At 44.1% G+C, this 124,353-nt stretch overlaps 1 protein-coding gene and 2 pseudogenes across 1 annotated transcript; 1 reads left to right on the forward strand and 2 right to left on the reverse strand.

The window, feature by feature from the left end:
- Positions 1–4,217: 4,217 nt before the first annotated feature.
- Positions 4,218–104,090, reverse strand: SLC16A2 (solute carrier family 16 member 2). Its single transcript, XM_033201440.1, has 6 exons — positions 103,467–104,090; positions 17,264–17,408; positions 13,598–14,048; positions 12,209–12,352; positions 8,665–8,893; positions 4,218–6,783 (listed from the first exon to the last, which is right to left on the reverse strand). The coding sequence occupies exons 1-6, from the start codon at positions 103,888–103,890 to the stop codon at positions 6,563–6,565; spliced, it is 1,614 nt and encodes a 537-aa protein (XP_033057331.1). The 5' UTR covers positions 103,891–104,090; the 3' UTR covers positions 4,218–6,562.
- LOC117077872 lies at positions 52,370–53,207 on the forward strand (annotated as a pseudogene).
- A 16,728-nt stretch (positions 104,091–120,818) lies between the features above and the next one.
- Positions 120,819–121,725, reverse strand: LOC117077536 (annotated as a pseudogene).
- Positions 121,726–124,353: the final 2,628 nt, after the last annotated feature.

Consider the following 124,353-nt stretch of genomic DNA (forward strand, 5'->3'; position numbering starts at 1 on the left):
CCACATTCAGTTCCTCCCAGGGCCTCAATCCCCCAACTATAACTCAGCATAAGAGCAGTTGCTTCCCATGGTTGCGGGGAGGGTCAATTGTGATGAGGGATATAGGGATGGGGGATATATAACTGTGAACTATAATTTGTCCACACACAGGTGTTTGGAGGAGATTTCTCAATTTTTTTGTTTGTTTGTTTTTTTGCGGGGTCGAGGGGTGGTCTGTGTCCAGATATGCTGTGGGGAAGGATGAAAGGAGTGTGGGAGGAGGTGGCAAATGTGACAGGGAGCTGGAAGATCCCAGACTGAGGGGAGAAAACTCTGCCTTTGCAAGGCCTTAAGGCAGAAGGATCTGGGAGGCTGCCCGCCTCCCAGGAGACTCCACCTTAGGGGACACAGGGTGTATGTAAAAGTTGGGGGGAGGAGTGAAGGTGGTTGTCCATCCTCTCCTTCACCCCACACTAAGCAAGCGCAGAAGGAAGCAGGTCGGTGGAGACTAGGGTAGAGGAGTGTAGGAGAGGAGCAAACTGAGGAGGGCGGCTTTTCGAGTCAGTCTGGTCCTTCTCACCACTCTTGAGGCTCCGTCAGGATTGGAGGACGGTTCTGAAGCCTAGGAAATCCCGCTTACTCCCCTGTGTGATCAGGAACTGTGAGACTGGGGAGTAGGCTGAGCTGGGAGCTCCCACCAGCATGGTTGATTCCCCGGAGTTCTGAAAGAGTTTTTATGGAGACGGGGGTAAGGGGCGCTTGAAGGGTGGGCCAAGTCTTTGGCAGAAAGCAGACCCACTGGGCTGACCCACTGTGTGGAGCAGGAGGCCCCGCAGTGCCTTCCCGGGTTGGAGGTTGCAGAGGAGGGCGGAGGAGGATGGCTGCCCCGGGCGGGTGCGCTTCCTGGAGGCCGAACCCGCCCTCAGTCTCTGCATCCTGATGGGCCTCGAGTCTGGGCTCCTGTAGGTCTTTCGCTAGCAGCGGCCTGATCCCGCCCTTGGGACGCTAGGGACGAGACTGGTCGGGAGAGAATAGGGGGCCGCCGCTTGTAAGGGATCCTCGACAGGCCCAGCCTGGATCACCTCGAGGGCTCCGGACCGAGCGCTGGGGGTGGGGCGCCGTCGCCGCTACGGCCCCTGGTGTCGGTGGCGCGAGCAGGGAGGTAGAGGGCGGGGGAACGAGGAGGAGCTGAGTTCGGACACGCGGCAGCTGCTGTCTGTCCGTCTGACTTGCTGGCAGTTGGCAGGGCCCGAAGCTAGGTCTTCCCGCCCCCTTCCCCTAGGCGGGAAGGGCGGTTGTCCTGGGCGGGCGGATTCCCGTCTGAGTAGCAGGGGCAGATGTATTTCCGTGGAGCGGCTCCCGCGTTTTTACCCCTCCCAAATGGGGAAATGGTTGGAGACCCGCAGAGGAGGAGCCAACCCCACTCTCCGCGTCCCCGCCCAAGGTGGCCGGAGGCCAACGGCAGGACCAGGAGCGACCGCCAGGGCCATCTCCATCCCCAGGCATTCCCAGAGTGTGGAGTGGGCATGGGTACCTGGCGGGAAATAGTGTCGATTAGCACCCCCAGGCCCTGATGCCTGAGCGCAGTAGTGGCGAGGTCAGTGGAGGGTGGGTGTGTGGTGGGAAAGGAGAGTAGAAGTGCAACCTTCTTTTCCCCTCCCCTGGCATTCCAGTGTATTCATATTTAGCATGTGGGCTCGGCGCGGCCTCTGCGGGGACGAGAGTTGGGGAAAGATGCTCCCAAGTGTAGTCCCGCCGGTCTGTAGTCCCCGGCCTCTGCGGCGGGGCCACAGGCTCTGGCAGGAGTGAGGGAACGAGGAGGCCTACGAGAGGTGCTGTCTGTCCGCTGGTCTGACAGGCCCGGGCGGGAGTGCGGCCCAGTGCTGCTCTCCCCTCCCCTTCAGCTGGACGCGAACTCTGACACTTGTTAGTGTGAGCAATCGACTAATTTTATCCGGCTGGGGCTCAGCAGGAAACCAACGCCGAGGCGCGGGTAGTTCTTCCGGGCGACTCTCGCCCCCGGGAGGACAGTCGTGGGGAGAGGAAGGGGGGTTGGGGATGGGATTCCTGCCGCCTCCATTTCACTGGGGGCGTGGTGGCTCCTGCTCTGCCTCAGAGAGGACCGAATTTTGGCGCTAAGGTCGGTACTCTCTGGGCACTGGCGCCCAGAGAAGAAAAGCGTATCTTGGAAGTTAGGTAGTACAAACTCTTTGTGTTCTTCTGTTTTTCCTACTTATGTTCCTTTCATTCCTGAAGTTCCCGGATTCTAGCAGAGTGTCAGACACCCAGCAGGTCTCTAGAAAAGACTGCTTAAATGGCTTGAAAACCAGGCATGGAACTTTGCGCTTGGTGACCGCTAGAGAGAGCTGAAAGGCAGGAATCAAAGGGACTTTGAAGCACAGCCTCCTGAACCCCTGCAGGAGTTGGCATCTAATCCCTTTCCTTGTGCCTCTGCAGTCTCTGCTGCATTTCGGCTTATTAGAATTTCTGAATTTGCTTCAAGGGCTCTTATTCTACCTGTCGCCCACCCTATCTAGGCGCTAGCTATGAGACACTAGGGATTTGTAATCCTTGTCAGCTGGCCTGCACTGCTACTGTGGAGAAGTAGCAGGGAGCTGTTGGCCGCCTTTTCAGACATGAAAAGGCCCTGGAGGAGAGCGTATGCTCATAAAAATTATGGGATTCCACAGCTTTGAAATCTAATAATCCTGAGTGATCAAACACAGACTGGGCCCTTGGGGTTGCTGGGGAAGGGGCTGGGGGTAGGCGGGGCAGACCTTAGGTGGGAGAGCCTGGGGCCCTGCAATGGGACAGAGTAATTAGCCTCAGTGGGAGGAGATGAGGAAACCAGCCTGAGGGTGTCTACACTGAGTCCAAGGAGAAACAATAGCCAAGAGCTGGGTGGTAAACCACCTTCTTCCAACAGGAAACCAGTCACTTCTCTTTGCCCCTGCCCTGCCCAGTGTGTGGCCATTTTGAGATGGACTTTTTTGTACCTCTTGTGTTGCTGGAGGTGGAGGGACAGTAGGTGAAACCAGGTCTCCAAGCCAAGATTGCATGAAGGTCTGGAGTGACTGGGAGACAGAATACAAAAGTATGTGTCAGTTGTGGGTGAGAGTAATCATGAAGACATGGGGTATGCTAAAGTTAAACTTTGCTAAACTTTCATTTTTGCTCAGAGCTGGTCCTGCTGACACACTTACGGAAATGGGTTTGGTACACAGTTGTTGAATGAAGTGGGCAAGTCATTTATCCCTCCTAGGGCCAGTTTCTTCATCTGTAAAACCAGGGGTGTAAACTGTACTGGAAGAGTCAATGACATGAGTTCAAGTCTCATCTTGTTGTGTCACTGATGAACTGTGTGAACCTACTGCAGTCTCTTCCTACCTCTAGGCCTCAGTCTCTCCACTTAAATTCAAAGCAGAGTATGGACAAGGGAGACTTTAAGGTTACTCTCAGCTTTGTCATTCTTATAGGCCTGTCTCCTGCATCATCCTTAATTCCAGGCTCTGTCACTGCCAGGCTGTGTCAGCCAGCCTGTAAGTCCCTTTAGGTTCCCCATAAATAACATAAGGGAGAGGGAAGGAGAACCAAATTGGATTATTGTTAATGCCAGTTTTCTTTTTCTTTTTTTTTTTTGAGACGGAGTCTCGCTCTGTCACCCAGGCTGGAGTGCAGTGGCCGGATCTCAGCTCACTGCAAGCTCCGCCTCCGAGGTTTACGCCATTCTCCTGCCTCAGCCTCCAAGTAGCTGGGACTACAGGTGCCCGCCACCTCGCCTGGCTAGTTTTTTGTATTTTTTAGTAGAGACGGGGTTTCACCGTGTTAGCCAGGATGGTCTCGATCTCCTGACCTTGTGATCCGCCCGTCTCGGCCTCCCAAAGTGCTGGGATTACAGGCTTGAGCCACCGCGCCCGGCCTAATGCCAGTTTTCAATATGGCACATTTGTAGCAAGGCTGTGGCCTTGGTGGGGCCTCCAGTCCATCTCAGCAAGTAAGCACATTTTCATTTTGTGAAGTAACCGCCTTTCCACTTCAGAGCTTAAAAATCCAATCTCAAATAGTCGACCAACTCCAAACCCCTATATAGCTCTTTTTCTAATTTCTGCTCTCACAGAGAGCATAGAACCTGGCAGAAATTTGATTTGAAATGAGACTTCAACTCTGAAGTCAAACTTCCTGCTATTAATCAGGTTAAGACTATTTCTCCCTTGTAGGCAACATACATACCCAAACCGAATTTTTAGATCTGTTTATTTTGTTCCAAACTCCTTGAGAATTTAAATGTCCCATGTCTTGAGCTCTGAAATTTTATTCGTTCTAGATTTAACTGTGGTGCATAAGAGGCTGCATCCTGCTCTAAATATTAATACTGTGCTGCTTTTGCCAATCAACATTCTCTCCAAAAGCACACAAGCTCACATGTGCACATCCACATGTGTGGAAGAAGTAAATTGATACCCCACCATGTTATGTGACATCTGAATGGGCAAATTTGGGACCTATGAATGTCTTTCCTTCATCTGGAGAGAAGAGGACGACTGCCTGATTCTTAAGAGCTATCTGCACCTTGAGCAACAAAAGAGGTCCTGCAGAATCACCCTCTGGTGACTCAGTGAGAGTGAGGCGGGCAGGAATGGAAGCAGGGGCATTGTTGCTCCAGAATTTTCAGTGGTCTCTCCTGGGAGTTACAGGGCTCCTAGGGCCCAGATTATCCTGTTCCACTACTGTTAGAACTGACAGGATAGGAACTAGGCCCTTTCTAGGGCCCCTTCCTACCCACAGAGCTAAGAACCAGTGGGTTTTCCTTTGGGGAGTTGATAAGAGCTGGACTGGGACCAGCGGAGGGGGCTCAGGACTTTGGCCTTGAATGAAATCATCGGAGGCCAACCATGCCCCAGCTGCCTGTTTGTAACGGAAAATCATGAGTGGGAACTATTGTCTTCTTTGGAGCCCCTCAGGGCAACCTCATCCTCCTGGCCCTGGGATGACCCTGGCTTAGGGTGGCAAGTTACTGTTGGCTCCAAGTGACAGCCAGGAATGCTTGGCAAAAATGATGACAGGGTGGGTGACGGGAACACAATAGACAAAGGCTCAGAGAGGGGAAAAAGAGACACAGAGGCAGAGTGAGGAGAGGCTGAGCTCCTAATGAGGTGAGCTGTGCTAACTGAACACAGCCTGGCAGTGCCCTCTGCCCCTAGCCAGGGGCACTGGGAATGTTCTTCAGTAAGATTGTTGCCAGAGCCTGGGCATAAGGAAGCATCAGTCACCTACTTCAGAGGGATCAAAGTGGTTCAGAGTCTACCTTTCATGGCACCTTTAATGCCCTCTAAGCAAAGTGGCATAGGATGCCCAGCATGGGAGACACATTGAGTGGTAAAGGCTAGGATGGCTTCCCCTTCCCAAAAGAAATTGTCCAACCCTATGTGCAACTGCTGCCTGTACCTTTTTGGGATCCAGGCTGGGAATTGGGTTTTTTTCTTAAATAGTCCCTTTTCTGGCCTGGCCCAGGTGGAAATATAGACCTGTCATGAAAACTGAGAGATGGGGCTGGTCCACTGCCCCTCCTCCCACCATGGCAGCTCGTGTCATCAGTCCTCCTCCGCCTGCTGAGATGAAAGGAGTTTCTTCACATTTTGCCATGTGTATACAAGAATGGGGAGCTGGGAGGGCATCGAGATTAATGCCTTGGTCTATAAAATTTGTAAAAATCAGTGACTGGAACATGGAACACTGTGGTGTTTAAGGTTTCTTCCCTATATGTCATTCTACTCTTCCAGTGTAGGATTATATAGCTTGAGCCAAAAAGTGAGATGTGGCTCAGCCTGAGATGAGTGGGACTGATGCTAGTGTTAGGAGTGGACTGGGCCAAGGTAAGGTTGATTGGCCCAAGTTCCGGGTCTCTCCTTTCTCCAAGCACCCATGTGTCTATGACAGTCATACAAAGAAATAGAGGGGAAAGAGTATGGAGAGAAGTCAGTAGAGGAAAAAAAAGAAGGAAGGGAAGAGGGGAGCAGACTGTTAACCAACCAAACGATAAGGGCACTGCCTGTACCCAGTTCTTGGGAAGCCACAGCCATCAGCAACTCTAAGGCTAACCAAGGCTACTTGTCTCATTTTTACCTCCCTGCCCCTCCACCCAGTGGCTCCCAAATATGGATGGCAATGACCTCCTCAGCAAACAGAGACTTGGGCCTACCCTATTAAGCTCCTGGGGACATGGTAGCGCCTTTGGCAGTTGATTATAGTGGGTGACTAACAAGCTGGGGCCAGGAGGTCCCATCCTCCTCCTCCCCCAGGGCTGAGAAAGTATATGGAGAGATTCCAAAGGCCAGGGGGTGATCCTAAGCTTTCCCAGATCCTGGGAAGAGAAAAGACCTGGCAAATTTAAAGGTATTCTGGGGAGAATTTAGTTAATGAGTTTGGAACACCTGGAGCTTTGGCTCCAAGGAGATTGTCAGGTGGCTGAAATGCTGTGTGCGCAGGTCTGGGAACAAGTGTGCTGGTGGCAAAAATGTAAATGCTGAGCAGGGTGGGATGAAGGGGAAGAGCTGGGAAAGGGCACACAATGGCAAGAAAGGCATTAGATTGGTTCCTCAGGATTGGGGGAGCCTGGCAGTAGCTCCCCATTGGGGTCTGGATCAGGGGCCAACATCTTATCCTTGCTGGAATCTCTCTGCTCTTTCTTGAACATCCTTTGATGCATCAGAGGGACGAAGAAGAGGATTACAGCCCCGATGATGGGGGGCACACCGGCAAAGTAGAAGGCCACATGGTAGTCCCCAAAACAGTTTCGGAGCAGGCCTGAAACAAGAGAGACAAGTCAAGCTCAGCTTTGCCCTACTGTCCAAAGGTGCTCTCAGCCCCTTCTAAGGGCCATCACAGTGCCTATCCAGAAAATCTTGGCCTGTATTGCCTTGACTCAGGAGCTCCCTCAACTTCAAGGGCAGGTGACTCCTCCCAAAGGCACTGGGGCTGCAGGCCCTTGAGTGAATGCTCATTATGAAAGAAGCTAATGAAGCTTCTCTTAAAGTTTCTCTATTTATGACTTTCATCAATCTAAGTTCTAGTCACACCTAGTTACAGAGTTAGGAGGAAACCTAGTTTAAAAGAACTCCACAGAAGATGGCCAAGTATTATCTTGGTCCAGAGTGATATTTCCCCTCCCCGTACCCCCGCCCCCCCAACAAATGGTTCCTGTGGTACATTTCAGATGAGTTCTTATTTTCCTTTTCTCTGAAGTGACCCTTCTCTGAAGTTCCATTTGTCCTAGCAAGAGGCTATACGTGTTCCTTTCAGTTACATATATGGTTGTCCCCTCTGGTTTTCTCCAAGCTACCAAACCAAGGATATGTTTGACATGAGATGCAAGACCTTCCCGACTCACTTCCAGAAGCTAATGTGTGGTACCTCATAGTACCTCAGAGCCCAGAAACAGCATTCAGGAAAGGCAAAAAGGCCCTTGGCCTTTTGCTTACTCAGGAGTTAAGCAAATTGGAAAGAAATGTGGATTCTGGGGCACTGTTTGGATCCGGGGATGAGTAGAGGCCCCCTTCCCCCAACGGGTAGTGTGGCTGTTGCCCGGGAGCCTGAGTGAAAGCTTTTGCCACTGTCACACAGTGCCCTCATATCACCTTGCACATAATTTGTGTTCGAAGAGTATTTGTTGAATTAACCCACTTCGCTAGCCTAGGAGAAGCTAATGCATGAATCAATGTTTGCAATAAATCCTATAGAAAAGAAATAGAGTTGCCAGGCACAGTGGCTCACACCTGTAATCCCAGCACTTTGGGAGGCCAAGGCGGGTGGATCACGAGGTCAGGAGATCGAGACCATCCTGGCTAACACAGTGAAACCCCGTCTCTACTAAAAATACAAAAAATTAGCTGGGCGTGGTGGCACGCACCTGTACTTCCAGCTACTCGGGAGACTGAGGCAGGAGAATCGCTTGAACCTGGGAGGCGGAAGTTGCAATGAGCCGAGATAGCTGAGATCGCACCACTGCACTCCAGCCTGGTGACAAAGCAAGACTCTGTCTCAAAAAACAAAAAAAAAAAAAAGAAAAGAAATGGAGTTCTCTTGTCATTGGTTTTCTGTTCCCTGTTCCCTGGGATACCAACAGTGCCCTTCTGGGAAAATGAAGGGAGAAACCAGGAGTGCTGAAAGATGGCAACTCAATACTTCCTGCTGAAGGTGAGCCTCACTGGCTTAATTCTGGTGTGTTACTTTAATCAAATATCTTCTATAGGCTCAGTTCAGAAGCCGGCAGAGGAGGAGGAGGATGTCCCTAGGTTTTGATAAAACCAGAGATTGCTTTCTCTTCTCTTCCTACCCAACCTTGCAAATAATCACATGCCTGTGGAGAGAGTGAGAGGATACTAGATCAGTGGAATCGTCAGAAGGCCAAACTCATTTTTCTCTCCAGCCCCCTGGAAGGATCCATGCTGTCTGAAATAAAACCCTATTGAAACAGATATACCACCATGGAAAATCCATCCCTCAGAATGGATCCGTGCATGTGTTTAATTTCTTCCACCAGTAGTGATAAGGGGTTTCATGCACTCTCACAAAGCTGTTTAAATAGAGGATAGGAGGAAAAGGGGCCTGAAGAGGTGCTCAGGAGAGCCAGTATCCAGGGAAAACAGGACTCCCTAATTCATACCCTCCCTGGAATATCAGTCTCACCTGCAATGGGGGGCCCAGCAATCATTGGCAGGGCCATCATGCCCAGGAGGTAGCCAATGGCCTGTGAGGCCTGCATTGGGCCCACCAGCTCAAATGCAATGGGGGCCATTATGGTGATGAAGAAGCCATCGCAAAGGCCCAGGAAAAGACAGACGACGATAAGGCCCCCGAAGTCCCGGCACAGGGGAATCATCATGGACATCAGGCCCAGGAGCAGGAAGGAAAGGACCTGGAGAAACAAGGGCCTGAGGTCACATGCTGGCCAGCCAAGAACACATAGCATCACATCTCCTTTCTCAAGTCTTCATTTCTTCCATCTATACAATGGGGTGATGGGAGGGGGAGGGTGTCAACAGAGAGAGCAGTTGGACTGAATAGTTAGGCCCTTTCTAAGTCTTGCACTGAGGGATTCAAAGTCCAAGAAAGGCCCTGCTTAACTGTGATTCTGTCGGGATTAAAAAAAAAAAAAGTTGGGGGATACTTGGCCCCTGGCCTCAAGAAGTTTGTCTTTGCACTAGACCCTAAGATAAAAGGAATTGTTGTTTCTGCTTTCTGAGCCTGTATTTGGCTTACCCAGGGATCAGGGTCTGGGATCAGGCCATACTAGTGTTCTCAGATCCAAGTAAAGTATGGAAAGAGGGAAGGGAGGGCATGATGGCTTGCATGATGATCAGATGGGGTTGTAAGTGGAAGGCACAGCTTCTTGAAATGGGGAAGGAGCCAGTGCCCATTTTTGTGGGGGCTGATTTTATAAAATAGCTTGGCATAAAGGAAACCATTGGGACATTCACCCAGGTTCCTATGCTTTAGGACATAGACTGCACTGCCTATCTCAGACATCTCAGACACATGGCTCTGGGGCCCTCTGAGAAGGACACCCTGAGAAGGCAAAAAAAGGAACCTTTTAGGGGAACCAAGCCACTGGGAAGGTGTGTGTCTAGGGAGAATGAAGCCAGCCCAGGAACACTGACTAACCACTGGGCTTTCTTTGGGCTAAGCAAAATGACTCCAAAATGAAAAAACTGCCTTTCCAGAGGTGTTTTTTTTTTTTCCTTCTCCACAGAGAAAAGGGCCACTGCAAACATAGCTGGTCTTCATTTGCAACCTGTGTTGGCCAGCTAGACTGAAGACCTGGGCTGCAGGCAGAGAAAAGAACCCTGCCCCCATTCTGCTGCTGCCAACCCCCTGCAGCCAGTAGAGCCAGGTCAGAGCCAGGTCATCCCAGGGTCAGGGCTAAGATCTGATCTCTTTATCAAGGCCTTAATAGGCCAAGGATTTTCTAATAGTTCACACCAGCAAGCCAACTTAGCCAAGAACACACTGAAGGAGTGGGGGACATGGTTATTTGGTGCCCTAAAGATTTTCTATGTTGTTGCTGGCAGTGGGTTTGTTAGGTTGATCAGCTGGTTTTTGGAGAGGATAATGCCATCTGAGGACATCTTTTTGTTGGGAGACTTTGAACTTTGATCAGGCAGTTTTGAGGTAGCTAGGCAGAAGCTAGGAATAAGAACCCCAGTACCTGAGCTTATCCTTTAAGAGATTCACACACAACTATAAGATAAAACCAGACACACCTATTAATAAAGCCCATTATGGAAATTGAAAGTTAATACCATTATATAACACAAAGAACCCTATTAACTGATTTTAATCAGGTCTAAGTATTACCTATTGTATCTAGCTGTCTGTTAAACATCCTCCATGAGGCTTTGCCAAGGTTCAGAAATTTGAAATCCCTCTTGGACGTAAGAAACAGGCCTCAAGATTCAGAAATTTAAAATCCCTCTTGGACGTCAGAAACAGGCCTCAAGAATTGGCACAAAGTGAGGCTGTCTTGCAGCCTGTCACTATTTCCTTTCCAGCAGACTGTCCAGGGGCTTGATGCCAGAGACATGTGCCTGTCTTTACCAACAGTAGGAGCCACAGAATCTACTAGATAGCTCTTCAGAACCTGAAGGTGTGTATACTCCTTTCCTCCCCGAGGCCTGTACTCCTGCATTACATGCAGGGAGAGAGGCAGGCAAATTCCTGTGATGGAGTATCTTAACAAACTCAAGAGAAAGAAGTTCATCCATTGTCTTGTGCTCTTGGCCCAAGACACTGAATTTGTAAAATGAGGAAGTTGAACTACTAGTTGATGAAGATACGTTTCAGCTATAATGTTCTAAGATTATTTTATATTATTGTAAGTGGTAAAACTCAGTGAAGTAAGAGCAAGGAAAAGGGGCAGGAGCAGTGGGTGGGTGGTCAGCAGAGGCACTGGGTCCTAAGCCTATCTTGGCCTCTAACTGGCTAATGCCTCCCTGTCCCTTGGAACTCCAACTGTGTAACAGAAAGCAAAAGCTGCTGAGGCTCTACTTCTCTCCTAGGGACTGTGATAAGAATCACATGAGTTATATGACTAGGCAGGGGCTGCTGTCCCTTCTCAAGATAAAGCCCTGGCCCAATGCCAGATTACCCTGATTTTCAGAACTCTTTGGCATCTTGGAGCTGCTAATACTGGCAGGGAAGACTCACAGGGGTGTCATGTGGGTGAGGCTGGGAAAGCCACACATACTACTATGCAAATAGCTACCCAGATAAAGCACTTGCTGAAATTTGCACAGGAATTCAAAATTTCAATTGGTTTATCTCAAACACAAGATTATCTCTTGGTTTGACTTAGTCAAGTCACTTATCATCTCTGAGACTTGGCTCTGCCATCACTTAGGGCAAGGTAGAATATGAGAAGTGTGTTGCATAGGAGTTCAGCTCTGCTACTACTGTCTGTGTGAGCCTTTCCCTCTATTTCTCCACCACTGTAATGAGGTTGGATTGGATGGACCTTAAAAGCAACCCTGCTTCTAACAAAGCAGATGCACCAACTCTTGCAATCTAACAGCAAAAAAGTTAAGGAAAAGTTAATCATATTTTCATCCAAGATATTTGAGGGTACTTAGGAGAGCACTTGGGGCTATCAGAGACAGAGAAATCACCACTGTGAGTGTAGCCAAGACCCCTTGCAAGTGCTTTTAGGGCTTTCCCAGGAGATAAATGAGTCAGAACTCAATCACCTTCCTGATAGATTATTTGTGACTACTTGATTTTGGAGGCTATCTTTGCCCCTTCACAGGGTTCTGCACTTGGGTACGTCTTCATAAACCCACCTGCAGGATCATAAGTCAGGTAAGAAAGGCAATACTGCTGCCAGGTAGACAAAGACTGACAGCCTGAACAGTGGCCTGTATTCAGACCAGACCAGAGCCTAGTTCACACAGAAAATAGCCTTGGAGCATGGAGAGCCATTATTAATAAAATCTTCCTTTACATGTGTTCTAATAGGTTCCATATACACTGCTCTCACAGAATCCTCACTCAATCTTGGTAAAAGAGGCAGAACGAGGATGATTTTCTTTGTTTAAAAGCAGGTGAAATGGAGGCTCAGAGAATTTGATTGACTTTCCCATGCTACACAACAAGCTACTATTCTATACCAAAGGCTGTGGATAACCTTGCATTTGTGGCAGGCTGTTTCTCCCCACAGTGGACAGGTGGTCACACTCACCTGCAAGTAGATCTTCTTAAGTCCAGGGATGGAGTCACTGATGTGGCCTGACACAAGACGCCCAAGGCCTGAGGTAGCCCCAATACACACCAAGAGCACCCAGGTCTCCTTGATTTCTGAGAACTCCTCTTCCACATACTTCATCTGAAAAGCATAGCACAAGGACCCCCAGAAACAGGAGGAGAAAGAGGAGCTGACTGGTAACTGTAGGCATATCCAGAATCCTCTACTGGTTACTTTCCTGGAGCAGGACAGAAACCCCCTCTCCTGTAGCCCTACCTCCATGACAAGCTCTCTAGCTGCTTATCCCTTGGTTCTCTGGATTCTGGACTTCTGAGCAACAGCTGAGGAGGGTGGGTACCTCCACGCCCCTTCTAAGCCCCAGCAGGACAGAAAATAGCCTAAATGATTGAGAAAATCCAAAGGTTTCTCTACTATCTCCCCATTCCCTTACCCCAAACTGACAGCCTAAGGCAACATCAAATCACCAGGGGAGAAGAATCCACCAACTTCCAGGCAACTCTTCCAAAGTGTGTTTTAGGAAACATGAAGCCTGTGGAGGATAATAGCTGGACTACAACCAACAGTTCTGTAGCTGCATAAGTTTGGTGGATGGTTAGTTAAACAAAGCTGAATGGGTTTCTTTCCTACAATTTTTTTTTTTTTTTTTTTGAGACGGAGTCTCGCTCTGTCGCCCAGGCTGGAGTGCAGTGGCCGGATCTCAGCTCACTGCAAGCTCCGCCTCCCGGGTTTACGCCATTCTCCTGCCTCAGCCTCCCGAGTAGCTGGGACCATAGGCGCCCGCCACCTCGCCCGGCTAGTTTTTTGTATTTTTTAGTAGAGACGGGGTTTCACCGTGTTAGCCAGGATGGTCTCGATCTCCTGACCTCGTAATCCGCCCGTCTCGGCCTCCCAAAGTGCTGGGATTACAGGCTTGAGCCACCGCGCCCGGCCTCCTACAATTTTTTTTTTAGTCCCTTTAAGGGATTACTACACATGATGAAGTTAGAGAGATCCAGTATATGTTACTTCCTAAACAGAATCATTTGACCACAAAGACCAGCATTCCACAGAATCCTGTCTTGGATCACCCAGGTCGGTCTCCTGCATCCTGGCAATGCATATCTCCTCAAAATCTATCTAAATTTTTACTGTGGGGGAAGCCATGGTCCATGGGCTTCCCCCTGTGGAATTGCCCCCATTTTCCACTAAGGTCTTCCCTCAACCTCTCTCTTTTTCCCTCTCTGGATCTCTCAAATATTTTTTTCTTTTCCCAAAGGTCCCAGCTCTGCCCTTTCAATGTCTCCCACCCCCACCCTCTGGAATCTAGGCAGGTTGAGGGTAGCTTCTTGGGGCCAGGTGGGGTGGGCCCACCCTGGTATTCCTCACCAGGTGTACGTAGGGAACAAAGTAGCCAAGGGCAGCAGCAGCAATCCCGAAGGCCCAGATGCGGTAAGTGCGTTGGCGGAACACTCGCATGTTGAAGTACTTCCTGAGCTGAGCCAGAAAGCGCTGGTGCAGGGTGCGGACACCTCTCTTGCTTGGGGTGTCCTGGGAGCTGGGCAGGAGGGGCCGGTAGGTGAGTGAAAGCAGCATAAGAACAAACATGAAGGTACTCAGCACCTGGAAGGTTTGGGCCAGCTTGATCTTATCCCCCAGCATTCTGATGAGGAAGGGGAAGGACATGGAGAAAATGCTACTCCCAGCAGACACCACACCATTGGCCAGACCCAGGCGGCGTTGAAAGTAGTGGCCCAGGATGACGAGGGATGGCTGAAAGGCGAAGGAACAGCCACAACCAAAGAGAATCCCGTAGGTGAAGTAGCGTAGGCTTAGGGAGCTGTGGGAGAAACACCAAGAGCTGTCCTCAGCAGCCTGACCAGCAATCTATCTGCCCTCCCCGTCAGCTTCCTGAGTCTTCCAATCCTCCACCCTTAACCCACAGCCCCACTTGCCACTGACCCTCAGAGCTAACAAAGAAGAGGGCCTTCTGATCCCTCTGTTGCAGATGGGGAAGCAGAGGCTCAGAGAGGTAAAATAATTGGCCCAAGGTAACATAACTGGGAATCAGCAAAACTTCGACTTGAATCCAGGTCTGTGTGACTCTAGCATGACTCACAGCACCCCATCAAAGAGGACTGTTCAAAGGAAAGCCAGAACTAGCCCATGTAAAAGCTGGATGAGGGGCTACAAGGAGTCATTGTCTTAGAGAGAATAGTTTCACTTTACTATTGGTGGTGGCCAAAGCTTTATCCCAGGTAGCAACAAAGGTCTGCAAGAAGTCAAAATCCCGGAAGATTGAAACCTTCCATGGGACTCTTCAGTGTCTTTCTCCATGCTAAGGCCATTAATATTTCAGAGAATGGCTGATGATCTTCTGAGACATACGCTCTCCTCAACCCTGCCGAAGGTCCGCATATCCCAAGACCCTTTACACTAGGCCCTGGATGATCTCCGTGGGGATCATTAGGTAGGAGTCTCTTTAACTTTTAGAGTCCTGCCTTTGTTTCTGGATATGGTATAGATTTGTTCCCTAGAGTAGCCTGGCTCCTTGACAGCAAGTGGAGCCTCAAAGAATTTGTGGGCCTGGCCAAGTAAGACAGGTCCTGGCTTAAAATTCATAGGCCCTGCTGTGGCCATAAGCCTCTGAAACATAAAGTAAAGGGTCAGAAAGGGAAAGGCAATAGGAAGGTCAGCTTGGCCAGCCATATGCCCCCAGATAATATTGGCACAACTTAGTAAAGAATTTTGTTTTCTTTTTGATGCCTCAATATATTTTGCAATAGTTCTTATCTGGCCACTAAATTACCTAATACTCTTCTTGGTCAGGCAGTTCTTCTCTGGAGATAGACCCAGTCCTCATACTAAAGGACTGGGCCTAAGCTACAGAGAAGATGTGGTGCTAGCACTCATGATTCTAAGATAGCTATCATTATTGCTTTCCATCTGCTGGTATTCACTGGACATGAGCAAGGATTTGGTTTTGAAAGGGTTGTCTTTGCTTGGAACACATAGCTAAGCCAAATGCTCCTCTTCTGTCAGGTTCCTTTGGGCCTGTGCCCATTAGATTGTAAGTACCCTATGGGATTGGCCTGGCTTGGGGGCCTTATCCAAGGGGCCTTGTGTTAGACCTTCAGGGAAGGGGCCAGTGGGGGCAAAACATAGGATTTAGTTTAGGGTGCTGTGTGGTGGATCTACTTCTAGCTGGGCCCCAGGACTGGAGACCCATTGTTTGGGTTTTCCAAAGCCCCACCAGCCCTGTCTGCATCCTGCCCCATTCCATGTCATTCAGAGGAACTCAGGGCCCTGAGTGAGACAACAGGAAGGATGATTTGGAGCTCTAACCATGAGCAGAACCATTTTTCCACTGGATATGAAGCCATCCAGAAAGTTTCTTGGCTCTGAAGATCCTCTTACAGAAAGAACAAAGCGGGTAGAGAAGAAGGTTAGGGGCTGGAGAACAGAACGCCTACTCCAATGTGCCTACAGAAGCGTGCCAGAAGAAAACACCACATCTGAGCTCCTTCCCCTCCTGTAATTGAGCCCATGTGGATTGGAAGGGAAATGGGATCCATACGTTGCTAATTCGTTTACACTCTGCTCTGCTTGGTCTTAAAAAACAGACCTTTGCTGTGTAGTGCTGAGACTAGAGCTGCTTCTGAAGCCTAGTTCCTCCCCACAGCTTGCTGGGGGTGAATGAGGCTGACCACCAGAGGGGTTCTGAAAAGGTCTGGAGCTGCTGCCCTGGGAGTGCTGAGTAGTTTCCAGGCAGGACATGGATTTTCCCTTTTCTGTCCCAGTTGGGTGGGACGAAGCCAAGAAATGACTGCAGACCAAATCCAAACTCTGCTGGAGGGTAGGCTGGGCAGCTGGAAATGCTCAAGTCATAAAGAAAGTTGGCTTACCTCACAGGGCCCAGTTAAGGCAAAACACAATTATCATTCTCTACTGTGAGTGGAACCTTAGGCCTAGAGAGCCATGGTGCTTTTCTGGGTAACTCAGCTCAGAAAGCAAGTCTCTGACAAGTTAGCTCTGACCTCATCCTAGACATGTCACCATGGCCATTTCTCATTTCCATGTTTCCAGGCTGGCATTCCCCTACGTTGGCCCAAGCAGATTGGAAGCAGGAGGTGCCATAACTTCCAGAGTATCTTTGGCAGAAAGTCAACAGAGTTCTTTAGGAATTCCATATTCCTCAGGCTGTGGTATAGGGTATTTATTTTCCCTTACCCTACACACATTCTTCTTCAGGCTGGCAGAAAAGAAAGCAGAAAATGAACCTAGAGCCTGCTTCTTGCCTGACACTGCCAAGTTCTGCCAGTGGAACCAGTGGGACTAGGGTTTCCGTTTAGCCCAGGCCTAGCTGGGTAGCTGGGTTCTGGGTTTGTATCTCAGTGAGGGATATTGCTAATCATCCTTCTGATGCCCATGATGTGAATCATTTTCTGTCCCAAATCATCCATATGTCAGCAGCCTGAGCTATCTGGAAAAGAGTCAGAAATGCTAAACATCCTTGGGCTCAGTTGAACTCTTTTTCAGAATAAGATTCCTTTGGGAATCCTGTGCTAGGTGTTCACATGGGTTCACTTGAGAAGCTCAGTCTTGGGATGGAAAGTGAGGTCGTGAGATGTGTGGCACACTGAAGGGGAATCGAATAGCAGAGTTGAAAGAGACGTAAAAAGACCATATGGTCAAATCCCCTCATGTTACAGATGTAGAAATTGAGGCACAGAGAGAGCAATGGTACTCATCAATTGTCCTATTGCCATTCAGTGGCCAAAACTGGACTTGGGCCCAGCTCTATGAACTATCAGGCTTAGAGTACTCCTACCACTTTGGAACTCTTGGGTCCTCTCTGGGGATACTTCCTACCAATGTGTCCTGGGGAACCTACCTAAATGAGTTCACTAGATTCTGAATCCAGGGTGCAGGATCTTTCAGGGCCCTACATGGCCATGGCCATGGGATTCTGCAGTGAGAAAAGTAACCCTAGCTAAAGCCCAGAAAAAACCAACCCTCAGCCTTGGGGAAATAACCACCAACTCCTAGCCTTACCTGGTGAAGGAGCTGGTATGGAGGCCAATGAAAGCAACGGCAGCTCCCGCGGTTGCTGTGATTCGGCAGCCCAAACGGTCAGTGAATATACTCACAATGGGAGAACAGAAGAAGATCATACCCATCGCGAGGGCTCCTACCCATGCTGCAGAGAAAACAAGCACAAAGACACTTTAGCTTAGTGTAGTGCCTAGTGGTACTGCTGGTATCTCAGCTCTTCTCTGGCCTTTCACGGGGGCATTGCATTGGTCTGCATTGCCAGCTTGCTAGTCCCCAGTGATCAGAGAGTTTTGCAAGAAGAGACTAGATACGAAACAGGGGATTCTATCACTGGGGTAAGATTTGGACTAGTCGATATTTCAGGCCTTTCTGGGGATGCTAAGCCAGATCTATAGCCTTAGGTTCTAAGCCACTTGGCTTCAGGGGCAAAAAACACTGGGGTTAAGCTTTCAGGAGCTAAGGTCAGGCTTGTGTCCCACATTAGAACAACCCTGTGAAGATGATAAGACTAAGGAGTAGAGAAGGCCACAGACAAAAGCTTCCTAGAATTGTACTAGGATACACGGCAGGTTCATGGGCCACCTAAAGATTTCTAAGGCCACTGTGCAAGAGAGTCATGTAACCCTCATGCTGAAATCCGTCATCAGAGCCCATATTTGGCAAATTCCTGACTTCAAACTCAAGAAGATGTTATCCTGTTTCTAAAGGCTCTTAAGTGTCTATAACAATCCTCACTAAGGAGAAAGGAACTTGCCCTTTTACTTAGATTCTTCCAGTCCATTTCCCTTTGCTCAGCCCTCAGAAGGAAAGTTCAAGCTTTTTTTTTTTTTTTTTTTTTTGTCTGAAGGCTGTTATCAAGTGTCATCTTGAGCCTCTCTTTTCTCCACCAAATAATCTTAGTTCCGTTAACTTTTCCTCTTAGCTTTAATTTCTAACTCTGAAATTAATTTCAGAACTCTCCTTTGAACACTTCCAACTCTTCATCATCATCCTCAAAGAGCATTCATTGAGTGACACATGAGCTAGGCACTGGGCCAACTTCTGGCTGTCTCCAATTGTGGAGCCCCAGTGGGCCAAAGGAAGTCAGTCTGGGGCTAGTCAACTGGCTGTGTCTCTTACCTCAGTGCCAAATAGGTTTCTCAGCTTCCCATTGGGAATCTTTACTTTGTTGGAGCCCTACCCTGAGCCCTCTCTGCCTGGCTTCAAAAGTACTAGCCTGCGACAGCAGGAGATCTTAACTTTTTATCACAGGTTCACCTCTTACCTTGCCATTTCATCTCCTATCAGCTGTGAGATCTTGAGAAGTCACACAGCATTTCTCTAATCCTCAGTTTTCTCATCTGAAATGGAGATTAAAATTTCTGCTTGCACCTGCCTCAAACATTTCTTTTTCTTTTTTTCTTTTTTTGAGACGTTGTCTCGCTTTGTTGCCCAGGCTGGAGTGCAGTGGCCCAATCTCTGCTCACTGCAAGCTCCGCCTCCCGGGTTCATGCCGTTCTCCTGCCTCAGCTTCTTGAGTAGCTGGGGCTACAGGTGCCCGCCACCACGCCTGGCTAATTTTTTTTTTGTATTTTTAGTAGAGACGGGGTTTCACCGTGTTGACCAGGATGGTCTCAATATTCTGACCTTGTGATCTGCTGAAGATCAGGGCCGGGTGCGGTGGCTCACGTCTGTAATCCCAGCACTTTGGGAGGCCAGGGTGGGCGGATCATGAGGTCAGGAGATCAAGACCATCCTGGCTAACACAGTGAAACCCCATCTCTACTCAAAATACGAAAAATTAGCTGGGTGTGGTGGCGGGTGCCTGTAGTTCCAGCTACTCAGGAGGCTGAGGCAGGAGAATTGCCTGAACCCAGGAAGCGGAGCTTGCAGTGAGCTGAGATCGTGCCACTGCGCTCCAGCCTGGGTGACAGAGTGAGGCTCTGTCTCAAGAAAAAAAAAAATCAAATATAATTATAAGAGAACTTTGTAAATATCAATAATCACATTAAGTTTAAAAATCAATGCAAAATGGATCGTAGACTTAATGTAAAACTTAAAACTATAAAACTTCTAGAAGAACATATAGGAGAAAAATCTTCCTGGCCTTTGGTTAGGCAAAGATTTTGCAGATATTCACAAAAAGTATGATCAATAAAAGAAAATATTTGATATATTAGACTTGATCAAAATTGAAAACTTCTGCTTTTCAAAAATAGTTATGAAAATGAAAAGGCAAGCCACAGATGGAAAAATTTTGCAGCACACAGAATCTGACAATAGGCTGGTATTCACCATACAAGAGTGAGTTGAGTCTCACAACTCAATAATAAAGCAAACAATCTAACTTAAAATATGGGCAAAAGAACAGAGATTATACAATTACACATTTGCACATACATTTATGATGTGAATAGTAATTAAGCATATAAAAAGATGCTCAACATCACTAATCAGTTGAGAAACACATATTAAAACCACAATGAGACAGCCCTTACCAAGAAAGGGTTTTTTCTTTTCTTTTCTTTTTTTTTTTTTTTGAGACAGAGTAAAACTCTGTCTCCCAGGCTGAAGTGCAGAGGCGCAATCTTGGTTCACTGCCACCTCTGCCTCCCAGGTTCAAGCAATTCTCGTGCCTCAGCCTCCCGGGTAGCTGGAATTACAGGCTCATGCCACCATGCCTAACTAATTTTTTGTATTTTTAGTAGAGACGGGGTTTCACCATGATGGCCAGGCTGGTCTCAAACTCCTGGCCTCAAGTGATCCACCTGCCTCAGTCTCAAAAAGTGCTGGGATTATAGGCGTAAGCCATGGTACCCAGCAAAGAAAGGCTTTTAAAAAATGATAATACCTAATACTGGGGAGGATATGGAGGAACTGGAAATGTAATACACTGCTGGTGGCAATGCAAAACAGTACTCACTTTGGAAAACAGTTTGGCAGCTTCCTGTGAAGTTAGGCATACATTTACCATGATCCTGAAAACCCACTGCCAGATATTAGCTCAAGATGAATGAAAACTTACGTTCACACAAAAACCTGTACCTAGATGGTTACACTAGCTTGTTTTCATAATTGCCCAAATCTGGAAACAACCCAAATGTACTTCAACTGGTGAATGGATAAACAAATGAATACACATTAATACAATGGAATACAACACAGCAATAGACAGGAATGAACTACTAAAACTTGAACAATCTCAAAGGCGTTATGCTAAGTAAACAAAGCTAGACTCAAATTATTCCTTCCACTTACAGGAAATTCTGGAAAAGACAAAACTATGGGGACAGAAAAACAAATCAGTAGGTGCCAGGAGGAGGGATGAGGGAGACAATTAACTACAGAGGGGCATGAAGAAACTTTTTGGGGGTAATGAAAATGTTATCAAGTTTCATCTTGAGTCTCTCTTTTCTAAGCTTTATATGTTATATATCTTGATTATGGTGATGGTATTCTTTTGTCAAAATTCACAGAACTGAGCATGTACAAAGGGTGAATATTACCATATGTAATTATAGCTCAATAAATCTGATGTTATTTTTAAAGGCAGGGAGAAGGTAGGAAAGCAGAAAGTGCCAGTGCAAGATCTCATTTATGATATATGTATCTTTATTCTGGCCAGAGTAAAAAAGTAGCTCAGTTGTATTGTCAGAGAGAAAAAAATAATTAAATTAGCAAATCATTTTACTGACATTTTATAACTAGAACTCACCATTACTTGGCCCTTCTGAATGTCTATGATATAATGAAAACTGATGATTATTCTTATAAGGAATTTTTTGTACAAAGAAAGTTTAAATTATGTTTGATATAGCTTTTAAAAATTAATCTATTTGGTTTAAAAAAACATTTTAAGTTGTGAAATAATTATAGATTCACAGGAAATAGCCAAGATAGTCCAGAGAGGTGCCTTGAACTCTTCACCGAGTTTCCCCTTATTGTAACTATAGTATGATATCAAAACCAGAAAATTGGGAGTGGCACAATATGTGCATATAGTTCTGTATCATTTAATCATGGGTAGATTCCTGAAACCACCATTGTAATCAAGATACAGAACTATTCCATCACCACAAAGATCTCCTTTGTGTTACAGTCACACTCAGCCCACTTCCCCACCACCCATAACTCCTAGCAATCATGAATTTGAAGAAAGTTATATAAATGGAATCATACAATGTGTAGCCTTTTGAAATTGACTTTCTTTTTTTTACCCAGCATAATTCCCTGGAAATACATATTTGAAGTGAGTTTCTTATAGACAACATATAGCTGGGTCATGATTTTTTTTTCTATCCACTCTGCCAATCTCTGTCTTTGAACTGATACATATAGATCATTTACATTTGATGTACTCATTGATACATTAGGGCAATTTTATTTTTGTTTCCTGTTTGTTTTCTGTTTTTACTTTCTCTGTTTTCTTTTATCCTGCCTGCCTGTGGGTTACTTTAAAAGTTTTTAGAATTCCACTTTCTTTATTGTGCTTTTAAGTGTATACCTTTTTTAGTGGCCACTGAAAAATGTACTCAAATAAATCACATTATATGTATATAATGATATCACATCATATGTATACAACGTTATTGGTGTCGACATTTTACTACTTTGAGAGGAGTGTAGAAACCTAACCTCCCTTATGTCTCCTCACCCTCCCCCATTTATAATAAAATTGTCTTAAATATTTCCTCTACATCTATTAATAACCACATTAGGCATTATTATAATTTTTCTTCAACTGTTAAACCTAATTTAGAAAACACAAAAGGGGCCAGGCACAATGGCTCATGCCTGTAATCTCAGCACTTTGGGAGGCCAAGGTGGGCAGATCACTTGAGTCTAGGAGTTTGAGACCAGTGTGGGTAACATGGCAAAACTCCATCTCTACAAAAAATTAGCTGGGCATGTGGTGCACACCTGTAGTCCCAGCTACTCAGGAGGCTGAGGTGGGAGGATCACCTGAGCCCAGGAAGTTGAGGCTGCTGCAGTGGGCCATGATTGTGCCACTGCACTCCAGCCTGGGTGACAGAAAGAAAAAGAAAACAATGCAAAAGGAGAAGAAATCTATTTTATTATAATAAATCAATTATAATATCTGTTATATTTACCTATAATTTTACTTTTTCCACTGTTCTTTCTTTCTGATGTTCCAAGATTCCTTCTTCTATTGTTTCTTTTCTGGTTAAATAATTTCCTTTACTATTCTTTTAGGGTAGGTCTGTTGTGACAAATTCTCTTAGTTTTCCTTCATTTGAGAATGTATTGATTTCCTCATTCATTCCTGAAGGACATTTTCACTGCATATACAATTCTGAGCTAAGAGAGTTTTTATTTCAGCACTTTGCCTTCCATGGTTTCTGATGAGAAATCTTCTATCATTTTAATTGTTTCTCCCCTAGAGTTAAGGTGTCATTTCTCTTACTGTTTTCAAGATGTGTGTGTGTGTGTGCATGCACGTGCATGTGTGTGTGTTTAGTTTTTGAAAGTTTGACTATGATGTGTCATAGGGTTCTTTGAGTTTATTCTCTTTGGGATTTGCTCAGTTTCTTAAATCTACAGTCTTATGTTTTTACCAGATTTGGGGAGTTTTCAGCAATTATTTCTTCAAGTACCTTTTCAGTCCTGCCTTCTTCCTCTTCTGGGACTCCTCTGACGACAGAAATGCTAAATATTTTGTTATAACCTCACAGACATCTGAGGCTCTTTCCATTTGTTTCAATCTATTTTCTCTCTGTGGTTCAGATTGGATAATTATTTATTGTTCTGCCTTCAAGTTCACTGATTCCTCCTTCTGTCTTCTCTCGTCTGCTGTGGGGCCCATCCAGTGGGCTTATTTTATTTTTGGTTTTATATTTTTCAGCTCCAAAATTTTCCATTTATTTCGTCTTTATAACTTCTATTTATCTGCTGAGACTTAATATTTTTTTCATTTGTTCCAAGTATGCTTGTAATGATTTGTTAAAAACATTTTTTGATGGCTGCTTTAAAATCCTTGCCAAATAATTCAATTTCTGTGCCATCTTCATGTTAGTGTCAGTTGATAGTCTTTTCTTGTTGAAGTCAAGATTTCCCTGGTCCTTGGTGTGATTCGTGATTTTCTATTGTATTCTGGGAATTTTAGATATGAGACTCTGGATCTTATTTAAATCTTGTGTTTTAGCAGGCCTCTTCTGATACTGTGCCATTGAGGGACCACTTCATTACTACCAGATGGGTTGGAAGTCCAGGTTCCATGCTTAGCTTCTATTGACACTCTGAGAAGGAAGGGTACCTTGTTATTGCTGAGCAGGGGTGGGTATTCAAGATCCCTACTAGGCTTCTTTTGATATCTTCTTGGTTGGGAGGAGTAGGGGTTCCTTGTTACTGTTTCCCATGTGGTCTTACCTCAGTGAGTGATGGTGAAAGTCCCAGTTTCCTACTTGGCTTTCACTGACACCACCTTGGCACCTTGCCAGGAGTGGGAGAGGTGGTTGGAGGTTATACTCTGCAAGGGTGAAAGTCCAGGCTCCCTATGTGGTCTCTACTGACACCATGGGGGGAGGGGTAGGCCTTGTTACTGCTGAGAGGGGAAGAAATTCCTGGCTCCCTACTAAGTTTTCTCTGACACCACCTCAGCATGGGAGGGGGGAAGGTTGGAGCACCTTGTTACAGCTGGGTGAGCATAGAAGTCTTGGCTCCCCAGTAGGCCTTTGTTGGCAAAGGTCAAGTGGGGTGCATTTTTTCCCATGGTGTTTGGCTGAGTAGAGGGGTTATTGTTTAAAGGTTTTTTGTTTTGCTAGGCTGCCCCTTTTCCTGTCTTTTGGCTAGACAAATCAAACTTTTTTTTTTTTTTTTTTTTGTCTGTTTCCATTGGCATTTCTTGGTTGCTGGCTTCTTTAGCTCCAGGTCTAAGATATGTGAAGTAAAAAGAAAACTCAGGTTTTCTGTTACGTTTTTTTCTTAGATCCCAAGTTTCCTAGCCCATCTGCCTTCTTCTCTCCACTTTTCAATCTTGTTACATTTGTTTTAGATATAAAGTCCAGCATTTTTAGCTGTACTTCATTGGAATTATAGAGAAAAGTGCCTTAATATAGTTTTTAATACTAAATGTATATATTTAAAAATGAAGTAATTCATACGTTATATTAATTTATTCAACAGTTATTTAACATTCTCTCTGGCCCAGATACATGTCTATCTCATAGGCATTCAAGATGTTAAATGAGTGACATATGGTATTTGACTTCAAGGATCTCACAGTAGAGTAGGGAACACATTATTTTTTAAAGTAGGGTAATAAAATTTATGAACCTCATAGTTCAAGGCCAGAATGAAATTTTCTGTTTAAAGATTTTCAGAGAAGTCAGAAACTCCAAGTGAGAGAAAATTTTCTATAAAGGGAGAGAAAGGTAATCTAATAACTAGATTGTGACTGAAGAAGAATAGCATTATATAAGAGAAGTGACTTAAGGGACTGTTAGTGGGATAGGTTATCAAAAAATTTTAGTAAGAGAAAAATAATCAAGCAATGACCATATTAAAAAAGAATAACTAATAGTCATGATAACAATTATGATGACAATTATAACCATATTGATAATAGATGGGTGTTATTGGGTGTTATTGGTTATCCTTTGCCTTTCTTATACTCAGTTCCCATTTTGGAAAATGCAAGGAGTAAGTAGAGGTTTTCTAGAATTCTAACAATTCTTGGACTCAAAGCTAGGAGTTTCTTTTGTTCCCCATAATTACCCCTGCTCTTATATGGGGAAGACAAAGAGATTTCAGTGAAGCAGCTAGATATGTGGGAGAATTGGGTGGATTTCAACAGGCAATGTACAGACTTATCTTTCTAAACAGACTTGGAAAAATCAGAGGTGGAACCCTATAACATTCCATCAGGCAGAAAGCATTATTTTTAACCCATAGTGCATAAGTGCTGAACAAGTATCTGATTCCTGACTAATAAATTTTGTGTTCAACAGATCCTTGGATTTTGAGGATGAACTATTATAATTCATATAATTCAATGGTATAATTATTATACCATTCACACTTTTCCTCAGTGGTTCCCAGAGTTATTTTCAACCGTAACCTTCCCCTCTCAGCGGTAACAAGGCTTACCCCTCTCCGATGGTATCATGGAGTGAGACTTGGCCCCAAAAGGCCTGTATCTAAGTGAACATATGTCTGTATTCAGCAGGCACCCCTACTTTCCTCCTCAAAGCACCCATATCTAACTAGATTTCTGTTGGACCTGGGCAGCACAAGGCCAGAACTCTGCTTTTCCAGCACTATCCTGGATCTGTTGGCCCTCGAACTTCCTCATCCTCAAAGTCTTTTTACTCAAATACTCAATTAGTGCCTTGGCTCCTTACCCAGACACTCAGGCTAATGTCTTTGTAGTACAGGAGACTGCTCACAAAATAATTCAGGTGTGAGACCAGATTCCTCACTCCTTGGCTGCTGAAAGCCAAGCTCTCTGAGCTATCCTCCTCTTAGTTGAAAGAGAGAGATGGGGTACTCCAAGAGCCAAACTCTCCAAATACATTACAAGCTTTCATACATTCCTGTTATTGTGGGGAACTAACAAAAGCTCAAATGAGGGAATGATGGTGCAAAGTCAAATAAGGGTCAAAGCTAGGTCAAGGGTAGATAGGAAGAGAGATATGGTGAGTGACACAGGGGCAGAGATGGCTCTATTCAAGAGCCTCTACTTCCTGACAAGGTGCACAGTACAGTGGAAGAATAGCAAATAGGATTAAGAGGCCAGATTCTAAGGCTAAGCTATCCAACTGCTATACCCAGTGCTGAGTGGAGAGAATGGCACCATGAATTGGATTCTGTGTTGCCAGAAATATTCATCTGCTTCTGCCCCATCATCATACCTCTTCAGAGTTCCCAGAACATGGTGATGTGTCTACATCTAGTTTGGAGAAATGGGATAGTTGGAATGGTGTTGGTATGGCATGGGGACAGTGTGCAGTAGGTAGCAGGCAGCTCAGGACTGTGATGACTTATGCTGCCACATCCAGCCAGGTGGTGAGCACACATTAGTCTGATGATTGAAAGAATTGGTGAAACATATTTAAAAGGAGGATGTAGGTGAAGGCACTTCAGGGATCAGCTGGGGAGCTCTAGAGGGAAGAAATGCAACACTCTGTTCTTCTTTGGGGACTGAGATAACAGGAGCCCTTATCTCTGTGGCTCACCAGAAGAGTGACCTCCAGCTGAGCTTCATTTATTAATTATTTCCCTGGCCTTGGGTAGGGCCCAGAGTTAAGTGCTACATAACTGTCTGTCCAGTGAATAGATGAAACACTCTTGCTCAGGGAAGCTTCTTCCAAACCTTTTTCCATTTTCTGACAAACACTGTGTTGAAAAGCTCTTTCTTCCAGCACTCAGACACTCTAAGCCCATTTACTTTGGTAACTACATGGCTCTAAAAAGGGTGAGGAGAGATTAGGAGTACAGGAAGGTTGCAAACACATTTCCACCCAGGTCCTCAGCTCTGAAATCAACACTAAGAACCTGCCAGGATTTGGGGCTAGTGCCAGGGGTTGTAGTGACTACAGAGTAATGTAATCCAAAGATCTGGCCAGTCCAAGCAGAAGGCTAACACACATGTAAAGGAAGCCTGTTTGGTGATCCCAAATGCCAGCCCGTGGACCATGCTTGACTAGCTGCATCTGCACCATGTGGGTAATATGAGGGCACTGCCAAGTTTCAGAGGCAATGGATTGGATCAATTATTATTGTCAATTGTCAGGGTCCATTGTGGAGAACGAGAAGAGCAGTAGAAGGAGGTTAGAGGGACCATCTGGCTGGAGTTCTCATTCACAAAAGATCTCTAGTATAGACTTATTCTGTAATTATCTTGTGAATGCCATCTATTGCATTGTATTTGCATGATATGTGTTACAATGTTTGGTTGTTAAAAGTAAGTATTTCAAAAGTACCACAATTTTTGAGACTGTATTTTGGCATTTCTTCATTTACAAATATCCAGAGAACCTCACAAAATAAACGTGTTGTGAGCCTTCCACCAACTCCTGAGTGTAGAGATCTTTGAATGACAAGGTCAAGAAATGCACTTGGACCTTTAGGTACTGGAGAACCCACGCAAGTCCTAGTGGAATGTTAAAAACTATGACTGTGGTTATTATATCCACAAGGGTATGGAGGCAGGACTGGAAGCTGCCACTGACGAGGCTGGTGTCTGAATTTTTTAGGGAGGGTAGGAAGGAGCCTGGGTCTGGGGACCTACTGAATGGTAGCAGAGGTAAGACTGAATCACATATGCAAGAGTTTGCAATAACAACACAGTGCATGTCTAGACTAACCTCCTCATTTTACATGTGGAGAAACTGAGGCCCAGGAAGATTAAATGATATCACCCAAAGTCACAAATCTGTTAGTACCAGAACCTAAAGTAACACACTGTATTTTTCTACTACACAAAGATTTAAGATATCAAAAGAGACAAGAGTCTGTCTGCAGAGGGGAGAGGTGATATCTGAGAAGGACTACAAGGTTTTTTTTTATGCTCAGGTTAATATATTCTTTATTATTATTACTATACTTTAAGTTCCAGGGTACATGTGCACAATGTGCAGGTTTGTTAATATGTACACATGTGCCATGTTGGTGTGCTGCACCCATTAATTCGTCATTTACATTAGGTATATCTCCTAATGCTTAAGCCTACACCTACATCCCAGATAGTGCTTGAACACAGGACCTCAAAAATGTTTTCTGTACCCTCCCGTCCCTGTGGAGGGTAGACAGGATTTGGGGGAACACTTTGAAGAGAGTCGCTGAGGCCGTACCCTTAGGCCTGAGGCATGGAATACCCCAGAAGCACTTTCCATGCAGTGGGCCAGGGGTTGGTCTGGGCTCTGACTAATGGTGTCCACGTGGTAACTTTTGCTGGAGCAGAGGTGGGGCCCATCAGAAACAGCAGTGGCAGCACTGGGTTCTTGTTTCATGCCCTACCTGCTCCAGGGTTATAGTTACACCTTCTACAACCTCCCCATGAAACTGGCTAGTGCTTTTGTCATCAGTTGCCTCTGAAAAGTCTTTTCATCACCAGCCCTGGGGATTGTAAGCCTTCTGCCCTCCTCCCACCTTAGGGTCTTCGTTCTCTGTACTGTCTGCCAATCCCAGGTAAATATCATGTCCACTGGGGTACAAGTAGAGGCCAAACTGTTCTGGGCATACTACAGGTCTCTCTAGGGAGAGTTTGGTGGACACTAAAGAATAATATGGCAACTGAGTGCCCAGTTCTAGAACCACAAAACCTGAATCAGAAGCCTGGCTCACCATTTGCCATTTATATTACCATTTATATTTCTTCAGGCAGGTAACTAAAATGTTTCAAATGTAATTTCCTACTCTGTAAAATGGGAGAAATTGGGCCAGGCGCGGTGGCTCATGCCTGTAATCCCAGCACTTTGGGAGGCCGAGGTGGGTGGATCACGAGGCCAGGAGATTGAGACCACCCTGGCTAACACGGTGAAACTCCGTCTCTACTAAAAATACAAAAACATTGCCGGGCGCGGTGGCTCACGCCTGTAATCCCAGCACTTTGGGAGGCCGAGGCGGGCGGATCACGAGGTCAGGAGATCGAGACCATCCTGGTTAACACGGTGAAACCCCGTCTCTACTAAAAATACAAAAAATCAGCCAGGCGTGGTGGTGCGCGCCTGTAGTCCCAGCTACTCGGAGGCGGAGGCAGGAGAATTGTGTGAACCCGGGAGGCGGAGCTTGCAGTGAGCCGAGATCGCGCCACTGCACTCCAGCCTGGGCGACAGAGCGAGACTCCATCTCAAAAAAAAAAAAAGCAAAAAAATTAGCCGAGCGTGGTGGTGGGTGCCTGTAGCCCAGCTACTCGGGAGGCTGAGGCAGGAGAATGGCCTGAACCCGGGAGGCAGAGCTTGCAGTGAGCCGAGATTGCATCACTGCACTCCCACCTGGGCGACAGAGCAAGACTCCATCTCAAAAAAAAAAAAAGAGAGAGAAATTGTCACATTGTAGGGTTATCATAAAGACTATATGAAACAATATAGGTTGGTGCAAAAGTAATTGCAGTTTTGCCATTACTCACAATGGCGAAACTGCAATTACTTTTGCACCAACCTAATATATGAAGAAAAATTAATGGCATAAAATAGGGGGGAAACATATTTTATTATATGTACCATGCTAATTTTGAGAAGGACTTTTAATTTTAATAATTAGAATGGGACAATATTTATAAACTGGAACATCCAGTCATTCTATTTATAAAGGAAACCTATGATTAAGAGAACCTTACTTTGAGTTCTGCAATTGATTCTGTAGAACTTTGTGCAAATGACCTTTGTTCTCTAGAACTCATTTTGTCCAATTGTGAAACAAAGTAAACAGGGTGCAAGGGGGAAGCTCAGAATTACATTGAGGTTGATAATTGCCTCTGAGAGATTCATAAAAACTTGTACCTTCTGGAAAACTAAACATCGTATGTTCTCACTGATATGTGCGAGCTAAGCGATAAGGATACAAAGGCATAAGAATGACACAATGGACTTTGGGGACTTCGGGGGAAGGGGGGAGTGAGGAATAAAAGACTATATATATGGTGCAGTGTATACTGCTTGGGTGATGGGTGGACCAAAATCTCACAAATCACCACTAAAGAAATTACTCAGGTAACCAAATACCACCTGTACCCCAATAACTTATGGAACAATTTTTAAAAATGTGCATTCTATTCCAGATAATAGCCCTGCAATAAGCACTGTTTTAAATTACTAGCAACTGAGTAATACAGGAGTTTTCAGCTTTCTGGTTCCTGGAAGAGGGTCAAGTGCCCTGTGTTCCCTGGACCTCAATTATCAGCTCTGAGAAATAAGGGACAGGATGTCACCATACCCGTGTTTCCTCCCTCATCCAATGTCTGATGGGGGTGGGGCAGACCTTACGCCAGTTTTAGCCAGTTTATAGAGAATGTGCACAAACTGTCTTGTGTCCCATAATTTAAATTTTGACATAAAAAGCCAAATTCTACCTCATTTTAATGCCAAAACCTCACCCCACATTGAACATGGGATGTATGTTACATACATGTTTAGCCAATGTGCATGCGCTTGGCTCCCCTCATAAATATGTATAGCTTTCCCTCAAACCTACTGAATATGTAAAATACCAGTCCTGTGAGGCATAAGACCCAATCTGTCCTTCCCTTCTTTGAAGAGAGAGTGCCTTTGAGCTCTCTCTTTGCTGGAGACTTTCTCTTCCCAGCTTGCAGACCAATATTGCTAATAAAGTTCTCCTTTCCACTATTTAGCCATCCTGGTGGTTTTTTGGATAATACCAGCAAAAAATATTTTATTCAAAAACTATTACAAGAGATGATGGGGCGTGGCAGCTCACACCTGTAATCCCAGCACTTTGGGAGGCCAAGGTGGGCAGATCACTTGAGGCCCAGAGGTTGAGACTAGCCCGGCCAACATGGCAAAACCCCATCTCTACTAAAAGTACAAAACTTAGCCAGATGTGGTGGCGCATGCTTGCAATCCCAGCTACTTGGATGGCTGAGGCACAATCATTGCTTTAACCTGGGAAGTGGAGGTTGCAGTGAGCTGAGATTGGGCCAGTGAACTCCAGCCTGAGTGACAGAGTGAAACTCTATCTGGAAAAAAAAAAAAAAAGGAAAGAAAGAAAGAAAGAGAGAGAGAGAAAGAAAGAAGAAAGAAAGAAAGAAAGAAAGAAGAAAGAAAGAAAGAAAGAAAGAAAGAAAGAAAGAAGGAAAAGTAAAAAGAAACTATTACAAGAGAGGAAAACCTCAGTATGGAACTGGGCCCAATTCTGAATATTGAGGAAGAGCTGAATACTGAATTCTGTGGGGCTGGGAATGCTTGGTCAAGGAGAAGCGTAGTGGCGGGTGCAGCCAGTGGGTGCAATTGATAAGAGACATCAAGGATAGGGAGGATTCTTGTTAGATTGACCAAACAGGACTCTTTCTGAGAGCAGACTAGAGTAATCAGATATTAAGAATGAGGGGATTCTGTCTAAACTGACTTTGCCGGATTACTGCAAACTGGGGCTATGCAGGTGTGGCAAGGATGAGGGCAAGGTCCAGATACAGTCAAGAAGAGGACTTAGAAGAGCCTGACTAAAATTTGATTCCAAAGAGATTTGTTGCCAATGCCACCATGCTTGTGCCTTCTCCCTCATCTAAAGTCTGACTGAGGTGGAGTCTGGCCTAGGAGAGAGAAGGGAGGTGGAACCCTGAGCCCCAAAGGACTGGAGACCCACTGTTTTCCATGGGCACAGGCCCCTTACCTGACCCAGTAGCCAAGAGCAAAAACCCCCAGGTGGATGAAGAGTCAGTGAAGGAGGGGGTCATGCCGGGGACCAGAGGGCCCATCTGCTCTTTTGAGAAAACATACAGCCCCTCAATAGCTCAGGATTTACAAACCAGCCTTGAAAAGAGGAAGACCCAGAAACCCAAATAATGGGACTCACCAGGCAGCTAAAATAAGGCATTTCCTTAGTATTTCCTTGAAAGTATACTCAACCAGTGGGTTCTTCCTGCCCAGTGCACAGACAAAACCAATTCACTGAGACCATGCTATTGCAGTAGAGAAATAAGCTTTATTAACACAAGGTCAGCCATGCAGAAGACAGAGTTATTACTCAAATCAGTCTCCTCAAAGGCTCAGAGGTTAGAGTTTTTCCAAGGATAGTTTGGTGGACAGGGGACTAGAGAATGCATGCTGCTGACTGATTTGGGATCCAATCATAGAGGTGTGGAAAACTATGGTCATGTGCTGAGACTGCCTCTGGTTGAGGGGGTTGCACAGGATCAGTTAGGTCATGAGTCTCGAGTCCATTTCTGGTGGAGTCAGTTGGTTGTCAGAATGTAAAAGTCTGAAAAATATCTCAGAAGACCAATCTTAGGTTCTGCAATAGTGATGTTATCCACAGGAATAACTGGAGAAGTTACAAATCTTGTGACCTCCAGAACAATGGCTGGTTATTGTCTAACTATACCCTACATCTTAGCAGAATTCAGGCTCCTCATAATCCTAACCTTGTGGCCTTTCATTAGTTTTACAAAGGCTGCTTAGTTTTGGGAAAGGCTATTATCATCCTTGCTTTAAGGTTAAACCATAAACTAAATTCCTCCCAAAGTTAGCTTGGCCTATACCCAGGAGTGACCAAGGACTGCTTGGAGGGTAGAAGCAAGATGGACTCAACTATGTCAGATTTCTCTTACTGTCATCATTTTGCAAAGGTGGTTACAAAAATCCCACTTAAACGTCTCTGCATGTCACTGAACACATTAAATATAGAATCCACAGGACATTTTCTCATTCATTCCCCCTTCCTTCCAGTGTCTTCCCCCCCCAACTCCCATACATAGGAGAAGAGCAGCAAGGATGTACAAAAGGGGCAGCCTTGCTCAGGGACCTTTATGTTCATTATCAATGTCAATGAAAGCTAAATCACAGACACTGGTTTGAAGAAGGTAACATTTTGGCCCTCTGCATCAGCAGGGAGGAGAAGAAAAGATTTTACATAACAATTGATAGAAATTGTGCCATTATCTGAGGCCCTACAGCCCATACTTTACATCCCCACAGCCAGCAAGAGAAAGGGCACCCAGTTTCAATATGCAATTTCTGCTTGGAAAAACTACTGAAACCTTAACCATGAGCTTTGGGGTACCAACCCCAAAACGTTGAGAACCAAAACCAAAAACCTTTGAGAACCCCTAGTCTAAAGAAGGGTAGCCTCAGCTCTACTCCAAGCCCCAGAAACTGCCCAATTCTCACTGAGATGACAAAAAGTGCTTGAAGGTCATCCACATCCTCAACCTTCTTTATCTGTCCTGAAGAGGGGAGACCAATTGCTCCCTAAGGCTACCATCTCTAAGCAACCAGAACTGACTCCCCCAGAAATAAGCATAGCCAGTGATATGGAAGTGCTGAGAAGGAAAGAGTGTGGACCTTTTAAATGATACAAGGGGTTAAGGGCCTTGTCCCTGGCTAAGGCTCCACCCTAGACCTGTGCCTATGGACCTAAGAGAGGACAGGCATTTTTGTTTACCTGCCCAAATGTTGCATTTCCCAAGACCTCCCCTGGCCTGCCATGCCCCCATCCTGTGCCTATAAGAATCCTGAGACCCTAGCAGGCACAAGCTGCGGGACTTCAGAGGAGCAGATCAGCAGAAAAAGACACAGGCAGCTAAACACAGAGAGGAGCACATCAGCAGAGGAACACATGGGTAGCTGGACGTCCAGAGGAATGCACTGACAGGCAGTGGCATACCGGCAGGCCCCGACCAGCCCTGACCAGCAGAACAACATGGAGTTTGGCTGGGACACTCAGAGGAGAGCCCAGGCCACTGAGCGGCCCAACTCCAGGGGAAAACCCTCCCACTCTAGCTCCTTCTGGCTTCCCCCATCTGCTGAGAGCCACCTCCGCTCACTAAAACCTTGCACTTATTCTCCAAGCCCAGGGTGATCCGATTCTTCTGGTATACCAAGGCAAGAACCCAGGACACAGATAGTTCTCTGTCCTTGTGACAAGGCAGAGGGTCTAACTAAGCTTCACCAGGACACAGCCTGCAGCACAGGATGGTTCTTGAGCACCTGAGATGGGCTGTTCTGGGTTCCCACAGTGCCCTGGCTTACTTCAGCCTGGGGTAGCTCCCTGGGTCAGAATCCTCTCTTGAGCAACTACTCCCTGCCAAGCTAGGCTGCAAGTTCCTGAGAGAGAGGGCTGAGACCATATCCCTCTTGTTTACTGTTTGATATCCAGTAATTCAGTCACCATTTGTTGAATACATGAAGCTGCTGGGAGACTCATGGCCCCTGGGTGGGATGGTCAAGTTAGAGTCCCATCTCAGGTACCTGGTAGTCAGATAGGCTTGTAATTTCTTCTCCTGTGGGTTGTGTGTGTGTGTGTTTTCTGTTTTCCCTGAGGAGGACCCAGGAGCTCCCTGAGGATGTGTTTGATAAACTGGTTTTAGTTAATGCCCCAACTCTGCTCCTTAGGTGACTGGCTCTCCTCTTCACCATCTCCACCCCTGCCCAGGAAAGATCTCTCCTGAGGGGTTCCCAGCTATTCCCTTCTCCGGCTCTGTGTTTCCTGGGGAAAGTTCCTGCTTCCTTATCTGGAAGATCAGGGAGTTGGGCTCCTTGAAGAGCAAGGAGCCAGTCGGTTCTATGATCTCTCATCTACCTGTGGCCTGAACACTGCCCTCTCCTGAACACCTTGGGGATCGGGCGCAGGGACTTGACGGGGTCTAGACCCCACTCTCCCTCCATGATGACTTGAGTTGTGGAGATGAAAATGCCTGTTGCCCACCCAGGCACTTCTGGGACAATAAACATACTTATCTAGACAAGGGCCTTGGCCAGAGGAAAGAAGGCTCAGAGACAGAAGGAAACAGGCAGGAAGACCTTCCTGACAGTAAATGAAATTAAGCCCAGAAACCATTTACCAAGGAATGTATGGGTCCCCTTTTCCTGGAGATTATAGAAACCTGGAAGCTAGTGGGCCCCCAGAGAGCAGCTGGTCCAGCCCCTTCATTGTATAGATAAGAAAACTGAGACCCACAAAGGAAGGTCTCTGCCCAGGGTCACGGAGCTGCATAATGTAAGAGCAGAGACCAAGACCTGATGCTAGGACTCTCTGGCCAGATCAGTTTCCATTACTCCAAGCTGAGAGGCTTCCTTCAACCACAGGACAGCCCGGCTGATTTTCTCAAGTGTCTTTGCTGTACAGATGAGAACTTCTTGTGGCCTCCAGAGGGTAAAAGGCCTATGGGAGGGAGAGGTGAGGTCAAAGACCCTATCCTCAGGATGCTCAGGCCCAGGATGTTGCCTGGACACTCCCTTGCCCCTGCTGAGGACAAGAAGGACACAGTCACTCTGGGGTGTCTGATGGCTGGCTCCCTGACTGGGGTCTGGGATCTCTCCCCAAAGACTTTCCTGTACTTGCAGTGCACACTCCCCTGCCACACACACACACACACACACACATATACACACAGAAGGCCCCTCATTTGTGCAGTCAGCACCCCTTTGAGGAGCTGCTTCCAAAGGGCTCACCTGGGGTGTGGGGCACAGATATTTAGGAATCAAGGCTTCTTCTGGGTGAGGGGGAGACTGAGGTACACACACGCAAGGGCAGTCACCTGGGAGGAGAGAAATGGGCCAGGGAGATCACAGAAGGTGGGATTGCACTGGTCTTGACAGATCCTGGGTAGGACCTGGACTAGTATGAGGGTGGGGGCAGGAGTGGTGGAGGCCTTTACTGCCCCCTTCCTAAAGGCTTCCCTCACCTTTCTGGAGGTAGGGCAGGTAGGGGTGTCAGAGTGTGGTCATCACGGCACACATAGGAGTTTGGACTCCTGATATGAGTTAACAACCTGACCCAGTCCCTCAGTAGCTGGGTGACACTGAGCTCCTCGTTTCACTGTCTTGAATCTCAGTCTCATCTCAAAATTTGGGAACTAACAATACCTTCTGTAACTCAAAGTGGAGCTCACAGGGGTCTCAGGAAGAGCCTGCAGGTCAATGGTTTCCAGGACAATCCTAGTTCCTTGTAATTTCAGGATATTCCTGAGGAGGAACTCATAGATTAATGTGTGGACTTTATTTACATCCTGACTACAATAAAGTGGAAAAAACACAATAACATAAACCCTCCATAACATTGATGAGACATGACACATTTAAAGTTTGGACATTCCCTGGGTATTTGATGATATTATGAAATGATTACTAATTACTTTAGGTGTTGTAGCGACACTGTAGTTATGCTGAAAGGGATCCTTATCTTTTAGAGCTCCATACTGAAATACTTATGGATCCAATGATGTGTGACTGGCCAGGCGCTGATAATCGCTGAAGCTGGATGCTGTGTATAGAAGGGCTCACTATGCCCTTCCACTTGTGTATAGGCTTGAAATTTTCCATAACGACATGTTTTAAATATGAAATAGCAAATGGTGGAGCAGTTTACCCAACTGTGGCATGACTGTCCTTTGGAAGACTTTTCAAATACACATAACACTGGCAAATATAAGAAAAGCCTTGTATCCAATTTGTGAGCACCAGCGCCATTGCCAATGGGTGCTTGTGACTGGAGACAGCAACTGTGCCCCCTCATTTCAGCCCCTCATTGAGCAGCATCTGTGCTGCTCGTCTCAGCCTGTGGCAGCTGGTTTGGTTGCCAGGCAATGGAAGGCAGAGACCAGAAGCCCTTTTCTTGGGAGGAAGAAAGGGGAGAGGGAGGGGAGAAGCAAGAAAGAAGCTCACAGTCGGAAGGCTTGTTCCCGCCTGAGAGTCTGGCCCAGGGGTGGGGGGAAGGGAATGGGGGTAAGGTCCTCACAACCCCCACTTTCCATGGTTTACTCCTAGGGAACAGCCCCACTTTCAGAGCTTGAAGCCCCAGAGAGACGGAGAGGGAATGCACGCACCTGCACCTCCTGTGAAGGTCAGGGAGATCTGTGACTAAGGAAGATGCCAATTAGCACCAGTCCACAGAGTTAGAGCTCTGGACAGACTTCTCCTGGGTACTTCTAAACTCTTATTATTTCAACAATTCTAGGAAATCAGCTCGTCAAATGGAAAAATCTGCATTGGTGATCACCCTGAACTGGGGCCATCCCAGAAGGCAAGAGGGCAGGGGTCTTCTTAGGCAGTGGAGAAACGTGTTCTTGCTGTCCTTTGGGGACGGGAAGTAGAAGCCTCTGGCACTGCACAGCAGGCTGGCAGTCTCATGGGTGCTGACTATGTTGGGGAGCCCCACGTTTTGGCATTGCTTCAGACCCGGCTGTCACCGAAGGGCTGTGTGGGCCCGAGCCTGTCCCGACTCTCAGTTTCCTGATCTCTAGGAGGGAATTATCTTATATGGCCTCTTGCCTCTCTTCACGCTCAAATGGACTGGATTACAACATGCTTCCCAACCTCCACCCTGGGCAGGAACTGCTCTCACCCAGGGTTATAGGAGCCTGTGTGGCACACCCTACTCTTACCCACCAGGTCAGAGTTAAGAAACCAAAACAGTTGGTTACCTCTGTCCCTCTTCAGTGAGGGCACTTCCCAGAGCCACCCTGTTGTGATCATGAGCTGCCTCCTGGTGGCCTGGGAGGTGGGATTCAGAGGGACTCCAGGCAGTCTGGTTGTGGGGTGAGGTCAGCAGCTGCCCCAGAGATCAGCTTTTCAAGAACAGGCATCTGAGACAGAGTGTCTGTGCTGAATGAGGAAAACATTGGGGAGGCCAGCTGTCTATAGCTGAGCAAGAGCAGGGCCCAGACAGCCCCCTCTTTCTGCAGCATCTTTGAGGCTCCTGGTTGCTAGGAGCAGGCGCTTCTGTTACTAAGCAACGGGAGCCTGTTGGATTAAAACCAATTTCCTGAGCTCTCTAAAAGCAGGAGGGAGAGAAGGTGGAATGCAGATGGTCTAGGGAATCTCATGTTTGCCCCCAAGCTTAGCTGAATGTTGTGGGTGGGGAGTGAATATGCACCAGGTACTCAGTATAAAGACTGAGAGTAAGATTGGCAATTAAGATGCTGATTATAGCAGTAATGAATGAGTAATGAATGCTAATTCTGCTCTTTTGCAAAACCCCAGGAAAGGCCTGTAGTCCCTGGGGTGTTTCTGAACTCTTATTATGTCAAAAATCCTGGGAATCACCTGACCTGGCTAGACAAAACTGGACAGAGTTCCTTCTCCAAACACAGGATCAACGCATTTTAGGGTCAATGGTCTCCCAAGGATCCTCGGATTCTAACTCTAGATGAATGATAGAGGGTCCTGGACATGTGGCCCTCTACCTTTTACTTAGATAACCTCAGTGATGACAGGGAGCTCACTTCTTCCTGAGGCAGCCCTTTATGTACTTTACCCTTAGAATGCACTTTTGATTGTGAAACCCAAGTCAGCCTCCCTGAGGCTCCTTGCCTAGGGAACAAATGGAGCTACTCCAGTCTGCTTTGCTATAGAGAGCTGTAGCCTCTCTCTTCTATGAGTCCCCCTCCCACCACCTCTATTCATCTCTTAGGGGAGAGACTCAGGTTAGGGAGTACGGGGTGGGGGGGTGGCTCACTTGCTCCCTTCTGATCCCCTATGTCCCACCTTGTGTTTAGCCTTTTTAAATGGCAAGTCACTAGGATAGATACATTGCCAAGAATGTGTAGACCCAATTTGGGCCTTAAATATTCCAGGCTTCTCCCACTGTCCTGTTTATGTAGGGACATCCTGTCCCAGGGCAGTGTTTTTGGGTTAGACAGATTGAAGAAATCTGTGTTGGGGGGGGAGGAAGTGTTTACAAACTTAACAGAGAGGCTTCCAGTTCCAGAATAGGAGTATGAGGAGCCCTATGGACCCAAAAGGAAAAACTGCAACTGGCGAAATTCATTTAAATATCAACTACTCAAACTCTCTGGAAATTGTCCTAATTGTCTACAGCAAATGAAGGAACATTTATTCAAGAAACTCTAATACGTCTCAGTAAGAATAGCAAGAGTCTCTGGTATTTGAGCCATAACCTGCTCCCATCTGTAAAACAAAAATAAAATTCTAAGGCTCCCCAACCATCTGAATGGACTTCCTCCTCAGTCAGGGCTCTTTTAGAATTTAATCTGAGAGACTGTTTCAGGTCATGATGGGAAGTGGGAGTCGAACATGCCTCATTATACCTCTCTGGTATTAACATCAACACAGACTTTAAGTCTGATAAGAAACATTTACAATGTATTCTCTCTGAAGCCTGCTAGCTAAAAGCTTCCTCTGCACAATTAAACTTTGGTCTCCACAATCCTTTATCTTAGCCCAAACATTTCCTTTCTATTGATCACAAGTCCTTAAGCACAATTGCCAACCAGGAAATTTAAAAATTTACCTATAGCCTGAAAGCCCCAGCTTCAAGTTGTTTCACCTTTCTGAACCAAACCAATGTATATCTTAAATGTATTTGATTGATGTTTCATGCCCCTCTAAAATGTACAAAACCAAACTGCACCCAGACCATCTTGGACAAATGTTCTCAAGACCTTCTGAGGGCTGTGTCACGGGCCCTGGTCACTTATATTTGGCTCAGAATCAGTCTCTTCAAATATTTTACAGTTTGACTCTTTTCATTGACAATAATTTGGCACCCAACGTGGGACCTCAGAGAAGACTCAGGACCATGAAGGAAGTTGCCCAAACCCAGAGCTAAGTTACCAGCAGAGGCCCATTTAAGCCTCCCTGACTTCGATCTTCTCCTCTGGTGGAACTGGTAAGTCCTCCTGAGCCTTGACCCTCCCTTTGGTTAATGGTCCTTGATTTACTCAGAGCTTTTTTATTTTTCTCCTAGGAAGTTGTTTAAAGATCCTACTTCTAGTTCAGAGGTGCATTCTAAATAATCTTCTCCATTGCATTTTCTCCCAAAATTAATCTTAATTTGGCTTGTCTGTGTGCATTTGCATGATAAATTATACTGTTGTTTTTATAGGTAAATGAGAAACTGTTGAAGAGAAAATACTTTTGCTTCTCCCAGGTAAAAGGTGCCCCTGGGTGACCTGAGGCCTCGTGGGAGTGTCTGGTGGGGGTTAACCCCCATGATGTGCAGTGGTCCTACAGGGAACCCCCAACAAAATTAGTTTTAAAAAAGGCTTATTCAGGAAACACCCATAGGAGCTGGTCACTCCACGATTTGAGCCCTCATGAAGGGGCTTAGACCTCCAGAGAGGAAAACTGAGATAAGTAAGAGGGCACAATGACTCAGTGGTGACACACTGTGAAGTCCTGCCTGCAAGCAGCCCACTTCAACCCACTCCACACAAGCCCCAGGCCACAGCTCAGTTCCTCCTTTTTTTTAAGAAAAAAGAAAAAGTGTGGGAAACAAATAATCTAAGAATGAGGAGAAAACAAGAATTACCCCCTTTGGGGCACTCCATTGGTTTTATGGCACCTCCACCTGCTAAAGTTTATGTAAAATGAAAATAGTATGGTTGTTGTGCACATTTACGTTAAGGAAAAAGAATCCTAAGGTCAACCTGCAAACTGTAAAGTTCCTAAGTTCTCTTTTCCTCTATTTTCTTTTCTGCCTGCTTTAAATCTGCTGTTACCTTTCTACTGAGATAACAACCACTACTTGGATCTAACTATTTTTTTTTTTTTTTTTGCAAGCCAGAGAATTTGTATTTATCTCATGGCTAAAGTTCTGAAGTAAAAGCCATAGGATCTTTGTGTGTGTGTGTGTGTGTGTGTGTTTGTGTGTGTATGTGTGTGAATATATATTTTAAAAGACCTTTATAATAGACTTCTATAATTTTATGTTTAATTGGCAAATTAAATCTGTTTTAATTTTCCTCTAGCACGCCAGGCTTTCTCTCTCGGTACCTTGAGATGTAAATTTCGCTATTTGATTTTTCACCTAAGAGTTGTTTCCTTTAATAGGAAAATGTAGGGCTATTTAGCTGACAACTGTCTAGGTTGATGAAACAGGTTATCAAGAATTTAAAAGTCTAAGTTAGGAAACAGTGAGGTCTTATGAATCTATAAGATGTACTTCTATTGGCATGCCTAATACATCTATGTATTTATATGTTGTGTACACAATGTTCCACTACCAAAAATATATAAAAGTGCTCTAATTAATTGGCTTAAAGAAAAACAAATGCTTAAATAAAATATTTTATCAAAAAAGACTAGTCAAATGCTTTTGAAGTTCATATCACTTGAGTAAAATCTTTAATAAATAAGCTGGCTTTAAAATTATTGGTAAAATAATATTAGAAATGTTTTAAGAATTGTTAGCAATTTTGTTTGTGTTTATTGATCAGGTGCTTTCATGCTTATTCCTCCAGAATACACGATTAGTTATAAGCGTTATAAAACTATAAAACCCAGTCAAAGACAGAATGATCTTTGCTTGTATAATTTTTGATAAGTAAGATGGAATATTGCTGGTTTAATGAAAACAGCTAAATCCTGAGTTATTGGTAAAAATACCCTTATATTTAATCCTAAGGTTATTACTTAAGGAAACACCTGAAATTCACAGCTATCAAAAAGGTTAACCGGGAAGTAACTTAAGGAATGACTGTCACAGTTTTTGTAAATAATCTACGTAAACTATTAAATCAATCAATCAATCAGGTAAATATAATGAAAGAAATGCTTGTAAACAAACGTCATATAATTTAGGATCTAAGGTTATTAATAAATATTAAGTATCTGGGTCATTTCCAATTTAAAAACTATAGTAAAACATTTTTTAAAGTGTTCTTATATAAAGGTAAATATCTTCATCTAATTCTAAGTTTATTTAAGGGTTATGTATAAAACAAGGTAAAAGGAACCAGAAAATAACAGATGGAAAGAAAGTTAAAGATATAAAGAGGTATTTTTCAGTAAAGAAGGTAAATATGAAAGTAATTTTACATAAGAATCTTGTGTGGTGAGGCCGGGTGTGGTGGCTCACGCCTGTAAACCCAGCACTTTGGGAGGCCGAGATGGGTGGATCACAAGGTCAGGAGATCGAGACCATCCTGGCTAACATGGTGAAACGCCATCTCTACTAAAAATACAAAAACTAGCCGGGCATGGTGGCAGGCACCTGTAGTCCCAGCTACTTGGGAGGCTGAGGCAGGAGAATGGCATGAACCCGGCAGGCGGAATTTGCAGTGAGCCAAGATCGTGCCACTGCACTCCTGCCTGGGGGACAGAGAGAGACTCCGTCTCAAAAAAAAAAAAAAAAGGAAGCTTGTGTGGTGAATTTTTATCCTAAAATAAAATTACTGGGTTGTTCAAGAAAGAGAGATATTTAGGACAAAACAGAAAATCCAAACATGTTGTGAATAGTCTATACAAGTCGTAATAATGTTAGTAAAAAGGAATTTTGTTTAAAAAAGGGTTGTATAATTAGTTGACTACGATTAAGAAGAAATTATAATAGTCTTTCTAGAGATGAGTCTTTGGTATTAAAAATATATACACTAATGCAAAACTAAATAATTGGTTAAAACAAGATTTTATTTAAAATATTGACTTATTCTTAACGCAAGAAGTTTTTAGTTTTTAAGTTCTATAATCTGTCTGTTTAAAAGTCTTCAGAAAACATCTCAAAGGTTCAACTCTTTCTCTTTTAAAAAGGCCTTGGATAATAGCTCTCTCCTTCACCTTTGGTTGGCTCCTGTAACTTTTATTAATTACCTAAAGTAAGGGAGATAACTTTTTTAAAAACAGGCAAATAAAATATATTTTGGACCTGCCTTTTTATTCTGCATGCCTGTTATATCTCTATCTTTATATGTGTCATACAGAAGTAACATTTCACTACCAAACTACATAGAAGAGCTCTAATCAAGTAATTTTTTTTTAAGTAAGTGCTTATTAGACTGGTAGAGGCTAGCTCAGACGCCTTTTAATTCACATGACTTTGGTAATCTTGGTAAAATTAATTTGGTAAATTTAATCTCAACTCTCTCCAGTAATTTAAAATCTGAAAGTCATGTTATGTTAAAACGTAACTGAGAATTTTCACTGGGAATTTGGTTACTACAAGTTAAAATAGTAAATGCTTAAAATATGTTTTTGGTGAAGTTTATAAAACACAAGGATGTTGATTTTTCTTTAAAAAATGTGTTTGTTTCTAAACTATTTAAGAGTTGCTTTAAAATGAAGGAAAAATTATACACATAAAACTAAATGGAAAAAGACTCCCAACAATTATGCCAGGGCAACAAAAGTTAACTCTGAGACCTGTGGCTACCAAAAAGTCGATGTGGAGGAAGGGCAAAACCAAGTAACTTTTAAAACCAGAGAGTATAATGTAAAGGGACTGTTCCATTTTGTAAATTGGTATCATCCACTTCTTAAAAAAAATCTTTACTATAGTGGATTGTAAAAATAACCACTTTAAGGACAAAATCCTTAATTTTAAATGCTGCAGAAACTAAGAGCTTGTTTGGGTTAATGCAGGACCCACAACTCACTATTAAACAATCGCTGATAAGTATATGTGATCCGAATGCACAGGGGGTTATTTCTGAGAGAATGATCAGCGTAGTGGGCCAGATAAATGCCACTGTAAGGTCTGTTTGCCCTGTAAAGGGGATTACCCAGCTCTCCCTATAAAACACCAAGTAGAGCACCCCAGATGAAGCAGTTAATATGTTTCATATGGTAGTCATGTGGAACTAGCTTTATAATGACTGGGATATCCTCCCACCGAATAGGCCTGTTACCCAGGTCATGGTAAATTTGGGGGTTAAGGGACCCCTTTTTACATGGGTGCCCCTCCCACAGAATCATAGAACTGTTTGAGAAGCCTTATAGAATTTGTTGTCCCTCAATGGTCTTACAAATGCAACTCTCTGCTGGGAACAATGATCTCAGGGTAAAAAAAATAAAATAAAATAAAATAAAGTTCCTGGGACCAGAACATAAAAACTTACAGGTTAATAGAATTACAAAATTTAAGATGTTTAAACAAGCTTTATGTAACGTAGTTGCAACCCCTTTACCTAAATGGGTACTGCATCTGACTGGGGGATGTTTCCTGTTTTCTGCTATAAACTGAAGGCATGTAAATCTCCTCTTTTGAGAAATGGTAATTGGACACACTAAATGGGAACTAGTAAAATTGCCTAAGCCCACAAAGTATAGGATAGAAGTTGGAGTGCTAGTCCAGACAAATCCTCCACTTTAAAGCCCTTCGTGGAGCATTTACTGGGGGTAATGGCAAAAGACTGTGAGTACTTCCCAATGACAACGACTAAACTAGAGAATTTCCATTTGAGGGGCATTTACTGTCTGAATCTGGAATGTTAACTGAAGCTATCCCTATTTTAATGGAGATAATGTTGCCCAAAAGAGTTCCATAATAAAATAAAAATGGTTTACATAGAATCTTGCTACCTGGGAATATAAGGAGGTGCTACTGATAAGAAGGGAGCCTCTTTCCTAGGACTACTAATTCTAACTCTGTGAGGAGTTGCTAGATTTTACAGTTCCTGATAGACAGCTCTCATGAATTATTTGGCTTCTGAATGGCATTTCCAAGATATACAAACATCTTGTTTGAAAACTGCTGCTCTGATTAAAGAAGAGTCGAAAATTTTTTTTCTTTTGAGTTATCTGGGTGAAGTATGTTTTTGTAACCAGATGTACCTTTCTAAGTTCCCCAAAATTCAGATTGTGATTTTACAACAATATACTTATTTGCATACATTCAATAAAAGCCCTTTAAAACAGAACAATTGGAGACACCTGTTATTTTACCAAAACTTTAACTAAAATAGTATATTTTTAGGTAAAGTTCCAGCAAAGCCAACCTAAAACCTATATGGCCAATCAATTCTTGCTGTATTTTATGTAAATAATCAGGCCAAGTATAATAAGCCTAAAACTTACTTTGCACACAAATTGGTCTTACTATAATTTATCTTTAATAGACAAAAAAGAGTAGGGGGGCTAGGAAAATTGTTTCAAAGGAAAGTGTAAAACTTTCAACCCTAACTTTTTTTAAAGTGCAGATTGAATCATGGATTATTTCTTGGCTACAATAATCCTAGAGAGTACCAGATTATAATTTTTCTTCATATTTTTAGTTGGTACCCTGATATAATAGGTTCCTTTTTCTGTTCTGACACACAAATACTCTTTTAATTGTCAAACTATAAATGTTACTTATCTCTCCTTGTTTTATTTCCAAGGAAACCAAAATCATTGTATTCTAAAGACCAGAGATGCTTCTCCCTCATTTGGTATTCCACTGGGCAAGGATCTGTTATTCACTGCAAACGTCCAGCTGCTAACACTATACAAGCACCCTCTCTCTAGGCCCAGGAACTGTCATGGAAGAGGTGGGCACATGAAATTTTTTTTTAGTGTAATTTATTATTATTATTATTATTGTACTTTAAGTTCTAGGGTACTTGTGCACAATGTACAGTTTGTTACATATGTATACATGTGCCATGTTGGTGTGCTGCACCCATTAACTCGTCATTTACATTAGGTATATCTCCGAATACTATCCCTCTCTCTCCCCCTCACCCCACAACAGGCCCCAGTGTGTGGTGTTCCCCACCCTGTGTCCAAGTGTTCTCATTGTTCAATGCCCACCTATGAGTGAGAACATGCGGTGTTTGGTTTTCTGTCCTTGTGATAGTTTGGTCAGAATGATGGCTTCCAGCTTCATCCATGTCCCTACAAAGGATATGAACTCATCCTTTTTTATGGCTGCATAGTATTTCATGGTGTATATGTGCCATATTTTCTTAATCCAGTCTGTCATTGATGGACATTTGGGTTGTTTCCAAGTCTTTGCTATTGTGAATAGTGCAGCAATAAACATACGTGTGCATGTGTCTTTACAGCAGCATGATTTACAATCCTTTGGGTGTATCCCCAGTAATGGGATAACTGGGTCAAATGGTATTTCTAGTTCTAGATCCTTGAGGAATCGCCACACTGTCTTCCACAATGGTTGAACTAGTTTACAGTCCCACCAACAGTGTAAAAGTGTTCCTATTTCTCCACATCCTCTCCAGCACTGTGGTTTCCTGACTTTTTAATGATTGCCATTCTGACTGGTGTGAGATGGTATCTCATTGTGGTTTTGATTTGCATTTCTCTGATGGCCAGTGATGATGAGCACATGGAATTTTAAGGGCCAGTTTTGAGGGATAAAATTAGGTCAAGGTCACACCCTCCAAATCAAAGAGGATACAAGAATGCCTAAACAGCAGATAAAACAAGCCTTCTAAACTATTGCATGTCACATTTCCATCCACCCCAACCATAAATAATTTTCTGCTTCCTACAGAATTAAAGAAAAATATTTACTGACAGTGAGAGACAGAACTAGCTGGATTTCCTAGGCTGACTAAGAATTCCTAAGCCTAGCTGGGGAAGGTGACTGCACCCACTTTTAAACAAGGGGCTTGTAACTCAGCTCACACTTGACCAATCAGGTAGTAAAGAGGGCTCACTAAAATACCAATTAGGCCAAAAGCAGGAGGTAAAGCAATAGTCAAATCATCTATCATCTGAGAGCACAGGGGGAGGGACAATGATTGGGATATAAACCCCAGACATTCGAGCTGGGAGTGGGCAACCCCTTTTGGGTCCCCACCCATTGTATGGGAGCTCTGTTTTCACTCTATTAAATCTTGCAACTGCACACTCTTCTGGTCCGTGTTTGTTACGGCTCAAGCTGAGCTTTTGCTCGTCGTCCACCAATGCTGTTTGCCACCGTTGCAGACCCACCACTGACTTCCACCCCTCCAGATCCGGCAGGGTGTCTGCTGTGCTTCTGATCCAACCAGGCGCCCATTGCTGCTCCCGATCGGGCTAGAGGCTCGCCATTGTTCCTGCATGGCTAAGTGCCTGGGTTCGTCCTAATCGAGGTGAACACTACTCGCTGGGTTCCACAGTTCTTTTCCATGACCCACGGCTTCTAATAGAGCTATAACACTCACCGCATGGCCCCAGGTTCCATTCTTTGGAATCCATGAGGCCAAGAACCCCAAGTCATAGAACAAAAGGCTTGCTGCCATCTTGGGAGCGGCCGCCCCATCTTGGGAGCAGCCCGCCACCATCTTGGGAGCTCTAAGAACAACGATCCCCTGGTAACATTAGGATAAAGATACCTTGTGACAAGGCCTCCTGGGTATAATACTCCCAGTTATAAGTTGCAAAGATAGATATAGATGCAGATATAGATATAGATATAGATATCCATATATGTTTTTCTAGAACAATGCTTATGTTTTCTTTAGCGAATTACTAAAAGTCTGTAACTAAAACTAAGCTTACTGTAGCTCAACACATAGAAGTTAAAAATAAGTCAATTTTGTAACTTTGCCTTTTTTTGTTTGTTGGCTTTTTCCTAAAAAAAAAAAAAATATATATATATACACATATATATATATTTGAGATGGTGTTTCACTCTCGTTGCTCAGGCTGGAGTGCAATGGCCCGATCTCGACTCACTGCAACCTCCGCCTTCCAGGTTCAAGCAATTCTCCTGCCTAAGTCCCCTGAGTAGCTGGGATTACAGGCATGCGCCACTGCACCCGGATAATTTTGTAGTTTTAGTAGAGACGAGGTTTCTCCATGTTGGTCAGGCTGGACTCAAACTCCCGACCTCAGGTGATCTGCCCGCCTCAGCCTCCCAGATTGCTGGGATTATAGGCGTGAGCCACTGCACCCGGCCAAAATAAGAATTTTAAGAGGTAATAAATGCCTGTCCACATCCATTCCTATCTGGCCTAGAACAATTAATCGGCTATAAGTCTTTTGACTCTTAAGGCCCTGGGACATAAGGAGCCCCACAAAGGGACAGGATGGACCTGGTGCAGGCAGCCATGCCACTCTGACAATGCTATGGGATAAAATAAAGATTTGCTGGCCTTTAATGTTTCCTCTGCCAAATCTTGACCAAAAAGGGGAAAATGTAAACCAAAAATAAAATTCTAAGCTCCCCAACCATCTGAACGGACTTCTTCCTCAGCCAGGACTCTTTTAAAATTTAACCTGAGAGACTGTTTCAGGCCATGATGGGAAATGGGAGTCGAACATGCCTCATTGTACCTCTCTGGTATTAATATCAACACAGACTTTAAGTCCGATAAGAAACATTTTACAACTATTCTCTCTGAAGCCTGCTAGCTAAAAGCTTCCTCTGCACAATAAAACTTTGGTCTCCACAATCCTTTATCTTAACCCAAACATTTCCTTTCTATTGATCCCAGGTTCTTAAACAAACTCAACCAATTGTCAACTAGGAAATTTAAAAATTTGCCTATAGCCTGGAAGCCCCAATTTCAAGTTGTTTCGCCTTTCTGAACCAAACCAATGTATATCCTAAATGTATTTGATTGATGTTTTATGCCCCTCCAAAATGAATAAAACTAAACAGCACTTTCACCATCTTGGGTACATGTTCTCAAGACCTTCTGAGGGCTGTGTCACAGGTCGTGGTCACTCATAGTTGGCTCAGAATAAATATCTTCAAATATTTTACAGAGTTTGACTCTTTTCATCAACACACCCCTACCCCCAGTTTAGCATGATGGAAATTCTATTCTAGTTGGGTGTAGTCAGTAACATGGAGCTCTCTCTTCCTCCAGCTCCTAGTACAGGGCAACAGTTTGACTCTAGGAGGGTAGTCTGCTGGAATCTCTCATCGTCTAATACCAAGCTCCAGGTTGCAGAAGTTTTATTCCACTTAGGTGAGGCCAAGAGGAGTGGGAAGCCCTTCCCCTAGTCAGCTCCCATTGGAAAAATGGAATCTCTACCTCAAGCATGGTGGGCCAATAATATTGTGTCTCTGATCACTCTGCCCCAGCTCACTCATAGGGCGCACGTTCAATGCTAGAAAAAACAAGTTGAGAAAAGCCATAGCTACCATTCCTGCCCAGCACCCTGCTCATAGAGCAGGGGTGTCATTCTGGAAGAAAGAAGTGCTCTCCCTACATCTAATGTCTAGTGTAGTACAGCAGAGATTCTGTCCATGAGGTGAGATGAGTTTTAGAATGGAGAGCTCCTTAGCTCTCCCCAAGGAGTCTATCTTTATTTGGAAAAGAGAGTGAAGAAGTTTTTGTCTATGATATTGTCAGGAACAACGACAATCTTGGTGGTGAGCAATCAAGAGGGCACCAGAAGTTCTATGATTCTAGTAGCAGCTGCAGAATGGTTCACCAGCTAGAAGTTTAACAGAGAGAACCAGAGAAAAAACTAAGAAGAACCCTTTTAGGGTCTGGGCAAGCCTTGAAGACTTGAAAAGACCCAATTTTAATGTGGAAAAATTTGTATCCCAGGGCATTGTTTAAAAACACTAATGGAATTAAGAAGTGGAGGCTAATAGGCTGGTTGTGATATTATTAGAGATAGATCATCCAGAAACTCAAAGAGGATCTTAGGTAAGGAGACAGAGAGCCCAGTTAAAATCACAGTATCACTGGTGGTAGATACTGTGTACATGCCCAAGACTGTGACCTCTGAGGAGTGACACAGAGGCTGTATGCTGCAGGGAAATAGACTTCATTGAACTACGCCAGATGTTGAACTTAGAGGACAAAGCAGCTACTATAAATATGTTCAAAGACCTAAAGGAAGCTATGCTTAAAGAACTGAAAGAGTCAGGCAGGGTGGCCCATGCCTGTAATCCCAGCACTTTTCAGAGGCCAAAGCAGGAGGATCACTTGAGTCCAGGAGTTCAAGACCAGCCTGGGCAACACAGTGCCCATCTCTACAAAAAATAAAATTAGCTAAAATTAACTGTTTGTGGTGGCAGATGGCTGTGGTCCCAGCTACTTGGGAGGCTGAGATGGGAGAATCAGTTGAGCCCAGGAAGTCAAGACTGCAGTGAGCCAAGACTGTACCACTGCACTCCACCCTGGGTGACCCAGGGCGACCCTGTCTTAAGAAAAAAAAGAAAAAAAAAAAAAAACTAAAAGAATTTGTGAGAAATTCTTTTCATCAAATAGAAAATCAATAAAGAGATCAAAATTCAGAAAGTCTAGTGTTGAAAAATACAATAACTGAAACAAAAAGTTTCATAGAAGAGATCAACAGTAGACAGGAAATAAAGTTAGCAAACTTGAAGATAGATCAATACGTATTGTGCAAATTGAAGAAGATTGAGGACACAGAACGATGAATAATGAACAGAGACTCAGAGAAATGTGGGGCATTATTAAGCACACCAATATACATGCAATGGAATTCCAAAAGAGAAGAGAGAGAAATAAACAGAAGAAAATATTCAAAAATAAGAAAAACTTTCAAAATTTGAAGAAAGTTATTAATCTACACCTCTAAGAAGCTCTACAAATAACAAATAGGATAAACACAAGGAGAGACACTTCAGAAACACCATATCAAAATGTCAGAAGCCAAAAACCAAGGGAAACTTTAAAAGCAGCAAGAGAAAATTAGTTATCATGTATAAGAGGAATTCCAATAAGATTTATGGCTGACTTCTACCAGAAAGAATAGAAGCTAAAAGGCATAGAGGGATGACATATTTAAAATGATGAAAGGAAAAAACTGTCAACCAAAAATATTTTATATGAAATATCCAGAATAGGAAAATTCAGAGATACAGAGAGTAGATATTGGTCATTAGGAGCTAGGGTCGGGTGCACTAAGGGAGAAACTGCTATTAGTTACAGGGTTTATTTTGGCGGTTTTGAAATGTTGTGGAATTAGATCATGGTAATGGTTGCAAGATATTGAAAATACATTTAAAACACTGAATTGTACACTTTTAAAGGGTGAATTTTATGGTCTATGAATTTTATCTCAATAAAAATAATTTAAAACATCTCAAATCAGTAACCTAATATTCCAACTAAAGAAACAAGAAAAAGAAGAGCAGACTAAACCCAAAGCAAGCAGAAGGAAGGCAATAATAAAAACTTCACGGGAACAAATAAAATAGAACAAAAAACAATGGAGAAAATCAAATGAAATCATAAGTTGGTTTTGTGAAAAGATCCACAGAACTGGCAAACCTTTAATTAGACTTAACGAGAAAAATAATGAGAAGATGCAAATTAGTAAAATTAAGAATGAAGAGGAGACATCAGTACTGACTTTACAGAAATAAAAGGAACATAAAGAAATACTATGAACAATTGTGTGCTACTAAATTAAATTACTTAAATGAAATGGAAAAATTTCTATAAAGACAGAAGCTGCCAAAATCCATGCAAGAAACAGAAAATCTGAATTTAACTGTAATAAGTAAAAAGATAGAATTAGTAATTAAAATACTCTGCTCCCCTTAAATAAACCCCCAACTCAAATGTCTTCACTGGTGAATTTTACCGAATATTTAGAAAATAATTATACCAATTCTTCACAAACTCTTCTAGAACAAGAGGGAACATTTCCAACTCATCCTGTGAAGTCAGCCAAAGATATCACAAGAAGAGAATACTACAGACCAATATCTTTTAAGAAAATTGATGCAAAAATAAAATCATTGACAAAATCTAGCAAATTAACTCCAGTTACATATAGAAAAAATTATAAATCGTTACCAAATGGGGTTTATCCCAGGAATGTAAAGTTGAGTTAACATTGATAATCAACCAATGTAATACACTATCTCAATAGAATAAAAGACAAAGAAGATCACATGATTATTTCAAGAGATGTAGAGAAAGCATTTGACAAAATATAACATTCTTTCACAATAAAAACATTCAACAAACTAGGAATAGAAGGGAATTTTTTCAACATGATAAACATGATAAAGGTCATCTATGAAAATCTCAAGGCTAATATCATACTGAAAGGCTGCTTTCCCTGTAAGATCAACAACAAGACAAGAATGTTTGCTGTCATCATATCTATTATTCAGCACTGTACTTGAGGTTTCAGTCAGGACATTTAGACAAGAAAAAGAAATAAAAGTCATCTAGGTTGGAAAAGGAAAAAAATAAAACTACCTTTGTTTGCAGATGACATGATCTTTTATATAGAAAAGACTAAGGAATCTGCAAAAACACCTACTAGAACTAATAACTTAGTTTAGCAAAGTTACAAGATAGAAAATCAATGTACAAAGATGAATTATATTTCTATATACCAGCAATAAACAATTTTCAAATAAAATTAAAACAATTCCATTTACAAAAGCATAAAAAAGTATACAATACTTAGGAATAAATTTAACAAAAGAAGTATAAAACTTATACTCTGAAAGCTACAAAATATTGTTGGAGGAAATTAAAAAATATCTAAATAAGTGGAAACATTCCATTTTCATGGATCAGAAGACTTAATATTATTAAGATGGTAAATCTGTAAATTTAAGTAAATCTGTAAATTTACCTAAAGATTCAACAATATCCCTATAAAAACCCTGGCTGCATTTTCTTTGCAGAAATTGACAAACTGATCCTAAGAGTTGTATGAAAGTGCAAGAGAACTAGAATAGCAAAAACAATCTTGAAAAATGAACAACGGCTTTCTGCCCATGGACACCACTGAGGAAGCATCATTAAAGTCTGTCTTCTCCCTGCCATCCTGTCTAAGTCAGTGTCTCCTAAAGAGCCCGAACAGCTGAGGAAGCTCTTCATTGGAGGGCTGAGTTTTGAAACAACCTGAAAATGGCTCAAAATGGTTGAGCCATTTTGAACAATGGGGAATGCTCACAGACTGTGTGGTAATGAGTGATCCAAACACCAAGCCCTCCAGGGGCTTTGGGTTTGTCAGATATGACACCATGGGGGAGATAGATGCAGCCATGAATGCAAGGCCACACAAGATGGATGGAAGAGTTGTGGAACCCAAGAGAGCTGTCTCAAGAGAAGATTCTCAAAGACCAGGTGCCCACTTAACTTTGAAAAAGATATTTGTTGGTGGCATTAAAGAAGACACTGAAGAACATCAACTAAGAGATTCTTTTGAATAGTATGGAAAAATTGAAGTGACTGAAATCATGACTGACCGAGGCAGTGGTAAGAAAAGGGGTTTTGCCTTTGTAACCTTTGACAACAATGACTCCGTGGATAAGATTGTCATTCAGAAATACCATAGTGTGAATGGCCACAACTGTGAAGTTAGGAAAGCCCTGTCAAAGCAAGAGATGGCTAGTGCTTCATCCAGCCAGAGGTGGAAGTGGTTCTGGAAACTTTGGTCATGGTCATGGAGGTGGTGGTCGTGGAGAAAACTTCAGTGGTGGTGGTTATGGTGGCAGTGGGGGTGGCTATAATGGATTTGGTAATGATGGAAGCAATTTTGGAGGTGGTGGAAGCTACAATGATTTTGGCAATTACAACAATCAGTCTTCAAATTTTGGACCCATGAAACTTTGGAGGCAGAAGCTCTGGCCCCTATGGTGGTGGAGGCCAATACTTTGCCAAACCACAAAACCAAGGTGGCTATGGTGGTTCCAGTAGTAGCAGTAGCTGTGGCAGTGGCAGAAGATTTTAATTAGGAAACAAAGCTTAGTAGGAGAGGAGAGCCAGAGAAGTGGCAGGGAAGCTACAGGTTACAACGGATTTGTGAATTTAGCCAAGCACAGTGGTGGCAGGACCTAACTGCTACAAAGCAGATATGTTTTAGACAAATACTCATATGTATGGGGAAAAAACTCAAGGATTGTATTTGTGACTAATTGTATAACGTGTTATTTAGTTTCTGTTCCGTGGAAAGTGTAAAGCATTCCAACCAAGGGTTTTAATGTAGTTTTTTTTTTGCACCCATGCTGTTAATTGCTAAATGTAATAGTCTGATTATGATGCTGAATAAATGTCTTTTTTAAAAAAAAAAAGAAAGAAGAAAAATGAACAACAAAGTTGGAAGATTCACACTTCCTAATTTCACATCTACTACAAAGGTACAGTAATGAAAATCATGTGGTACTTGCATAAGAATGAACATACAGATTAATGAAACAAAATTGAGAGTCCATTAAAAAACCCCTTTATGTTTACTGTGAATTGATTATTAGCAAGGGTGCCAAGATAATTCAATACAGATAAAACAGTCTTTTCAGCAAATGGTGATGGGTCAACTAGATATTCACATACAAAAGAATGAAGTTGAATTCCTGCGTGAAACCATATATAGAAATTAGCTCAAAATGAAGTACATACCTACATGTAAGAATTACAAATATAGAAGTCCTAGAAGAAAGCATAGAAGTAAATAGAATAGGCAGTAGTCTTTTAGAAATAATTTAAAAGCACAACCAACAAAAAAACACTAGATAAATTGGAGTTCATAAAAATTAAAAACATATTTCTGGGTATATACCCAGAATAATTGAAATCAGGGACTCAAACAGACATCTGTCCACTAAAGTTCAGAGCAGCATCATTCACAATAGCCAAAAAGTGGGAACAACCCAAATGTCCATTGATGGATGATTGGATAAACAAAATGTATATGTATACATATGTATACATGTATGTGTGTATATACAATGAAATATTACTCACCCTTAAAAAGGAAGGAAATTCTGACACATGCTACAACATAGGTGAACCTGGAAGACATTATGCTAAGTGAAATAAGCCAGTTACAAAAAGACAAGTAAGTACTGTCTGATTCCATTTACATGATATACCTAGAGTCATCAAATCCATAGGGACAGAAAGTAGAATGGTGGTTGCCAAGGACTGAGAAGAAGAGAAAATGGAGAGTAATTGTTTAAAAGATACAGAGTTTCAGTTTGGGAAGATGAAAAAGTACTGGAGATGGATGGTGGTGATACCTGCACAAGAACGTAAATGTACTTAGTACCACTGAAATGTACAATTAAAATGGTTAAAATTATAAATTTTGTGTTCTGTATATTTCACCACAATAAAACAATGAAAAACTTGTACTTCAAGCGACACCAGTAAGAAAGTGAAAAGACAACACACAGAATGAGAGAAAATATTTTCAAATCATTTATCTGATAAGGGTTGAGTATCCAGAATATATATTTAAAACTCTAATAATTCAACAATAAAAAGACAAATAACATTTACAAATGGGCAAAGGTTTTCCAGTCTGGCATGTAAAGAGCTTGGAAGTTATCACTCTGTCTTAACAACAAATAAAAAGCTAAACAAACTGAAAAATAAACCACTGTTCTTAGAGCCATCAGAGAAATGAGGTCACAGGATTATAACTGTCATTCATTCCTAATCCTAAAATAACAGTAACAACACAGAGCTTACACCCTTCACAAAAATTCACACAAAACTAAGCATAGACCTAAATGTAAAATGCAAAACTCTAAAATTCGTAGAAGATAATATAAAAGAAAATTTCAGTGACCTTGGGTGGTAAATTTTTATATATAACAACAAAGGCACAATCCATAAAAGTTATAATTTGTAAACTGGACTTCATTAAAATTAAGAATTTCTGTTCTATGAAAGACACTATCAAGTGAATGAGAAGATTGGGAGAAAATATTTGCAAATGATATATCTGATAAAGAATTGTTAATATTATATACAAAGAACTCTTAAAATTCAACAAAAAGAAAATAAATAACTTGATATTTTAAAAGGCAAATCTAAATGAACACTTCACCAGAAAATATATATGGATGGTGAATATGCATATGAAAAGATGCTCAGTATCATATGTCATGAGGGAATTGCAGATGGAAACAACGAGATACCACTACATACCTATTAGAATAACCAAAATCCAAAACACTGACAACACCAAATGCTGGTGATGATGTGAAGCAACAGGAACTCTCATTTAGTGCTGGTGGGAATGCAAAATGGTACACCCACTTTGGAGGACAGTCTGGCAGTTTCTTACAAAACTAAACAAGCTCTTATGATACAATCCAGCAATTGTGCTCCTTGGTATTTACCCAAGTGGGTCAAAAACCTATGTCCACACACACACACAAAAACCTGCACATTATTGTTTATAGCAGTTTTATTCATAATTGCCAAAACTTGGAAGCAACCAAGATTTCCTTTGGTAGGTGAATGAATAAACTCTGGTACATCTAGACAGTGGAGTATTGTTCAGCACTCAAAAGAAATTGGCTATCAGGTCATGAAAACACATAGAGGAATCTTAAGTGCATATTATTAAGTGAAAGACACCAATCTGGAAAACCTCCATACTATATGATTCCAATCAGATGATATTCTGGAAAAAGCAAAACTATGGAGACAGTAAAAGGATCAGTGGTTGCCAGGGGATGGTGAGATGAACAGGTAAAGCACAGGGACTTTTCAGAGCAGTGGAACTAGTCTGTATGATACTAAAATGGTAGACACATGTTATTATTTTTTTTTTTTTTGAGGCGGAGTCTCGCTCTGTCGCCCGGACTGGAGTGCAGTGGCCGGATCTCAGCTCACTGCAAGCTCCGCCTCCCGGGTTTTTACGCCATTCTCCTGCCTCAGCCTCCCGAGTAGCTGGGACTACAGGCGCCCGCCACCTCGCCCGGCTAGTTTTTGTATTTTTTAGTAGAGACGGGGTTTCACTGTGTTAGCCAGGATGGTCTCGATCTCCTGACCTCGTGATCCGCCCGTCTCGGCCTCTCAAAGTGCTGGGATTACAGGCTTGAGCCACCGCGCCCGGCTGACACATGTTATTATATATTTGACAAAACTTATAGAATGTACACCAAGAGTGAACCTAATGTAAATTATGAACTTTGGGTAACAATGATGTGTCAATGTAGGTTCATCAATTGTAATAAAAGTACTATTCTGGTGAAGGAGTTAATAGTGGGGGTGCTGTGCGTGCTGGGGGGTAGCGGGTATACAGGAAATGTCTGCACCTTCTGCTCAATTTTGCTACAAACCTAAAACTGCCCTAAAATCATCTTTAAAAACAAAAAACAGGCGGGCGCGGTGGCTCAAGCTGTAATCCCAGCACTTTGGGAGGCCGAGACGGGCGGATCACGAGGTCAGGAGATCGAGACCATCCTGGCTAACATGGTGAAACCCCGTCTCTACTAAAAATACAAAAAACTAGCCGGGCGATGTGGCGGGCGCCTGTAGTCCCAGCTACTCGGGAGGCTGAGGCAGGAGAATGGCATAAACCCGGGAGGCGGAGCTTGCAGTGAGCTGAGATCCGGCCACTGCACTCCAGCCTGGGCGGCAGAGCGAGACTCCGTCTCAAAAAAAATAAATAAATAAATAAATAAAATAAAAAAAATAAAAACAAAAAACAGGCCAAGGGTTTCGATAAACATTTCCTTAAAGAAGATATACAAATGGCCAATGAGCACGTGAAAAGATACCTAACATCTTATTCACCAAGGAACTGCAAATCAAAACCAAAATGAGATACCACTTCACAACTACTAAGATAGCTATTAAAAAAAATACAAAAAATAAGTGTTGGTGAGGATGTATAGAAATTGAAATCTTCATGTGTTGTTTGTAGGAATGTAAAATGGGTTAGCTGTTTTGGAAAACATTTTGGCAGTTCCTTAAAATATAAACATAAAGTTACCACCATATGATCCAGCATTCCCACTGCTGGGTATATATCCAAAAGAAGAAAAATCAGTATATCCAAGAGATGTCTGCACTCCCATGTTTGTTGCAGCACTATATGCAATAGCTAAGATGTCGAATCAACGTAAGTACCCATCAACAGGTGAATGGATAAAGAAAATGTGGTAACATATACACAATGGAATATTATTCAGGCATAAAAAAGAATGAAATCCTGTCACTTGCAGCAACATGAGTAGAACTGGAAGTCATTATATTAAGTGTAATAAGCCAAGCACAGAAAGACAAATGTTGCATGTTCTTATTCATATATATGAGTTAAAAAGGTTGATTGGTTTCATGAAACTAAAGGGTAGAGTGATGGTTACCAGAGGCTGGGAAGGGTAATAGGGAGTGGGGGATAAAGAAGGGGGGCTAACGGTTACAAAAATATAGTTAGATAGAAGGAATAAGATCTAGTGTTTGGTAGCACAATAGGGTGCCATACTTAAAAAAAAAATTATGTATTTCCAAATAACTAGAAGAATGGAATTAGAATGTTCTTAACACAAAAAAAAGATAAATGTTTAAGGTGATGGATTTCCCGGTTACCTTGATTTGCCCATTATAGATTGTATGCTTGTATCAAAATATCACGTGTACCCCATAAATAGTGCAACTATTATGTATACATAAAAATTAAATTAAAAATTAAAAAAAATTGAGGTATCATATCATCCAACAATTCTGCTGTTAGGTATATAACCAAGACAAATAAAAATGTTCATCTAATTTAAAAACTTGTACAGGACTTCTCCTAGCAGCATTAGTCATAATAGCCAAAAAGTAGAAACAACCGAAAGATCCATGAATTTGTAAGTGCATAAACAAAATGTGGTACAGTTTATCCATACAATAGCTATTATTCAGCCATAAAAAGAAATTTGTTGCTAATACATGCTATGATATAGAAGAACCTTGAAAACATTATGCTAAGTGATAAAAAGTCAGTCAAAAGACCATTTATTATATAATTCCACTTATATGAAATGTCTAGAACATGCACATTTATAGAAACAGAAAGTGGATTAGTATTTGCCAAGGTCTGTGAGGGGGTGATGGGGAGATTGTGGTGGTAGGGATGCCTAAAGGGTACCTGTCTTTGCAGGTGATGAACAACGTTCTAAAATTGATTGTGGTAATGGTTATAAAGTCTGTGAATTTACTAAAGACCATTGAATTGTATACTTTAGTTGGGTTAATTGTGTGGCAAATAAATTTTGCCTCAATAAAGCTTTTTTTTTAAAGTTTAACAGAATAGAGGGTGATCTTTGAGTTGAGCCCTGAAGGATAATCTAATAATCAAAAAGTAGAGAAAGGCATCTCAAGTTGATGGAACAGCATGAACAATGGTTTGCAGACTTGAAATGTGATATGGTGTGAATGAAGAAGGTATGTGTGGGTGGTTTAGGTAAGAGTTGGGTGGGAAAAGATGATCCTGGGAAAGTTGCCCAGGAACTTGAATGGCATGGCCAGGAGTTTGAATTTAATCTCACCAGGACTATGAGATTAATGACTGGTTTCTGGGCTGGGGATTGACAAAGTCAGATTTCTATGTCATGGAGCATGCCTGACAACAATCAGTCTGTAGAATATATGGAAAGAGGCAAGAATACCTTTTTTAAAACTGGTAGAATTTTGTGTACTATGTAGTTACAAAGGCTCTCCCTGGGGGTTTTCTTAATTGTCTTTTCTGAGCTGCCTCCCTCAGGGCTTTGTTCCTACAAGGTTTTGCCTATACTAGGATTTTATTTTTTGAAAACTAAATGTGCACAGCCTTCAAGCTCCAAAAGAATTACCCAGAGGTACCATTTCTGTTTCTGAGATGTACTTTGGGCGGGAGTGCTAGGAGCCTACAAGGTAACCTTCAAACCAATCCTAGATTGGCCACAAAGTCTGGGTTATGAGTCTTGACCTGCTTTTCACATGTTCCCACATCCACCCCAATGTACATACTAACTTGGGATATTCTCTTTGTTTTAGAAGCCCCTTAGCCTTAGACCCCCAACTCCAACCTCTACCACTAATCTGCTGTGTAGCCTAGGTCAAATTTCTTACTCTTCTGGGTCTTGCTTTCTCTGTCTATATCATTAGGGGTCTGAAAAGATTATATCTAAGGCCCCTTACCACTTTCAGCTTAGCTTTCTCTAGATGGAGCTGAGCCTATATGGGCAGAAGAAGTGTAGAAAGGCAGGAAAAGGCAGGAAGATGGAGGAGAGGGGTGGGCCCTTAAAGGGCTTTATACCTCTCTCTCTGGCTGAGAGCTATCTGGGTATATGGTGACATGGTGTTCAAGAAAGGTTTGTTGAATTGAACAAAACTCACCAGTTGTGCCAGGAAAGTGTCTAGCTGCATTTGGTTCTGTGGCCATAAAATGATCTGGGTAGGTAGAATCAGATAAAAAATATCAGAACCTTGACTGAAGGTCTAAAACCTCTCTAGGGCCACATCACTAAGTATTGAATATTGTGACAAAGCCATGGGCTTCTGGACCAAGGTTGGTAAATTAATTCAGGGAAGGGCAACGTTGTTTTTACCAGACACAAAAGGGCAACTTTAAGGTGAGGAAAGTCACAGAGACTGAGAGCCCTGGAAGAAGCATGGGTTTGCAGCAGACCCCAGACAGAATCTTTTGCCTCCTTATCAGTGGGTTCTGCATCAGTGGGTTTAACCAACAGCAGATCGAAAATGTTTGAAAAAAAATGGATGACTGTGTCTGTGCTAAACGTGTACAGACTTTGTCATTACTCTTTAAATAATATAGCATAACAACTATTTGCATAGCATTTACATTGTATTAGGTATCATAAGTAATCTAGAGTTATATAAAGTTTATGAGAGGATGTGTATAGGTTATATGCAAACACTACACCATTTTTTATAAAGGACATGAGACATGAGCATCTATGGATTTTGGTGTCTGCAAGGGGTCCTGGAACTAATCTCCCACATATACTGAGGGATGGCTATTCTCCCACAGTAAAGCAGGTGCTCAAGAAAGATCAGAGGAATGGCAAATAGGGAGTCAGGAAAGGGGGTGGAGAATGCTGTAGCCTGAGCAGCTGTTTGGCTTTCATAGCTTTTTAGAAGCCAGGTCTAGAAAAAGCTCATAAAGACAATAAAAGCAAAAAATTCACACCAGCCACAAGCACCAGGGCTTTGAAGCATTGGTGGGAGAGTATAGAGTCTGAATCCACCGCCCATCCGGACTCCTGAAACCCTGGGGGCCTGGGATGGAGCCTGCCTGCTTCTTTCTAGGCTTTCCCCAAGAATGATGCCTCCTGCTGGGCTTGCAGTTCTCTTGGTTCCCTTCTCTTCTCTCCTTGGAGGTGGTATTGACCAGCCCTCTCCCACCAGATAAGGACATCTTGTTCTTTCTGATCTAGGAGAGCAAAACAGTTCTCATTCCCTGGGGGCTGGGAGGGTCACAGAGGGGAAGTTCTGATGTTTGTAAGCAGATCAGTCAGCCCCAGGGGCTCCTGGTCCCCATATCCTCCACCACCTCCCCTTTGTGTCCCCTCCCTCACAGGGCCAATTTACTACTTTGTTCATCGCCCAGAGGCTAGCAGCAAGTAGAGAACAATGCATCCCATTTCCCTGGAATTGTCACCCCAATTTGGGGGTTGGTTGTGGAAGAAAATTGCAACGTGCTTCTTACTGGGCCTCTCTCCAAACCTCTCCAGCTCTTTCCTGCCTTCTAGTGGGGACTACCCTGGTGCACAAACACTGTCTCCAAGCCACAAAATGGGCTCAGCACCACCCCCAACTCCCTGGGCAGCCCAGAAGAGCCCAGAAGAGCGAAATATTGCTCAAGCTGGCCTTGAGGCTCAGGAAAGAGTCTGAAGGGTGGACAAGAGCAGCAAGAACCTGATTGGCTCATCAGGTTGTAGCAGCTGATGAGCCAATGCTCTCTGAAGGGTTCTGCCCCTGCTTTTCTCTGCAGTAGTTCATTCTCAAGGACACTTGCAGGAACTCCAGATCCCAGGACAAAGCTTTTGTGCTTGGTTCCTCATTCCAGGCTTCTCCTTTCCATACTGTGGCAAAATCTCATGCCACACTCTCCTCATGGCCTAAAGAGTCATCCTTGGTTTCCAAATAGCCCCATGAACCTTTTAAAATTTTATTAAGGAAATATAAAATAAAATAAGAGTGAAATACAAGTATGGCCATTTCTTTGGGGATTACTGGAAGAAAGACATGAGATGGACTTCATATCCTGTTTCATTAACAGTTTTTCACACCATGCAATTTCTCTCTGAACTCCTTTCCTGAAACAACAGCTGTTTGCTGCCATAGGCCAGCCCAGTACTAGAGATGGGAATCCTCTGTGTTGCCATGTTCCCTGGCTCCATGGAGGAGCAATAGGTCTGTTTGTTGCTGTTGTTGAGATGGGATCTTGCTATGTTGCCCAGGCTGGTCTCAAACTCCTGGCCTCAAGTTTGTTGTTGTTGTTGTTTTGTAGAGATGGGATCTTGCTATGTTGCCCAGACTGGTCTCAAACTCCTGGCCTTAAGTGATCCTCCTGCCTCAGCCTCCTCCCAAAGTGCTGGGATTACAGGCCACCGCACCTAGCCTAGGTCTGAAACGGAATATTTTAGGGTTGTGTCTTTTGTCCACTTACGGACTTCCAGTCATCCCTAGCTGGGTGAAGACTCTAGCCTTTGTCTAGGCCAGTGGGTTTAAAAGGAAATTAATACCATCTTTATTTGGTATTATATTTAGTGGTTTGTTTTAGTAAATATAAAATATTTACAAGGGCTTTTGCCTCTCAGTCCCCCTCAAGAAAACTCCTTATACAAGTCTTACATTATTCAACTGAAATTCTTCTTACACAGGCTTTCAGAAACCTATTCACAATGCTTGGGGAGGTGCAACTGTAGGATCAACAGTGTGTAATAACATCAAAGGATATAAAATAACAACAACAAAAACTGCCAAAAATAGCTTGAGTACAAAGAGACACACAAATGCAACATTTCCCAAGTCAGTTTCTGCTGGAAACATTTTGAAAATGGAAGTCATTAGTTAAATTTTAAAAGTACTGGTAAACAACTTGTACATAAATGTTCAGAACAGCTTTATCTGTAACAGCCCCAAACTGTAAACAACCCAACTACCCATCAACAGGTAATCAGATAAGACAAACTGTGTTATCAACACAATGAAATACTACTTAGCAATACAAAGAATTAAAATGTTGATACACACCTTATTCTGAATCTCAAAATAATTATGCTAAGTGGAAAATCTCTAGACAAAAAGAGTAAATACTGTATAATTCCACATATAAATAATTCTAAAAATGCCAATTAATCTACAGTTACAGAAAGCAGATCAGTAATTGCCAGAGGATGGTGGTGGAGGGAGGGATGAACTAAAAAAGGACATGAAGAAACTTTTGAGGATGATGTACATGCTCATTATCTAGATTACTGCAATGATTTCACGAATGTACACATTTGTCAAAATTGACCAAATAATGTACTTTAAATATGTGCAGTTTATTGTACATCAGTTATGCCTTAATAAGCTCTAAAAAGTAATCAGATTTAGAGCAAAAAAATATTAATTGCAGTGGATCCTGTTGAACTAACTCAATATTCTTATTATTTTCAACCCTCTTCTCTATTTCTATCATCATTACAAAAGCTATAAAAACTACACTCTTACTTTTTCAGATTCACTTGCAGCTAGAAGTTAGAAAATTAAAACCTTTCTAAATCCATGGAACCCCCTTTCCTTTCCAATTGCAATTTTATACTGAAGTGCATTGCATAAATAATATAAAAGCAGGAATGCTCTGATGTGATGGAGGCACTTGTCAGCCTACTGAAAACTCCACTGATTTTTTTTTCTCACTTATTTTGTCCCCATCCATCCTCTCCCTCTGCAGTAGTCCTTGGAAAAATCTGAAGAATCTCTAGAGTTGTGCATATCTCTTCTTTCCCAGGCAAGCTACCTTTTCACTATCCCAAAAGATGATAGAGTCCAGGCCCCTCATTTCTAAGTGGGTAAATTGAACCATAAAGAGATGAAGAGACCTGCATGTGGTCTCACAAGAAAGAAGCAGAAGTTGGTGGCCCAAGTGTTTTGGGCTTCTCAGGCCAGATTCCTTTGTTGAGTCTGTGGGCAGTGTTTCTGAAGGGCTTTTATTTTGATGGGATTTTTGCTTCAGTTTTTTCACAGATGTCTTGAGCCCCCTAATGAATTTCTGCTACACTAGTCCTAAGCACAATTACTCCTCTGTCCCATTCAGTCCTGTTTCCCTTTGGTCACGATCTCCCAGGGCTGTGAACCTTCCCCCTACCTTCTGGAGAAGCCCATTTTTCAAAGATCTATAGAAGGCTCAGCACAGAAGTTGTGAGATGGTGGGTAAGAACACCAAACCTGCCGGGCGTGGTGGCTCACGCCTGTAATCCCAGCACTTTGGGAGGCCGAGATGGGCGGATCACGAGGTCAGGAGTGCGAGACCAGTCTGGCCAACATGGTGAAACCCCATCTCTACTGAAAATACAAAAATTAGCTGGGCATGGTGGCAGGTGCCTGTAATCCCAGCTACTCGGGAGGCTGAGGCAGGAGAATCATTTGAACCCAGGAGGCGGAGGTTGCAGTGAGCCATGATAGCGCCATTGCACTCCAGCCTGGGTGACAAGGTGAGACTCCATCTCAAAAACAAACAAACAAACAAACACCAAACCATAACCAAAAACTCTGGGTGAAACACTAGTAGTCAGGCTACTCGAGAAACAAATACTTCAGATCCACCGCTAATGAAGAGAACCTCAAGCCCCAAAGGAGCTTGGGAACCAGAAAGCACAAAGGGCCTTGATTCCAGTTGTTCTCTGGATGCCTGCAAGGGCTCTACCCAAACTCTGAGGGGCATCTCAGGACCCTCTTCAAAGACGCTGGGCCAACAGAGGTGGGATTTCTGCCACTGGAGGGAAGAGGAGGCAGGAAGAGGGAGTTCACAGGGAGGGGCAGTTATTAAGGAGCTGGCCTGGACTGGGCTGAAAGGCTCAGGAGACACTCCAAAGAAATAGGAGAGGGTGGTGGCCACAGCAGGGGACAAGGTTAGATTTGAGGGATTCAGGGGCTTGGAACAAAGCATCCGGGCCTTTCTACATGGGGATGGAGATGGGATTAAGCCTGAATTCCTCCTGGGAGGAGTTGTAAGTGATTAAGTTTCAAATCTCTGGAGTGGTTTCTGGTAACACAAAGCTAAGAGCTGGAATGCTTTTCATCCTTACAATTTTTAAAATTTGGTAATGATACCAGAGCCACCAATCCTCTGTTCCTTACATCTATAGCTGCTGTTTAGTGGCAGACCCATCCCAGGCAAAGGAGGAAGGTAAAGAAGACTGTAACTCCTAAAAAGAACTTCTTGCAAAAGTAGGTCACCATGTGTGTTGCCTAGCACTGTGTGTGAGGGAACCGCCAAGCAGAGCTGGGAATAAGCTGCACAGAGATGTCTTTCTTTCACCCTCTCTCTCCCTCTGCTTCTCTCCTTCTCTCCAATTCTTCCTCTCCCTCTTTCCCTCTTTTTCACAGACAGACAGACACACACACACACACACACACACTCTCTCTCTCTCTCTCTCCTTTTCTAACACACCAATGTCCTTTAGGAAAACTTGAACACTGGTTCTGAGGAATGGAACTGAGGAAACAGAAAAGTGGTAGTCACAAAAAAATAAGAGCTGAGGTTCAGAAAGGGAAGGTTACAGAGAGTACAGGGACTTGTCCAATATGACATGGTTTGCCACTGGCAAACCTGGATCTAGTTTTCTCTGATTCTCAGTCCAAAATGGAGAACAGGAGAAAATGAGTGCTTCCTGGGAAATACTATAGTTAGATTAAAGAAACATCTTCCATAAGAAGGCATATAAGACACTGAATTGGAACATTAAATAAAACTTATTTGTCTGAGATATTCATTCAGAGTAAAGCAGGGCAATACATTTATATCACTCACGAAGTCTTTCCAAACTTTAGGGATACTTCTCCAATGTTTAGAACCTGCTGAATGTTGGCCAGGCACAGTGGCTCATGCCTGTAATCCCAGCACTTTGGAAGGACGAGGCAGGTGGATCACGAGGTCAGGAGATCGAGATCATCCTGGCTAACACGGTGAAACCCCGTCTCTACTAAAAATACAAAAGAACTAGTTGGGCATGGTGGCGGGCGCCTGTAGTCCCAGCTACTCAGGAGGCTGAGGCAGGAGAATGGTGTGAACCTGGGAGGCAGAGGTTGCAGTGAGCCGAGATCGCACCACTGCACTCCAGCCTGGAAGACAGAGCGAGACTCTCCGTCTCAAAAAACAAACAAAAAACCTGTTGAATGTTTTCTAAAAGTGGCCCAAGTCTAGACCCTGGGTACAGGCCAGGCTCTAGGCCAATACATTTGATTTCATGTTGGTCAGAATTTGTGTTAGTCTGGGACCTCAGAGAAGTAGACAATAAAATGGGATTGTATATGCAGGGATTTATTCAGAGAAATGACAGCAGATAGAGAGAAAGTCTGAGAAAGCTAGGAAAGACATGAGACTACAATGTAAGTCTGACCCTGAGTGAAAGAGAGGATCAGGGAAGGTTGGATGGAAGCTTCCTAGTCTGCCCTGCACTCTAAGGAAGGTTTGGCAACACCATCATTCATTCATGAAACCAAGGTCAGTTGGCATTCAGAGGAGTTCTGTGTCTCCCAAGAACAGGCCCACCTTAGTATCTTAGTATCTTGGCCATGTAGCAGGTGTGACCTCAGCACAATGCTGGGATGATTTCAGAGTGCAGCAGCCAAGACCCCTGGTCAATTATGCTCCCTGTAGTTGGGAGTCTTCCAGGAACATTCTCATGGGTGCCACAGAACTCCATCTTTAGCTTCTACTGTATTACTTCTTTTCTCAGATGCAGCTGCCTCCCCCATACCCACAGGGACCTTTAGTCTTTAAAAAGGAGAACAGAAGAGGACAGGGACCAGTAAGCCTCTGCTTGATGCACTGAAGTCAGACCACCTTGAGTCTTGGCTCTTTCCTTCCACGGCCCTGACATCCCAGTACTTGTTCTGTTATGGGCTAACATGCTCATGCCACCCATGCTAGTTGTTGACCAAAGTCATTATACTCCAGAAGCCCTTGTAGGTACCCTGAATGTATGGACCCTTATGTGCTCCAGATACTCCTTATCTTTTCTATCTTCTTAATCACCCGATTCTGGAGAAAGGCCAAGGAGGTGGGGTAGGAGTTGGAGAGAGTGTCAGATGCAATTGTTTTCTTCCAACAGTGGGTGTGACTATTGGGACTAGGATAGGGAAGGGTTAGGAAACTAACATTTTCTTGAGCACCTCCCCTTTATATACTTAACCTGCGTTACTACACACAACTGCACTGATAGGTATTAAGTGTACCTGCTTGATGACTGAGAAAACAGAGTGTATCTAAGCCACTTGCCCACAGTCACACAGTTCTAAGTGGCAGAGCCCCAGTGGGGAGGGGGAACTCAAACTCTGTCCTTCAATGAGTGTTTTCTCTTCCAAAACTCCAGGGACTGGCAGGGGTACAGCCTCTCCCTGGAAGATGTTTCCACTGGAGGCCACCACTAGTTGGCATTTCTGTCTGCTGACAGCCATGACTTCAGCTCAACTCCAGCCCCTGGGGCGGCACTGGTCTCAGCCTCTTCTTCCCAGGATAGCTCTCAGTTTCTAGACTTGATAGGAGGCAGGGAACACTCTTGAGATATATATATATATATATATATATATACACACACACACACACACACACACACACACACACACATACATATGCATGCTGAGGGCCACCACACCCTGCTAAATAACACGGTTGATCAAGACCAGAGTCATGGCTCAGTTACAGGTAAAGACCAGAGCAGAAGTCTATAACTGGCTTAAGGGGATCCAGCTGGGCTTTCTGGGCACTCCAGTCCATCCACCACCCACTGCACTGAACAGAATAAGTTATTCTTTCACAACACTGGCCCAAAGGGATTTCTTTATTCCTCTAGTTTTGATTTTACATTTTAAAGCCCATAGAACACCAGTCCAGGAGATTTAACAAGCAAATTCCTGAACACTGAGTCATAGATGGAAAGAGGTAGAGGGAAGATTAAAAATCTTACCAAGGGAGGGCATCAAACGACCACAAATACTGTATGATCTCACTTATGTGTGAAATCTAAAAAAGTTAAACTAATAGAAGCAGAGTTTAGAATGGTGGTTACTGAAGGCTGGTGGTCATGGGGAATGGGGAAATATTGGCTAAAGGGTACAAAATTCAGTTATAAAACAAGTTCTGGAGATTTAATGTACAGCATGGTGACTGTAGTTAATAGTACTGTATTGTGTACTTGAAATTTGTTAAGTGTAAATCTTGCCAGGCATGGTGGCTTATGCCTGTAATCCCAGCACTTTGGGAGGCTGAGGTGGGTGGATCATCTGAGGTCGGGAGTCCTGACCAACATGGAGTAACCCCGTCTCTACTAAAAATACAAAATTAGCCAGGTGTGGTGGTGCATGTCTGTAGTCCCAGCTACTTGGGAAGCTGAGGAAGGAGAATCGCTTGAACCCAGGAGGTGGAGGTTGCAGTGAGCTGAGATCGCGCCATTGCACTCCAGCCTGGGCAACAAGAGCGAAACTCTGTCTCAAAAAAAAAAAAAAAAAAAAAAATGTAAATCTTAAGTGTTTGCACCACACCAAAACAATATATTTGAGGTGATGGATGTGTTATTAACTTGGTTGTGGTAAATTTCAGACTGTATATGTATATAAAATCATGACATTGTATAACTTAAATATATACAATTTTAATTGTCAATTATGCTCCAATAAAGCTAGGATGAGGGGGAGGCCACTTAAAAAAGCAAAGTGACTATATATTGCCAAACATTATTGATAGTTCCCTCTAGCCTGATTATTTGAGGGCAGGTTTATGTAATGCATTGAAGAGGATGTTTTGTTTCTTTAGTACAACTAATGTTTAGTTTTGTGCAATATTTCAGTGAATCCTATATTCTGAAAAAAGAAAGACCACTGGTGGTGTGGAAAAAGGTACATATCTGTACTTACTCATCCCTGGGCAAGTCAAGTTTATACATAACTATGGGCCCATAGCTAGCAAGACAAGAGGCAAAATGCTGAATAGCATTAGGCGTCCCAGTGCCCAGTGCCTCCCTTCTCTCTGCTTTGTGCTGGCTGTCTCTCAAAGACTGGTTCTTAGGAAGCAAGCTCTATGTGTGGGAATGGCAAGCAGATGGAATGGGGGCTGGCGGGTGGTTCTAGATACTCAGTACAAGCCCCCTGGAAGGAGCCAAAGAAGAGACATTCCTTGTGTATGTGTGTGTGTGTGTCTCCCAAAAAAGGCAGAAGCTGGGGCAAATTGTTTGTGCCTACTGGAGGCAGGCAGTCTCCTCAGAGGCCTTTGTGATGGGTAAAGAAAAAGTAAAAAGTCTGGAAATAAAATACTGCTGAGCTAGCATGAGAGGAAAGGCAATGACAAGAGGGTCAATGGAGCTCAAGGACAGCATTGGTGATGCTGAAATTCATACTTTCAGAATCCTACGTCCTCCACATACCAGGGTTTGGGGACCTACTGAGGTGCAGAGTGGCCCAAAGTAAATGGAGGCTGGTAAGTCTGCTTCACTGGGAGTCTGTCCTTTATGTCCTCATAGACATGAGGCTAATTTTCTCCTGAACAGTGATCCTTGATCTTGACTGTACATTAGAATCACCTAGAGAGCTTTTAAAAATATCACTCCATCATTGATGGACATGTATACATATGTAACAAACCTGCATGTTGTGCACATGTACCCTAGAACTTAAAGTATAATAAAAAAAAAAAATCACTCAATCTCTCAGAGACAATGATTCGGTTGGTCTGGGGCAGGGCCAGGATGTCAGTATTTTTTTTAAGCTCCTCAGAGGATTTTGATGGGCTACTGGGGCTGAGAACCACCAGTAACAACTCAAGTGACTGAAATTGGTGGAGATAGAGGGATAGGAAGTAGAGAGAAATGGATACTGTGGAAAGTGCACGCTGGCTTATTAGCTGGGAGACCTGGATTAGGGCCGTTTCTGCCACTGCATTACTGTGTGACACTAGTCATGTCCCTGTTTCTCTCTGAACCCTCATGTCTCTATCAGTATAATAAAGGAGTCAGACTTGATGGCCTCTAAGGGTCCTTCCAAGTACTTTAACATTCTAGAAATTTACCAGACAGAAGGGACCCGGTGGCTTTGCACAGACAAGGCTTGGCTTGCAGGGGGTTGCAAAAGAGCACTTCTAACCCAGCTCACTAGGAAGGCTGGTCCTAAGGAATTGCCTATGCAGATCCATGACTGAAAGGCATGGAAACAGTCTTCAGGTTCTCCTCAATTTTGAGCCCATGAAGCAGGGGCAGTGCCCAAAGGTAGGCTCTTTAGAATGCTGGCAGCATCACATGAGTTTATTATTATTCTTAGCAGTAGTAGTAGTAGTAGTAGTAGTAGTAGTAGTAGTAGTTGCACAGTGATAATAATTTTAATTTGACATCCAGTTTTCTCATCCCATAATAATGACAGCTCAAGTGTGTCTGCAGCAGCATCCCACAGAGTTGAAATCACCTCAACTGCTCTCTTATTCATTCTTTTTATCTCCTCTGGGCAGATGAAGACCCAGGGAACTAAGGTAGAAAGGTACATGGAAACTCATATTTCAATTCACCATTTTCCAAGCTCGGGCCTGGTCAAGAATCTTGGCCTATACACTGGACTCTAAGGATGGCTAGCTGCCCAGTTGGGAAGGAAGCAAAATGTCTTCTCTCACCTTCAATCCAACTCTTAACCTCCCTTCTCTGCACTTTCTTTTCCCCAGCCAGTGCCCTCCTGCCACCTGGCAGTTTCTTTATCTACTTCTTGTCTCTCCTTGATAGCCCTACTTACGAATTAGAACACAGTCCATGAAATATTAATTTCTCTATGCAACAACCATAACTCACACATAATCAACTATAGTCAATTACCTAGACTGGGACTTCCTTGGGAAAGATACCTTGCTTCTTCCTTCTCTTCAGTTCCCCACAGCCTAACACAACTGAGTGAACAGTGGGTGCCATTCAAAGAGGTCAGCTGGTTCATCTGATAAAGTTGCCAGAGCTAATCAACAAGGATTCTAAGGGCCCAGAGCAGTAGCTAAATATTCATGGATTTTGTGAACAGGTATTTTGGAACACAGGCCCAAAGCCTTGTCTTGCCACTGCAGGCTCTCCTCTGTCTCCCACACACTATACTCTGCACATACCACAAAACTACTACTTACTGCTCCCCACATGGCTGCCATGCCCAGATGTCTCCTCTTCAGACTTTTTCTCCTCTTGCCTCTGACCATGCCCTCTATACTGGAAGCGAAATGTAGGAGGATCCACACCCTACCTCCTCCACTACACCTTACTCCACTTGAGCCCTCTCTGACTAAAATGCCTGGATGGACACTTACCAAGGCTGACCCTATCCTGCCCCTTCTTCATTGCTTCTTCATCAACATCAGCAAGCCTTCCCTACCCTCCCCAGCCAGAAGAGCTTCTAAATTCCTAGGGGTCTTTTGCTTCCCTCTCTTATGGCCTTTAGTATTTTCTGCTTTATAGTTAATCCCCTAATAACCCTGAGACAGCTCACTTATGTAATCTTACACTGTCACTTAACCTTTCAAACTTTAGTTACTCATCTGTAAAACAGGGATGACAATCCCTGCTCTAACGTCCCCCGAGATAAAATATATGAAAGTATATAGTATATAATCATAATCATAGTTAATATTTATTGAGTGTTTATATGTGTCAGGCACTGTTTGAAGTACTTCAGATATATCAATTCACTTAAACACCAAGCAAACCTATGCAACACATACTATTGTTATCCTGATTTTGAAGAAACTGAGACATACAGAGATTAAGTAATTTGCACAAGCACACGCAACTACTAAATTATAGAATTGTATATCTGAATTCAAACCCAGGCGTTCTGGTTTTAGAGTGCCCACTTGTGTGACTCAGCCATGCACTTACAATGCAGATAATAAGACATTTATATGTATTTTTTATAAGAATATATATATATATTCTTATACAAAACGAAGTGTGATGCAATATACAAGAAATACAGTTGAAATTTACAAATCCAGGCCAGGGGCGGTGGCTCAAGCCTGTAATCCCAGCACTTTGGGAGGCCGAGACGGGCGGATCACGAGGTCAGGAGATCGAGACCATCCTGGCTAACACGGTGAAATCCCGTCTCTACTAAAAATACAAAAAAAATTAGCCGGGCGCGGTGGCGGGCGCCTCTGGTCCCAGCTACTGGGGAGGCTGAGGCAGGAGAATGGCATGAACCCGGGAGGCGGAGCTTGCAGTGAGCCGAGATCGCGCCACTGCACTCCAGCCTGGGCGACAGAGCGAGACTCCGTCTCAAAAAAAAAAAAAAAAAAGAAATTTACAAATCCAGAGGATAGATCAATACGATCTAGAGCTACTGAATAAAGAATCATGGAGGATATAATGACTTAAGTTGGGTCATGAAAGACAGATTATGGCAAAGAGGGTATCATAAGTGAAGGCTTAGTGTAGTCAAAAGCCCAGTGGTAGAATTGTGTCTCGGGTACAGGAAGGAAAACAGTGAGGACACTGGCTTAGCTTGAATGGGGGCATCGTGGTAGTCAGAAAAATAATAGATGAGCAATAAAAGGAATGGTCTGTCCCCAACAGGAAGAAATGATAAATGTTTGAGGTGACCTAATTACCCTGATTTGATCATTACACATTGTATGCATACATCAAAATATCACAAGTACCTCATAAATATGTACAATTATTATGTATCATTAAAAAAATAGTTAAAAGCCAGGCACAGTGGCACACGCCTATGGTCCCAGTTACTTGGGAGGCATGAGAAGATCACTTGGTGCCGATTGGGTGTCTGCATTAAGTTTGGAATCGTTATGGTGACCTCCCAGGAGCGGGGAACCACTGGGTTGCCTAAGGTGGGGTGAACCTGCCCAGGTCAGAAATGGAGCAGGTCAAAACTCCCATGCTAATCAATAGTGGGATTGTGCCTATAAATAGCCACTGCACTCCAAGCTGGGAAACATAGTGAGACCCTATTTCTAAATAAATAAAATAAATAGAAAAAAAAAAAACAGTTTTTTTTAAAGGGAATGGTCTGAAAAAACTAAATATGGACCTTCTGAGAGAGAGCTATATGGGGTTTATATGCAGCTCCCTCTGAGCCAATGAAACCAGATTTACATATGCATAGAGGTGGTCATGGATGGGATGTGTAAATGGATTTTGAAAAGGTGAGTCAAGGTGAAAGGTAAACTCTAACAAAGATAAATGACAATTTCTGTACTAGGATTAAAAAGCAAGCTGCCACCGGGCATGGTGACTCACGCCTGTAATCCCAGCACTTTGGGAGGCTGAGGTGAGTGGATCACTTGAGGTCAGGAATTCGAGACCAACCTGGCCAACATAGCGACACCCCCTCTCTACCAAAAATTAAAAAATTAGCCAGGCATGGCACCTGTTATCCCAGCTACTCGGAAGGCTGAGGCATGAGAATCGCTTGAACCCAGGAGGCGGAAGTAAACCGAGATCGTACCACTGCACTTCAGCCTGGGCGGCAGAGAGAGACCCTGTCTCAAAACAAAACAAAACAAAACAGGCCGGGCGCGGTGGCTCAAGCCTGTGATCCCAGCACTTTGGGAGGCCGAGACGGGCGGATCACGAGGTCAGGAGATCGAGACCATCGTGGCTAAAACGGTGAAACCCCGTCTCTACTAAAAGTACAAAAACTAGCCGGGCGAGGTGGCGGGCGCCTGTAGTCCCAGCTCCTCGGGAGGCTGAGGCAGGAGAATGGCGTAAACCCGGGAGGCGGAGCTTGCAGTGAGCTGAGATCCGGCCACTGCACTCCAGTCCGGGCGACAGAGCGAGACTCTGCCTCAAAAAAAAAAAAAAAAACAAAAAAACAAAAAAACAAAAAAACAAAAAAAACAAAAGCAACCTGCACAGCAGTAGGATAAGGGAGCTCCGGCTTAGCAGTGACATGCGTGAGAGATACCTAGGAGTTTTAGGCAACTGTAAGTTCAATGAGTATCAAGTTGTAAGATTCTACCTTATTGGAAATCTTGAACTGAGTTGTTCAAAATGTACTTGGTCAGAACAAATGAGGAGATAGTCATGTTTTCCTCTGCTCTGAGTAGACTATACCTTGAAGGGCTACTGAGGTTCTGGGACCCCATACTTTAGAACCAACTTGACTGTGTCCAGAGGAGAGTGAACTGTAAACTGAGGACACTTGAAACTATGTCAGTGACCATTAGTGAAGGAAGACCTGTGTATATTATATATCTGTGTATAGTTTATATGCAATAATGTATATGTATATGCCATGTATGTGTCATGATGTAAAATGTACACATATATAACTGATATATATTTAAAACTATATATATAATCTTTATATATACCTCAAGCAAATTTCACAAAACTAATTATCCCTACTCTGCATGACAAACTCTGAAATTTTCTAATGCATATTATTTTTAAAATGCCTATTGTGACCTTCTAAATTAATTTCATGGGTTATAATGGACATTTTTGAAAACATTTTACCAGATAACCTTTGAAATCCCCACATGCTCTAGGCCTTCACTCTTCTGTGTTGCTCACTGCTCACTCTCTGATTCAACATGGTACCTGAGCCATGGGCATCTCTCTGCTTCTCTTTCCTAGAATGGGCACGGACAAGACTATTCCCAGCAGGATGAGAGGGAAGGCCTGCCATCCTCCAGGCCACTTCCCAAATCCACCCTGCTGAGAGTGTGGTGGTAATGCTTCAAGGAAGAGAGTACACTGGCAATTGGAAGTGTGGTGGAAACTGGCTGACCCAACCTCAATGCACGTCCAGTCTGGAGGGCGCCTTGGGGGCTTGCCAACTCTATTATCATCATTTCACTATGATCCAAAGGGGTTAAGGACCAACCCACTGCTAGTAATTTAGCTCGTATTGTGCTCTGATAGTGGACAGGGTCATTGAACTTTTCCCTTCTCGAAATAGAGGGCCTCTTTGGTTCTTAACTATAGGATCCTCTAAGCCCCTTACTAATGGTAGTATATCCTTTCTCTTTCTCACAGCATGACATATTTAAATCCAGGCTCATTCCCTCCTATTTATAACACCAGGAAGGCTCAAGTATGCCAAAAGCATTTGATCAGTGTGGCACATTTGCTGTCACATTGTCACATTCTCCTATCAGACATTTGTCCCATGACAGGTGGGGGGACCCCCCCCAGGGGATGACATTTCAATGCAAATAGACACATCACTATAAGCAATTTTCCCTCATGTCCACACTTCCTTCTTGATCTATTTTTGAGTTATTGGGTCTTGAGGATCCAAAGGGTTCTCCCTACTTCATAGTTCATGGCCCATCACTAACTATTAATTTTCCATATTACTTTATGGCCAAGCCTACTGAGGTTTAGCCATTTTACAGTCATTTGTTCCTTGCCTGGAATAAAACATTGAAAGTAACCACAGGGGATTCATTGGAAAAGTGCACTTGCAAGTCTGAATAATCTCACACAGTCAGAGAAAAAACATCAGAACTGGAACAAACCTCAAAGATTATATAGCCTAAATCTGATGTTTGATCATGAAGCCTAACTGTATGTGTCAAGGAGGAGGCAGGTATGAGTGACCAGTTTCTCAAATTATTGAACACATGTTTTAGGCTTCATACATTCTTTGTCTGATAAATATGCTTGCCTTTCCTGAAACAGCACTTGCTCTCTGAAATTTACCACATACTCACATAGTCACTGCCCAATCCCAGCTTCTGCCTGACTCATCACACTAAAAGAACACACACAAAACAAACCACCTGTCTACCGATTACATATTTTGAATCAGAGAATAAAAGATTTCCAATATTGGAGGTCTCTTAAATGTCATTTTAAGTTTTTAAAAAAAGTATATAAAGTTCATATGCTTTACCCACAGGGCCCCATGGAAACCCAATTCAGAGAGATGAGAAGGGAAAGGCCAACTAAGAGAGATTGTACCTTTTCTGGTTTTCTGCCTAGTTCCCTTTAATCCCAGGCAAGTTGGTCTATGTATATTTTTATGACTGCATAAGACTTTTAAAATCAAGACCTATGTGCTTATAACAGTAGACAAGAATTTTGCTCTGCAATGACCAGGACCCCCAGATCTCCAACAGCCTACTGACTCCAACCACTACCAGAGCCCAGGGGACATTGTTTGGTCAACATACTTCTCATGGGACGTCAAAGACAAGGCAGAGGAGGCAAGGAGCGGAGGACTTTGAATGTTGTGCCTTTAAGTCATAGAAATGAGACCTAATCAGCAATCCCCATTGGCATAATGAGAAGCAGTAGCTTCTCTGATATTGGCTTGTTCCAAAACCCCAAGTTATATTCTTTTCCCTATCAGCATGATCCCAATACTATCTGTGACTAGATGGAAGTTTCTTTTACTTCTTTGGGTGGGGGTGGTGGCGCCAAGTGATATTTGGTACAAGAGTATGGATCACAGAATTATGAACTGCCAGAAATGGAAGACCCCTAAAGGATCACTGAGTTCAGTGCAAAATTCTACAGAGGAAGAGACTTAGACCCAAAGAGAGGAACATGCTCAAGGTTACAAGATGGATTAGTGGCTGATCCAGGTCTCCTGACTCAGCTAGCATTATTTCCTTTAGCTTTTAGGTATGTTTAGTCTTCATCTGTTCAGCCATTATTCATTCAACAAGTATTTACTGAGCATCTATTATGTGCCTACCAGCCCTTGTGCTAGGCCCTGGGGCATATAATGGGGGTGGAGGGTCCATAATTTCTCAATAGAAAGGGCTTAGGGAAAACAATTTGGTTGGAAGGAGGTGACTAAAGGACTTGTCTTGATGCTTGCTAGCATAGCAAGTGCATGAGTTTTGCTTAAATTATCTATTTATTAGTCATGGCTTTGAGCGATGCTAAAATTCCCCAAGTTAGCCTTGTTGCTGTCAGTAGTGGTGGAGGAAGGATGGACCTTCCTGGTAGTCTGTAGTGCCCTGTTTCAAGACAAAGATCATCCCATTATCCCTAGGGGATTTTGAGGGAGGTGGGAAGGAAGAAGGGAAGGAAGGTTGTTGAGGGGAGAAGGGTTAGGCAGAGGAGAAATTCCCAGAGTAAAACAGCTGCCAAACTTAAAAGAGTTCCGCACAACCAGGATGAATCAAGGCCTTTCCAGTCAGAGAAACCACAGCCTGCTGGCACTGAGCCAGTGCCAGTAGGTAACCTACTTAGAGGGGTATGTGGCTAAAGGAGTCAATGCACTGAGAAGCCCCACAGATGCTGCAGAGCTGAGCAAGAGAGGACCAGGGAGGAGACCCTGAAAAGCAGAGTTAGTTACATTGTCAGGCTCCCACATCCAGTGGGAAAAGCAGTCTTCAATTGCATCTGACTGCCTTTGAGAAGCTGACATAACCAGAGTGCAGTGGAGCCAGGCTGTGTTGAGACATTGTCAGCACAAAGCCAGCACAGCAGGGTGCAAATATACTATGCAAGTTGCTTTGGAGGTTATATCTTGAGACTTTGGGGCTAACAACATATCTTTTCCAAGAATGGATTCAAGATATGCGATGAATGAGGGCAGGGAATGAGTATCACTCCAGCTTGGCTCTTAAATAAGCATCACTCAATTAGAACAGAAAAGTTGTGAGTCCAAGCTACTCATTGCACAGGTACAGAAATGGAGGCTTAGAGGAGTAAGGGCCCAGTCCACAGCCACACAGCAAATGAACATGACAGTGGTAAGGTAAGAACCCAGGTCTAATGACAGTCAATGCTACTTTCATACTTCCCTCCCTAGTTTGGCACAAGCTCATCTCAACGCACAAAAATGCAAACTACCGAACAGTTAGTCCTGCCTTGCCACCCACAGCCGTCTTTTTATTCTACTTCCTATCCTGGCTCCAAGAACAGAAGACCAAGGCTCCGGACAGGCCTGCACAATTAGGCAGGGTGAAACACAGTGCTATGAGACTGATAAGCACAGCTAAAGATGTGGGCATGAAGGAACAACTCCTAGGGGCTGTCTCAATGCTGGGTAATTGACATTTGCGGCATTTTTCAAAGCATGTCATTATCCTTGCACGAAGGCTGCTGCCAGCGATAGTAATGGGAATGACGCCAAAATTCCCCTGAGATCAACACTCAGCCCCAGCCCAAGCTTCAGGTAACCTGGTGCCACTGGACATTCCAGCTCCCTCGGCAGAAAAACTGGCCTCCCAGCTCCCACACAGCTCTGGACAGATCTGTCAGCACACATACTTCAAACTTTGCAGCCTGCCTGCTTTTTGAAGGAAAGGGGACACTATGACTCCTGCCCCAACCCATAGTCCCTAGAAACAGAGGCATAGGGTCTAACAATGTATACCTGCCCAGTAAGTTGGGAGCCTAGCTTTAAGGATCAAGCTCAAGGACTGAGTCCTCAGAGATGGATCTGACATGGTCCTACCATCAAAGTACTCACAGTTCTAGAGACATGGAAGGACAAGTAATTGATCAGAAAGGGTGAGAGAACATAATATAGGTGTTCTATGCAAAGAGGAGATGATGAGAAGCAGGGCAGACGTGCTCTGCCCTTACTTTCCCGTCTGGCCACTTTGCTGTAGGCTCCTGCCCCTCTGAGGCTGCTTTCCTCATAAAAAAAAAAAAAAAAAAAAAATCCAAAGGATTCAACCAGACAAATAGTTCCCAAACCTGTCCTATTATCAGAATCACCTGATGAGATTGTTTGAAATATAGACTTTGGGGCCTTACTCAGAAATTCTGATTCAGTGGGTTTCATGAGTCCCAGGGAAGCTGTATGTTCAACATACTCCTTACATGATTTTGATAGTCAGCTAGGGTTGGGAACCATTGGGGTGGATGACTGCTGAGAACTTTCTAGCCCTGTATGGCAGGTTTGGACCAAGTACTTTATCATATCAATGTCACTGTCACTGTCCAAAAGGTTTTTTTGTGTGTTTGTTTGTTTGTTTGAGACAGAGTCTCACTCTGTCGCCCAGGCTGGAGTGCAGTGGTGGGATCTCAGCTCACTGCAACCTCCGCCTCCCAGGTTCAAGTGATTCTCCCACCTCAGCCTCCCAAGTAGCTGAAATTACAGGCATGCACCATCATGCCTGGCTCATTTTTGTATTTTTAGTAGAGACGGGGTTTTGTTATGTTGGCTAGGCTGTTCTTGAACTTCTGGCCTCAAGAAATCCACCCACCTCAGCTTCCCAAAGTGCTGGGATTGCAGGCATGAGCCACTGTGCTTGGCCTTTTTTTTTTTTTTTAAATACATAGAAACAGGTTCTCACTCTGCTGCTCAGGCTGGAGTGCAATGGTGCCTTCATAGGTCACTACAGCCTTGAATTCCTGGGCTCAAGTAATGCTCCCACCCCAGCCTCCTGCGTAGCTAGGACTACAGTGTGTGAGCCACCATGCCTGGCTACTTTTTAAATTTTTTTATAGAGACAGGGTCTCGCTATGTTGCCCAGGCTGCTCTTGAACTCCTGGCCTCAAGTGATCCTCCCACCTCAGCTTCCCAAAGTGTTGGGATTACAGGCATGAGCCACTACACCAGGCCTCCAAAAAGCTTTTTATCATGCAACTCCCTTCATATGACTTATGTCTGGGTACTTTTTTCACACAGGGAGTTAGTGGGCCTCTGTGAAAACTCACAAAGATTGAAACTGACCACGTGTTCAGACCCAAAGAACACACTTAATGTCTCTTTAATATTGGACAATCTTTTATTTGAATAAGTCAATAACTTAATAACCTTATTTAGGAAGAGAAGGGCAAAAGCCTGTTGAGGGGTGGCAAAAGGAAAGATATTCAATTACATGTTGGGGCAGGACAGGGTGGGGAGGAATGCATTCTCTGTTGCAAACAGGTAACTCCGTCATTCTGTCATCCTCATCTTCACCCAGGCCTTAGGCCAAAATTTGAACTTCCCACAGTAAGAAAATAGAGACCTTCATCTCTCTGGCATGGCCGGAGGCAGAAGGTTGAACTCAAAGGCTTAAGGAGCACTGTATCTGTCACAGTGCTTTAGAATCCTAAGTTGAAAAGTTCTTTCTTTTTCTTAATTTTCTTCTGCTGCAAGTTTACCTCATCAGTACCCTGGTCTTTGCATAAGAGGTAGGTAAGCTTAAATTATTGAATCCTGGATAATTATGTGGCAGAATCTACTGGAACTCAAGATTCTATCTGCCTGACCTAACCAAAGATGGCAGTGGGCTAGCAAGAGAGAAGTCTGTTCACCTTGCCAGCTTTTCTCATGAAGGGGAATAAAGCAGAGAATTTTGGTTTGTTTATTTGGTTGTTTTTTTTTTGTTTTGTTTGTTTGTTTGTTTGTTTTGAAACAGGGTCTTACTCTGTCACCCAGGCTAGAGTGCAGTGGTACGATCATGGCTCACTGCAGCCTCGATCTCCCAGCTCAAGAGATCTTTCCACCTCAGCCTCTTAAGTAGGTGGAACTACAGGCATGTGCTACCATACCTGGCTAATTTTTGTATTTTTTTGCAGAGATGGGGTTTCGCCATGTTGCCCAGGCTGTTCTCAAACTCCTGGGTTCAACCCTCAGCCTCCCAAAGTCCTAGGATTACACATGTGAGCAACCGTGCCCAGCCTTAAAGCAGAGAATTGACTTAGCTAAGTGGTAGTTGAAAGGCCAGGCTTCCCAGGGAAGGACAGGACCAATGTGTGAGAAATTTATCCTGCCCAGTTGCACCTGGAGCACAGATGAGGCAGACCATGCTTTGGGAATTCTAGAATTGGACAGAGGATCGGTGAGAGTGTGGCTCTACCCTGGAGTTCAGAAACCTGATTGGTCCCAGGGGAAGAGGAGGGGCAAAAAAATCTGGCCCCCACAACTAAAATCAGAGTCTATAGACAGGGCAAGGAAGTGGGAGAGTCATTTGCCAGGTGTCTAGGAGCAAAGTGAAGCTTGGAGGTTTCCTGTGGGATTTCTTAGGCAGAGGGACATGGTTAGCAGTCAAAGGAAAAGCTAAAAATCTGACCTTGGTTGCTAAGAACAATGATGTCGGAAAACAAACCCAAACACAAAACACCTTTAAAGCAGCCTTGCAAATAAGGTCTGAGAAGTCAGCAGTGGATCCTGGCTTTGCCCAGCATGCCTGGAGTGAGAGGCATGAACCACTTGGCCCCTCTTGCCCACAATGCCTTTCCCGAAACATGACCATGTTCTCCCACTCCTGGCCCTCATTTCATTTCAATACAAATTTATCAAGCACTGATGATGTACAGTGTATTGTGTTAGGTGCTAGAACCACTATATCTCTCCTTATAAAGCATGATACTCAATTGTTAGCTCTAACAGTAAGAGCTAACAATTGAGTATAACATAAGACATACAGACAAGAGACATTGTTCTCTATCTCCCCTTAACCCACTCCTATCATAGCATCTAGCAAAATGTGCTATATATAGTGAAATGAAATAAGTCTTCTTGCAGGAACACAAGTCGAATAGAGAAGGAGGCAGAAAGGTAGTGCACAGTCAGTATCTTTTTGATCCATTGCCTAATTTTTATTAGGCTTGCTGCCTGGTTTTATTTGATTCGTGGAGACTGATGGTTATCTTAACAGCGAATCCAGATCCCTTGCCTCTCATATGCTTCCAGAAAAACTTCCTACCCACCTCAATGCATGCACACATGTGCACGCACTCACACACACACACGCAACTTAGAACTTGCCACTTATTATCTATGTGCCCTTTACTTCACTTCGCTGCGCTTCAATTTCCTTATCTGAAATAATAGGCTAATAATAATATCCAGAGACAAGTTGCATCTTCCCAAATAGATCTCTCTTACTGGTTGCATTGATTTGAGGTTGTCACTGCTCCTGTGGGTGTGATGACAAGGCCTTTCTGTGCAGAAAAGCCCAGCTATGTTTGTCCATGAAAGAGGAAAGAGGACCCTGTGAGAATCCTGTGTGATTCTCTGTCATGGACATAGACATTGCAGAAGCAAATGATCACCTCGTCCTTACAGCAAACAGTGGAGGCGGACAGGACATTAACTAGGTTGAGTAAATTTGCATTATTGTGTATATGGAAGGGCAGTCAGGTAGCAGGGAATATTTACAATAACAACTCCTCCTTTTTGAACAGTACTTTAGGGCTCACCAAGTATTTCAAGGTCATTCTCTCATCTGATCTTCAAAACAAGCAACAGAAATCTCCTAGATGTTTTTTCCATATATTTTCCCCATTTAACCCTGTGTCAAACTTTAAAAACCAGGCTGGTCGTTACAAATGAGAGAACTGAGGTTCGGGGCAGTAAAGCACCTTTCCCAAAGTCAGGGAGGGAGATAGTGGTAAAATTTGCAGATAGTGTTAGAACTCAGGCTTTCTGATTCCTTGTGGTGTGCTCCTTCCCCTGTAACAAATAACAAGGGTAGAGGAGTCAGGGGCAGGATCTGGTGCCAGGACAGCCAGGATTGAAGAGGGAGGCAGTATGGAGAGGGAATACAGAGAGCATGAGGATGAGGGAAGATGAAGAAGGAGTGGTTTTTGTGTCTGAACCACAGCCCCTTCCCCATATTAATTTTCTAAGTGCTACTCAGGGGTCTCCCAGGAAACTCCTTTCCCTCAGATGTTACCTCCACAAGCAACTTAGCTTATTCCAGATCCTGAGCAGTGCTCTGCTGGAGCCAGCCTAATACCACCACCTCCTCCTGCCCCTGCCCCCAGACACACATGCACACACATACACACCTGGTACCAGACTCTGGTCAGTATTACCCTGTAAGACAAGCTGCCTTCCTCTTCTGCTCAAGATGCAGAGGGGATAGAAAATCCATCAGCAGCTTCCAAGAGAAAAGGTATGATGGGATGGGCAGGGGAGGAAATATTCATCTCAGCCCACCCAGGAGGGCCATGGACAATGCAGAATCAAGGTTAGCCTCTGTCTGCAAGTCCTCCTAGCTGTATAACGCACTCAGAGAAGGATGCACACAAACACAGGCACAATCACACAAGGAATGGAGTGGCTTCCCTGGCCCATTTTGCAGGAATTTCTCATTTGCCAATTTAAGGAGATATTTCCTGTTTTTCTCAGGAAGGAGATAGTTACAGGGCCCAGGCCTAGAACCCAGAGCACCTTCTGGATACTGTTACAGAAAGTACCTCACCTGGTCCTGGGGCCAGGAGTGAGGCAGCTGAGTCAGATCCCCAGGCCAACTCAGCCCGAGCTGACTGGGAGCCACTCACCCACTCTTCTTCTGCACCACATGTGGAGAGAGCCTAGTGGGGAGGAGAGAATGGCAGATTACAGCCAAGGGACCCAAGGCTGTTTGAGTTCATGGGGAAGGATTACCATAGAGTTGCTGACCTCTGGAATGTCAAAGCTGGAAGGGGCCTTAGGAATCCTCTAGATATGGAATCAGATATTCAGAGGAGCAGGGAAGAGATGACCCTAGGCTTGAGAGTCACAGGTCTGTATTTGAATCCTGGATCTACTGTGAATACTAGCATTTGACCTTGAATGAGTCACTTAACATTTCTGTTCCTCAATATTCTAATGTGTGAAAAAAAAAAAAAAAGGGAGGAATATCCCCTCACAAAGCTATTTTGAGGCCTAAGTGAGATAACCCATGGAAACATTTTAGCATAATGTCTAGCAAGCAGTAGGCTCTCAGTAATTTCTTTTAGTCAAGCAGAGTTAAGACTGAATTCTCAATTCCCCACTCCTAACTGTTTTACTTTGAGCAAGCCACTTCACCTCTTGGAGTGTCTTTTCTTTTTTTTTTTTTTTTTTTTTTTTTGACGAAGTCTCCCTCTATTGCCCATGCTGGAGTGCAGTAACACAATCTCAGCTCACTGCAACCTCCACCTCCTGGGTTCAGGTGATTCTCCTGCTTCAGCCCCCTGAGTAGCTGGGACTACAGGCACGTGCCACCGCGCCTGGCTAAATTTTGTATTTTTAGTAAAGACAGGCTTTCACCATATTCGCCAGGCTGGTCTTGAACTCCTGACCTCATGATCCACCTGCCTTGGCCTCCCAAAGTGCTGGGATTACGGGAGTGAGCCACCGTGCCCGGCTCTCTTGGAGTGTCTTAATGGGACTAATCCTACTTCACAGGGCTATTGTAAGGATTCAATGAAATAATTAATACACGTAAAAGTCTAACATCATGTTAGGTACATAGTAAATGCTCAATAAATATTGGCTGAACCTGAACTGGTATATCACTAGGGCATGAGACCTGGACTCTTTTCTCAGAGCTATGCTGCAGTACCCCCACTCCTTTGTCTCATCTTTTGCGTGACTGGTCAGACAAATGGGTACATCCCAAACAGAGGTTCAAGCAAGATGAATTTGTTCAGCTGAGAAATGAACAGTGGTTTTGGATTTCAGCTTCATTAGCAATGGGCTACTCTAACTTGCATGACCAATTCCTCGGCCAACACTAATGAGGCTAATGGCTGCCACCCACCCTTCTCCTGGGGGCACAAATTCCCATTTCTTTTATTTATTTATTTTTTCTTTTTTGGGGGGGATGGAATTTCGCTCTTATTGCCCAGGCTGGAGTGCAATGGCGTGATCTCGGCTCATCGCAACCTCTGACTCCTGGGTTCAAGCGATTCTCTTGCCTCAGCCTCCCGAGTAGCTGGGAATTACAGGCATGCACCACTACGCCCGGCTAATTTTGTATTCTTAGTAGAGATGGGGTTTCTCCATGTTGGTCAGGCTGGTCTTGAACTCTCGACCTCAGGTGATCCACCCGCCTCGGCCTCCCAAAGTGCTGGGATTACAGGCATGAGCCACCACGCCCAGCTGCAAATTCCCATTTCAACAACCACCCTGACACTCCTGGGGCATCTCTAGCCATTTCCCCTGCCTCAGAACCTGAAGTGATGAGGGCAGGTACAGGAAGGTCAGAGACTAGGGGTGACGGGAGGCTTTCCTGTCTCTTATTGCCCAGTCTGGGGACACTTTCAGCTTATGTCTGGCCTGCATCCTGTGAAGGCCTCTAGTGGATCTCTAATAGAGATCAAGGTTTGTCTCCAAGGCAAACCACATCTCTAGGTGGTAGTGTTGGTGAGGCGGAGAGTTGAACATATTCAAGGCCTTGGAAAGTTTCCACTGCTGGACATGGTCCTTCAGGGAGACAGGCCTGGTGGATCAGCCATTTGTCAAATCTCCTTGTGCTCAAGTCTAGGCCTATAGACACCTCAAGCTTACTCTTAGGCAGCTCCCTCACTCCACCTTGACAAGCACCCATTGTTTGCAGAAACCTTAAATAAATACTGGGCTTTTATTCCAATGCATGGATTAGCAGCTGGTTCCCAGTCAGGATTATTGTGACTGCTGCTAGTATACTCTCAATCACTACCAAGCAAATTGTAAAAGTGTGTAGCTCTCTGCCTGGTGTGGTGGCTCATGCCTGTAATCCCAGCACTTTGGAAGACCACGGCAGGTGGATTACCTCAGGTCAGGAGTTCGAGACCAGCCTGGCCAACATGGTGAAACCCCGTCTCTACTAAAAATACAAAAATTAGCCAGGCGTGGTGGCGAACACCTGTAATCCCAACTACTCGGGAAGCTGAGGCAGGAGAATGGCATGAACTGGGGAGGTGGAGCATGCAGTGAGCCAAGACCATGCCACTGCACTCTAGCCTGGGCGACAGAGACAGACTCTGTCTCAAAAAAAAAAAAAAAAAACCCAGGAGGTGGAGCTTACAGTAAGCTGAGATCGTGTCACTGCACTCCAGCTTGGGCAACAGAGACAGACTCTGCCTCAAAAAAAAAAACAAAGTGTGTAGGTCTCGTTACACGTGCCTTTTACCTCACATGTAAAATGAAGTGGTCGTCTATGTGATTGCTCTTTGAAAGTTAAGGAGTTCACAACTCAGTGAACCAGGGGTCAGACCTGACTCTACCCTATCCATGCTCATGCAGGCGCACACACACACACACAAACACACACACACACACACACACCCTCATTTATTCTTACCACATCCATGTTCATGTCCACACACATCCACATCTACATGCATGCCCATAGTTACACACAATTGGTTATACTTATAATCCCATTCATATACATACATACTTTCACAGCTTTGACACAAACACATACACACAATACACAAAACCACACACCACAATTGACTCTCTCTCTCTTCTCTTCTCTTCTGAAGTTGACCAGGAAATAAACACACTTGGCAAAGAGCTCCATTACATATTTATGTAAAGCAGCAAAAAAAAAAAAAGAAATTTATATTCAGAGTAAACAATCTCCAGTCCCAAGGCTGAAAAAGCTGAATAATCTCCCTGTCCTACTCTCTACTGCCCAAACCAACACACACACACACATATACACACAAACAAAACAAAACAAAACACATATGCACTTTTTAAAAAACGTCTTGCGAGGAGCCCTTATAGTTTGCCCTTTCCTGGCAAGCTGGAGGAATTTGTTCCAAACTTACAATGAACACACATCTTGGTTTTCCTGGGACAATTCTAGTTTATGCCTGTGGTTCCAACAAAAATATTAATAGTGTTCTCTTTTACCCTCAAAAGTGTCCCAATTTGGACAATAAATGATATGATAATCCTACTCCCTCTCTAAAACCCTCCTTACCCTGGTCATGGCTGGGCCATCTAAGATGAGTCCATTACATGAAGCCCAGGCCTCTCTCTTCCTGAGAAACCATCTTGCTCTCTAACCATGCTTAACTTTTCAGCTCTATCACTAAGAATTCTTTTTTGTTCCAACCTTGCAAATAAGCAAAACAATTTTCTAGCCCACATTCTAGTGATTGAGGGGAGGCTGAAGGACTCTGCCATTTGGTTTGAGAAGTTATCCAGCACCAAAATTCTAGTTGGCCTCAAAGTGGGTGTAACTTTTCTCCTTTGTCTCACTCATTTAATTCCCCAACTATGTTCCTCTGTTTATAACTCAATACCCTTACTTTTCCCTCTTCTTTCCCTCTTCCTCCTCCCTGTCTCTCCAAAACATTAGGCTCTAATAACCCCAGGACCTCTTTGAAGCAAATATACTTCATGGTACCACCCCCCACTCCCCTACTACACACACCCTAGGCTTAGAGATCCTTAGAATAAAAAGCAGTGGCAAAGAGAGGGCAGGAAGGGAAAAGAGAGAGAGAGTGCAAGAGTGAGGTGAATGTGGTGGGTGACACCTGTATCCCAACACTTTGGAGGCTGAGGCAGGAGGATCACTTGAACCTAAGAGTTTGAGATCAGTGAGACCTCATCTCTACAAAAAAAAAAAGAAAGAAAGAAAATTAGCCAGGCATGGTGATGTATGTCTGTAGTCCCAGCTACACAAGGAGGCTGAGGTGGAAGGATCACCTGAGCCCAGGTGATCAAGGCTGCAGTAAACCATGATCACACCACTGCACTCCAGCCTGGGGACAGAGTGAGGCCCTGTCTCAAAAAAAAAGGAAGGAAGGAAGGAAGGAAGGAAGGAAGGAAAATAAAAGAAAGAGCAAACCAGAGAGAGAGAGAGAGAGAGCTTGATTCAACTTCAACTTCATTTAGGCTCTGTGACTAATTTTCATTAGGCATGCTGCCCAATTTCTTTTAGCTTTTTGGCATGTGGGCCAGTGACTATTTTTGTGGCTGTATTAACAACGTTTTGAAAAAAGTCTGAAAATGCTGTCAGCTCTTTGCAAACATGGCTATAAATATGCTGTGCAGGCTAGAATCGTAGTGCTATTCAAAGAGCAACTGGACAAGGATCCATGTTCTCCAGACATGTGTATGTCACATACTGCAGCTTGAATTTTTGCAGCAGCTGTGCTACTCTGCAAACAAAGTGGAGGCAGAGAAGAAGCGTCAGCAAGGGCAAAAGGGACATTATCAGTATCAAGTGGAGGAATTTACAAACAGGGCCTTTGTCAGACCCCCAGAAAACTGGATTATCTAGGGAGAAGCTGAAGGGTATGGTACACTCACGTGTATAGCTATGAGGCTGTAGATGTACGCACATATGCACACACACACTTACAGAGATACATATACATTTGCCTGTGTGGGTATATGTGTGTGAGAGAAGGAGAAAGGATATCCACGTGGATAAATGTGTATGTGTATGCACTTTTAATTGTCTATGTCATGAGTTCAGGCTTAAGATCAGATGTATGTGTAGTTTTGTACATATAAGTGGTTGCTTATACGTGTGTGTCATGGGTGGTATATCAATCTGGCTATACATGCATAAGCACATGTGCAAGTCTACAGATAAACTTACATATGTGGTAATCATGATGATAATTCAAAGCTGTTTTCAAAGGGCTTTCACATCCATCTTTTCATTTGAACCTCATCATAAGACTGTGAGGTAGGGATTATGATGCTCCCATTGTCCCTTTTTTACAGATATCCCTATCTGAGGCTCAGACTTGGTCAAGATTGCAGATCAGGTAAATGGCAAATCCAGGACTCTAACACTGATCTGTCTGTTATAAGATCCTGTGCCTTACCCTATACCACAAAGCATGTGGAAAAGTGAGGCAAAGGAGAGTTGAACGTTGGGGTCTTCTTTATGACTTCCCACTCCAAGGCCATCTTTTCCGTTAGTGCTAAAAACAGATTCCATTTTTAAAAAGACAGCCTTCAAGGCAAATGTTAGTCTCTGTTGAGCCATGGCCTGGAAAGTAGCCTTTAGGTTGGGTGGTCTCACCTGAAGATAACCAGATCTACTCATGGGACACAGATGAGCCATTGCCTTCTTAAGCAAGTGATATGCTGGAGCCCATAGGTGTGTGATGGGGGTCGGGGTCCTGTGATTAGGAGCTGGAACAATAGGTTTTTTACCTCCCTATTCTCTCTTCTGGCTGCCTGTGGATCTATCTATCTTCTCTTCCTAAAAGCTGCAGGCTCTCAACATCTGGTCTGACTGGTTTCACCTGAGCTTTCCACGTTTGAGATATTCTGTGAGGAAGGCAGGCCTGAATGTAAGTGGTGACATCCCTGGCAAGGCAGCAAATAAACCTGTCTGGAGTCCTGCTGACCTCCCTTATCCAGGCCACCAGGTCCCTGCAGCTGTTTGGTCAGTGGATCTAAGGAAACCTTGCTTTTGACTAGTTTTTCCATAAGCAAAATATCTAGGTTAAGGCAAAAAACACTGGCTCTTGGAACATAAAACTGTGCTGTTCACCATTTGGATGGTTAGAACCTGGCCAAGATGTGTAGGGTAATGAAGATACTGATAGTGACTCCAAGTTTTCCAGGAACACTGATCTAAAATCCTTGAACAAGTTAGGGTTCAGAGGAGGAGCTTGATCTCCTCGTCATGTGGAGGCAAAAGAGCCTCACACATTCCTCTTCCGTATCATGACCATGTTCAGTCATCTGAACTTGTCACTAGAACTTTAACTTGCTAATATTTAGAGCTTCCTGCAGGGGGCCTTATTTGGACTTCCAGGCATTTGTCCTTCTCTTCCCCTGGCCCCAGAAGATAAACCATCCTTCCAAGTAACAGGATGGGAGGTCCTAACCGGCAAGAAGGTCACGAGGCTTGGCAGGTTAAGCTCTCAGAAGCTGGGACGCAGGCACCCCGCTGTGGATGGAGCTGCTTGGTTCAAAACTGTTCTTTGTGAATGTGTAGACCCCTCTTAGTCATTGGTTCCCTCCAGAGCATAGGGAGGAGCATACAGGCTGGCGTGGCCAGTACAGGATTATCCAATAGATGGATGAGCATAAGCTTAGGGCACCAGCGAAGCAGGACCACCATCAAATGAGAAAAACATAGATTAATTATTTCAGAATTTGGCTGTCAGTAAAACAATATTTAGAACCTCTAAAGATCTTAATCTGGTCCTAGGTGTGGCCAACATCAGAACAGCCCAGAAGGTACCTTGATAAGCAACTCCCAACCCCCTAAATTTCTGACTGGGTAATACTGAGCTCCTTTGGGCTCACTTGGGGGTCATACTTGCTCTCTGAAACCCAGCTGTATAGATGCATGAGGTGTAGTCTACTCAGTAGATAATAAGAATAGGAAACATTTACATAGTACTTTGCGTATGCCAGGCACTGTTCTAAGCTAGCTAGCTAGAGATACATATATAGATATAGATATCAACTCATTTAACAACTCTACATGGTAAGTACTCTTGCTATCTTCCTGTTACAGATGAGGAAATAGAGGCACAGAGAGTTTAAGTGCCTCACCACAACATACAGCTAATGAATGGTGGAGTCAGGATTAATCCAGACAGCGTGGCTCACTCAAGTGGGCTCCACGAAAGGGGGACTTTCAATAGTATCTTACCCATAAGACACAAACCCCATTCTAAAGTAAAACTAACATCTTAGAAAAGTGATCTTAAAGTGGAGATTATAAAGAGAGATTTCCAGAGATATTGACTCAGCATATCACAATCTGTCCCACCAAATATCAGCTTCGCATTGAGATTCTTGCTCACTTGCATGCACGCACGCACACACACACACACACACACACTTTCTTTTTCCCCTCTCTTGGATAGAATTCTCCAAGGATATAGGATAGAGACTATGAGATAGATACCCTTTCCAAAACTCACCTTTGCTCAAATTTGAGAGGATCTGTTTTCCATTTTCATCAGAGAAGTTCTCTTCCACTCACAACCTCACCACTCTCCATCACCCTCAGCCCCTTGTCAGGAAGCTCCCAAGGCCTCCTTGGTTTACAGGTACCATTGGTTCTAAGTGTCACTAAGTCTCTGGGAAGTTCAACTTTCCCAATGTGTAAGTGGAGAAATTTGAAATTGAGAAAGGAGAAGGGACTTGGCAGGGTCAGAAAGATAACCAGTAACAGAGCCAGAACAAGAACCCAGGTCTCCTGACTCTTAGTCCAGTGCTCTTCCTTGATCCCAGTCAGCAGGCATTATTTATGCCCAGATCTTTCCTTTCATGAGCCCCTGAACTTTTAGACTCTCAGTTCTTTGTTTCATCATACTATACTGCTTCTTACCCATACACTTAAACTTTAAGCTACTACTAAGTTTAGGAAAAAATTTATTACACCTTTCAGGTAGCTTCTACATTTCTTCCCCCAATAGAACATGGAATTGGGAAGCCTGGGTTGTAGTCCCAGATCCAATATTAGAGATGGGATCTTGCTCTTTTGTCCAGGCTAGGGTGCAGTGGCATCATTAGAGCTCACTGCAGCCTCAAACTCCTGGGCTCAATCTGTTAAATATTAAATGTATTACCTCAGGACACTCACTTGCCCTCAATGAAAATGCTGTCCACTTTCTGCAACCGTAAAGTGGGAATATGAATCTCTATACAGTCCTTCACTGCAGTGTACTTTTCCCTAACTAATACAAACCACGTTGACTTTTCATTTTCCAGAAACTCCCAACATAGCACTTGATGTGACCAAAGATGCTGGCACATAATGAAATTCAATTGGGTATTTTATTTCATAACTGCCTCTGTTGCAAGTATCAATGTAAACTAAGATGTAAACCACAATGTGCCACACACAGAGGGGATTATTATCATTTAATATTCTTCCCTCTCCTAGGGCTTACGGGTCTGGGGACCTGTTTGGGACACAGAGTGAGGGTTGAGAGCTGCTGCTACTTATGCTCTTCTTTTCCTTGCACCTCTTAGAAATGCACTTGGGTGGCTGACATGGAAGAGCAGGTGGTGTGGGCTGAGTGGGCTGTGCCACAAACCATCTGTAGGCACCTCATTCTGTGGCCCAGTGCCCAAACATTCCCCCTCCCCGTGTCCTTCTCCCCAAATGTCCTCAGTATTTTCCTCTCCTCATGCCACTCCACCCCACCTGCTGGGTAAGGCCTAATGGGGAACAGTGACTCACTAGGCTGCCAGAGGGCAAAGACCCAGAATCCAAGCAATAGCCGAACTGTCCAGTTCTCAGCCCCGACTCTGCCACTGCCCATTCTCCACTTAGCTAAATCCTATTTCAAATTCCAACTCTACCAGGGCCTTGATTCCTCATGCCCTCACAATCATTTCTCTTTTTCTAGATCACCACATGAAAATTGCATTCAATGTAATATACACACTTTTTTTTTAACTACTTAGCACAACTATAGTTGTTTGGTGTGTTATGTCTTCTCAAAGGAATCATACACTTCTTGAGGGACCCTTTTCCTTCTCTGGTGCATCCAAGGTCCAGCCTAACATAGAACAAAGACCTACTGACTTGAATTGAACCAATATTAATTGAATTGGAGGTGGAAGGTATAGGGAGGGCTTGTGAGCAGGGAGAGCACAAACACTTAGTGAACACCTAGTACATGCCAGGCTGTATGCTAGATGTTTTACATGCCTCATCTCATTTAATCTCCACACCAGCAATGACAGATGGTATTATTATACTTATTTTATGTATGAGAAAGCTCAGACTCCAAGAAGTTTAAAAACTTTGTCAAGGCAAGTCATTCGGAAAGTAAGCAGAATCTAGCACTGTTTGACACTAAAGCCCCATAGTCAAAGGTTAGTAACAGCCTGAATGTAAGGTGTTGATTAAATAAATTGTGATATGGCCATAAAATGGAATATGGTACAATCATTAAAAAAGTGAAAACTTTATGAACTTAATGTATCAAAATATAGTTTGAAGTATGAAAAGTAAGGTGGAGGATAAGGTGGATGGTAGCCTACCATTTGTACTTTAAAAGTAGGCACACACCACATGTTCTTATAAGTGTGAGCTAAACATGAATACACATGATCGTAAAGATGGGAACAATTGACATTGGGGATCACTAGACAGGGGAGGGAGGGGTGCATGGGCTGAAGGACCACTTGTTGGGTACTATGCTTATGGCTTGGATGAGAGGATCATTAAGACCCCAAGCCTCAGCGTCACATAATTTACCCACGTAAGAAATCTGCACGGGTACTTTTTTTTTTTTTTTTTTGAGACAGAGTCTCGCTCTGTTGCCAAGGCTGGAGTGCAGTGGCACAATCTCAGCTCATTGCAACCTCCGCTTCCTGGGTTCAAGCAATTCTCCTGCCTCAGCCTCCCAAGTAGCTGGGATTATAGGTGCACACCACCGTGCCCGGCTAATTTTTATATTTTTTAGTAGAGACAGGATTTCACCATTTTGGCTAGGCTGGTCTTGAACCTCCTGACCTCAAGTGATCCACCCACCTCGGCCTCTCAAAGTTCTGGGATTACAGGTGTGAGCTACCACACCTGGCCTGTGTGCTCTTTATAGTAAAAGTTGAAAGTGTTAAGGGTAGAGTATACACACACATGTGTGCACACACACAATTGCTTGTACATATACAGAGTATCTCTGAAGGGACACACCAGATAACACTGGTGGCCTTTAGGGAGGGAAACAGGGTGGCTGGGAGATAGGACTGGGAAAGAGACTTTTCACCATCATACCTTTTGAATTTTGTCTCCATCTCTTTCCACAAAGTAGTGCCTGGGGATTGACTTTGAAAAGTTCAGGAAGAGAGAAAGGGAAGAAGAATGCCAGTGATTGAGTTGGGGAACACCTAATGTGACAGGAGCCTACCCCTTATTCCCCAGTCCTCTGACAAACCAACCTCTACTACAAGCGTCTACCCACAGTGCTGATTAAAGTCACATATTTCCAGGTCTGTTTTCCACCTTTAAGATGGGAACCAGAGGGAGTAAGATTATGTGATCTCTAAAATGCCTTTCAGATCAGAAGGCATTTAAATTACTGAAAATCAATATGGTGAGTCCTAGTATATTTGAAATCTTAGTCTTAAAGACAGGTTAGGAATTTTGTTTGTTGTTTGCAACAAAAAAGCAAAACATTTTTGTTCTGATTTGCCTACTAGCTTGTCTTAATGAAAACTCCCTTAGTGGCCATTGAAATGCTTAATCAAAACTGCTTTTGCAGTCCTTCTTTGTGAAGGCCACAATCCTGTGGCCTCTGTTCTCTGGGGCTATCCTGTTTAGAACGCAAGGAAACTGGCCCACTCCAAAGCTGAATACAAAGGAGCAAAGCTCCTTCTATGCTTGATGTCCCCTGGCCCAGACCTTCTGACCCTAAATATCCCTTTCCTTATTCTTCATTACCTGCAGGAGAATAGAGGCTCTGTGAGAGATCCTCGGGAGGAAGTGACACCCTAACTCCACCCACCATCTGCCCCCAACCCCTAGCAACTCCTACTAAAAAAACTCAGTCCTTGACTTGTAGGGAGGTTTGTGAGCTCCTGCCAAGTGCTGTAAATATTTCATATGCCTTGCTTCCTTGAATGTATATGACCTAGGATCTGGCCCCTCCTCTCCCTGGGCTCTCAGAGAACTGAGGAACAAAGAAAACAGCTAGTATTTAGCTACAGGACACAGGGGTCAAATTGCAGAAGAATACAGTGAGGAGATGGAAAATATGGAGTGGGAAGGTGGGAGATGGGGAGGAAATACTTAGAGAAACATTTAGAGAAATGTATAGGGACTCTGTTTTTAGAGGCTGGAAAAGGATAATAATAATAATAATAACCACCTCGTAATTTACAAAGATCTTTCACATACTCACACTTTCATTTGACCCTTCATAGTCTTATTAAGTAGATACTGTTTGTCTTATTTTGTAGATAAGAATACTGAAGCCCAGAAAGTTATGTGACTTGTTCAGGGCTAAACAACTAAGAAGAGACAGTTTCTTTTTCCACTTTTATTTTAGGTTCAGGTGTACATGTGCAGGTTTGTTACATGGGTAAATTGCATGTTGCTGAGGTTTGCTGTATGAATGATCATGTCACCCACGTAGTGAGCATGGTACCTGATAGGTAGTTTTTCAACTCTCATCCCCTTCCCAACCTTCCCCACCTAGTAGTCTCCAGTGTCTATTGTTCCCATCTTTATGTCCATGTATACTCAATGCTTTGCTCTCACTTATAAGTGAGAACATGCAGTATTTGGTTTTCTGTTTGTTAATTTGCTTAAGATAATGGTCTCTGGCTGCATCCATGTTGTTGCAAAGGACATAATTTCATTCTTTTTATGACTGCATAATATTTCATGTTGTATATCTACCACAATTGGTTTATCTGATCCACCATTGATGAGCACCTAGGTTGATTCCATGTCTTTGCTACTGTAAATAGTGCTGCAAAGAACATACATAGGCATGTGTCATTTTTGGTACAATGATTTGTTTTCCTTTGGCTATGTACCCAGTAATGGGATTTCTGGGTCAAACGGTAGTTCTGCTTTAAATTCTTTGAGAAATATCCAAACTGAGGCTGGGTGCAGTGGCACACACCTGTAATCCCAGTACTTTGGGAGGCCAAGGAGGGTGGATGGCTTGAGTCCAAGAGTTTGAGATCAGCCTGGGCAACATGAAGAAACCCCATCTCTACAAAAAATACAAAAATTAGCTGGGTATGGTCGTGTGCACCTGTAGTCCCAGCTACTTGGGAGGCCAAGGTGGGAAGATCCCTTGAGTCTGGGAGGTCAAGGCTGCAATGAGCTGAGATCGCGCCACTGCACTCCAGCCTGGGCGACAGTGAGACGCTGTCTCAAAACAACAACAACAGCAAACTCCAAACTGTTTCCAGCTGAACTAATTCACATTTCCACCAACAGTGTATAAGTGTTCCTTTTTCTACACAACCTTACCAGTATCTGTTATTTTTTGACTTTTTAATAATAGCCATTCTGACTGGTGTGAGATGGTATCTCATTGCGGTTTTGATTTGCATTTTGAAGAGACAGTTTCTATGGACTTTTTGGACTCAAGAATTATGACCCTTTGCATACAAATCTGGGTAGAGTAAACTGGGTAGTTAGAGGAGTATGCCATGTATCATGAGACTATCAATCTTTTGATTTATTAACCCCTTCTTAATCATCTCTTTTTATCCTTGAGTCATAAGGATGCCAGAAGGTACAGGAATGAAAAACTGCAACTCCCTTGGTAGTTGCCCCCTACATCTTCACTATGTCTTAGGTGAGGTCTAAAAGCAGGAGTTCTAAACTCAGACTGTCTGGGTCCAAATCCTGGCTCAGCCATTATCTGCTATGAGTTTGAGCAAGTTACTTAATTTGTGTGCTTCTCTTTCTCTGTGAAATAGAGGAAATAATGGTACCTACCTCATAAGGTTGTTGAGAATTAAAATGAGTTGGTACATGTAAAGTGCTTAGTATAGTGCCTTGCACAGACTTAATTGCTAAATGTAAAATAAATGTTGGCAATTATTATTACTATCACTACCACCACTATTATTATACTTATTAGAGTGCATATTAGGCAGATGTAAGGAGGTAAATGTCAGCGAAACTCCACCGTGGAATGCAGCAGAGCAGCCATCATTAGGCTGTGTGCTTCACATTTTTTTCCCAGTAGCAGGGAAGGCTTATAATAAGTCATCTCTATTCTTCTACCTGGTCTCCCCTAGCATTAGTGACAGCTCCACACAAGGGACATGGACCATGAACAAAGGAATAGCTCTTTTCTTTGTGTGAAGCTCAGTTACCTGAACAAGTGACTGAACCTGTGACCTCAGTCTCATAGGCACCATGTTCTAAGTAACTGTGCTAATTGGCTTGGACAGACATCACACACCCTGCTGTACACACATACACATAGGTCTGGACACATGAGTGCATGTATATATCCTTCCAGTCTGGATAAGCGGGTGGGTGAGCAGATCCATGGGTTAAGTTGAGGAAAAAAATGGTGTGGGCACTGCTTGTTTGGCAACATTTCCCTTTCTTTTCCCCTTCAGCTGTGTAACAGCAGAAGAGCAACTAAACTGGGAGCTTTGCTCCTCCAGCTCCACCCTCCCTGAAGGCACATTTTTTTTTTTTTGGACAGGGTCTCACTTGTCACCCAGGCTGGAGTGCAGTGGTGTGATCATGGCTCATTGCAACCTCAACCACCTGGGCTCAAGTGATCCTAGTATCTCAGCCTTCCAAATACCTGGGACTACAGGCATGTGCCACTACGCCAGGCTAGTTTTTAAAAAAAATTTTTGTAAAGACAGGGTATCCCTTTGTTGCCCAGGCTGGCCTCAAACTCCTGGACTCAAGTGATCCTCCTGCCTCAGCCTCCCAAAATGCTGGGATTACAGGCTTGAGCCACTGGGCCCGGCTTATTTTTTTTTCTTTTTCTTTCTTTTTGTTTTTGAGACAAGTGCAGTGGTATGATCATGGCTCACTGTAGCCTCAACCTCCTGGGCTGGAGCAGTCTTCCTGTAAAGGCACTTTTGACTCTAGTTAGGACTTAAATGTCTGTCTTCTCCCTTCTCTGACCCCTCCACAACCAATTGTGCAGCAGTTTTGGCAAGAAAATAGATGTCGGGGGCTCAAAACAGAATGAACCAGAAACACTGAAGCTACCAAAAACCAATATGAAATCTCTGGAAGTTCAGTTGGCCCAGGAGATGGGGGACAATGATAGTCATGATTTGAAAAGAAAGGAACACAAGTAACGAGGACATTTGTTGAATATTATTGAGTAAGACTTTCTACAATACTATCTCCTGAGCTGGGTTACTAGGACTGTGGAAAGAGGTGTGGAAGTGACAAAAAGGGTGTCATAGCAGCTATCTTAATGCAAAAAATCCAGAGGTGATGGCTTCCACACTCTTGAGTGCTCCATCAAAAGTCACCCTTCACCCAGAAAATGGAAAGTAAGAGAGGAAAGGAAGGGGAAAGGGGGAAGGGAGGCCTCTGTAGGATGTGTAGGAGTGGGCCTGTGACTCTGGCAGGAGCTGGGCCTATACAACATCCCAAACCCCAATTGTTCCTCTAACTGAGCAGTAGGAAGAAAAAGAAGAGAGAGAACAATACTGGGAGAAAAGGGTATGGCACATATAGCAAACATGATAAAAAATGCACTGTGGAAGTAGGAGAAGCTGAGAAAATATGTGATTGGGACAGCCAATTTCATCCCTTCTCTCACCAATGCTGGAAACTGGAGCGAACCAGAGGATAAAAGAGGGTGATACTCCTAGGGTGAAGAGGCTGCACTTCCTTAAGCCACCCAAACAGGCCACATTCCCCACCCACAAGGAGGTGTCAAGCGATTTCACATTATCTACCGTAGCACCCAACTTCAGGCAGGTGATGAAATCTCCCTAGGTTTAGTCTTCTGTCACCCCTAAAGCCAGAGAGAGCTGGGGTTGCCTAAACCCACTTCCCAGTAATCTTTGAATATAGGAGGATGAAGGCAGAAAAAAACTTGCAATAAAGTTTCCCAGTCCCACTGCTGGGGAGTTGCAAATGGGTCCAACTCAAGAGGTACAACCCAGGCTGGCCATACTCTTCATCACCCTCACCTAGCAAGCTTCTTAGTCTGGTTCCTTTGCACTAGTACAGCATAATCTTTATAGAAGCCTCTGGTACACCTAATTCCATGAACAGATGAGAAATGACTTATTTCAGATAGAATATTCATAATCTATGGTTTAGGGTGTAGGGCATAGGATGTGTATATGTGTGTGTGCACATGCACACGTGTGTATATGTGTAGAACAAAGCCTTTTCTCTAGGGTTCAATCATTCAATCTCAGGTGAGACAACTCCTTTCAAGACAGGACGTCCCACTCCATAGTTCACACAATCTGAAAAGAATAGTTTTTACCTTTTCAAAATGCAACAAAACCATAAAATGAGGCTGGTGGGAAAAGCAGTGCATCTTCCTGGGAAACTGCTCTGCTCAAAAGGTTGAGATGGCATGCTTTATGTAATTCTACAAATGTTGACAGTCCAGCTGCTTGTTTACTCTTCATGGGCTTGAGGCAATACTGCCAATGACATCCAAGGAAAAGGAAAGAGAGCTCTGTGCCTACTACTTCTCTAAGCACACTCTCAGCTAAGCCCTGACGCTGCAATTGACCAGGGATTGTGGACATCTAATGGGGCCTTCTCCAGGATCACAGTAACAACCTTCCCCAACCCCACCACAGCAGGATCCAGGCAGTGGCCCTGAGCCAGCTAACAAAATGCCCTGTTTGAAGACCTCTGAAGGGAACCCCATCTAGGAATCCGTTTCCTCTGCTAGCTGGAAGTAACAGCAAATCAAGGTCACACTCACTATGCATTTCTGAGATATAAGACTGTGCTGTGAGAAATTAAATTTCAGAAGAGGGGTCCAAACTGAGGCTTGAGGAAATGTTTATAATTTAATGCTTTTGAGGAACAGGTTCAAATGCTGGAAAACAGCAGCATACAGACCCACCCTGCTTGCCTGTAGCAGGCCAAATTGAGGGAGTTCTCTTGGAGACCCAGCTCCATACCAACCAGGACACTCTAGAAGAAGCAGCTCCACATGCAGGGATGCCCTTACATGCTGAGTAAAAAGGAGTGGGTAAATTTTAAACACATCTATACCCATGGGCAGCCCCATAGTCTTTAAATACAAATGATGTGGGGAAATGATGTCTATATGGCTTTTCCTTGCTTTCCCAATCTTCTCCCAACCCATCCTCACTGTCATTCAGGCAGCTTAACAAACTTTTATTTGCTTAAATGAGTCAAAATCTGTGACATATGAATAGTAAAGAATAAGATATCACGTAATTTTAGAAGGATAGAAAGTTTAGTCAAACCCTCTCATTTTATAGATAGATAAACTGAGATACAGAGAGGTGAAGTGCCTGTCCAAAGTCACAGAACAAGTTAGGGGCACAAGTTGTCTAAGTCATAGTTACTGCCTAGCTGGTATCACTGAGACCGCCAGCTTTGGGGAGTCGAGATTTGGCCCTGGGTCTTGCTTTTTTAGACTTAGAATGAGCATTTGAGGCCACTGGACAGTGAGCCAGGCATCCAGCCTCAACCAGCTACCCCAACTCAAACAAGCATCCTCCTGGTTGGCCTCCAAATGACCCAATCTCTTATTCTCATCCCTTTCAGTATGAGTCATGGTCATAGTTCAAGATCCCGTTTGGTTGGAAAGGAGGCAGGGGAACAACTTGAGAGATGCCTGGCCAAGGGCTGTGTGGCTTGAAGCACCACAGCAGGTGCTAAGCCAACCTGATCTAGCTCTGCTGGACAGTAGTCAAGAGCCTTCAGCTGAAGTCAAGAGATGGGCAGATTTGCTCAAAATATACTTTGCTCCCAAAGTCAGCAATTTAGTGTTACAGTCCAGTGAGGCACTGAGCAATGAAAACCCCTAAGGTGGGAAGGAGAAAGACAGCCTACTCTACCTGGCCCCACCCATCCTTGGGACTCTTGGTTCACCCAAAGGCAGAGTGTATCATTCTTCCCCATGCCTGGAAAATTCTGTTTCCATCAGAGTGGACCATCAGCCTGAACTATCTTGTGCCTAGTAGTGAACCTTCCTGACCATTGTCCCTTTCTCTGGTGATGAAAGCCTCAGCCTTGACCCCCCCTTGGGAGCTTACAAGGACCATGTTTATAAACTGCCCAATAAAAAAAAAATGCCTTCCATATTTTATGGCTCAATGGTGGACTGGCACTCAAGTTTTACTCTGGAGTACTTTTAAAAAGACTTAAGCATAGAGCCAATGTTAGCAACTCTGGCTTGTTCTGCCTTGTCCTCTGAACTCCCAATCCTAACCCTATTGCAGCTCCAACTCACTTAGGCTCCCAATATTGAGTTGGGGCCTACAACCAATGGCATCTTGCTTCTCTTTCCCCTCTTTCCTCCAAAAAGGCCCCCCTACCACCCCAGGAAGCTATGCTTGGGCCTCTACTTTCCACGGAATTGCCTGGTTGTCTCCTGTCCTGTCTGCTATTTGGTCTGGGTTGGGGAACTCCCAAATTTCCCATGATCTTGGCAAGAAATACAGGCTCATTTCCCTCCTGATCTTTTCCCTTTTTTCACTAAACCAGACTTTGATTACTTGCCTCCCTCTCAGGAACCTTTTGCCTGCCAATCCACCCAAGCCTAGGATCCAGGGAAAGTTGGCTTTCCTCCAAAACTGGTGAAGAGAGGGGACAAGATATACAGCTGGTGACACCACAAAACTGTATACATCAAAGGATCCACAAAAACTGCACATTGTGTGCTCTAGTAAGGCCTGAATCCCATTTCCCTTCTAACTTCTGTGGCTTTTTCCCATGCCCAGAGGCACTCTGATGTGGAGCTGTTCCTCAAACATCAAAACTACCTTTCTTCCCAGCTACTTGGGAGGCTGAAGCAGTAGGACTGTTCGAGGCCAGGAGTTTGAGACCAGCCTGGGCAACACAGCAAGAGTCTGTTTTTTTAAAAAATAATAACAAATAAAAATTAGCCGGGTGTGGTGGTGCATGCCTGTAGTTCTAGCTACTTGAGAGGCTGATGTGGGAGGATTGCTTGCGCCCAGGAATTTGAGGGTGTAGTGAAATATGACTGTGCCACTGCACTCCAGCCTGGGCAATAGAGCAAGATCCCATCTCTAAAAATAAAGTACAAAAAACTACCTTTCTGTGGGGCTTCCTCACAACAATCCCAATCATCTGCAGGACCTTCCGCCCATTAAACCAATCAACACAGCTTTAGGTCTGTGAAGATATTAGGTCTAGTCAAAGAGAAATTGGGTTACGAGGTGCCTCCAAACACTAAATTCATAGACTTTTAGAGATGGAAGTCATGTCAGACATTAATAAAAATGGACCACACACCAAATTCCTTGAGTGTGGGGGTGTACATTCTGTTTCTCCCAGAATGGCTATTGGACAAATACTGGCTGAAAAAAATGATACAAACTTCGATTAGCTTCTTCTATCCCTTTGAGACACCAGCGCTGTGGCACAGATGGCTGACAAAATTTTGAGTAAACAGCAGAAAGTGTCTGCAGGCAAAGACACATTCAGAATCTCAGGATCTGAATGGTTGCTTGGGAAAGTTGAAGGGCTCAAGAAAGGTAGTACTAAGGATGAGATTTTCTAGGAGCTCCATAATGTGGTAGAGTGTTCCTGACTTTTCCAAAATAAAAACTGTGGTGTCCCTGAGAGCCTCTAGTATCAAAAATAATGTCAGTGAGTTCAAGATACACTACAGCAAGGACCCAAGTCAAAGTATTTTGAGACCCTAGGGACATACCAAATTCCTTTCTGTTTCTTCCTGACCTATACTCACTATACTTTAAACCAGTGACCTCAGCCCCTCAGTGGACCTGGTCTGTGTCAGAGTATGCACTAGCCACACCTCTGCATATCCCACTGCACCCCCACTACCACCCCCACCCTCTAGCTGCACTGTGAGGTCTTGACCGGAAAGTCCCAGCCAGCCCTCCCCCTGAGTCCCCTATGATCACCTACTTGAAGTCTGTTCCCCAGCAGTGAGCCTCTTCCTGGTAAAATAGTAGTTTTTCCAAGTTTTATTATACACTCCTAAGATCACAGATCTAGGCCTCCTCACACCATATAAATGCCAGAGTCTAGCTTCAGCCTAGCCTCTACTGCTTCTCATCAAGTTTCACTCAGACTTTGCCACTCACTGATCCTGAAGGCCAACAGCCTGCCTTCAACCACAGGGCAATGCTCAGCAGGTGCCCTTGGAGGTAACCTAGGCAACAGCATGAGTCCCTACACTGCCTGCTTTCCCAAGAGCCCCTGAACTGCATCAAAGCAGGAAAAAAGGTGGTCCCAGGGGTGAGTGTGGCAGCCATCTTCCCTGCAGAAGTTGCTCTACACTGGCCCAGGACCCCTCCACTCCAGCATCACAGTGGGCCTAGGTAGTCAAGAGATTTCCTTTGACAGCCACTGACGCACACTTGAACTATCTTCAGAGGGGCCTGCACACTGCTGCTGTGCCAATGAATCAACAAGGTCTGAGGCACCAAGATCCCCAAAGCCCCTTCCGCCAGGGAAGTCCAGCAAAGCTGCAAACTAAAACCACAAGTCCTCAGTTGAAAATGGTGGGAGAAGGCCCAGGGAATCCACAGGTGGACACTCCAGAATTCAAGGTTTCTGTGTTCACTTAGTAATTCCCAGGTCCCCTCAAATGGCAGGAGAAATATGTGGAGGTTGGAGGTTGGCGAGAGGAAGGAACCCCTCAGTCCCAGGGCAACACTACGAAAAGCCACATATTCTGAGTTGTGAAGTTGGGGCTGGTGGCAAGAGTCGAGCTGTCCTGAGGAGCCACGAGAGGGAGCAAGCCTTGCCAGAGAGGGCATCCCAATCCCCCGTCTTCGTCTGAGTCCCTCACCAGAACTGCTGAGGGATTTCGCTAGCGGCTTTGCTGGGAAAGCGAGATGGTTCCTCTGACTTCTCCCACATCACAGGCGGCCTCAATGCGAAGAGCGCGCACGCCTGGGGTCTTGCGTCCACTGGCCTGGAGAGCGAGGGCTATGCCCCCCAACTCTGTCTGAGATCAAGTCAGCCCCAGGCGAAAGCTGGAGTGGCGGTCCGGCATTCAGGCTGTAGGCCGAACGAGGCACCCCACCGGTAGCAGAGAGGCGCGGGGTGCGGGGAAAGGCAGGGCTGAGGTTGGGGGCGGTGCGGAGTGAGCAGCAGGGCCCAGCCTGCCTGCCGCCTCACGCCTCTCTGGCAGGAGACTACGGAGACCGCCTCCCCGCCCGCTTTGGGGCTCGGCTCATAGAGCACGGAGATCCGTTCACTCCCGCCGGGCGGCAGAGGACTGCCGGGCACGGCTGGGCCGTAACTGCAGCAGCCAGAGAAGCACGCACACCCCCACTCTAACTCCCTCCCTCCCTTTCTCTCCTACAGACACGCACGCCTGCCATGTGTTTGACTCTTCGCTCATAGTCATCAGGATTCCTAAAGTGTTTTTAACAGAAAACACCTCCGCTTCCCCAAAGGAACCGGGGTGGGGGGTGGGGGGGCGGCTGCGGAGATCCGCGTTACAGTGCTTCTCTCAGACCCCGCCCCGCCTCTCAACTTTCTCCTCTCCTCATGACTTCTCCCCACCTCCAAAAAAAAAAAAAAAAAAGTCCTGCAAATATTTTCCCCCAGCACACACGGGCAAAGGTACCTTAAACAAACCCGAAAGGTGCATCTGGATTTGTCCCAGGGCCAAAAAGTCCATTGCTTGCCAATGATCAATGAATGTCCCAGTTCGTACCCCCGGGAAGCCTTGCACCTAGTCTCCCCAGTCGAGGCTGCCCAGAGCCCCGCAACCCGCACCCTAGCAGAGTCATGGGAAAGGGGCAAGGGGCAAGGGGCAAGGGGTAAGGGGAGGAGTCGGAGAAGTGCGTTGGAGGGGCGCCTTGGACCGGGAGGTATGGGGTCGGTGGCAGCGGGAGCAGCCAGCTTTGCCCAAAATGCCAAGTGGGGTGTGCGGGGCTACTCACCTGCTTGGAACTCCACTTGGCGATTTTTTTCCTTTTCCTCCTCTAGCAGCATGGAGTAGAGGATCCCGACAGAGTTATGGATGCCGAAGATGGAGCCGTTGCACCAGGTGGCAGCGAACACCACCACCCAGCCGAAGCCACCTTCGGGAGGCTGGAAGCCGCGCGCGGTGCCGCGGGTCTCCACGGTAGGCGTGGGCTCGGGTTCGTGCACCCGCTCGGACTCAAACTCCAGCTCCGGCAGGGGTGCGGGGTCCGGTAGGGGCTGGGGCTCCGGCTGGGGCTCGGGCGGGGGCACCGGCACGGGCTCGGGCTCAGGCTCGGGCTCAGGCTCCGATTCTGGGCTACCCACCGGCTCCTGCTGTTCCTGGTCTGCCTCCTGCCAGGGCCCCTTTGCTTCCTCGCTCGCCTGGCTTTGCAGCGCCATCGCGGCCGGGGGACTGTGGCTGCTCGGGCCAGAGGAGCCGCTGTGTGGCTGGTACTTGTTTCTGCTGCTGCAACTGCTGCTGCTCCGAGGGCTGCTGCCGCCGCTGCCGCTGCCTCCTCCTCCAGGCTCCGCGCCCCGGCTGGCCAGCCCGTCCCGCGACAGACGGTCCCTCGAGCCCTCTCCTCCTCCTCCCACGTCCAACCCCCTCCTCCTCTCCCCATGTCATCTCTCTCTCCTCCCCCTCCTCCACACCCCCCACCTCTTCCTCCCTCAACAGGCAGCCGCTAGAGCCTCGCTCTTCTCCCCAGCCCTTCCTCCTCCTTTTACTCGCCTACCTACTCCAGCCGCCACTGCCTCCCCCAGCTCCCTTCCCAAACTACTGAACCCTGTTCTTGCCCGGACGCCCGTTAGAGGAAAAGTTAAAATGGAAAAAAAGAGCACAAACTATCCTGTTCTCCTGCCCTCTTTTCCCCGCAGGCTCTAGAACCGACAATGATCAACCCCTAGCCTCGGGAAGACCCCTCCTGTTCTTTGCTCCCATTCCCTCCTTCCTCACAAGCAGCCCGCAACTAAGGTGGCCCCGGGGACCCTAGGACGACAGCTGGCCTACGAGGAACCCCAGCCTGCCCTCAGGAGCTCCCATGTCCCTCCTTGGACTTGAGGAGGACGACCTGAGGGGACAGCCTGGGCCTCGGACAGCGGGTGAACACAATCTTCTTGAGCCAGAGGACTCGGCCCCCCGCGGTCCTGCGCACCCCCGGGAGTCTCCCCATGCCCCCGCCCTTCCCGGCAAATCCCTGGCGGCCTGGGAGGGGAGGAGGCGGCCATGCAGCGAGGCCCGCCCCTCCGGGCAGTCAATCAGGGCTTTGTTTGCGCCAACCTGGAGCCCAGAGGAGCCGCAGAGGGCCGGGTCTGGGCCGGGCCAGGGCCGAGTGTGGGCCAGGAGCTGGGCCAGGAAGGGAGGGAGGTGCAGTGGCACCAGTGGGAGCCGGGCCCAGGCCCAGTCGGGAGCCGAAGCTCAGTTCAAGCTCCTCCCGACTCTCTGTCCCGGACTGGGGAGGGACGAGTTGGAGCCGGGTCCAGCCGCCAGTTTGGGCTTGAGCTGCCCCGCCCCCAATATATCGGCTGGGCTGGTCCCTCGGGCCTTGGCCGCGGCTTTTCAGGTGCTGGAGACTCAGCGGAGCTGCAAGCGGACGGATGTCTTCCCAGCACCCACCGCCCCCTTCCGCCCACCTCAGGCATGCAGACATAGGAGTCCCACTGTATGTCGCAGACTGAGGCCCCAGCCCCGCTGAGGGTAAGGGAGAGTTTGTTTCCCAGGAAGCGCGCCGGGTCAGGGAGAAGGAAAGGTGGGGGATCTGTCTTTCGGGTGGCCAGGCTCTCAGCAGGGGTGCGCAGGGGCGCCCAGCCTCTGCACTCAGGGCCCGCTCGGCGATACCGGGAAGCTCTGCCTCCCCTAAGGGTCTGCGCGTCTAATGCAGTAAACGTGAAGTCGTGGTGTGGTTACCAAACTACTCGGTTTCCACGAGCGGGCGGGCGAGTGGCAAGACCTTTCTACCCTGCATCTCATTAACACTCCTGATAAGTGAAAGACTGCATAGCCAGAGGTGATGCAGCTCCGGGGCTGCGTAGCTGAGCTAGATGCCTGTAAATACAGTCATTAAGCACCTGAGGGCTGGCCCAGCTGGGAGGAAGGATATAGATGTCCTGAGGGACTTGCGGTGCCATATAAGAGGAATCAGTCAAATTCACAAATCACAGGGCCACGCTACTCAGCAGGGAAGGCATTGCCCAAATAGAGCACGTCCCTTATTGCCCTAAGGTTTATTATTGCCTGCTTTTTTTGCACGAAAACTGAGGCTCAACGAGGTCAAGGCATTTATTAGCCTAAGATAATGGGCCAAGTCAAGGACAAGCTAGAATTCAAGGTAGGTCTCCGTATAAAGAAGCTTCATGCTCCCTGTGTTTCACCAAAGGAGTCTAAGATTTGAGGCTCCCTGGGAGGAGACAAAGGAGGGAAGGCAGAATCTGACTGAACTATCACAGAGGAGGGAAGGCAGGATCTGGCAGAACTATCACAGTGGGCTTCTGGAGGAGGTGATGTTTAAGATGGGCCTGGAAATTTTTTTTCTTTTTGAGACAGAGTCCGGCTCTGTAGCCCAGGCTGGAGTGCATTGGCGCGATCTCGGCTCACTGCAACCTCCGCTCCCTGGTTCAAGCGATTCTTCTGCCTCAGCCTCCCAAGTAGCTGGGATTACAGTCGTGCACCACCACGCCCGCTAATTTTTGTATTTTTAGTAAGACAGGGTTTCACCATGTTGGTCAGACTGGTCTTAAACTCCTGACCTCAAGTGATCCACCCCCTTCGGCCTCCCAAAGTGTTGGGATTACAGGCCTGAGCCACCCTTCCAGCAAGGCCTGGAATGCTGAGTAGGATTTTAAAAGGCCAAGGGTGGGGGAAGGTGGTCCCCTACATCAGAGCATGCCTTGAGCTCAAAGCACAGAGCCATAGACTCTACTCACAGAAAGAGGGAAGTGAAGGCTAATCAGGCCAGAAAGTTAATATGTATGGCGTCTGCCTCTCCTAGGAAACATTTGCATTTTAATAAAAATCCATAATGCTTCAGCTACGAGGAGTGACAAGCACCAGGGCTTAAGGTTTGCTTTTTGATCAGGGGTCTCACCATACATATGACCACCTGTTGCCCCAGGAGAGCACTAGTTTGGTATCCACTTGCAGAGAACCTGATTGAGACGCTAAAAGTAGTTATTTCCAACCCCAGAACTAGGAATAGACCCTGGAATCTTGCACCCATCTAGATTCCTACTATCTTAATTCTACTTCCCTCGCTGTTTAAACTGGTTTTTAGATCACTGGAATGGGAGTATGGGTGGGTGATGACCCTCACTGAGAATCTCCTGTGAATCTAGCACTGTGCTAGGCCCTTTATATACGAGATCTTATATAATCTTCATAACATTACTATAAGATTGGGATGATTTGTTCCCAAATCATTTTATAAATGAGGAAACAGGCTCCAAGAGACTAGTTACTTGTTTTAAGTCTACAAAGCTAGTAAGAGGTAGAACAGGGATCTTTGCTCATTTGTGTGAGTTTCAAAGTATGTGCCCCACCCAGAAGACAGAATTATGTAACTGCCATTTCACCATTCTAGTAACATATGCAGTACCTGCCATTTCTCCCCTCTTTAGAAGGTGCTTTATAATGGCTAAATCACTGGCATCAGGAGACCAGGGTTTTAACCTTGGTTCTACCACTGCATGCCTATATGATCCTAAGCAATTTGTTTCCCGTTTCTGAGCCTCAGTTTATCTACAAACTACTTTGCAGAGTTATTAAATGCCATGCTAAGAGGTAAAGGCTTTATTCTTGATATATAATGCAAGATCACCACTGAAGATTTTTGAGTAGGAGAGTAACATCAGAACTGCATCTTAGAAAGAACATTGTGGTGACAGTTCAGATCAGGGGTCCCCAACCCCCGGGCCACAGAGTGATACCAGGTCCATGGCCTGTTAGGAACCAGGTGAGCGGCAGGCAAGCAAGCATTACCACCTGAGCTCTGCCTCCTGTCAGATCTGCCTCAGCATTAGATTCTCATAGGAGTGCGTACCCTATTGTGAATTACACATGCAAGGGATCTACGCTGCGCATTCCTTATGAGAATCTGACTAATGCTTGATGATCTGAGGTGGAATGGTTTCATCCTGAAACCATCCCCCTCAACCCCTGTCCCGTGGAAAAATTGTCTCCCACGAAACCAGTCCCTGATGCCAAAAACGTTGGCGACTGCTGGTTTAGATGATGACATGGAAAGATAAGATGTAAGGAAATGAACCAATAGACTAAGTAAAAAAAAAAAAAAAAATGTTGATGATCTGGAATGGGCACAGTGGCTCATGCCTATAATCCCAGCACTTGGGAGACCGAGGTGGGTAGATCACTTGAGGTCAGGAGTTCGAGACCAGCCTGGCCAACATGGTGAAACCCCATCTCTACTAAAAATACAAAAACTAGCAGGGCATGGTGGAGGCTGAGGCAGGAGAATGGCTTAAACCCGGGAGGGAGAGGTTGCAGTGAGCCGAGATCAAGCCACTGTACCCCAGCCTGAATGACAGAGTAAGACTCTGTCTCAAAAAAAGAAAAAAAAAAAATGCTGATCATCTGAAATAGGGCACTGACTATGGAAATGGAGACAAAGGGATATCTCTGTCAATCATTGTTATGGTAGAGTTGACAGAACAGATTTGTGTAATGAGAGAAAGGGAAGAAACTGACGTTTTTTGCTTGAGTAAAGGAAAGGATGGTATAGTGTTAATGGAGATTGGGAATTAGGAGCTGAATCAGTTCTGAAGTGCCTGTGGCCTCCTGTCTCTTTCCCCCTGGCCCCCAAACAATCCTGTCAATTATAACTCTAAAATACTATTTTAATCATGACACTCCTCTACTTTACAAATCTTCAATGATTCTCCATTTGACTTTCAAGTTTAAATTCCTCAGCCAGGCATGAAAGGTCCTTTGTGCTTTGGGACCAACATCATTTGTTCATTCATTCATTCATTCATCATTTACTGAGAACCTCTATGTGTCAGGCTCTGTACTGTATACCAAACACAAACATAAAAGACCTTGTGCCTGTTTCTGACGGGCTCATATTCAACCACTCTAGCATTACTCCCTGTCATTTTCTTCCCATCCTTTTCTCCCTTTCATACCATGCTACAACACACTGGTTAGCCACCATTTCATGACTTATAGGCACCTGCTGGTCTCTCAGCCTTCACCAACCATTCCCTTAACTATCTTCCAGTTGAGATTCTATACCTTTCTTGACTCTCCAGAGTAGGTTAAACAAAACAGATAGCAGAGTTAGTCTTGAACTGAGGAAGCATGTCATTTGCCTTTCTCATACCACTCAGCCATTCATTTCCGAAATAGTTATCAAGCAACTATGTGTACCATTCACTATATTAGGCACTGGGGACGTACAATGGTTCTTGTCCTCATGGAGCTTACATTGTAGTAGAAACTATTAATAATTATAACTGCCATTTATTGAATGTAACTCTACTAAATTGGGTGAAGACATTTTGAGATAGAAGTATATAAAAGATGAGACAAGGTTGAGAGTAAAGTTGTAGAAATAGGGCTAGTGTCTTCAGATGCATGAAGTTTCCTCTATAAATCTCTAAATCATGCTTGATCAATAAACATCATCAACAATAACAGATCTTTAGAGAATACTACTACCATGTGTAGATTAATCAGCTTGGCTCATGCTCACAAGTAAGTAAGGCGTGGCTCCTGTAGCCCTTTACATTCTTTTACTTGTCTGACTGTGGACCTTGGAAAAACCCTAGCAGATGTCTCTCATTCATATTGCAGGTTACAGAGTGTGCTTTCCTTCTGTCTCTAACAGAAATGAGCCCGCAATGGAATCATTCCAATTACTTATGCCCTTGATTATTCACTTTAGAGGGTGAAGCAGAGCAGTGGTTCCCTAACCTGGTTGCACATAAAAATCCCCTAGAGACTTTTCTAAAAGCACCAGCTCCTAGGTCCTACTCTACCCTTGCTGAATTGGAATATCTTGGGGTGAAACCCAGGAATACATAGTTTGGACAAGGCCCCTAGTAATATTAATGCACTGCCAGGTTTGGAAACCAGAAAACCAAAACAATGCTTCCCCAAAATTTCAATCTGAAAGACCAGTAAAATTTCTCTAAAGTTTCTCCAGAAACTTTGGGGACCAACGTAATGCCAACTTTCTGTCATGTAAAGACATGTTTCTTCACTATGATGTTATTACTGAAATGATATTTTAACATCAAAATCTAGAAAGTGTGGAAAGAACAGCCTTTTACTCAGAAAAGGCTTTCTCAAGATATGTCAGTTGATAACAATTTTTCTCGTGGGTGTCAGCACACTGATGAAAATGTCCCAGACTGTCATGGGTATGCAGATTAGTGCTTGGGATTCCATGGACCAGATGACCTCTGAAAGTCCTTTCTATCCCTGAAGTTCTCTATTTTAGGCAAAAGGCACATCTTTGCTTTGGGCCTCTCCTATTCTCCAATAGGATTTTCTGGCTGGAATGGAATTCACTAGATCATTCACATCATTTTCCTGCCCTGTCCCTAAATCATTCTGACTACTTGAGAAGGGATGATGAGAGCATTCTTAAGAAGGTGAATACATAATCTTTCTATCCTTTACTCCTTTTATTGATTCATCTTTATAAGGGTAACTTAAGAGTTCTGATGACACAGCATCACCTTGGATTCAAGAGCCAAGTGGGATGGACTGTGAGAAGGAGCCAGGATGCTCTGCTAGTGGCAAAAGAAGTCCAAAGACAGAGAAGGCTTTGGTTTTGTTACCTGTAATCAGGAAGAGTACTGATAGGAACCCACGTTACTGGGAAATGGATTCGAATGTCAACACCTTTAGATGGCCAAAGTGGAAGCATGGAGGGTAAAGGATATTGGACATAGCCGATTTCAGCTTGAGCCAGAAGCCTATTCATAATAATGGGTACATTAAAAACAAATCAATTGGCTATGTGCATGGAGCCTGCTTCCTGAATGCCAAGGAAGCAGTCTGCTTAATAGTTTGTCTATTATTAGAGCAGGCATAGAGGGGGAAAGATGACGGAAGCAGCAGGAGCATTATGGAAAAGAAAGAGATAGAAAATACTTAACCCTCTGAGGGTAGTATAGAACAGCAGAGCTTGAAGTGAGAGAAAATGTGTAATGTATGGGTTCTTGACCCTATCCAAGGGAGAAATTTAATGAATTTTATTTTAGCCTTTTATTAATTCATTTCAAAAAATAATTTCAGCGGGTGTGGTGGCTCAGGCCTGTAATCCCAGCACTTTGGGAGGCTGAGGTGGGCGGATCACGAGGTCAGGAGATCGAGATCATCCTGGGTAACACAGTGAAACCACATCTCTACTAAAAAGTTACGAAAATTTAGCTGGCGTGGTGGTGGGCGCCTGTAGTCACAGCCACTCGGGAGGCTGAGGCAGGAGAATGGCGTGAACCCCGGTGGCAGAGCTTGCAGTGAGCCGAGATCGTGCCACTGCACCTCCAGCCTGGGTGGCAGAGTGAGACTCCATCTCAAAAAAATAAAAATAAAAATAAATAAAAAACAAAAAATCATTTAAGAGATATTTATTGAAAGCCAATTATGTGCTAAATATTGTGCTAAGAATTTCCCCATTCTGAAAAGTGGAACCCTTGTAGGACTGGAACAGTGGTGTCTTGGGTACATGGTTACGATGCAGTATAAAGATGGGCTTTGCCCTTACTACATCTTAATCTCTTCTGATAGACTGACCTTGGGCATAGAATCAGCATTATTTGCTTTTGTATCCTTAGCATTTAACACGATGCCTTATACAAAGAAGGTGCTCAATATGTAGATAAATAAATCGATGTCGCTACTTGATGTAATAAAGCCCTGGTTTCTTCATCGAGAAACGATAGAGAGGAGGCCTATCTTTCAGGTTTGTTGTGAGGATTAGAAGTAAAGTATGGAAAGTACCTAGTACAGCACCCATCATATAGTAGGTGCTCAATAAATGTTAGCAATAAGATAGTTTGAAGATAGCTTTTATTGAAAAGAGAAAAGAAAACCTGGTATGTTCTTTGGCATTGGTCCAATTCCAAAATCTAAAATAGTGCATCAGAGCTGGAAGGGACCTTCTACAAAGTCCAAACTCCTCCTTTTACAGATGGGAAAACTGAAGGCTAAAGAGGGAAAAGGATTTACTTAACGTTACATCTAAATTATCTACGCTTTTCCTTGTAATTACCTCAAATCATTGTGGAAAGTGATACCACATACAGACATGTATATGAGCTAGGGACATCATTTTATAAATGAGGAAATTGACAAGGAAAAAAGTTAAATAATTTGCCCAAGGACCTACGATTCACACTATAGCAGTCTGGCTTCAGAGTCTGTGATTTTAACCATTATACTTCTCTATTACAGCACTTCTACAATTATATTAAAATGCCCCTTTTGACATGTCTCCCCACTAGAACTTAAGCTCCTTGAGGGCAGGAAGTGTGTGATTTCCACTGTGGATAGTTATTTATTTATTAACAAATATGTATTCAGCAACTATTATACGCCAGGACTTGCTAGCCCCAGAGAGCAGGCCTTATCTTTGAAGCCAGGTTATCTAGCTCTGTAATGCTATTAGTGTTCATTTGCCTTCTGTTATCACCTTCTCTTTACTAATGTCTTATTTAGTGTTTCAGCTTAGTCTTTTTTTTTTTTTTTTTTTCCGAGACAGAGTTTTGCTCTGTCTCCCAGGCTGGAGTGCAGTGGTGCAATCTCGGCTCACTGCAAACTCCATGTCCCAGGTTCACACCATTCTCCTGCTTCTACTTCCTGAGTGGCTGGGACTACAGGCGATCACCACCACGCCCAGCTAATTTTTTGTATTTTTAGTAGAGATGGGGTTTCACCATGTTAGCCAGGATGGTCTCAATCTCCTGACCTCGTGATCTGCCCGCCTCGGCCTCCCAAAGTGCTGGGATTACAGGCGTGAGCCACTGCGCCCGGCCTCAGCTTAGTCTTATCTGTTCTAAGGAGCACGAGGTTCTGTGCCCATGCCTGGGCCAGGCAGTTAAAGGAGAATAGCCAGTGAGAAACTTCATGGGGAAAGTGAAGTGCCAGAGATATGATAAAATCTGGAGTCCCTCACCATCTGGAGAGGTTTCTTTTAGTAAAAGCTTTGGGGTATTGCATTTGGCAGGATTTTTTTTTTTTTTCAATTTAGGAAGTATCCTAGCCTTACAATACCCTTTTGCCTATCTCCCACTCATTTGGCCTTCTAAGAAGTCACAGTCTAAATAAAAAGATCAGTCATTATATACATCCAGAAAGATAACTCCCTTGGTACCAGGTCTTCGGTAGACACTAACTGCTAAACAGGCCATAGGAGGGAACGATGAGGGGAGACCTGGGGATGGGGCACGGTGGGGCTCAGGATAGCTGAGGAAAGGCTAGTAGTGTATGTACTTTGTGTGCCTGCATTCTCAGATCCTGGCCCACCTCTTTAAGGGTGACTTCTCTGGCTCTAAGACAGCCACAGACCTAGGGCCTGAGGAACCCCAAGACCCTTGCACAGTAAGTTTCTAGATAGCAAGAGCTGGAAGAATGAAACATTGCTGGGCCTTAAATCTAGAATCAGGTATCAGTAGCTGAGCTGGAGTAGCGTAACTAGTATGCTCTGTCCCAAGGGCCATGTTTCAAGTCCAACTTGCTGATCCTGCAGATGAGGAAAGCCAGTTAAAGGGCAAGAAAAATCATTCAAATGGATCGGGGCAAGGGGGCAAGGGGCAGCGGCAAGAGAGTTGCGTGGAGCAGAGGGAAAAGGTGGAGGTAGTTTATTTTTCTCCTTCGGTATATATTTACAAAGTTCCTTCTGTGCCTAATTAAACTTAGTTTTTCCAGGGCCTTTTTTTTTTTATTTAATTTTCTTTTTTTTATTATACTTTAAGTTCTAGGGTATATGTGCATAACGTGCAGGTTTGTTACATATGTATACTTGTGCCATGTTGGTGTGCTGCACCCATCAACTCGTCAGCACCCATCAATTCATCATTTATATCAGGTATAACTCCCAATGCAATTCCTCCCCCCTCACCCCTCCCCATGATAGGCCCCGATGTGTGATGTTCCCCTTCCCGAGTCCAAGTGATCTCATTGTTCAGTTCCCACCTATGAGTGAGAACATGCGGTGTTTGGTTTTCTCTTCTTGTGATAGTTTGCTAAGAATGATGGTTTCCAGCTGCATCCATGTCCCTACAAAGGATGCAAACTCATCCTTTTTCATGGCTGCATAGTATTCCATGGTGTATATGTGCCACATTTTTTTTTTTTTTTTTATTATACTTTAAGTTCTAGGGTACATGTGCATGACGTTTATATCATGTATAACTCCCAATGCAATCCCTCCCTCCTCCCCCCTCCCCATGATAGGCCCCAGTGTGTGATGTTCCCCTTCCCGAGTCCAAGTGATCTCATTGTTCAGTTCCCACCTATGAGTGAGAACATGCGGTGTTTGGTTTTCTCTTCTTGTGATAGTTTGCTAAGAATGATGGTTTCCAGCTGCATCCATGTCCCTACAAAGGACGCAAACTCATCCTTTTTTATGGCTGCATAGTATTCCATGGTGTATATGTGCCACATTTTCTTAATCCAGTCTGTCACAGATGGACATTTGGGTTGATTCCAAGTCTTTGCTATTGTGAATAGTGTTGCAATACACATACGTGTGCATGTGTCTTTATAGCAGCATGATTTATGATCCTTTGGGTATATACCCAGTAGTGGGATGGCTGGGTCATATGGTACATCTAGTTCTAGATCCTTGAGAAATTGCCATAATGTTTTCCATAATGGTTGAACTAGTTTACAATCCCACCAACAGTGTAAAAGTGTTCCTATTTCTCCACATCCTCTCCAACACCTGTTGTTTCCTGACTTTTTAATGATTGCCATTCTAACTGGTGTGAGATGGTATCTCATTGTGGTTTTGATTTGCATTTCTCTGATGGCGAGTGATGATGAGCATTTTTTCATGTGTCTGTTGGCTGTATGAATGTCTTCTTTTGAGAAATGTCTGTTCATATCCTTTGCCCACTTTTTGATGGGGTTGTTTGTTTTTTTCTTGTAAATTTGTTTGAGTTCTTTGTAGATTCTGGATATTAGCCCTTTGTCAGATGAGTAGACTGCAAAAATTTTCTCCCATTCTGTAGGTTGCCTGTTCACTCTGATGGTAGTTTCTTTAGCTGTGCAAAAGCTCTTTAGTTTAATTAGATCCATTTGTCAATTTTGGCTTTTGCTGCCATTGCTTTTGGTGTTTTAGACATGAAGTCCTTGCCCATGCCTATGTCCTGAATGGTATTACCTAGGTATTCTTCTAGGGTTTTTATGGTATTAGGTCTAACATTTAAGTCTCTAATCCATCTTGAATTAATCTTCGTATAAGGAGTAAGGAAAGGATCCAGTTTCAGCTTTCTACTTATGGCTAGCCAATTTTCCCAGCACCATTTATTAAATAGGGAATCGTTTCCCCATTTCTTGTTTCTCTCAGGTTTGTCAAAGATCAGATGGCTGTAGATGTGTGGTATTCTTTCTGAGGACTCTGTTCTGTTCCATTGGTCTATATCTCTGTTTTGGTACCAGTACCATGCTGTTTTGGTTACTGTAGCCTTGCAGTATAGTTTGAAGTCAGGTAGCGTGACGCCTCCAGCTTTGTTCTTTTGACTTAGGATTGTCTTGGCAATGCTGGCTCTTTTTTGGTTCCATATGAACTTTAAAGCAGTTTTTTCCAATTCTGTGAAGAAACTCATTGGTAGCTTGATGGGGATGGCATTGAATCTATAAATAACCTTGGGCAGTATGGCCATTTTCACGATATTGATTCTTCCTATCCATGAGCATGGTATGTTCTTCCATTTGTTTGGGTCCTCTTTGATTTCACTGAGCAGTGGTTTGTAGTTCTCCTTGAAGAGGTCCTTTACATCCCTTGTAAGTTGGATTCCTAGGTATTTTCTCTTTGAAGCAATTGTGAATGGAAGTTCATTCTTGATTTGGCTCTCTGTTTGTCTGTTACTGGTGTATAAGAATGCTTGTGATTTTTGCACATTAATTTTGTATCCTTTGCTGAAGTTGCTTATCAGCTTAAGGAGATTTTGGGCTGAGACAATGGGCTTTTCTAAATATACAATCATGTCATCTGCAAACAGGGACAATTTGACTTCTTCTTTTCCTAACTGAATACCCTTGATTTCTTTCTCTTGCCTGATTGCCCTAGCCAGAACTTCCAACACTATGTTGAATAGGAGTGGTGAGAGAGGGCATCCCTGTCTTGTGCCAGTTTTCAAAGGGAATTTTTCCAGTTTTTGCCCATTCAGTATGATATGAGCTGTGGGTTTGTCATAAATAGCTCTTATTATTTTGAGGTACGTTCCCTCAATACCAAATTTATTGAGCGTTTTTAGCATGAAGGGCTGTTGAATTTTGTCCAAAGCCTTTTCTGCATCTATTGAGATAATCATGTGGTTCTTGTCTTTGGTTCTGTTTATATGCTGGATTACGTTGATTGATTTGCGAATGTTGAACCAGCGTTGCATCCCAGGGATGAAGCCCACTTGATCATGGTGGATAAGCTTTTTGATGTGCTGCTGAATCGGATTTGCCAGTATTATATTGAGAATTTTTGCATCGATGTTCATCAGGGATATTGGTCTAAAATTCTCTTTTTTTGTTGTGTCTCTGCCAGGCTTTGGTATCAGGATGATGTTGGCCTCATAAAATGAGTTCGGGAGGATTCCCTCTTTTTCTATTGATTGGAATAGTTTCAGAAGGAATGGTACCAGCTCCTCCTTGTACCTCTGGTAGAATTCAGCTGTGAATCCATCTGGTCCTGGACTTGTTTTGGTGGGTAGGCTATTGATTGTTGCCTCAATTTCAGAGCCTGCTATTGGTCTATTCAGGGATTCAACTTCTTCCTGGTTTAGTCTTGGGAGAGTGTAAGTGTCCAGGAAATTATCCATTTCTTCTAGATTTTCTAGTTGATTTGCGTAGAGGTGTTTATAGTATTCTCTGATGGTAGTTTGTATTTCTGTGGGGTCAGTGGTGATATCCCCTTTATGATTTTTTATTGCGTCTATTTGATTCCTCTCTCTTTTCTTCTTTATTAGTCTTGCTAGCGGTCTGTCAATTTTGTTGATCTTTTCAAAAAACCAACTTCTGGATTCATTGATTTTTTGGAGGTTTTTTTGTGTCTCTATCTCCTTCAGTTCTGCTCTGATCTTAGTTATTTCTTGCCTTCTGCTAGCTTTCGAATGTGTTTGCTCTTGCCTCTCTAGTTCTTTTAATTGTGATGTTAGAGTGTCAATTTTAGATCTTTCCTGCTTTCTCTTGTGGGCATTTAGTGCTATAAATTTCCCTCTACACACTGCTTTAAATGTGTCCCAGAGATTCTGGTATGTTGTATCTTTGTTCTCATTGGTTTCAAAGAACATCTTTATTTCTGCCTTCATTTCATTATGTACCCAGTAGTCATTCAGGAGCAGGTTGTTCAGTTTCCATGTAGTTGAGCGGTTTTGATTGAGTTTCTTAGTCCTGAGTTCTAGTTTGATTGCACTGTGGTCTGAGAGACAGTTTGTTATAATTTCTGTTCTTGTACATTTGCTGAGGAGTGCTTTACTTCCAATTATGTGGTCAATTTTGGAATAAGTGCGATGTGGTGCTGAGAAGAATGTATATTCTGTTGATTTGGGGTGGAGAGTTCTATAGATGTCTATTAGGTCCGCTTGGTGCAGAGATGAGTTCAATTCCTGGATATCCTTGTTAACTTTCTGTCTCGTTGATCTGTCTAATGTTGACAGTGGAGTGTTGAAGTCTCCCATTATTATTGTATGGGAGTCTAAGTCTCTTTGTAAGTCTCTAAGGACTTGCTTTATGAATCTGGGTGCTCCTGTATTGGGTGCATATATATTTAGGATAGTTAGCTCTTCCTGTTGAATTGATCCCTTTACCATTATGTAATGGCCTTCTTTGTCTCTTTTGATCTTTGATGGTTTAAAGTCTGTTTTTTCAGAGACTAGGATTGCAACCCCTGCTTTTTTTTGTTCTCCATTTGCTTGGTAGATCTTCCTCCATCCCTTTATTTTGAGCCTATGTATGTCTCTGCATGTGAGATGGGTCTCCTGAATACAGCAGACTGATGGGTCTTGACTCTTTATCCAGTTTGCCAGTCTGTGTCTTTTAATTGGAGCATTTAGTCCATTGACATTTAAGGTTAATATTGTTAGGTGTGAACTTGATCCTGCCATTATGATATTAACTGGTTATTTTGCTCGTTAGTTGATGCAGTTTCTTCCTAGCCTCGATGGTCTTTACATTTTGGCATGTTTTTGCAATGGCTGGTACCGGTTGTTCCTTTCCATGTTTAGGGCTTCCTTCAGGGTCTCTTGTAAGGCAGGCCTGGTGGTGACAAAATCTCTAAGCATTTGCTTATCTGTAAAGGATTTTATTTCTCCTTCACTGATGAAACTTAGTTTGGCTGGATATGAAATTCTGGGTTTAAAATTCTTTTCTTTAAGAACGTTGAATATTGGCCCCCACTCTCTTCTGGCTTGTAGAGTTTCTGCCGAGAGATCTGCTGTTAGTCTGATGGGCTTCCCTTTGTGGGTAACCCGACCTTTCTCTCTGGCTGCCCTTAAGATTCTTTCCTTCATTTCAACTTTGGTGAATCTGGCAATTATGTGTCTTGGAGTTGCTCTTCTGGAGGAGTATCTTTGTGGCGTTCTCTGTACTTCCTGAATTTGAATGTTGGCCTGCCCTAGTAGGTTGGGGAAGTTCTCCTGGATGATATCCTGAAGAGTGTTTTCCAACTTGGTTCCATTTTCCCCCTCACTTTCAGGCACCCCAATCAGACGTAGATTTGGTCTTTTTACATAATCCCATACTTCTTGCAGGCTTTGTTCATTTCTTTTTCTTCTTTTTTCTTTTGGTTTCTCTTCTCGCTTCATTTCATTCATTTGATCCTCAATCGCTGATACTCTTTCTTCCAGTTGATCGAGTCGGTTACTGAAGCTTGTGCATTTGTCACGTATTTCTCGTGTCATGGTTTTCATCTCTGTCATTTCGTTTATGATCTTCTCTGCATTAATTAGTCTAGCTGTCAATTCTTCCACTCTTTTTGCAAGATTTTTAGTTTCTTTGCGCTGGGTACGTAATTCCTCCTTAGCTCTCAGAAGTTTGATGGACTGAAGCCTTCTTCTCTATCTCGTCAAAGGCATTCTCTGACCAACTTTGATCCGTTGCTGGCGATGGGCTGCGCTCCTTTGCAGGGGGAGATGCGCTCTTATTTTTGAATTTCCAGCTTTTCTGCCCTGCTTCTTCCCCATCTTTGTGGTTTTATCTCTCTCTGTTCTTTATTGATGGTGACATACTGATGGGGTTTTGGTATAGGTGTCCTTCCTATTTGATAGTTTTCCGTCTGACAGTCAGAAGGACTGTCTGTTGGTCTGTTGGAGATTGCTTGAGGTCCACTCCAGACCCTGTTTGCCTGGGTATCAGCAGCAGAGTTTGCAGAAGATAGAATATTGCTGAACAGCGAGTGTACCTGTCTGATTCTTCCTTTGGAAGCTTCCTCTCAGGGGTGTACTCCACCCTGTGAGGTGTGGGGTGTCAGACTGCCCCTAGTGGGGGATGTCTCCCAGTTAGGCTACTCAGGGGTCAGGGACCCACTTGAGCAGGCAGTCTGTCCCTTCTCAGATGTCAACCTCCGTGTTGGGAGATCCACTGCTCTCTTCAAAGCTGTCAGACAGAGTCGTTTTCATCTGCAGAGGTTCCTGCTGCTTTTGTTGTTGTTGTTGTTAACTGTGCCCTGTCCCCAGAGGTGGAGTCTACAGAGACAGGCAGGTTTCCTTGAGCTGCTGTGAGCTCCACCCAGTTCAAGCTTCCCAGCGGCTTTGTTTACCTACTTAAGCCTCAGCAATGGCCGGCACCCCTCCCCCAGCCTGGCTGCTGCCTTGCTGTTAGATAGCTGACTGCTGTGTTAGCAATGAGGGAGGCTCCGTGGGCGTGGGACCCTCCCGGCCAGGTGTGGGATATATTCTCCTGGTGTGCCCGTTGCTTAAAGCACAGTATTGGGGTGGGAGTCACCCGATTTTCCAGGTGTTGTGTGTCTCAGTTCCCCTGGCTAGGAAAAGGCATTCCCTTCCCCCTTGCACTTCCCAGGTGAGGCGATGCCTCGTCCTGCTTCAGCTCTCGCTGGTCGGGCTGCAGCAGCTGACCAGCACCGATTGTCCGGCACTCCCTAGTGAGATGACCCCAGCACCTCAGTTGAAAATGCAGAAATCACCGGTCTTCTGTGTCGCTCGTGCTGGGAGTTGGAGACTTGAGCTGTTCCTATTCGGCCATCTTGCTCCGACTCCAGGGCCTCTTTTTGGATGGAGGAGGGGACAAAGGAAGAAGAGTACATTTTGTTGAAACCTAGAGATATTAATTGACTCACCCAAGGACATACTGTGAATGGGACCAGAACCTTTGTCTCCTTAGCTCGTAACTGCCTACATTTCCCCATGCCATACTACCTCCTATTATGTCATACACAGCTTAAAATCTAAGATGATTTTTCACTGTTGAAAGGGTAAAGTCTGAACTCTTGTGCCACCTTGGGACCCTAATTATCCTGACACTGTTAAACTCTCCAATTGGTTCCTAGACTACCTCCCACAATGAGATTTAAGCCCAAGTCTCCCAGAGCTCTCTCCCACGTCACTGTCCCCAAGTCTACTTGGTCTTCTTTTTCTTTACTGCTCCTTCTGCCTCTGCAACAAATTAAAAGAAATTTACAGTGATCACTCATATACTCACCACTGGATTCTACCATTAACAATTTCCTGGCTGGGCACGGTGGCTTATGCCTGTAATCCCAGCACTGTGGGAGGCCGAAGCGGGCAGATCATCTGAGGTCAGGCATTCGAGACCAGCCTGGCCAAGATGGTGAAACCCCTTCTCTACTAAAAAATACAAAAATTAGCAGGGCATGGTGGCACACGCCTGTAATCCCAGCTACTTGGGAGGCTGAGACAGGAGAATTGCTTGAACCTAGGAGGCGGAGGTTGCAGTGAGCCCAGATCGTGTCATTGCACTCCAGCCTGGGTGACAGAGCAAGACTCCTTCCCAATTAAAAAAAAAAAAAATTCCCATATTTGCTTCATCACATATCTGTCCATCTATCCACCTTTCCATTGATCCAGCCACTTATTTTTTATACATTTCAAAGTAAGTTGAAGATATCAGCACACATCCCTCCCCCAATACTTATGTATTTTTTTTACTGTGAATATATATTTTATCATTTTTTGTTTACAATTGAAACTCTGGGAATTCAAAATTAACATCCTTGCCCATGAGCTTCTTATAGACACCAGAAAAGGTTTCAGCCTTGTGTTCCACATTGTTCTGCTGTGCTTTGTCCCAGTGAACCTTTATGAGGTGGCTGCCATCCAGTTTCACGCAGATTCTCTTGCCCACAATTTCGCTTGGGAAGACCAAGTCCTCAAGGATGGCATCATGCACAGCTGTCAGAGTACAGCTCCTGGGATGCTTTTGCTTATTTTTTTGTACAGCTTTTTTGAGTTGGCTTAGACAGAATTCTCCTCTGAGCGATAAAGAAAATATGCTTCCCGGCCGGGCGCGGTGGCTCAAGCCTGTAATCCCAGCACTTTGGGAGGCCGAGGCAGGCGGATCACGAGGTCAGGAGATCGAGACCCTCCTGGCTAACACGGTGAAACCTCGTCTCTACTAAAAAATACAAAAAACTAGCCGGGCGCGGTGGCGGGCGCCTGTAGTCCCAGCTACTCGGAGGCTGAGGCGGGAGAATGGCGGGAACCCGGGAGGCGGAGCTTGCAGTGAGCCGAGATCGCGCCACTGCACTCCAGCCTGGGCGACACAGCGAGACTCCGTCTCAAAAAAAAAAAAAAAAAAAAAAAGAAAATATGCTTCCCATTGAACTTTTTCTTCAATTCGTGTACTAGCCAGACTTGGATTTTCTGGAAAGATGTCAGCTGAGGAACGGGAACAAAGATTATGATAGCTTTCCAACCAACACAAACTTCAATTTCCTTGACTGCAGTAATATTCAGCTCCCTTAGATGAGCCTTGAGGTCCAAGTTCATCTCCAGCTCCAGAAGAGCCTGGGAGATGCCGGATTCCAACTCGTCCGGCTTCTCGCCATTGGGCTTCATGATCTTGGCCCTTGAACTGAACATAGTCTTCTCCTTGCTGAGCGCTGGCTTAGGAAGAGTGTATGTATATTGTTAACTAGAGTTCCATTTTTTGCAATTGTTTTCTTTTGAGCTAAAATTTACATACACTGAAATACAATTTTTTTTTTTTTTTTTTTTTTTTTTTTGAGAACGAGTTTTGCTCTGTTGCCCAGGCTGGAGTGCAGTGGTACTATCTCTGCTCACTGCAACCTCCACCTTCCGGTTTCAAGCAATTCTCCTGCCTCAACCTCCTGAGTAGCTGGGATTACAGGTGCACACTACCACGCCTGGCTAATTTTTGTATTTTCAGTAGAGATGGGGTTTTGCCATGTTGGCCAGGCTGGTCTGGAACTGCTGACCTCAGGTGATCTGCCTGCCTTGGCCTCCCAAAGTGCTGGGTTTACAGGCATAAGCCACCGCGTCTGGCCTGAAATACACAATCTTAAGGGAATATTTGCTGAATTTTGACAAATGCATACACCTGTATAACCCAAACCCCTGTCAAGGTATTAAACATTACCATCATCCTCAGAAACTTCTCTCATGCCTCTTCTCAGTCAAATTCACCCTCACCTCACCCTACAGAGAGAACCACTATGGATTAGTTGTGTGTGTTCCATATAAATGGAATTATACAGTAGGTAGGTAGCATTTTGAGTCTGAGATCCTTCACAGCATAATGTTTTTGAGGTTCATCCATGTTGTGCTGAATACAATTCCATTGTATTTGTTTATCCATTCACCAGTTGATGGACGTTTGGATTGTTTCTAGTTTGAGCCTATTAAAAATAAAGCTGCTAAGAACATTTATATGCAAGTCTTTTAATGGACATATTTTCATTTCTTTTGGGTAAATACCCAAAACTGGAACCATCAGGTCATAGGTTAAGGTGTATGTTTAACTATGTAAGAAACTGCCAGAACCGATTAAAAAGATGTTCCACTTCACACTCCCACCAGCAATACATAAGTGTTCTAGTTACTCCACATCCTCACTAATGCATAGTATTTTCATTTTTTTTTTTTTTTTTTTTTTTGAGACGGAGTCTCACTCTATCGCCTAGGCTGGAGTGCGGTGGCATGATCTCCACTCACTGCAAGCTCCGCCTCCCGGTTCACGCCACTCTCCTGCCTCAGCCTCCCATGTAGCTGGGACTACAGGCACCCGCCACCGCACCCGGCTAATTTTTGTATTTTTAGTAGAGACAGGGTTTCACTGTGTTAGTCAGGATGGTCTCGATCTCCTGACCTCGTGATCCACCCGTCTCGGCCTCCCAAAGTGCTGGGATTACAGGCGTGAGCCACTGCGCCCGGCCAGTATTTTCATTTTTAAAACTAAATGTAGTCATTCTAGTGGGGTGTAGTGAGTCTAACTTGCAGTTCCCTGATGACTTATAATGTTAAGTATTTTTTTTCATATCCTTACTGGCCATTCATACATCTTTTTTGAAGCATCTGTTTAAATATTTTGTGCATTTTAAAACTGGGTTGCTTGTTTTATATTATTGAGTTGTACATATACTTGATACCATTCCTTTGTCAGATATGTTTTACAAAAATTTTCTCTCAGTCTATTGTTTGTCTATTTTAGAAGAAATATATTTAATATTAAAATGTAAGGGCTGGGTATGGTGGCTCACACCTGTAATCCCAGCACTTTGGGAGGCCGAGGCGGGCAGATCACCTGAGGTCAGGAGTTTGAGACCAGCCTGAGCAACATGGGGAAACCCCGTCTCTACTGAAAATACAAAAAGTAGTTGGGCATGATGGCAGGCGCCTGTAATCCCAGCTACTCGGGAATCTGAGGCAGGAGAATTGCTTGAACCCGGGAGGCAGAGCTTGCGGTGAGCAGAGAGTGCACCAGTGCACTCCAGCCTGGGCAACAGAGCGAGACTCTGTCTCAAAAAAAATAAAATACAGGATAGAAAGTGACATAGACCACACAAATACATAAGTAAAATTATATGAGGAGACAATACAGTATTTACAAACCATATACCAGACAAATAATTTGTATATAAAGAACTCTCAAACTCAATAGTAATTTTCTTGACAATGTCTTCTGATGAGCAGACATTTTAAATTTTAAAGAAGTCTAATTTTGTCTTTTAATTTTTCTTGTTTGGGTGTGACTTGTTTAAGAAATCTTTGGCCAGGTGTGGTGGTTCACACCTGTAATCCCAGAAATCTGGGAGGCCAAGGAAGGAGGATCACCTGAGCCCAGGAGTTTGAGACCAGCCTGGGCAACATAGCAAGACTGTCTCTACTAAACATAAAATAACATAAAATAAAATAAAATAAAGAAATCTGCCTATTCCCAAGTCATATGCTCCTATGTTTTCCTCTCAAAGCTTTATGACTTCAGATTTTATGTCTGGGCTTTTATGTTTGGGCTTATGTTCCATCTCAAATTAATTTTCCTATATGGTTTAAGGTAACAGTTGAGGTTCATTTTGTTCATATGGATAGCCTGTTATTCTTGTACCATTTGCTGAAATGACTTACATTTCCCCATTTGATTGTTTTCACTCCTTACTTTTTTATTTCTAGCTCTTTTATTTAGAAAAGTGGATATGTAAGCTCACTCAGTTTTCACAAATGGAACACTCCCATTTAATCAATCCCTATATC

The sequence above is a fragment of the Trachypithecus francoisi genome, unplaced genomic scaffold (genome assembly GCF_009764315.1).
Source record: "Trachypithecus francoisi isolate TF-2019V2 unplaced genomic scaffold, Tfra_2.0 Lachesis_group6, whole genome shotgun sequence".
Lineage (NCBI taxonomy): Eukaryota > Metazoa > Chordata > Mammalia > Primates > Cercopithecidae > Trachypithecus > Trachypithecus francoisi.

Excerpts from the sequence above, each read along its gene's own strand:
- SLC16A2 (XM_033201440.1), bottom strand. The coding sequence starts at position 103,890 with ATGGCGCTGCAAAGCCAGGCGAGCGAGGAAGCAAAGGGGCCCTGGCAG. Across the intron at positions 12,353-13,597 it reads TTGTTCCCTACGTACACCTG|ATGAAGTATGTGGAAGAGGA; the intron begins GTGAGGAATACC and ends TATGCTTTTCAG. Across the intron at positions 8,894-12,208 it reads TTAAGAAGATCTACTTGCAG|GTCCTTTCCTTCCTGCTCCT; the intron begins GTGAGTGTGACC and ends TTGTTTCTCCAG.